The sequence below is a fragment of the Streptopelia decaocto genome, assembly GCF_964273445.1.
Source record: "Streptopelia decaocto genome assembly, chromosome: 1".
Taxonomy (NCBI): domain Eukaryota; kingdom Metazoa; phylum Chordata; class Aves; order Columbiformes; family Columbidae; genus Streptopelia; species Streptopelia decaocto.
In genome coordinates, this window is record NC_138663.1 from 33,969,687 (window position 1) to 34,113,865 (window position 144,179).

The following is a 144,179-nucleotide window of genomic DNA, read 5'->3' on the forward strand; positions in this document are numbered from 1 at the left end:
TACTTGTAAGAGCTGACTAAAAAGAGTCAGGGTTAAACTGAGGTTAAGAAAATCAACACTACTTCATATTTCACGTAGTGGAGCTGGGGAAAGAGTTTCTATAGGTCATTTTCATGTGATATTGTGCAGAGCTAGAAAAAGATTTAATCATATTTCTGAATGATATATCCATTTTAGGGCATTCAAAAATAGTCTAAATTAGCTTCAAGTTAAGACCCTGGTTTCTAAGAACACTAAGGGCAGACTAGGGAAAGATCATGCAGCCACTCGCTCCCCTCCCTACCCCAGTGGAATGGGAGAAGGAATGGAAAAGAAAAAAGTAAAAAATGTGGGTTGAAATAAAGACAGTTTAATAGGACAGCAATGAAGAAAAAACAATCATAACAACAATAATGATCAAATAAGACACAAAACAAGCAATGCACAATGCAATTACTTACCACCTCATGATTGATGCTCAGCCCATCCCCAAGCAGCGGTTCCCCCAGAAAGCTTTCCCCAAAATGTATGCTGACTATGACATCATGCAGTATCAAACATCCCTTTAGCCAGTTTGGCTATGACCCTTCCCAGCTTTGCGTGCATCTGGCATGGTGTAAGAAGCTGAAAAGCCCTTGACTACTTAGCAACAACTAGAACATTGGTGCATTATCAACATTTTGCTCATTCTAAATCCAAGACACAGCACTATACCAGCCACTGGGAAGAAAAGAAGAAAACCAACTGGATCCTGGGTCTCATCAAAAGAAACATGACCACTAGGTTGAGGACATTATTCTGCCCCTCTGTTTTTCCCTTGTGAGAGAACCCACCTGGAGTACTGCATCCAGTTCTGGGGTCCCCAATATAAGAAGGGCATGGACCTGTCAGAGCAAGTCAGGAGGAGAGCCACAAAGATGATCAGATGACTGGAGCACCTGCCATATGAGGACATACTGAGAGAGCTGGGGTTGTTCAGCTGGGAGAAGAGAATGCTGCAGGGATGCAGGGAGATCTTACAGCAGCCTTCCAGTACATAAAGGGGGTCTACAAGAAAGCTCAAGAGAGACTTTTTATAAGGGCATGTAGTGATAGTACAAGGTGTAATGGCTTTAAACTGAAAGAGGGTAGATTCAGATTAGATATAAGAAGGAAATGCTTCACTATGAGGGTGGTGAGGCACTGGAACTTATTGCTCAGAGAAGCTGTGGATGCCCCATCCCTGGAAATGTTCAAGGCCAGGTCAGATGGGGCTTTGAGTAACCTGTCTAGTGGAAGGTGTCCCTGCTGCTGGCAGGGAGGTTGGAAGTAGGTGATTTTTAAGGTGTCATCCAACCCAAACCATTCTATAATTCAAGAAAATTAACCCTATCCCAGCCAAAACCAGGACAGTGCCTTTTTCAAAATATCGGTGCTTAGCCAATGTGGGCCTAGATGTTTTCTTTACCTGACCCAATATAGCAGTTCTTGTGCACACAGGTGGCTGATGGAGTGGAATTCACTCTACTTAGCAAAAATTCTCTTATCCTCCCTACATTCCCAAAAACCCTGAAGCAAACAAACTTTATCCCTAAGGAAGGTGTAAGAGAGACCCAGCTATTTTCATACAAGCAATAAAACACTTCTTTTCTCCTAGGATCTCAGAATGGGAATGACTCAAGGAGTTACTGGAGTGCCACATTCTGCCTTTCCACAGGTAACATTCATTTCAGCCATCAGCCTTGTGTTCCACAGCTCTTTCCCATTAATTTTAATGACAGGTTCCAAAAAGAAGAACAGCTGTTTAATTGTTTCCAGAATTACACTAATTACAATGAAAAGATATATCAAATGAGCAAAACAGTATATTAAGAAGGGGATTCCAAAATGCTGAATTTTAGTGCCTTCCATTGTTAGTGATAATGAATTCAAAAGCCAGAGTAAAATTTACTTTCTTGCTCCATGAATTCTTTTTTTTTTTTTTTTTCCCTCTGAAAAGTGACAGGGTTTCTGCTTCTCTTCATGAAGAAAAAATCCCAATATGGATTTAATTTGGAGGCATCTCCTTTGCCTTCATTTATCACCAGTGCCAACAACATTGTTATGATAGCACAATACTATACATCGGGGCTGGTAAACTGCATTCCCTCTTCTGGCTGACATTACTGTGTCTTGAAAATGGAACAAAATATGCCATAAATAAATAATGGCTATCTTTTTACACAAAATTTGTTATTATAATGCATATGTATACAACTAAAGACACATGTTTTTCTTGTGCTTTCTGTCTATGAAAGATATCTGAATATGATATTTTGACATGAACTACTGTCTTCTCCTCCTCACAGGCAGAAAATATCGTATTAAATTTCTTCCAGTTCCTATTTACAGCAGCACTATCATGATCCCCTGTAATTTCAAGTTTGATTTTACAATTTTTGGTTTTGCATTACGAAAGCACCTTCATTTTGAAAAAGATCCCAAAGCATTCTAAAAACTGCAACAGATTAAAACAGAAACTAGGTGTAAAGATTTCAATTTTTATGTGCAAAAACCTTTCTGTGGATCAGGAGATGGGGGAATTACAAATCACTTGTTTGATTTTAAAAGGAGTTTGCAAAAAGAAAAGATATGATGATTTTAGAGAGCTTTCAGTAGCTATCTGGAATTTCACATAATTGTACTTGGACTTTACCAAGGAGGATTGGTTTTTTGTTTTAAGAAGAATCAGAGTGAAGAGCTGCCAGCAGGCTCTTACCTGAAAATATAAGCCAAAGCCGCATATCTTCTAGGTTGTTCTCAAACCCTACCTTGAAATTACTCTGTCACCATAGTAACCTCCTAATGACTAAACATAGTGTGTAAGTATCCCACATTATCAGAGCTTCATCTGGATCAAAAAACTTAGACTCTGTCGCATTTGTGGAGTTTCCTGGCTGAGAGGGAATTTGATTGATTTCTGAAATGAATGCATATGGGTAAACACTAGAAAAGGGAAAGAAACAATTCAGCTAAAGCACATGGTTTTACGTAACAGATTGGAATAAACTACTCAGAAAGGTACTGAGATGGAGAGGTCTATAGCACTCAGGCAATTTTTTTTTTCAGAAAAATTTCTAATCAGTATTGTGGAACCAAAGGGTTTTATGGTGAAGTATATGATGTGGTTACTGGCCAGAATTGTAATCTCCCTCCTCCTTGCCCAAGATGACCAAGCACAGCCTACCAGCCTACTGCAAACTGGAGACTGGCAGAAAACAAAACCAAAAACAAACAAACAAAAAAAACAAAAACAAAAACAAAAAACCAACCAACCAACCAACCAAAAAACAAACAAAAAAACCCCAAACATTATTTGCTTTATTTCTCAGAGGTCTATTGGGGACAGTCAGACTACAAGCCTTGCAAACCTGGCAGACAAATTTCTTGTGTCAGCTTTTCCCAAGGACCTCACAGTTGCTGCTACCCTGCTGGACATGACTGGACAACACACCAGCAAAATGTAGACATTCTCTGCATAGATGTACAACACTGGTCCTGCACACATGCACACACACTTGCATGTATGCACGCATGCACACAGCAGGTCACACAAAGAGACATCCCAACCAAAGCTCCAGTAAGTGCACATGCATGCAGCTTTAAGTGGAAATCACACAGCCATGGGGTGACACAACCTGACACACAAGTGCACCCTATCAAGGGGGTGCCTGAGTTTCAGGTCACATGCTGGTGCTTGGTTCATAATGGTCATGTAGTTGGGTCACATTCAGTGTAGAGATGGGAAAAGGAGGTGAACAATGCACTTTGAGTGTTTCTCTCATAAGTCTTATAGCTTTGCTGCCACATATCTTGCTTTAGTATTTCTCTCTTACTGAACTCCAGCAAATAAACACTCAAAAAGGAAGGTGTTTAAAGATTTAGCATATTTTCTTATTCTTCTTCAACCAATGTAAGGAAAAATTTCAACTATGCTTTTGAGAGCCACATCAAGCCTTTGAACAAAATCAAGCCTAGACTTGATGGTACTTCTAAACTTAAAATGCAGAAAGAAGGCCCTTTGAAATTTTGCTGATCATAAAAGGGCACAAAACCTCTTAAAATTTTTATTTACAGTTCACTTTTAATTCAAGTTATTAAGAGAAGTTATGGATTAGTATACCCTGCTCTTATAAAATACATATTAATGAGGTCTTGGTGAATAATTCACAGAACCAATGTACTGCTTTGCTACTAAAAGGATATTTGCAAGCATATCATGCTTTTCAGGATTTCTTTGTTTTTTTGAAATTACTAAATCAATGCATTTGCAATTAGAATTTTTAATCTGTGGCTCGCCTGTTCTCAGAATACTTGATATTTCAGTTGTATTGCCTGGTAGCGATAGGTCAGATAAATCCTTTGATGCTACTTTCTTGCTCTGATTTGATTGATAAATGAACCTTTCTAAAATAAATTGTCTTGTGGGAGGACAGAATATTCGGCTTCTGTGAATCTGTGTGCATGGACTTTGAAATCTCTTTTCCATGAACATTTGTGCCAGTGTGATTTGATCATACAAATACTTGAACAAAAAATATAAGCTGATAGCAATCATGTCAAAGCAAAATGTATACAAATAGCTAGAGAAAGATTTTTTTTTTCTCTATATTGTCTCAGCTTGAAACAATTAGAGAGAAACTAAGGAATTTTTTGAATTCTTTTCTACGTAGGGAGACTAGAAGTCAGATTCTATTGTCCTCTGCCATAACTATTTGCTTAGCGTTTTTCAGGGAAACAAAAGGTTGCATCTGTATGTGCCTCACTTCATAAAAATGAATACATTTTTCTTTATTATGCTTAGGATGGGCCCAAGAGCCTGACTTCCCATATGCATTTCACAAGAAGTAAAAGGGCCATTACTAGTGTCCCTTCCAAATGCATAATTAAGCAAAGACTGCAAATGAGTCTTTCCTCTCACTGCTGAAACTGAGGGAATCAACCTTTCTTGGTGATAATTGGCAAGCTTAACAAAGTTATTTCAATTTTATTGCCCAAAGGATGCTATAACATAGGACAGTGAATTTAAGGATTGTTTTCTCGGTTTGAGCAGTCTTGTTGCACTGGTCCTGCTTTCCCTCTTTTGTTTGTGGACTTTTCTTTCCCTTGGCTGTGAGTTCCATTGGCTGGTTACAGACCCTTGGAAGCTGGGATATTCAGCTTTTCAAAGAATGAGGGATCACTCTGAGATGGAAAGTGAATGGCCTGCAGGTGAGACTCTCAGCTAGAACTCAACTCCTCTGGTTTCTGCACATAGTCTTACCTCAATTTACTATGCTATATCGGGCATATCGCTTACAATAAAACAATGATAATAACACTTCCCTATTTTTTGTGAGGACAACCTAATGTTAATGGAGTGGTTAGCTAAGTGATATAGAAGGGACTGAAGAATGAGTTCAGATGATAAACAACAAACCTTCTGCACAGATGTCATTGCATGACTCAGAGACAGCCAAGTGTTAAACATTGTCTGAGTGTCATACCATTAGTCTCTAGGTGTCAGACTGTCAATATTGCACAAAAAACCCAAGAATCTCACAGAGTGTTTTAGAGTGCACCACGTTTTTCTATCAGCTTAGCAATATTATCATGAAATCTCCCTTTTTATTAGCTGAAATTCTAATAAAAGCCACTTAAACATTAAGGCTTGTAGTCTAGTTGCGTAACAAAGATAGATGGTACAAAGAGTCATTTCTCTCCTTTGTGCCTCCTTGTTACAAATTATTCTCCTGTCTTTGAGTGACAAACATCCATTAAGGATCTTCCAGGAAGAAGAGTGGCCTCCCTCAGGTGACACCATCATGAAGCACTGCAGAGAACTCTCTACAGGTGGGAGAACACATGAAAACCTTTGCAAACGGCAGCAGAGTGGTTGTCCTCCACAAGTCTCTGCAAATTGCTGTAGCAAGGATGAGAAAGAGGTTCATTTGGACACCCACTGCGTATAATGTCCTTCTCTGCTACAGTCACCTAGTTAAGAAAATGAAATGGAACATGGTGAGCTTGTGCTGTCACATGTAATAGCATAAAGTACCAGGCTACTTTCATGAAAACTGGCTTCAGCTATATACCTGAAAGAAATGTATTTGACAGAATGAGAGCATTTAAAATGTTTTTTAAAAAGGCAATTATGTTAAAAGCTTCGTGTTTTATATTGGACTATGAGGGTGGCAATATTACTAACTTTATTTTACTTCATTACAGAGTCAAGAGATAGTTTGCTATTGGAAAGTGATATTATGTACAGAATCAAGTAGATACATATCTTTCCCCTTATCACTTTGATCACTTTATGTAAATACATGTACATGTGTATATGTATATGATATGCATATATGTCTTTGTATGTGAAGATGATGTGAAGGCATATTTAGTGATTAAAAAATGTGGAAGCCCTGATGTGGGATGGTTTTCATCCATTTCATTTTTGGAAGAGAGCCAATATACGTCTTGGATGACAATATAGTAAATTGGTCTGTTTTAGCAGGTGTGTGCTCATCTGCATGTGGAATATATAAAAATAATTGTCCTCAGATTCATTAATATATAGTGTATGAACATCCCCCAGATGTTCATCTCCGAAGCCTGACTGCATCCACCCATGCTTGTTGAAGAATGGATGATGGAATGTGTATTAGCTTTTTCCTTGATTATGTTTGTCACAATGTCAAAATATTAGCAGCTCTCATAGGGGAGATATTAGTTTTCGCTATATGTAATTGTCCTATTTTTGTTTGCAACAGTTCCAGCCATGCCGAACTTGTACATGTATCTTATAACCACCACGGTTTTGCAGGCTGCTGAACATATTTTCTTTGGTGGATGGGACAATTAGCAGTGCACTGCTTTTTCACTTTCATAGACATTACTAGGCAACTACTTCTATTTTTGAATAAATGTAAGGATGTTTACTATATTGCCACAAAAATTATGTTCCCCTCAATGAACTCTGAAATTTTGCTACTATATTTAGTGATTTACTTGAAACAGAATGAAGGCTGTGAGGGAGAATGGCTGTCAGTCCATCAGTGGTAAAACAGAATGATTCTTGTCAGACCCTTGGACAGAATTGCATCATTCTTTGCCATTCTTCTACTTGAAAAAGATACCTTCAAATTGATATTATTGCATTTTCCAGTAACTGCAGATCTTGCTGTTTTCAGAGTGTTCGGAACATAAAAAATGTCTGTTTCTTGGTCTGTATATTCTCTACTAATCTGCACAGACTGTTTGAAAATCACAGATCAGACTTAAAAATTATTATATTTAAGATGAGGAAAAAAAAAAAAAAAGAAAGATCACATTGGTTTTCATTTGCCTTGACTTTATTTCTAAGGGAAAACTTATATGCAAGAACATCACCCCATCATTAGATGCGTATGCACACACCCACACTTACAGATATATGCAAGCCTACCTATTTTCCAGCTGATGGAGATTCCAGCTAGACAGGAGGAAGGCTGCCTACAATCTTGCACAATTAAGGCCTAAATCTACAGAATTAAATTTGGTCTTGTAGTTGAGTCAAACAACACCAGAGAATAAAGAAAGTAGCCTGTACAACAAGATGTTAGTACGTCCTATCTAGTAGTTACATTTGTAGTCTTGATAGCCCCTAAAGAACTCTTGAGACTCTCTTTCTGCAGAATGCTGCTTACCAGATAAACAACCATAGCTCCTTTTATTCTGTTTGTAACATATAGGTATCCTCCAGATAGTTCACGTGTCTAGTGTGTTGCAGACTGTTGCTCTTCAAGAGCAGCTTGGTTTATCTTTGCTCATATGATACAGAAAAAAGTTAATATAGAACTTTTACTAGTATATGTCACTGTTTTCCTTCAAAGTCAATGAAGTATGCTGAAGCCCTTTAAAGCTGATGGAATAATCTAGTGCAAAAAAAGGTTAAGAATTCCCTACCCCAGGCAGATTTGCAAGGAAAGGCATTACAATCTAATGAATATCATTTACATACTATTACAAAAATTAAAGAATAATAGAGAGAAGCAGTTTACTTTCATTAATGATAACTTTCAGACTGAATTGGAAAGGCAGATCTGGATTTATAGTCAGACTGGTTGTTTTTAAAAAAAGCATGACAAGACGTTAACAAGGAAATGTATAACTAAGAAAATTGGTGGATCATATTTACACATGCTCTAGTTGCATGTGCTGTCTAACTGAAGTTTTTTTGCAGAGAACCTGTGAGTGTCTGCTGTTTACTGACTTATTCATTTGCATAGTGTAAGCTCAACTGTTATAAGCAGCTACATCAACACATTCTTATTCTCCAAACAATTTAAGTGTGTGTCAGTTTAGTGAGATCCAGAATGTACTCGATTGCTTTGCGGTATGGAAAGTGTTGTACCATGTCAAAATGTTTAAAGATATCCATCACATTAAGGAATTGGGCACCAATAGGTCATCAGTTTTTTTAGTGCTTCCTTTCCTTAACACCAGATTTCTGTTATCACTGATTTGTTCATTATGCATAATGAATCATTGTTGCAAGGATGTAAACAGGCTAATTTTTGTGCAATTAAAAAAGAATAAGGGTGTCTGCTGGCATAATTTGCAGGCAGGTGAATTAATAAAAGAATGATACTCAGATTTTTGTCTTTATGTTTTCCATACCCAGAAACTGAGGGATTTCTGACAATGTCTCTAATCTGCTCCTTTCTACTTCTGAGCAGCTCTCTTTATAGTATTTGACACAAGTTCTTCCAGCAACTTTAAAGTCACATTTTCTGTTTGGATTTAAGGTCCAAAGAATTGCTCAATGACAGCAAATGAGAAGATTTCTATATGTCTGTTTGACATTCCCCTGTGGGCTATAAAGTATATGCCATTGTGCACAACCTGCTTAGCTCAGCAGTCAGCCCGATGACTGACGAGTGCTTGGGTTGTTCAGCTAAACCAAAATCAGTAATCCGGACTGATTATAAGATAAAGCAAAACTAACCTGCTTGCCTCACACTGTGCAGTTCATTCCAGATGCTTGCCCTCCAGTGTAAACTGCCCGGTGCTGGCGAGGGGTGTGTGACATGCAGGGCTGATTTTGGGGGCCACTGGAGCCAGCAGTGTTCCAATAAAGCACATTTGGAGGACTAAGGAGAACCTCTCATCTCTGTGACTTTGATCAAGGTTTCACATTTGTTTTCGAGATTAGGAGGCTGGAAATTTGGGGTTGAGGGTCATTTTACCTTTTGTGCATGAAGTTCACACGAACATTCTGTTTTCTAAGGAAAGACCAGGCTTTTACAAGTCTGATAGAACTGACAGCAAGGAACGTTCCTTCTTGTGACAGTAGAACTACACTCAGCCATTGCAACCGTTTATGCACTTTCATCTCAAAATAACAGGAAAAATTTGGTCTTCCAACATTTTCCTGATATATTGTCTATAAACTGTCCCAGAGCGGAGTTCATGGCTCAAATAAATTCGCCAGTTGTCTCTGCATTTTAAAAATGAGATCTGAACATATCTTATGTAAACTACATAGCTACAGGCTATACAGGCTGTCTAGATATTTTTTTCATTCTTTTATCCCATTAACCGTATCTAGTAACCATAGATGTGTACCAAACTGGATGCAATACCATCTGAAGAGGATTTCTGGTGTAATGGCTGCTCTTCTTTAGTAGCTCTAGAATCCAGGTTTCACTTTTGCATCCTCCACTTCCACCCCTGCAGGCTTTGATGCTGCCAATAGCAGATTCTGTTCCTGGCCACTTCTAACATGAAAAGGAGGTCGAGAGTGAGGAGGAGGAGAAATGCTTCCAGCACACTCTTCCCTTTCATGGCAACAGAATTGATTTAGCTGTTAAATAATTCAGAGGCAACAACCATCTGTTTAAGTCAATGTCCTGTTTCATGTATCCCCAGGGAAAAGGCAGCAGTCCAGAAAGAAACATCAAGTGCAACTTGCTGACTTCCTTACATAAAGACTGTCTAACAACTAAGATATTTGGCCTCTACATTTTCTTTCCCTTGAATTGGAACAGGCTACTTCATACTTCAGTACACCAGAGACTAGTTATAAAGGGGTGACAATGGCCTTCCCCTAAAACAACTTCAAGGAAAGAGAAGACCTGTAAAGATCAAAAAGGTTCAGTTCCATAAACATTTTTCACAGTTTGAAGGAAAAAAGCAGATGAGGGAGATTCCGTTTCATGGACTTTCAGGTGCCTACTGTGTATTTGCACACTGGTTGCAATAATTTTTCCACATGCCTGCTGGCTGAGTTCTTCCGAATCTGAGTCAAATTTAAACCACTTTGACATTTGATTCACAAAGCAGCTTTTTAAATCTAATGTGTAATTAATGATCCAAAGTTTCATAGAATAATAGCAATTTGAGTCCACACTACAGAAAATGCAGTAATTCTGCATTCTTTAAAATTTATGATTATATGAAGGAATTATTTAATGTGCCCTTTAAGGCTGATAATACAGACATCTGTGAACTGTGATACACAAATATGTAAAAAATGTCTGTGCCTCTGATATTCAAGTTCCTTTCTACTTGGTTTTGGCAGGATCATTACTTAATCATGTGATGGACCCAAGGCAGGACTCCCCTCTCTTTCTTCCACTCCAGATTTGAATAGATACTTCAGGTAATTTTGCCTATTCTTGTGTAGACAGTTTCTCTGTGTGAAATCAATCTTGAAAGGCTGGAAGAGGGTAGAAACTCTGCCTGTGTCCAAACACATTTTTTCAGTAATGAGAAGAGAGAGACAAAGGGACTCATGTGTGAGAAATATAATCAGAACACGAGTAAGAAAACATTACTACCATTATGATAATATTTTATAGTTTAGAGTTTAGGTAATGCTGGGCCACTGCATGGGTTGATCACTAGGCTGTTGGTTACAGACTGCTTCAGGTCATACATGGGGAATCACTGTTATTTCAAATTTTCCAAGTCTCAGCAATTCCAGATATTCCCTTTCAGGTTAGGATTCACCTCACCTAAATTAACATGTTTAATGGGTACATATCTAACTTTATCTAGTTGTTTGCCTTTAGTAGTTAACGAAGAGAGACAGACACTTCCGGAGGATATCTCATCACATCCTGACTCAGGGAGCCAATACAGAGAGGTTGGGTTTTTTTTCCTGTTTAAAAGATGCCTGTATCTCTGCATTGGTGCCTGTCCAGAACTTAAATGTCTATCTTAGACTAGAACACTTAATTTGAGAGGTAAAGCACTATGCGGGATAATCCTACTTGTTTCCGGATCCATGATTTGCATAAAAGTCAACATACTGAAAAGAGGGCCACCAAAACTATTGAGGCACTGAACATGAAACTGGTTCCTCCAAACTTTCTATGAGCTTCAATCCATCTTTTCTCGGAGGTTCAGTGTTACGGCATATACATGGTTAAATAAAGAGCTACAAGTCAGTTCAGGTCAACACCTACTGCTTTCTTTACTGTTGTGGACTGCTCCTCCTGGGAGGTGCTAGTGTCCTTTCGGGCTTCTAAACCATTTCTTTTGGGAGTCTTCCCTCACGGCAACTCCTCTGAAAGTTGAGATGTTATGACCTTATCTTTCATCCAGCTTTCTTTGACCTTTGTCTCATAATCAAAAACAGAGTTTATTTATTTCAAAGGGTTTGTACATTTGTTTCCCATTCCCACTTTTCTCCTGAACTCCTGAACTTCCTTTTTTATTACCATCTTGATCCATACTTTTCCAGTCTGTGTGTGTGAGTTTTTCTTGTTGTCATTTGTTGTTGTTGTTGTTTGTTTTTGTGTTTTTATTGTTTTGTTTGTTTGTGTTTGGTTGTTTGGTTGTTGTTGTTGTTGTTGTTGTTGTTGTTGTTGTTGTTTTTTATGTTGACTAGTCTTTGCAGATGAAGTTGGTGAAATTGTTTTGTTTTGTTAAATCAGGCACTCCTTTGCAATATTCCAAAGGCCTGACACAGCTTTGCTGTCAATGATAATAAGTTCTTTTCTTTCTTTCTTGTTTTTCTTTCAGCCTGGGACTGACTGACTGCATATTGAGTCCATCAATGGTATTGCAATTTCATAAAACAAACACTCATGTATTATGAATGGTTTCCCCCAATCAGCCTATTGTATCAGAATGAACACGTGATTTTATAAATCTGAAAGAACAACTACAAGCATGAAAAATGTTGTATAGTGTTGATTTAATTACTCGGTAACTGTGAGATTTTTTAAATGAGAAAAAATGTCTCACTGCAAATTTCATACAGTGTTTGGTTTTGCCCTGGACAATTCTCAAAATTACAATGGTGCTTGTCTTACCACTTGAAAAATACTAAGACCTTTATTTGCCTGGAATGCAGAAGAATCTAAGTAATCTCCTTGGTTATTTAACTCATTGCTAACTCCTTTCCTGAACATGTATGTGTCTGTTTAGCCATAGCTAAAACTCTGGAGGAAAAAGTATCAGAAATAACTAGCTTTTTAGTAATAGTTTAGGAAAAAAGTGAGTTAAGGTAAGGATTGATTGTCACGGTGCTTCTTATCTAGTTGCTGTTGTCAGGGCAGTAAGGTTAATATGGAGTCCCATTAAAACTGAGGTTTATTTTTCATGTGATTTTACAGTCTAACCTGTAACAAGAGAAATAGGGCTTCACTAAGAGACGGAGCAAAACAGCTCCAGCTTGTTTTGAATTGGTAGTTATTCCCAAAGTACTACTTCTAATCTTTAGGGTATAAACCTGGAAGGAAGGGGAGTCAGGTAATTTCTATGCAGACAGTATTCTTGCAAGATTGTCACAGGTTCTGGGAATCCTTTCAGTAGGAAGATTGTGGAGGGGTGTGGGGATTATGGTATTTCAGCTTCTCCTGCTCTAGTTCATTGTTCCAAAACTGGAACATCCAACATGTTCCAAAATAATGTAATTCTCATAATGAGGGGTCCTGTCCATCAGGGTGCTGAGCAACACCCTCCAGACCCAGAGTATCTCCTTAGTCTTTTGATTTCTGAGCCTAATTTAAAAGCTCCCATCAGTTTCAATGGGTTTTTGAACAATTTTAGAAAATCAGTAGACTTAATTGTACTATTCTATCATGATAGTGACTTAGAGTTGGGCTGGAAGGTAAAGAATTTATTCCTCATATCTAAGCTAAATCTACCCTCTTTCTGTTTAAAATCATTACCCCTTGTCCTATCACTACACTCTGTGATGAAGAGTCCCTCCCCATCTTTCCTGTAGGCCTCCTTTAAGTACCAGAAGGTCTCCCTCTCCCTCTCCCTCATGCCAGCTCTCTTAGCCTGTCCTCATATAGAGGTGCTCCAGCACCCTGAATATCTTCATGGCTCTCCTCAGGATCTGCTCAATAAGGTGACCATTCCTTGAGAATGATTCTTTCAGCTATATTAATCCAGTGATTTAAGAAAACCTGATTTTCTATTTGGCAATCATTTGGAAGGGTTCGTTTCAATTCTACCATTTTTCCATTTTTTTTCATTTGAAAATGGTTTTATTTTTCTTGACAAAAATGGGTTCTTGTTCAAACTGCTTACCTTTTGGAAAGTGTGTAGTCCAGGAAGAGTTCACCTAAGCTCAGTAACTAAGTTAAATTACACAGATACCTCAGATAAATAATCCTACTTTTTCTTTTCTAGTGTCCTGCATTAAAAATCTGTTTATTTTTCAGGAAGATGAAAGAACTGTTCAATAGTAAAATAGATTTTGTTCCACTGAAACCCTTTAATCAGCTGCTTATACTAGTATCATTAACTTTCTCCTCTAGGAAAAGCCAGAATAAGCATTTTGGAAAGCAGGGTTCCCATTTACAAATAATGTAATAAATCTGTATCAGAGCACTCCTGGGCACCAGAGTTGCTTGGAAACAAATGAACATGATTAATTGCCATTTATTAACACCCAAGACAGAGTTCTCTAAAAGAAATTTAGTCAAGTTTGAGAAAAAAAAAATGCATATGAGCCTATTCCTGTTCAGGAAGTGGTAATATATTAAATCTGTCCTTTCAAATCCACTTATCTATAATATATGCTTGCTCCCATTGTTTCCCTGTGAAAACTATATCTTTCTCAAATTATGGTTTTGGCTGATGTTTTTCAGAAGAAGGCTATTTTTATTCTCTGTCTACAATACCCTAGTTACTTTCTGTTGCCATCTGCAGTCAGAGGTAAATGAAGGAAACAGAAGCAATTTAGCAATTTCAATATGATTTAAACACCATTAAGAAAACAAACAAATAACTACAACAAAAATAAAAAACAAAACCAAAACAAAATAAACATTTTTTGAGTTCTACTCTGCTGCATCTCTGACTAGTTTTAACAAAACTTGTTATCCTGCTTTGTACTCAAAGGGCTTGTCTAAACCAGACCATGGTGGTACATAGTAGCAATATGAAGGCACAAAAAGTTCTTACATTCATTTACATTGCTTAGCACTAGGATATGGACATCTTTAAGATTTAAAACTAATGCTCATCTTAAAGTTTGGTATCTCTCTTATGCATGTTGTCTAGACTCCATCTAATGGGTAAGGCCTTCCTTATAGTGTTTAATCCCTTTTGAGAAGGTAGAATGAATAAGTCCCTAGAGGTACATATAAAAGGATTTGAACTTAAGTTACTGGAGTTGAACAGGTCACCTGAACTCTTTGTTTCTTTTGATATGCGTGTGTAATTCCTGTTAATATCAGAAAGAATACAATGTATGAACTGAATATATTGTTCATTTGTTTTATACAACTATTTTATTAATTCCTTGTAATTTAATACTGCCTGCCAAAATCATTAAAATTATGTATGAAATTATGGATGAAATACGGAGACTCTAGAGAAGCTCAATCCTATAAAAAGTATAAGTGAAAATTCAGGAAGTTTTTAATCTCCATAGTTTCTCGCGATAAAGGGCTGAATCACTGAAATTGTTTTTAGCAGAAAATGGTCAGTATCATTGTTTACTCTTTGCCTTTGGAGAGTGCCAAGATAAACAAAATCTGTGGCAGCAGTTCAAAACCAGGTCAAAATATGAGTTAATCCAAAGTCAATAAAAAAAATTAAAAGTGGTTTAGATATAGATGAATGTTTCATTGGACTCTAACTACTTATTATGGAAAATAAGGAAATTAAATTAGATTCTTGATTTTGTAGCTTGATGAAATGACAGTTTTTTATAATCTCAAACATTTATTTGAGAAACTTCTTTCATTTATATCTCTACTTTATTTTTACAACTAATATAAATTGTGTTCAGTGGTGGGTTAAGCTTGGCTGGCTGCCAGGCAGCCACCAAAATGCTCTCTCACTCCCCCTCTTTAGGAGGACAGGAGGAGAAAATGAGATGAAAAAGCTTGTGGGTCAAGATAAGGACAGGGAGATTGCCTACTAGTTATTGTCACAGCCAAAACAGGCTTGACATGGGGAAGGTTACTTAAATTAATTGCCAATTAATGACAGAGTAGGATAGTGACAAATAAGAATAAAATTAAAACCACCTTCCCCCCACCTCTCTTTCTTTCCAGGCTCAACTTCATTCCTTCACTCCCGACTCTTCTACCTTGTTCTCCCTGAGGGTGCAGGGGGTTGGGGAATGGAGGCTGTATCAGTTTATAACATTCTGTCTCTGCCACTCCTTCCTCCTCACATTTTTCCCCTGCTCCAGCATGGAGTCCTTCCCAAAAGATATAGTCCTTCATGAACTGCACCGATATGTTTTTTTCTCATAGGCTGCAGTTCTTCAAGACCTGCTCCAGCACGGGTGCTTTCCACAGAATACAGTCTTTCAGGAACAGACTGCTCCAGCATCCGTCCCCCAAGAGCCACAGCTCCTGCCAGGAGTCTGCTCCTGTGTGGGCTCTTCTCCACGGGCTGCAACTTCCTCCAAGACATATTCATCTGCTGCAGCACAGGGTCCTCAATGGGCTGTAATGGGGATATCTACTCCACAGTTGTCCTCCATGGCTGCAGGAAAACAATTTGCATCACCATGGTCTACACCATGGGCTGCAGGGTAATCTCTGTTCTGGCACCTGGAGCATCTCCTCCCCCTCCTTTTTCTCTGACCTTCATGTCTGCGAGTTGTTTCTCTCACTCCTCTCTCTCAGAGCTGCTGCATATCATGTTTACCCTTTCTTGAGTACGTTATCACAGAGGTACTGCCAGTGTTGTTGATGGGCTCATGTCATGGTTTAACCTCAACCAGCAACTAAGCCCTTCACAGCCAGCAACACAGCCACTCACTCATTCTCCCCCAGTGGGATGGATAAAAGAATCAGAAGACTAAAAGCGAGAAAACTTGTGGATTGAGATAAATGCAGTTCAATAGGTAAAGCAAAAGCTGCACAAGCAAGCAAAGCAAAACAAGGAACTCATTCACCACTTCCCATGGATAGGCAGGTGTTCAGCCATCTCCAGGACAGCAGGGCCCAGTCATGCATAATGGTTACTTGGGAAGACAATCACCATCACTCCGAACATCTCACCCTTCCTTCTTCTTCACCCAGTTTTATATTGCTGAGCATGACATCATATGGTATGGAATATCTCTTTGGTCAGTTGGGGTCAGCTGTCCCGGCTGTGTCCCCTCCTGACTCCTTGTGCACCCCCAGCCCACTCACTGGTGGGGTGGTGTGAGGAGCAGAAAAGGCTTTGACTCTGTGTAAGCACTGCTCAGCAGTAACTAAAACATCCCTGCGTTATCAACACTGTTTGCAGCACAGTTCCAAAACATAGACTCATACTAGCTACTATGAAGAAAATTAACTATATCTCAGCCAAAACCAGCACAGCTCAGCTTTGGCCTGCAGCAGGTCCATCTTGGAGATGCCTGGAACTTGTTCTGCCTGACATGGGGGCAACTAGTCTCTTCTCACAGAAGCCAATCCTGCAGCCTCCCCACTTCCAACAAATGGACACATATACCAAATATACTGTCTAATATTATAAGAGTCTTGTCCTGGTTTGCCTAGAAGATAACAAGAGCAGCAGAATATTCTGCTAAATGGAAGTATTTTTCTGTATTAGAAAGACAGAAGGATTGATTGCACCAGTTCTCCCATTATACGCTGAAGAATATAGGAGATGATTTGGCATCTGCTTTGAGAAACTTAAAGGTTAACAATGTCTACTGTTATTTTGAGTGTACAAAATAATTTTAGGCAGCCCTGAATAAGTATTGTAAAATGATTTATTGCCTTCTGTCTGCATAAAAAAAAATATGTCTTTTCTCTGGAGATCATCACATTCTTTTCTGAATGTCAGAGAGTTTCACAAATAAACTTTGAGAAGGTGATAAGTGTTCTTCCTCAGCAGTTCTGTAGTACTGACAGATATGAGCTGATGTCCATGTGTACCCACTTCTTACCTTCACCCAATGATGGGGACTTGCAGTTTCATTGTAACAAATCTTAAAGAGTTCAAAGTAGGTGTCATCAGCTTATTTTTATAGTATATCTAAGCGTGAGGTTATACGAAGAAGCCATTTGTGTCAAACTGATCCTAAGATCTTTTACAAGACAAATCTGTATCTTTTACATGTTTTTGTTTGATCTTCTAAAATAATACACTTTTAAAATGCATGCTGGATTACAACATAGCTGATGAACAACAGTGCTGGAGCTGATCTCAGCATCACTGACCTTCCTCATAATTTTGGTATTCCTTGTCTGCAAAGATACCACTTACTTTCTTGCTGGAGTCTGTATTATCTTGACAATCATGTGAATGTTTTAGGTTACTGATTTGAATGTAACTAAAAGTAAAGTGACTTAGGTTTCTATGCGAATAGTTTTAGTCAAACTTATCATCTAGCAGCTAAAAGAACATCTCATTCTCGTCTTGTAGAGTTAAAACCTGCTGTGTTTCTGAAATGAAACCATAGCATTTGGCAACCAAAAATCAACAACAAAAAAATTAACTAAAAATAAAACCAAACCCCAATTCATTTGTGGGATTTTGTTTGTTTGTTTGTTTGTTTTCATTTGGGTTTTGGTTTGTCTTTTTTATTTTTTTCCCTTCTGTTATAGCTGCCTACCTCCTTATCATTCCATCAAGTCCCATCTGCTAATCTCCTTCTTACATAATATGAAATAAATATTTACAGATTTGTCAAATTTGCAACTTAGCAGAGATTTGCTGTAAACAGAAATGACACATTTTGAAGTGTGATGCTCTGTGAACTCACTGAAAGGAAGTGCATTTGGGATTATCACAGAATTTTTATTATCTTTCTGCTGCAGCATGCTGCATGGTTCACATGTTTGCAAATATTTTCATTAGAAATAAAATCATCAGAGATTCTTTTACACAACTCATTGCTCTTAATCCAAGTCTTTTGGTACATCTTAAACTCTCACTATAATTTACAACTGAATGTAACTATATAAAATTATCTATACTCCCACTGTTTCTTGCTGTTTGAGTTTTGATGTGTTACATAGCCTAATATCCTTCTGGGAAGATTTGCAAACTGTAGGCATGTTAGAGGTAGAAAGATCTGTGAGTCAGTGTAAGACACCTATACACATAGAATGAGGATTCTGTGTGAGAAAAAATAACAGAATTTGATTTCTTATTAGCAAATTATCTATCCTGTAGCACCACAAGGTGTCTTAAGCATGACATATGTGTTTAAGATCTTTGAGGTTCATTTGCAGGGATCCTGATATCTATACACCAATTATTCGATCTTGTGTTGCACTTTATGTACATAAAATAAACATATGCCTACTCTCATATGTACAATTCAAAGTAGAATCTAAACTACTGAAAGGATGCCCCTCCCATCCTTAATCAAATCCTGTAAGGCCTTAAATAGAAGCAATTCCAGTGAAAACAACAATAGGCTTGAAACATTCTTAATCATACAGAGCTTGTAGATACACTTACTTTGGACTATTACAGTTCAAAGTGAGTATCACATTTCAAGGACAGGAAATTATTAAGTCACCATGTGATATAAACTGTGGAACCATGCAGTAGATGTAATTCTTACACAATGTGCTTTACAAACAAGAGTGGTAAAACTGGGCAGAACTGAATAGTGAAGTGGGTATGAGTAAACCTTTGAAAGAATAGTATTTCTTGATAAGTGAGTAGAAAGATTGAGCAGGGGAATAAATTACACAATCATTTATGGACCATTCCCCTCTTCCCTCCAATCTCAATAGCTATGGAGCTCATTGTATTCCTTTGTTAAAGAAACTTAGAAGTTTGTGCATGGCTTCCATATTGCCTCCTCTTTTTGACTGTAACTAGTTCGGCTGAAGTGGAATTTGACAGTAAAAAACTTCAGCTTTTTAAGTTTCAAAATTTTGATTTTCTATATTGAAAACCTTGAAACAATCCAGATTCATTCCTCCTGTAGAATTCCAGAAGGAAGAAAATTTTATGCCCACCTCATTCATAGTCAACTGTTTTCTAGGTCAAAAACTGCATTAGAAGTTTAGAGATATCAGCAGAAGACAGAGAAGAGGCAAAAATAATCCCAGAATAGTTAGAGCTTTATTCCTACAAGATAGGGTATGGAAAAGTTAAATCTGCATTTAAAGGAACACCAGGAAAGCTAAAAGTTTCTGTTGTAGCACTAATAAATCCTGGGATAGGATGGAAAGATCATTGAAGAGTCTTTTATAGAAAACACAAGTAGGTGTCTTACAATATCACTAGAAGTTTTTTGAGTAGAGCCATGGATACAGCTGGAGAATGATACAAAAACTTGAAGGAAGTATCAAGGTATCATATCAAAGACCATCAATTTAAAAACAACTGATTGACCTTAGGAATCTCACCATTGTCCAGATGAGAATAAAATCATATACAACTGCATTTTCAGAAAACTGAAAAATATAAAATATTTCCAGAGTGTTAGCATTAATTAAAACATGAACAGTACTTTCTAGGAGGTATTGGGCACTAAATTATTACCTTAGGTGGGATTCCTTTCCATGTATACCATGGACTATCTACATTCAAATTATGCATCTCATAACCCATTAATAGTCAGTGGAAATACATAGGTACTTTTGGGGTGGGTGCTTACAGGAGATGCATATGTCAGGGAGCAGCAAAAGCAAGGATGCTCCGGGAAGGAGGATGAGGCAGGAAGAGAGACTGACCCTAGCACAGGCAATCAGAGACACCTTCAGAGAGCAGATCCACAGCACCGAGGCAGGACCATGGTGATGGTATGAAGAGAGTCCAGTGACAATTCAGTGATCATCAGACGAGGTAACAAATCAGGTCCAGGTCCATCTAGGAAGTCCAGTCAGCATGTCAAGACAGAAGGAAGCAGGGCCAGAGAAAAAAAATGGCATAAAGCTATGAGGATCATTCTCTTACACTTGTCATTATTTACACGGTGTGACCTGTAAGTCTAACAGGCTCCAGCTGCACCTAGCTTTGATAGGTTTGTCCTAGTAAAATTCAGGAGGACCACTGTTACCCTATCAACCCTGTAAAGCATCTATTTTGATGTTCTTCACAACGTAGAAAGTTTTCTGTTGGAATAGAATTGCTAATATTTCAGCTGCACTGACATGAAATTTTGGTTCCTTATTAAACTTCTTTTGTGGAGAGGTGAAGCTTTGTTCCTATATTTGATGCTTTTCCAGAAGATTTGCCCCATATCAACTGTGTTGAGGCAATCCTACTATCCCTCATATCCTGAAAGGTAGGACCCTTCTCTCTTGATATAGGAGAAAACTCTGAAGAACCTTTCAGAAAGTTCTCTGGTTCTTTATAACCCAACATTTTCTATGCCACAGCTGCTTTCTGTGTCTGAAGGTAATTAGTATTTAGTCATTTGTAAAGGTGCTAGAGAAGGCGGTAAAAGTAGGTGGACAAATTTATTTGCACTTGTGAAACTACAGTTGACATCCATTAAAACTGCTTTAAAATTTATCATATTAAACCAAGACTTTCATGGGATATTTTACATCCTTATGGGATTCCATTGGAAAAACATAGTTTTTGTTGAATTCAAAGGTATAGCCCAAAACCTCTATTTTTCATCTATTTTCTGATGTAAAGCTGTATAGGGTATTTTCATGATATTCAGTGACAAATGAAATGCATATTCCAGGTTGAACCAGGCATGATACTGTGCAAAAATTGCTTGTCTGGCTAAGCCATCTATTCAAAGATACCCATTACAGACTAAGACAGTGCTCCTCTGTCACTTAAAACATAAGTGAAAAGTTGCATGCAAATTTGTTTTGTCGTAATCTCTTTGTAACTACTAATTAAGTGTTGTTCATTTTTTCTCAGAGTTGAATGAATAAACACTTTGTTCAGGTTTCTGTATGTCACCACCATACTGCTGATATGCACAATGCATATACAGCTTGCATTATAATGTGCATTTGAGTAGTAGATATTTCATGATATTGATCTACTTCCTTTTAATAAGAAGCCTTGCAATGTACTGCACATAATCAGGCAACTGTTTATCCTGCTGTTCATATGAGTTCTCAGTGAGGATGGTCCCCATCTGCCTCAAATATTTCACCTATGCATGTAATCAGAAAACAGAAGGAAAGGAATATTTTATGTCTCTCCCTGTGTCTCAACTGCTTCAGTCTTCTTGCCCCACTTTGCAATGGAGAGATGGAATGGGACCATTCTTTGTCTAGTTATATCATGGAATAAGGCAGGCCAGATTTGTGACTGAGCTGAGGAAGGTATGACCTTGCTAACATTGTGCTTGTGAATAGATTACAGTGGCAGGGAATAGGAAAATGTTTGCATTTCCACCATCCATCTTTTTTTGACAGAGGGACTGTTCACAGCTCCCAAAACTGTTCACATGTAGAGGTTTTCAACTCCAGATTAAAAACATTAGTTATTTTTTTTACATTTAGATGATTCCTTAAATCCTGATGGGTTTTCCCATGCACAAAAATTCTGAAGAACAATGTAAATAAGTTGTTTTCAAGTATATCCAGTTGCATTCTGCCAACTCGAATTTTGTGCAGCCACTCCAAGGCAAAGTCACCAGCGCTTGGCACCTCTGCAGTCAGTTGTCTGTGGAAAGATCACAAGCCACTGTTTTATACCAGCAAGCCAGGAGTGCACATGGGCAAGGCACACCACTGGGGCATTGTCTCAAATTATAACCCTGGCAGTAAATGTTGCTTAGTCAGATTTTGCCATAGTGGTTTTACCAGAAGACAATAGCAGTTTGTGCTTCAGAATTCAGAGGATCAACACGTTGCTGGATGAAGTTTCTGTCCTGGATATACAAATACTGATGCTGTAAGTAGTTATTTCAGTATTTTTGTTTTATTTCCACTTAGTGAATAATCATTAAAAATACTATAAATGATTTGTCTTTAAATAGAAATAAACATTGGAGTTGAGATATAACTTTTAGGAGCTCTGGGAAACAGTGCTAGGAGTCTAGCTGGGTGGAAAATGTTTTTCTATTCTGTATATTGTTGATAATTTGTATTTATTTGACCTCTACAAAAACTATGTAAATTAATTTTGACATTTTTTATAAATCAGAATACTAGAGAAATAGAATTTAAGTTAGATATTTTGTTTTAAATACTTTGAGAACTCTTTTTTTTCTACATTTAAAAAATATGTTATCATAATTAACTTACAGTTTTGGCCCTACAGTCTTATGTCATGTTATTCTAAACAGAAAACTCTTAATGAAAATTCTGAACTGCAAGATTGGCAGTTTAAATTTCACCCATTTCCAAGTCTTTATTAAAAAGAAAGAAAAATCTTCCCCATGAGAAAATAATGAATTATTTCAGATGGCAAATGTTTCACTGAAATAAATCCCAAACTGCTTATGACAGCAAGCCTTTGTTTTATACTCCTTAAGAAGAGCAGCACTTTGTGGGACCTTTAAAAGTTAATGTTTCAAATGGCACCAAATGTTCTTTTCTATCCATTTCTTTTTCAGCCAGGGTGTAGATAAACTGTGTTTTCAATATCTTCTTAATCAGTACACTCATACCCCAGTGGATTCAACCCTTCTCTCAAGTCAGTTCCCTGATGTAGAAAATTCTTTTTATTTGTACCATTACAATAGCCAGGAAATTAATGGAATCCAGATCGCCTATGTTCATCTTCTAAGCCCACAATACTAACTTTACCATCTTCAATAAAAAAAAAAAAAAAAAAAGAAGAAAACCTATTTATCACCCCCTGAGATCTCTTTCTAGCAACCAAGTTCTTATATTAATAAATACAGAAAAATACATTTGTTTCATGTCAGTACTTTCATAATACTATTGTTTTGCTGAGCGTGTTGTGCAGCTTGCATGCCAGACCTTTGGTCCCTATTGCATTCCTTGTCTGTCTTTATTGTTATCTAGGGCTGAGCTCCATAGACAAGTGCTCCCCTTCCTCCAGAGAAACAGAGCCCCAAGGACTTGAATGGCACGCCAAACTCTGCTGTCAAAATATTTTTCCTCATGCACCATCCCTATTATAGATATCCAAGGTGCAGGTTCAGTCTTAGCTCTGGATTGTCTCTGGAGTCTCAGTGTAGGACCAAGTGACTGTTCATGGAGCAGGTTATTCTGATTAGGTCCTGTACAAATGGGGCAAAGCATTCACAGTTTATCCTGGAGCTCCTATCTTGAACTGGGGTTTTCCACAAAATACATCTTTTGAGATGAAACAAAAGCAAACAGGTAATAATACAGATGGAAAATGACTGGAAGATAGTAGTCCAGCCTCTGCTTTTAATTTTGTGCAGACAAGGCCAATTTTTGAGTGTAGTCAGTGTCTCAAACCATGCCTGAATACAAAGCTCTTCCACATTCAACACTCCTCTCCTTATTGTGCCAGGGCCAAAGCAGGGAATTTTGTTCTTCAGTCCTTAGATTCAGAGATTGATTGTCATTCTTCATAAAGCTCTCCAGGTATGATTCAGATGTTTTGAAAGCTCTCATGAGCTCTCATGGTTAATTTCAGTGATCCCACTGAAGGTAAATAGTCCACTGACCTTTCCTATTAAGAAAAGGTATGCTGAAGAGTCCACACTAAACGCTGGGTAGTGTTACGCTGAGGCTGTGTTTGAGAAGGTGGTTGCATCTTGCACTGGCTGAAGTTTTCAGAAGGTTAGAATACCTAATCTCAAATTCAATATACTTCAGTAATCCAGTTGTCTATCATAGTATGTCAATTTGGTGAACATTATACCTGGCCTATTATACTAAAAATATAATTTTTTAAAGGTGAAAACATCTTTATGATTAATATGCTACAAAATAAGCTGTTGAGAAGCTGTCATGACAAAAAGGAGCCTGCCTTTTTTACCAGATATTTTAGCAAGGGGGAAAGGCTGTGGTTAGTGATGTGGAAAGTAGTTCTTAGCATCTCAGCATCACTGCCTTGGCTGTCATTAAAATAACTATTCATTTTTATGACTTGAAATGGACTCTGTACAGCTGTCTTACAAAAGTGCTTTGAAAGCCAAGCATTGTTGCCATGTAGGTTTATGGAATTCACACGGTAGCTTCAAAGAAGGATTACATGAATTTGTACCACATGAAGCCCTAACTAGAGTGAACACGATAATTTAGTTAATTCCTGATGGTCTTCTATAGAAAATCTGATATTGTATACATTTTTGTATAAAAAAATCATCCAGCTATTTCTGTTCTTTAAGCATTTGTCAGCAACAGAGCAGTTTTCCCTTTAAACACTGCTCTACACTAAAGCTGACAATTTGGATGTGATTGTAATGTACTGATCTTTAACGCTGTAATTGTCATATGGTACTTTGTGCTCCTGTAATAGGCCTGCATGATACTGGAAGTGAATGGTGACAATGGATATCCCATGGAAACTCAGTAACCCACCTATGCTGTGCTGGATGCTGCTCCTACTGAAATCAATGGTAGTGTTTCCAATTATATCAATATGAGCAGTATTCTGTCTGTCTGTGTGGGACTAAAAATCAGAGGCAAACAAGAAAGGATCTGCATGAATCACATATTAATTAGCTTCTCAGTGTTTGATTTTAATAAAAGGTTGCTGGAAAAAGGGAAGAAAGGTAAGATTAGAAAGGAAGAAAGGTAAAATTAGGAATGTAATTTAACCTTAGTTAAACTGTTCCTGTCTATATAATTTAATCACATGAACTCCCTTTTGTAATAAAACAATAGAAAGAATAACAGTTGTCATGTCTGAGGTCTGCCTTCCTCTCCCTGCAGAGTGTCTGGCTCATCAGCTTAGGGATTGTGGGCATTATCCTCTCTGGCTTTGGAAAAATCTACGTGGTGCATCTATGTTCATTGCTGCTGCTGTGTGAATTGGACCTGTGATCGGCTCCCACCCCATCCTGACAAACACCGTCATCTGCGTGTGGTGGCTTTTTCTGTGGTACTCATTACCAGAGATCTGCCTGGTCTGCCTTGTGGATGTCCTTGCCTCATTAAGACACTTCCCTTTCTTCCCTGCTTTCTCCAAGTTTTACTCTTCTCAGACTCACAAATCCAGGTACTCTCTCACATATACAATTATTTCCTGTTTTCATACTTCAGTTCATATTGTTGCAGTCCAGTGATCTCCTGTCTGGTCTTTGCATCTACTTGCTGTCTGAATGGACTGTCATTTTTAACAGAGCATCTTTCAGGAATACAGAAGAGCTTACATGTGTGACAGGGCCATCTGCAGACCTATAGTTTTCTAAATTTGTGCTAAGATGGTCTCTATATCTCTGTCAAATAATCATCTTGTGCTTAATTCATGCAAAACAAAATTTAAAATGAAGCCAGTGTTAGGATTCAAGCTGCACTCATGTTTTTTCAACTTTGCTTTCAGAATTCATTAGAAACAACCTCCAGACTAAAGCTTTGTACCAATTTTTTATAGCTCCTATATGTGCAAAATATCATGATGGGAAGTTCAATAATGGGAGACAGCAGATATGCATGAATGCAGAAACTCAGAATATATGATATTTTCATTAAGAACAAGACACAATTCAAATGTAATTGTAGTGCCTCAGCATGAAAATTATAACACAAAGTGAAGATCAAAAATTCTTGGGTTTTACTTTCTTACTTTCCTAGCTGTTTAAGTGTAGCACTTTAGAAAGTTCTAGTGCTATCAGACATGAAGCATTATTAAAGCACAAAGCAAGATCTTAATCTTAACTTTGAAATCTTTATAGAGTACTGTAGACTTAAGACCATAAAAGATATGAAATATGGGATAATATTTTTAAAAGACAAAGCAATAATAGGTGTAATTATTTTATTTCATAGTATATTCCTAAATTACATCATGAATTTTATGTATTCTGCCTTGTGAGTAATTCAAATATTTGGCTATCAAACTGGAAAAAAAAAAAAAAAAAAAGGAAGAAGAAAGAAAAGGAGACATTTGAATGATAAATTTTTATCTGAACTGTATGAAGCCTCCATGCTAAAATAATAATGTGACTTTAGGGCTTTTTTTGTACTTATAAAGAAACTACATATTAAAGTAACCTCAGTAAAGTCACTGTGTTTAACAATAGTTATGCAACATTGTGTCACACAGAATCACAGAATGGTTTGAGTTGGAAGGGACCTCTGGAGGTCATCTAGTCCAGCCCACCTGCTAAAGCAGGTTCACCTGGAGTAGTTTGCACAGGAATGTGTCCAGGCAGGCTTTGAATGTCTCTAGAGAAGGAGACTCCACAACTTCTCTGGGCAGCCTGCTTCAGTGCTCTAGCAAAATAAAGAAGTTTCTTCTCACGTTTAGATGGAATCTCCTGTGCTTCAGCCCGTCCCCATTGTCCCTCATCCTATTGTTGGGCAGCACTGGAAAGAGTCTTGTTCCATCCTCTTGACATTCAGACTATAAATAAGGTCCCATCTCAGCCTTCTCCAGGTGGAACAGACCGAGCTCTCTCAGTCTTTCCTCATAAGAAGGATGCTCCAGAGCCTTAATCATTTTTGTAGCCCCTTTGTGTTACATTAAAAAATAGTTATAGTTCTTTATGAAATTAAATTAAAAGAAACTTTCATCCAAAACACAGAGGTGTATGTTGTTGTTCAAACCAAAGGTGTGCACAGACAAAGGGCTGTCTTGCATTTTTCTTTGTGGAGGGTTTTGCCTTGTTTTTGGAGGAAGCAGCTATTATTGCAGCTGCAGAATTTCACTGTGGGATTAAATTATTTCTCATATTTTTCTGAACGCACTGTCATAGATTTTTCTGTTGAAGACAAGCAGAAATGCCAACAAAAGGGTGATTGTAGTAGTAGGGAAACTAAAGGGTTGTTTGGAGCATGGTGAACACTAGTGGACAAAGAACTGTGTAAGTCCTGTAGATGATGTTGTGCCTTGTGCATGAAAGGGAGAGAACAATGAAAAATGAAACACAAGGAGGACAGATACCTGGTGATGGGGACAATGAACGAAAAAAGGAGGAGTGTGAGGGTTCGGGGCTCAGACATGGGTGGCAGAGGAGATGGTGAGTGACACTCAGCAGAACACTTTTGAGAGCATCCACTTGTTCTAGGAGGCATCCATGGGACTGAGATATAGTAGTGCTTGGGGGCACGGCTAATGAGGGAGCAGAAGTCGTTAGAAAACTCTCCTCCCCATTGACTTTCCTCCTCCAGGTGATGGGAATGGACAGAATGGACGGGACCAGGATGAGAACGTGGAGTGAGTTGGTTGGGCCTCAGACAGAGGAAGAGGTGAGGAGATGTGCAGCCAAAGCTTCAGCAAGAGGTTCTGGAGGAGCTGGCAGTGTTACAACGACTTAGAAGCACCTGGTGACCATGTGTGCCAGAGTCTACCTTTTGCCACAGAAAGGTCATGAGCCAAGGTACCCATAGTGAGAGGGATGTACCCATGCCCAACAACCTATGAAGGAAATTCCTGCATGTGCCACCCATGGCCTCAGGTCCAAGTGGAGGCTGGCTCTCAGGGGTTCTTCACACACACCACCACTCTCCCTTCCTTCCCAAAGGATGAGATCCCATCTTTTGGTGTCTGGCAGGAGGTAAGGGTGAGAAAAAGGAGTGACTGAAGGACAGACATGTAGAGGTGATTGTGGAGACCAGTCTTGGGGTGGATAGCAGCTAAATGGCAGTGACAGTTTGGAAGGCATGCATGAGCAGCCGGGGAGCATGCAGAGGCAGTGAGCTGGGGAGAAAGTCTGGAGAACTAGGGCTGGGTGGGTGGAGGCTGCCCTCTGCCCATACACTGGTTGGAGGGAGAGGAAGGGAGCAAATGCTCTTTTTACCAAGATGAAAGAAGAGATGAGGCCACTAGGAAGACAAGGCTGCCCAATGTATCAAAATACCTAGGACAGAAACAAATTCAGGACAGGTCTAGTGAAGATCTATCAAAGCCTCTGACTCTCATCCTGACCGAGGGTTGCAGCTGAGTGGCACTTCGCTGGTCTTTGTTGTGAGGGAAAACCAAGTGAGCTCAGTGGTGTAATCTGAGATCAAAATAGGAAGATGAGCCTTCAGCTCTTTCAGATGAGTTGCCTTTGTTCCAGTGTTTCATTTAAACATGAAACATAACCAAATTTCAAAGTAGGTAGAGTATCACAAGCCTGAAAGGCTAATCCCATGCTTTGACAACACTCAGAGCAAATCCCCCCAGATGATTCACATGTGTTACCTCACTGACTTAGTGACTTGACATGTTCAACAGGATCCCCTTTGCTCTAAAATTAAACCCAGACAGAGCAAAGATCATTCCTTCAGCCCTTCCAAGAATCAGAGGAATTGGCTGATGGCTAAATCCCTTTAAGCAGGAGTTGGCTGCAGCTGCACTGTGGACAGGTGAAGGGAAATTGCATTGATAAAGCAGTTGTATTAGCTTGTGAAACAAAATGTAGGCCCTGTTCAGAAACACTGCTGTAAAGTCCAAGCATTCTCCACTATAGGGTTTCAAACTTTTAAGCCTTATCATGCTTCACTGATGTAGCACTGCCAGGTAGACAACTTCTAGAAAGAGGCTGCATCTTTATCTTTCCTCTCTCCCATGAACATGTCTAGCTGCCAGCACACTTCCTGCATTAACTTTCCCTTTCTACTTTTTGATTATACTGAGAACATAAAATACTACAGAACATATGCTGTCACTAACAAGTACTTTTCAGCCTTCAGTTGACAAAGGCAAACCTGACATGCATTTCCATTAAAAAAACCAAAATGCTTTTGCACAGCTGCAAGCAGAATGGGAAACCGTTGTGTGTTTTCTGTGATTAGCTATTTTTCTTTCAAAGTGTCATATTTTTTGTTGTGATTATTGGTGGAGCTGCAGCATTTCTAAAACAGAGACCCTGTAACATGAGGTATAGTGTGGCACATATTCTTCTGCAGTGCCTTGGACCTTTCATGTGGATCAGTTTTATGTGTTATGTAAAGCTGGATGGCTGAGTGGGAGCAGTCATAGCCCCAAGATGCTGAGGGAACTTTTGGGTGCAAGGGAAGGTTCCCAGTACCGTTAGGTACATGCTGACACTGCGGGCTGTAATTTTGGATCTAGCATCTGAGTTAGGATTGTAATTTTGGAATTGAGAGCCAAGCTGGGATTAATTCTACCCAAACTTTAGCCATCTAAAAGTTGGCTGTCTAGTCTAATATTACTTAAAACTCACTTTTACTAGTCCCAGTTCTTCATGTATGGCACATACTATGTAAGGAAGTTTAACTGCTTAGCTACAGCACCCTGCCATGGCAGCTCTGCTACTTTTAGATCTAAATTACTCTACATTTGTCTAGCTGTTATTTCTCTATGTCCACATCCTGTGAAATAACAACCTAACCAAAGATCTGTCTAAAAATTTTTATTCCAGATCCCGTACATTCTAGAGTAAACATGCTCTGCAGAGAAAGATTGAGGTAGCATCAAAAAATATCCTGAAGAGCCTCACATACAAAATAAATATGGCTCTTCCAATGCTCTGTAAAGAATATGTTGATGTACCTTCTTAGGCCCCTGGTTTTCTCTGTGTGATAGCTTAGGGAGTCATGGAATCTCACTTTAGGCTCCAGGAGATGAAAGACCAGCAGTCGTATCCAAAGCTTTTCTGGAATTAATTTAATATTATTTGGTTTGCGCATACACTCTTTTAGTAAAATAGTGATATAATGATGAGCAATATTGTGATGTCATTATATTCTAGTTCATATGGACTCATTTCCTTGATCTACAACCTTATCTTTTTATCTCTAAGTAAAAGTTGAAACAATTCATCCTGTTCCCTTAAAATGCAGACTGTTTATTCTCTGTAAGGTTTTGCTGGGCAACAGAAAAATCCTTTCCTCCGAGAACAGCAGTAATAGGAGAGTTTGATAGGGTTTTAATGACCTAAATTGACAAAAGTTGCTTCTTCATGAGACGGCTCAGCAGCCCATTTTATCTTCAGTTTGCAGGAACTAATTAAACTAATTTGAAGACAGAGAAGACAGTTCCAAAATGCAAAGACAGGCATGATTGTTCCCAGAGGAGAAGAGATAATACTCACAATGGCTTCAGAAAAAAAAACTTTGGTTATATTCAGAGTTAGGTTTTGATTCAAACCCACCTAGAAAAAACTAATTATTTCCAGAAAGTCTCTGCTTGAATACTGATGAAGGTGTCACTTTGTTTAAAGTGTAATGTTTTCCATTTCATTTCTTAACAATTGATTAGCACTATAGAAACTGTACACATAATAACAATTGATTCACAGAAGAGTAATTTCTTTTGTTGTGTATTACTTCCTCCAATCAAATGTTCCAGTTGTGTGGGCCACGTCAGGCTAACAACATGTCCATTTTCTGATCTCAGTATTTTTTATTTACCATCACTGATATAAAAGTAATTCATTTCTGCCAGAAACAGACGTCAGCTTCAGAAATCCTCCAGTTGTCATTGTCAGACATTGCCTCAAAGTAGTCATTAGCTTAGTAATGTTGATGCTTAGTGCTTTAAGACAATGGAAATCTTTCTATTCATGTCAGGAAACTCTTCATCAGACCCCTTTGTTAGTGATGAATACCATGGATATTAAGTCGACATTTTTGCACAAAGTTACAGCTTTTACATTTCCACATAACAACTAACAAGTTCTCCTAAAACATACTTTTGAGGAAATTAACTCAGCATATTCAGTTGTACAAAAAGTAAAGAACATTTTGGTGACCACCATCAGACATCTGCCAGAATGTTTCTCTTTAACATATACGTGACACGACATGCAAATGCAGCAAGGCATTGCTTTACTTTCTGCGCACATTAGAGATCTCAGAGTCAACAAAATGCTAACTTAATGCCCATTTATTTTGCACTCCCTTGCACAGCACACAGAAAACTTATGCGCTGAGTAGGTGAGTAGGTGGCATTTTGAATCTACCCCCAGCAGTCTTCTGTGACAGACAAAAAGTGCTGTGATTAGACTCTGAATGAGAAAGCACATAACGTGACCCAAAGCACCTGCATGGTTATAAAACAAGCAGCCCCTGTTTCTCCAGGATCATTTTTATCCCCCTTAGAGAATTCAACAACATGTGTTTTAGTGTATTTGCAGGGAAGCCTCTGCAAAAGCTGTCACATGAGAAGGCCATGGTGTCAGTTTGGAACAAAAAGATTGGGGCACTGTCTTGAAGTATATCAGGAACTGGAAAACGCGGTATCCAGTCAAGAAAGCAGTACAACTGTGAGAAGTTTTCCATAATTCTAGGGTCAGGGTGTTAGTAGAAGAGCATCTATCTAGGTATCTGCTGTACAGTTAGGGCCAAACTGCACCATTAATTTTATAAATACTTATTCTCTGTTACACTCAGAACCAAAACAGAGCACAGATGCAATCTTGCTGCAAGACATTTGCTAATAAAGGAAGATACCTTGTTCAGCAGAGAAAGAGCTTCTGAATCTTCTATGAGCTTGACACACTGAAAAAGAAACATGATCCCCACACACTCTGACCACTCTCACCGTGAGTTCACCTGTCTGTCTTTCCATGGATCAGGCCTATTTCTGGCATGTCCCCATTGTATAAACATGTCCCAGACTTCTTAGCAAGTAACTAAGCTTTGAAAAAGGCTATAGGAAAGCCTTTAGAGAGAACCATGCAAAATAAGAAGGGTAAAATTGCTAATAGAAATACGGGACAGTCTTTGTTGGCAGCTGACAGATTCAAAAGGAAAAATAGTAACATAGAAAGGAATAAAACTCTAAAGGGAAAAAGGTGGAGCAGTAGATGACAACTCATCAGCATGAGGGATCCAATCCAGGGACAGAAGCCAGCTCTTTCCTTCCTGACTGGCACCTTCTGACCAGCAAAGCCTCTTCAGGTGTCTCTTCAGTGTGGTGAGCACATTAAAGCTTAGACTTACAGCATTTGGGAGTCACAGCCAACAATTGCTTTCCTCTATAAATTTGTGCAAATCTTTCTTGCAGAGCCTCTTTGCACACAGCTTTTTAGCTGTCTCCTTCAGGTTCCTTTAAACCTTAAAAAAGTGACCCACGAGACGGTTGCAGAGATGCAAAGTGAAACTTTGAGATAAGTCCATCAAAGCTAGCTCATCACTAGGAAAGATAGATAGGAAGAGAAGACAAACATTTTTGGAATAATACGTTGCTACACTTTTTTTCCATTAATACTTGCCTCTTTTTTATCATGATTCATCCCTTTTCATTGACTGCCCCTCACAAATGCTTGGGTCAAACCTTTTTTCCACCCTAGTGTTCCATAAGGAGGATTTAAGCTATAACAGGCAATAATGGGGTAATTCAGATTGGAGAACTAGAACTTCTTGTTACTGTGGTTCAGGTGTAAAAATATTCCAGGCCAAAGCGGTCTGCAACCGCTTTGCATCTGTAGGGAGTTGAGTTGCCTGCTGATCATGCAGTTAGTCCTTACTCAGAAGGCACCTGGCAGTATGAGCTTGACAGAGAACAAAAATCCTTATATACTAAGAGGTGACAAAATAGATACCTTAAGAACAGAGCCACTAAAAGAGCAGTCTTTCCCCCTCTTTCTCTTCAGGAGTGCTCCTAGGTATATGCACAGCACTAACACAGATGACAAGCCAAAATCTACAAACAAAGTCATGCTGCTTTCTAAATATTCCAGACATTTATGACTTTTAATTATTTTTTTTTTAGTGCCATTAAGAAAACAACAGCCATGTCCAGTAAATGTCTTGATAGTTTGATAGTTATTTATATTATCTTTTCTGTTCCAATTACATGAATTAAAATGCATGAAATGCCAAAGTTATATATTAGGCAGGTCTTTTGAACTAAATATTGTTAGCAATGGGAGATGGTTGATTATATTCACACAGATCGACTAGGTCTTATTAGAGAATTTTTTTGTTACAAGTATTTAGTCATATGCCATTTTGTGAATCTCTGCTATGTCTTGAACATTTAATGACTTCCAGTAGTTGAAGAGTTTCTGATTTTTCAGACTCATTATTTATAAAGCACTATGAGGTTGCGAATGACATTCAGTGGAAATTAGAAGAAAGTTCAAGTATCAAAAATTATGACTAAGGGAGGCAAACTAGATGCTGTGTAGAGCTTTAAAATTAAAACCCATCAATACCATTCTAATCAATATTGTTTATAGAAAAATTACTTGCATACTACAAAAACCTCAATTTACATTAAGAGACATTTTCCTGGGGCAAATGAGCTGTATATCAATAGAAAAAAACAAATGCATATAAATTATTTCACTGGAACAGCATTTTCATTATGGAAGAATAATTCAAGAACAAACAATTCTCACAAAACTCCCACTAACAGCACTGGTTCATTAGAATCAGTAAGTAAAACATTTACTTAGCATCATGGATGCTGACAATTAGTCTTTTGTCTTTTCTGCATCTGGTGCTTTTAGCAAGATTTGTTTAATCAAGTTTATCCAGATACTAATTTATTTACTAATGCCCTTTTGGTTTATTTTGCAACTTCTACTCATGATTAGAAGATCCTATTTCTTTCCTTTTTAAGAGACTCTAATAATGACTGTACAATCCAAATAAGTACATGGATAATGAAATGCATAAATAAAAATCAAAGGTTTGATTAAACTCACTTTAAAATGAGTGCTATGAAGAATATATCCCAAGATGTGATTTCAAATTATTTTTGTCGCAGGTAAGAGAAAAACTCAATATAGATTTGCAGGAACAAAACAAGGTAAGTCTTCATTAAGGACCAGATGTTGCTCTTCTTCATTAATCTGAAAAATAGCATGACTATGGGTGACAGACATGGGTTCATTATCAGTGCTAGCATTGTGAATATATATATATATATATATATATAAATCCATGGCAAAACAGAAAAAAGGAAAATCCTTTGATGTAAAGATATTTCTTCACTTTTTCTTATAAAACATCTCCTCTCTTCTCCCTAAACCTTGGAAAATAATGATCAGGTTGAAAACAAATTGTCCATGGTGGAATATTTGAAATATCTTTTGAATTTTTCATAGCTGCATTTAATTAGATTCAATTAAATACGTGTTTAAAATGCAGCATCAAAAATACTGAAATAAATGTTTTTACATAAAAAAAAAGCATACACACTGCCCCCCTAAAAAAAAACAAAACAAACAAATAAACAACAACAAAACAAACAAACAAACAAACAAACAAAACAAAAAACCCCTAAAAGTATGTGTTTTTTCCCCCTCATTAATGAAACTCACTTTATGAAATTTTGAGATAGACTGTATTGTGCCAAGCAAGGTGATTGTCCGGTTCATATTGCCAGTTCATAATCTGCAAACACTTTTCAGAATACCTAATTCTCACATCTGTAATTCTCCTAGCAGCACCCCTTCAAAACACCACACAGCATCACCTCTGCAGTAAGATGTAGAAATATTTCCTGCACTTATCTTAATCGCTTACAACAGACTCCCAACAATGGTCATAACCTGGACGTGTCAAAATGTAACCCCTTGAGTTCATACAGATCTTCACACAAATAATCACCTTGCATGATCAATAGTTCTGTGGTTTCCTTTATAAAGAGCAATTTATGTAATTCAAGAAACTCCAGTGAAAATAAGCTTCCTTTAAAAGAAACTCATTGTTTGTGGGCAACAAAAGAAATAGAAATAGTCAATCTTCTTTTTTTTTGGTGCAATAGCATTGATGCAGCTTTTGCTAGCAACTGGAATTATGGACTGAGATAGGAAATAAAAAAAAAGAGGAGAAAGCCTAAGCCTCTGAATAAGCCAGCCCTTTCCAAATCCTAATGGTTCAAAGGCAGACATAAGTTTTCCGATACACCGCATCCTTCTTTTGCTGAGGGATTCCTATGCATATTAGGCAGGATAGGGGATTTTTTTTTCAAGAGATAGGAATTTTAGTTGAAAGATAAATTAAAAGTTAAAAAAAAAAAAAAAAAAAAAGAGTTCTAACAATGTAACAACAACCCTGGTTACCTGACACTTACCCATCCTATCACCTAGTAAAATTCCCAGTAAGATGTGATGTTCATTACCATGAGAAGAGCCTGGGGCTTGTCCCCTAGCTTGGGTCCACAGGACTACATCTATAAATGTGCTTTAGTATAAGAGCAGCAAGGAACCATCATTGTTAGACAGCACACATTGCTCCTGGCGTGGTTTTGGTGCAGGCACAGCAACTTACATCATCCCAAGACAGCACTGAATAGAGCTGGCAATGGCAGCCTGTGTGCAGCCAGGATACTCAGGAGAGGAAGGGAATTTAGCTGGCAAGTTCCAGTATCCTGTGGCTGCACTGCAAAGAACAGTCTCCAGACTATACCGTTTAGTAACACAGCTGTAACTTTCACCTCTGGCATGTGCCTGAAGTTTTAAACTGACAGGTTCTGCCCAGCTCCCATTCGGGCTTCAGAATCCTACTCAATATAAACAGACTGCTCCTATACTTCCCAACCCCTCAGGCACAGCCAAGTGGAACTTTGGAAATGTTGTACAATTTCCCTCCCTGGACATGTAGGAAGGCAGATGGAAGGTAGGCTGCTTTCCCTTTGAGTGCTAGAAGTCCCTAATGGAAGCTCTAATAACAGAAGCAGAATCATGAAACCAGCTCATACTACAGCTACTGTTTCCAAGGGTCCAGAGAGCAAAAGAGAGATCTTTACCTTGTCTCTTTTCTTAAGAAAAAAAAAGTGCAGGGGAGCAGTTAGTTTTGTATTTGCTCTTGCAGCTGTCAGCAGAAGGGTAACTTTTCATTGCTGGCTAACTTAACTTACTCTTTCAAAACAGTAATGTAGCCATCTAGTTCTGGAGTCCACAAGTTTGTATTTGGTACTTCATGGTATTCTTTTCTCAGGCAGAATTCTTATGTCAAAGAAGAAATGCCTTATGTATCTTTTGTCTATGTAAATGTGTGCCATTTCTTAGTCATGTTTGGGCTAGACATGTATTCATACATTAAAATTTTAATTTCCCCAACATTCACATAAACAAATGTAGGAAATGTATTCTGGGTGTTATAATGAGATATTCTTATCAGAATGACTCTCTTAAGAAGCTAATAGATGTTACATGAGATAGAAGAGGGTGTATGAAATGACTCATTTTCACAGTCTGAAGGTTTAAAAAACCAAAATTACCTGCATATCCACGTGCTTAATGAATAAAGACAAATAATTTGTAAATTAACAAAGTTTCACAAAAGTGACTGCATTAATTAAACATTTCAGTGAAGTGTAACGAACTGGTTTCCTTCACAGTAAATAGAGTTTGTAAATTGTAATGTGACAGATGACTTTATAAAAGCTGAAGGAAGATTTAAAGATCACATAGTGAAATATTGTCTATATAGCAGTATCTTAAGTTGTATGAAAGCAATAGCACAACATTTGCAATTATTTAGGTAATGGCAACTTAATAGGGAAAAACTGACATTCTCTTTATCACATTCTTACCTGCTCCAAAAGTATTAAGAAGCTTGTTTAATATTGACACAAAGCAGTAAAAATAAATCACACCAGAAGAGATGAGCATATTTCTTGCTGGACAGGGTTGGGATTTTGAATGAAGACACATCTTGCAGAGCTGATACACATAGTGGGAGAATGAATAATCACAATTTAGGCAAAATGTCTTCCCATAGATCAATCCCTCTATTAAATAATGGCTTTTGATTGCTTTTTCATTGAATTTACGCCATGACATACCAGAATTGATGCAATCCAGCCCGAATGCTGATTTAACTCACTGTAAGAGTGACCAGCAAGTCACATGGGAGTGCCAGAGGGCTTCCTCCTCCTCTGTTGTCATCAGGTCTTGCATGGTGCAATTTTTCTTCTTCTTTTCCCCTTCAGTATGTAGTTGTGGGTGATGACTTGCACACAAAGAAGCAGATTAAAATGAGATGGCTGCTCACCATGCCTGTTTACCCACCACCCCCTCTCACGGTCATCCTGCCCTCTCTGTGGTAACGAGTGAACCGCGTGTGTAGCTCCTCAGTGTCAGCCCACACAACTAAATCAAAGCTTCTTCTGGGGTGGATGAACACGCCATCCTGTGGGCTGAAGAGGTTCAGGAACTACTTTGTGTATGATGAAATGCTTCCACTGCAAGACAACTTAGCCTAATAGCTTTTGGACAGATTCAAGCCCCCTATCATTCTCTGAAGGCCTTTAGAACTAAATCCTCCATCCTGTCATTATTGCTAGTCACAACGGTATCACAAATGTTGTCTGCCTTCCTTCACAAGAGTTTAGTAGTTTGACAGGCCTGATGATCCAACTGGAAGAAGTTTGGTATAACATATAAAGTTTTCTGGCTTCATTACTTTCATTACATTGCTTGAGAACAAATCTGTTCCGCTGAGACTACTGAAAATTCTGAGGTGCAGGCAATAACTCAGGAACAACATGTACTCCTTCAATAATAGGCTAAAGAAATTGCAGTAAGAGGGATGAAAATAACATTTACAACATCAAATTAATGGCTATGGCATTGCTTAGGTGTTTTTGGCCAGTGTTGCAAATTCTCCATCTAGAAAACATACTGATTTTTTAAAAACATTGTAGACAGTGTAAGGTTTTATATAACAACACTTCAGTTTTCACAGCACACTATTTCAGAACAATTTCTGTAAGGTTCCCTTCACAATTTATTTTTGCAAGAGTTAATTTTGCCATGAAAATATTATACAGAGGAGGTGTCTCTCTGGTATGTTTTGAGAGTTGTTTATTCTGCTATGCAATGTAAAAATTGCTCATGAAGTGATCTAGATATCACATATAATAGCAATGCAAAAACACTTAACATGGCTAAACTACATCTCATTGGTGAAAGGGAAGAGGTAAGAAACTGGTTTGGTGACAAATATAAACCTGCTCTCTTGTTTTGTGATCCAATTTAATGTTATACCATTTATTGCTTGATCTGTGTCTGTTTTTCCAAATTATGTTCTTTTAATTAGGCAGAGCTCTTTTGCCAGAAAGAAGAGGGTCCTCAACCTTTCTCACAAACATCTGACCTAAAATAATTGAGGGTAGCATGAGGATAGGAGGATGTTTCTTGAAAATACTCTTATGAGTTATTTTCCTTTAGTGAGATTTTTTTGGTCATTACTATATTATAGCACCAATCATATGGAGAAGTCTTAGGGAGGAACTTGCTCTTGTGAAGAAAACTGGAGCAAACATATTCAGCGTTCATGTCTGGTCAGGGTGTAGTAGAACATCTGACTGGAAAAATGCTCCAATCGGGTTGGGAACTATGCAAAAAAAGCACCTTATCCTTTTTTTATTATTACTATTAATATTCAATAGCTCTATAATGAGAGGAGTCACCCCGCACATGGAATCTCTAGGTTACTCAGTCTCTTCTCTGAGGAAATTCAGTCTCCATATCTCACCTGATCTCTAAACTAACAGCCACGCTGGTGAACTGGGCAGAGAAAGAGGCTCCTAGTCTCTTTCATTAACTGCTTCCCATTTCAAGCAGACTAATTGAAGCTTTATTAAGTGAAATGAAGAGAGAACAGTTAGACAACAACTAGGACATTAGCCTGGGAAGTATGAGATATGACTTTGAATCCCCGCCCCCAAGCCAAAGGAAAGATTTGAACTCTATTCTTTGTTGAGCTGTTCCAGTCGTAAAAAGATTGTGTGTTTGCCTTTGGCATGTCTTGTGGGAAAAATGTCATAGGCATCTGTGTCTGAAAGAGGCTCAGAATGATGAAAACAAACCTTTGAACAAAGGAGAGATTCAGAAGGGGAAACTCTTCTTGGTCTTTTCTGTGGTTCATGAGGATCCCTACCAACCCTGTTCATCCCATCCATCCTTTTCAAGGCACTGCACAATAAGCCCTGATTAGAAATAGGCTGTAGGTTTTTCTGATGCTAGCCCAGATTCCAGTGAAGTGCTGTCTTTTTCTGGGTCAGTTCATGGCATCTGTATGTTGTTTAATGGATACAGAATATGTGAGCCTTCCCAGTACTATTTTCAAAAAAAGAGGCTGAAGGCAGAATAGCCACTCGTTATACCTCTTGTTTTATGGATAGAGAAAGTTAAGGTTACTAGAAATGTGCCTGCAGCGTTCAGTTTTCATGCCTCCATTTTCAAAAACATAAGGAGGTTTCAAGGAGGAACAGAGCTACATAAACACACCTTTGGCTTTTGCAGTGCTCCCAAGGAAGATACAGAAGGAAGCCAAAGAAGTCCAGGATGATAATGAATTACTTGTAGCAACTTCTACTTGTCAAGAGCACTCCAAACTGAGCTCTTGACTGAGCACAGCTGGTCCTTCTTGGATCATCTCCTAAACCTGGGAGCATCTATTCAGAAACAGCCCAGCCAGCACCAGCCCAGTCCAACATCTTCATATCCACATCCACGTGGCACTGAGCAGTCAGATGGATTTCGGTCAGAAGTTGTGTCTGTGCCAGCCGCCCATTCTTGCCAGTGAAGATGATGGTCTGGGATGCAGAGTCAGTGCTGGACAGTTCTGGTGTTTGCTCAGTCTCTACTAACACAGGACTCAGGACTCGATGCTCTGCCCTGCAACTTAGCATGGGGACTTGCCTGAGGGGAGTGGTGGGAGCTAACCCCACCTGAAGAATACAGTGGTGGTTCTTGGTGTGGGACATAAGCTCAACACGGAGCTTATATGAAAGGCATGATGTCCCATGATCTCTCTCATCTCAAGCATTACACTGATGTGCACGTTTTATGGACAGAGGTATTTAAAAGATAATATTCACGCTAATCCTGAGGTTTTTAAGACTGAATGCAACCAAAGATGCTTTAAACTTTACACCGTACCTTAAATCTTATCTTATGTTCTCATCTATTGTTTAGGATTGGACTCCATGATCTTAAAGGTCTTTTCAAACCTAAATGATTCTATGATTCTATGTTCCCTGATCATTAATTCTATATGTTAAATATCGAAAGGTAGTGGTGCAAAATATGTTGTACTGGGAGACACTATAAAAGTCTGTCAAGCTCATTAAACTTTCCAAGACAGTTTAAACATTACCAAAGAACATTTTGGGGAGAAGAAAATCAGAGGTACTGAAAAACTCATTACTCTACCAAAACAAAGAATAATGTTTGGAAATTAAGCCCAAATCCACCTAGATCTTAGGCACTACCCTTTCAGTGATGAACTCGAATTTAGAAACCATGACCAAGGAACAGGCAGTTCTCCTTCTCCTGCTGTCTCCAGATCACATCCAGATGCCTTCCTGTGATTTGCTCTGTCTAAATACAATTACTGGTCTCAATACAGGGACAGGAAAGAGAAATCTAGTTTGTTGTAAACGGGATATTTCATAAGGCGGTGGAAAAAAACAGTGGTCTGGAGCAATGCAGCTGCAGCCTGTCTGCCTGGGTCACAGTGTCACACTTGCATGGCTTTAGAGGTAAAGGTAGTACTTTCAGGCTGTGCTGCACCCATGTACCTGCTGATGACTTCTTTAGAAGTGTCTTCAAATTCCCGCTATACTTTAAAAAAAAAGGGCAAAACTGAGCTTGAATTTATATTGTTTATGACACATAAAAAGAGACCGGAAAACCAATACATGCATCAATAAGCTAAAGTCCTCTGATTATTTTTCATATTCAGTTGACAGGCTGAATTTCACCCACAAATGTATATGCATTTTAAGAGGTGGGACAAGTAATGATGGGCAAGCAGAGAAAGAGACTCGAAGCTTTTGCTACCAGTGCAGCTCAGAACCATTATCCTCTCTTCAAAATGTGATATAGGCAATGGATGCACACAATGTGTTTTAACTAGGATAAGGCTGCATCCTTGGCTCAGTAAATTCATATATGATTTCATTGTTAATGTAAACTGCAGTGTATGCCTAAGAGATTAATCAAAAAGATGAAGCATTATAGCTTTAGTATCCATTCAGAAAATGATACATTAATCATCGATTTTCATTTACATTACAAAAATGAAATTCTTTGAGAGGCCTGACTTCATGCATTCAGTTAGAATTCCATATATTTGTTCCTAACATTCCAATAAAAAGATAAAAATTGGTTTTTTTTGTTTTGTCCCACACGAGTCTATTTCTTCAAGGCAATACCTGGTTGACGTACTTAACACTTTAAGCCAATATTTTTAGTTCTACTTAGGTTTTGAAATCAAATATTCAGATAGTTGACCTGTTCTTCTGGGCAAAATCATTGTTTCAGATGCCTCTACTAAAATATTAATGCAATTTTAAGATTTTGTTATAACTATTGCCTTAGTCTGCTGTTGTGATTCTAATTAAAAACAGTAAATCTCTCAGAAAAATTTGATTCCATACCTTCAGAATCATCATAAAATAGAAATATTTCACACTTCAGTATTGTTTTTCAGTAATTCAGCTTTAAGATAGGAAGAAGAGTTTTTTAATGACAACATCTCAAGAAAGAATTTATATTAGTGTCCTGTTCTTAAGAGCTCATTAATAGTAGCTTCTCATATTAAATCACAAATGGGTTTTATTTGAAATTAAGTTTTCCATTAAGGTTGCCCAACCTGTATTCCACTGGATTGAGGCAAAGTGAAAAACGTCATACTCAGTAAGGCTTTATATAATATTTTCCAACAGAACTGCATGTCAACAACTCGTTTTAAACAGCTTCTCCTATAATGTGTGTTGCAGGAAGGGTGCTAGGGGGGATTAAACATGATAGTTACTTCTCCTGCTGCCTTGTTTTGTATTCATAGTAATTGTTGTTGCTATGTATTTATTAATTCCTTTACCTACCAATTTTCTGTGACTGTCTCTGGGGAGCTATTTCAAAGCCAGAGGGGTAGGTGTGGAGGAATATCTTCCAGAAACTTGACATGATGCTTGTAGTTCAGAGCTTAAAGAAACAAACACTGTGAAATGGACTGCGAAAATCTCTCCAGTAAAAAGGGAGCAAGCATTTTAACATATCCTTATATATCTGATAAGGTGGGGATAACTGTCAGTCACCATCATACAAACCCAAAGCTTTTCCTAACAGCTATTCATAGAAACAACATTCACAATTGTGAGATTTTTATAAGCAGGAAACTATCACTCAAAGACTGGGAACAAAAATTATCTCTGAATATATAGGGCTGCTATTAAACTTGTGAGGTTCAGGCATGGACCTTTCTGCTATCAAGGCTGGAAACAGACACCAGGGTTCTCCACGTCCTGGAAACTGCCTCTCTCAGGGAAAGTTTTGAGCATTACATTAAGAATTTAGGGTTTCTGTTGCCTACTTTCTCTCTTGGGGTCTATGAAGCATAACATCACGGGAATAAAAAAGAAAAACCTGTCGTAAGGGAGCTGTGAAGGTCTACTAGCCAGGCCATCTGTTTAAGCTAGATCAGGTTGCTTAAGGCTGTTTCTAGTGAGCTTTTATGTGTGTGTTAGGATGGAGCTTTCACAACCTCTCGGGGCAATGGGCTTTGGTGTTTAACCACCTTAATTGTGAACATGGTTTTCAATATATGCATTTGAAATCTCTCTTGTCACAACTTGTGTCCATTGCCTCTTACTCTATTAGGGAAGAGACCACCTTTGTGGATCTATGAGAAGAGTATGGCACTACCTTTTCTACAACTACCTTTCAGGCAGCTGAAGGTAGCAATTAGGTGTCCCTGAAGCCACTTCTCCTCCAGGCTGAACCAGCCCATGTCCCTCAGCCTCTCCTGACAGGTCAAGTGCTCCAGCCCCAACAAGTCTGGGAGACCTCTGTTGGACTTGCTCCAGTTTGTTGATGTTTCTTTTGCTTTGCAGTGCAACGATGAATCCAGTAGGACAGATGCAACCCCATAACTGTTAAAAAGAGACGATGAGTCATTCCTTTGATCTACTGGCTGTATTCTTGCTAATACCTTATGAAGCTGGCTTTCTTCACTACAAGGGCACACTGCTGCCTCAAGGTTCATTTTGTTGCCCATCAAGATAACAATTCACACGTCCTTTTCTGCAAAGTGCTTTCTGCCCAGCCAATGCAGAGTCTCAGCTGTTGCACAGGTTTATTCCATTCCAGGGGCTTTACATTTGTCATTGCTGAACTTCACTAGGTTCCTGCCAGTCCATTCTTCTAGCTTGTCAAGGTGTTTTCAAATAGCAGCTTTGCCATTTGGTGTCAACTGGCATCCTCATTGCATGTGAACCACTGTCTTGTTGATAATGCATTCCACCACATTGTCCAGGTGAAGATGCTGAATAGTATTGGCCCCAGTATCAGCCACTGAGAAACACAAGTCACTACCAGCCACTCAGTAGATTTCAAGTGATTTATCATGACTTTTGAAACCTGAAGGTTCATCCAGTTATTCACCTATCTTGTAGCCTCCCCATACAGTCTTACACCTCATGAGTTTGGCTACAAGGAATTTTGCGTCTTTCCATGTAAGGAAACCTGGCTTCAATGGGAAGAATGGAAATAGTTTCCTTCCTCCTTTAATTTCTCCTGTTCCTTTCTGTCTTTACTGCAGAACTCTCACTGTGGGTGAGTGTTGTAGCCTCCCATGCTTATATAAAAGGTGAGTGGCAACACAGATTTTTGCTGTAATTTCTGAATGAAAGAGACTGTAATTCTATGATGTTGCTGTGAATCCAGGGTGGTCTAAGTATGCCTGCTGTAGTAAAGACATCTGCTCACTGTGCTATATTTGAGCTGGCATTGAGGCTCTCCCATGCACTGAACATGGCATTGATGCTGAGGCATTTTCTGTCTCTGGAAATTTATGTTCGTGCATGGATTCCTGCTATGCCTAAAAACACATTGGGCAACACGTGCTCTTGTTCCCAGCATATTGGCGGTTTTCCATCAACCCTCTTCCTTCCCCGTTATCAAAGATGGATGTGAGAATGATACAACACAAGTGCAGACCTTAGTGATTTCCCTAAGAAAATTATTTATTATAAAAGGCTCTCCAGCAGAGTATCACCATAACCTGGTAGTTTGGGATTTGACTATCCAGACTGGAGATCTGCCTGGAACCTTCTGCATGTTCCTTTTCCCCTAAGTCTGGGTTTTATTTCCACAGGAGGAAGAAGGATTGAGAAGGGAGGGAAAGAGAGCCAGAAAGCCAGCATGCACACCAAGACTAACTGCTGCAGGTACAACTAATATTGGGGAGGGGGATGTTCTGCAGATAGCATCATGGGGGTTTTTTTCCATTAGCAGCTTCCATTTCAGCACAGGATTTTACACATGATATGTGTCCCACATGCTAGAGACTGCTGCTGTAGCAATCAATCCAGTATTTATGCCGCTATGAACTAGTTATGAAACTTGTTCTAAGAAGCTGGAGAGAGATAAAGTTTCGTATCTTTGTATTCTACCACGTTCTTCCACATCTTTTCAAAACAGACAATGATTTATGCCCTACAAGTGCTTGAGGTAAGTGGTAGTCCTATCTTGTAAATCTTAACTGCAATGCACGATTTCCCCATGCAGACAGTGTTTTCTCTGTTTTTCTTTTTTCTATTAGATGGGTATATACCAGTCCATGTCCTTTCTGGGCAGAAGGAGAAAAGAAACTCCTCAAACAATTATTAGAAAGTGTAGAAAGAGACACACTCAAGTTCCACTTCCTTGAAGACAGCACCACCTAACACTTCATTTGTTTGAGATTCCTGTCTCTGCCTTGGATACACAATCATTAGCTACCTGCTAATGCTCAGTGCCTTTAAAACACCTTTATAGGGCTTCTTTCTTGTTCTAAAAACATATCAGGGTAGGACATTTTCTGTTTGACATAGTAAATAAGCTAATAGTCAGGGCAAACATACCTGGGATGGTATGAAGTTGAATTCAGGTTTTCCATCTGTCCAAGTCTACATTTTCTTCTGTACCCCACCAGACTACAGTAATCTTCAGGGAGCAAGAAGAGAAAGGTGGCTCCAACAGCATTGTCTGCTGAAGGTGCTGCCCTTGCATGCAAAAACTTGAGTAAGATTAATTCCTTTTAATACAAGCCAGGAATTTTATTGCAAATAATTACCTCTAATTAGGTCATGCAAAGTGGAATTTTCAGAGGGATTTAGGACCCAGTGTCCCAGGATGTTCTAGGGCACTGGCTTGTGCCATGAGGATGGAGAAAGGAACTTGAACCAGGATTTCACATTTCAATGCGCATCCACTCTGATCTCAGGGAGTGCATAGGGAGTGCAAGTTTTCCCTTGAGGCACAGTTAAATTCAAGGATCAGGCCCTGTTGATAGGGGAGTTAAATATCCCAAACTGGTTTCAGCATCGGGTAAGTGTGGTGCAACTCTATCCTGCTCAGATTTTGGTGGTCTACATGTACCCACTGTGAGGAAAGTAAGATGATTATGAAAATTCAGTAGGAGAAATTGATGTGCTGAAGAAATTTTACCTATTAAGGAGAAGAGGAGGATCTGATACTGTAATTTGGGTCTCAAATCCTCTTAGGGTTGTTAGATCTTCAAAAAGCCTTTTTCCTCATCATTGTTTTATGTGGAGGAGCCAACGTGACTGATGAATGTTTATGTTTCCTCTGCCACTGAGAATACATGTATATCACACTCTTCAAATCACCAACATGCTGCTGCACTTACTGAATGTAGATTGCAATCATTTCAATAATTAAATCACAGAATTATTAAATGACTTGAGAGACTCCAGCAGGAATATTGGAATTTTAATGACTTAGGATAAAAAGCCTTCTTAAATAAGAATGTAAAATAGCAATAGTTGTGCCCACGAGTGCAAGTTGTACAAGTTAAGAAGGCTGAGTGTAAAACAGTTTGAAAGAGAAAAAGCTAGACTCCATTTTTATTCTAATTTACTTTGAAAGCCTGGGCTTTTGAGCACACTCCATTGTGCTCAGCCTGATTTGCTTTTATTATTTTTGTTACTGTTTTCATTATGTCGGTTTTTCTGTGGGTGCTTTTCTGCCTTATTTATTTTTCTTTTAATAATATCTTTTTGTATATTTCATGTTCTTAAAGATGATTTAGAAAAAAATTATGGGCTACAAAAGTAATCTTGAGGCTGGCAGTCAGGTTATTCTGACTAGATATTCCTCCCTGTGTTTTTCTTTACTAAATCAGCTTTAATGCTGGCTTTTGCAGCACAACTTACCAATCAAACAGAAAGTCACAGTGTACTTTTTGGTTTCACCACACACTTTTAACCTCTTCTTTCTTTTTTTCTTTGGCATAAAGACCCCTTTGGTGGAAGATATTCTGTAGAGCTGTTTATTGCTTTGCTTTTCTTCCAGTTATGTTTACAGACAAAAAAGCATTATGGGGAAAAATCAGTGTTGCTCTAACTTTGTTTTGCTTCATGTTGGGAACAAGACTGTAATGTAAAGTCCAAAGGAGCACCAAGGAATCATGAAAGATTTATATTTGTCATGTTTTCACAAGGTGGATTTAACTGAGGAAAAGAGTTTTTGAAAGCCCAGAAGGGAAATATGTGTGTTGCATACGATATTGGATAGTCTCAGCTGGTGTGGGGTATGTGTGACATGCAGCTCTATGCCTGAAAGCAGTGTTTTTCATTCATTCTTTGTGTTTAGGAAACTTGCCTTTCCACAGGAAGAATTGCTGTGATTTCAACAAGCATGGAGGTACAAAGGTCAAACACTGGTCTGACAGCCATTGAGGGGGTCCCAGTGCTCCTTTATAGCCCACCAGACCTCTCCTTCCCTCCTTGCTGCTGCTTGACACAGGTGCTGCTCGCCACACAGAAGAGCAAGCTCAGCTTCAGAGGTGCCATTTCTGGGTTTCTTCCAGGCCCTGTTCTGTGGGCAAAGTGGAAGGAACAGAAAAATTTAGGAAAGGCATTTTTCAGCCCCATGCTGCCTCATTCTTGCAGCTTTCCCTCCACCTATGCCTATTTTACATAACATTCCTTCTTGCTGTGTGTCTCATTTCGCCTCTGGGCTAAACGGAGTGCTTAATAGTCCAAGTCACTTGAAGATTGTTCCTTCATGCAATAAAACTGCATTTGCTTCATTTGCCATGAATGATAAGTAGGAACTTCTGCAAATCAAACATCCATTCTTTTTTTCTCTGTTACACAATGATTCATAACAACAATTTCATTTGGTATTATATTAAAAGATTTTAATTTCTCCAAATGGAAGTCCATTCCTATTCTCTCTTTCCCATTACTTGTACTTACATTAACACAGAAAGGACAATCCAACATGAGGCCTTTCATCTAAAAAGCATAAAAAATAAGGAAACAGCATGAAATAGATTATTTCTTCCCAGTGCCATTTTTTGGCTATTATGTTGCACAATGTAAAAGCTCCGAAGAGCACAACACTTTCCTTTTGACTCTGCCTGCAAAAAAAGGGATGGAAATACAGACACATCTTATTTGCTGTTAGTGCAGACACAGTAAATCAACCCATTTCTTCCATTTTGCCTTTTCCCAGAAAGGTCTAATCCTTCCTTTCCGTTTAAAGTCCCCTTCATGTGGGGCACTCCCATGCACCTCCATTTACACTAACTCCACATCCTCCTGCTGAGCTGGCTCTTCCCTCCAATATTTTCCTTTCACTCTGTCCTCAGGCATTTTTCTCTTTTCTTGAATGTGGTGTGTTTTCAGGCAAGGTCAGAAGACAATGTCGCGACTCGGAGCCAGAGCAGCTTCAGCAGGTTCCCAGGAAGCCCCTCTCCTCCTGGCATGGTCTCTCCTGCGTAGGTCGCAGCAAGGCGCTCACCCCCTCCATGTTTTCACCACTCACAGGCTTTCTTTTAATCACACAGCACGGGCAGCTCTCCAAAAGGCTGTTAAATGCAGCCACCCTCTCCCCATCTGGCTGACACACAAGGAGATGTGCTAGGTTTGGCTCAGCTGGATGCGGTTCTTTCCTTGTCTTTTGAGGCACTTTTGAGGCACACAAAGCCCGTGGCTCGTTCATTAGGAAAGTGTTACGGCTCATAGGCACAGTTAATTAGCACTTATGAATAAAAGAGAAGTAGGAAGGAATATTAAAAGAGTAAGAACAACAAAAATGAACTGGAAGAAAAACAATGGAAGTCTATAAAAGCAACGCACTCAAAAATTAATAAAAAATACATTGATGCTGTAGTTTTTATAATGATTTTTCATTCCCAGTCTGTTCAATATGAAACAAATATCACGTGGCATGAAGTCCAGCTGAGCCAGCGCATACACAGGTATATCTGTCTGTCATACAGGTGCCTCCCTGGAGACAAACGGCCAGGAAACAGAAGAGAACTTCAAGAGGGAGAATATTGTCTGTGTGGGTGTCATTGATGCCATCATGAAATTTTTAACCACCAGCTGAACAAGGGCCACTAGTCTCACTTGCCTTTTCTCCCTGTGATTGCAACTCATCATTAGATTTTTTTGCCCAACTGTATTATGAAAAGCTTAAAAGCATGAACTGTGCCACAGCAGTCACAGGTTACCCTCTCAATGGCTAAATACTGGCACCAAAGAGCTTCCTGGAAAAAAGCCACAGTCTTTCAAAGAATCCACTGACTACAGGATGATAAATATTGAGCCTTGCTCCTAGAAGGTAAGAAATGGGGTGTAGCATGTAATTAAACATTATACCATGCTATGAAAAATACACAAATGGGCTGAATAAAGGTTAAGTATCACTTTGGGCATAACTGAAACTTTGAGCTTTTTGATTGCCTGAGTTTGCAATTCTGCTTGTTCAGAAAGAGCATTGCTTCCATGACTGTATACAAGGACGATATAGTAGGCCCAGTACTGCCAATGCATCCTATTTATTCACTAATCAATACACACACTTAACATTTTCTAAGAGAATGAATCAGAGATCAGAAGAAACTGCTGCATCAGCTATTATGACATCTCAATGATTCTGGGATAAATCATGGCAAAACCAGCAAGGAGTTGTGACAAAATTTGTTCTTCCCATCAGGGCAGAAAGCTGTGGCTCTCTTCTAACTTTTTTATTTCCCTTGACTCTGAATAGTGCCAGTGAGTCAGCTCAGGGAAGAAAAGCTGCCCATGAGCCAAGAGCTGGCCACTACTGTCTCTTTCTATGTATCTGTTTATGTTGGGATTCACACCTTCCCTGCATCCCTAACTGCCTTGTGCTACGCTTTAATAGCAACAGTGATGTCCCAAGACACGTTGACCTGGAAGACCTATTTCCAGTTTGCCCTAGCTGTCACGGGTGATCATTTTCCCCGATATTGGATTTTATAGCAATTCTGTGCAGTTCCTAAACTTCTTGTCAAAACACGCCTCATCAGTAGGCTGTTGTGTAAGAAGAGGAATTGAGTTTCTCATTTTTAGCATTAAGTTGAAAACGCAACCATGATCCTGTATGACAAGTCAGATGATCCAGGGCTGGGTGACAGGAAACAAACATCAGGCTGGGACTGAAATAACTCAAGAGCCAAAGGTTTTCTTGCTGGCAGAGATAATTCAGTGAAGATGAAGGCCTTGTGCTCTTTCTCTTCCAGCATTTCTTTGCCCCCAAGCTGGGTCAGACTCAAAGCTTGTCAAATAAATTAAACAGATCAAATACAGCTTATAGCTTTCCCTTCACAAAATTCACTTCATAAATAGTCTGTGAATATTCTTGAATCCTTATGCCAGCTCTAGAATTAGGAAGGGAAAAGGAAATTTCGAGCAAATTTCATAAAATACGATGTTTAATGAGTAGCACTATTAGCTACATGAGCCCAAAAGCTGTTCTGAGGTATTTCCCTCTTCATTCCCAGTTTTCCTCGGGCTCCTCGGAGAATTTCCTGCCCCACTGAGAGGTTCAGCACACCTACCCCATCCCTGACTCTCCCTGCAGACCTAAAGCTGCCTTCCCCATCATCAGAAAACATTGTTACCTTCTCCTGGCAATGAAGAAAATCACATTTTTACAGTCAGGCAACAGTCTTCCTAATTATAGGATCTCAAACAGCCCCAGATGCTCCACCTCCTGCGTACGGCAGATTCCAGCTCCACCACTGCACTGCAATTTCACACACTTATGATTTGTTTCTTAGGCAGCAGTGACAGCACATGAGGGAGGGGTACAGGTGACATGACAGAATCTTCGCATCAGCTTGACACCCCCCTCAGTGCTCACTTTGGGAAAGTTTTGATCATGTTTGTCTTTCTGAATGCCAGCAGCTATAGATGTAGGTGAGGAACTTAACCTGGAGAAAGACTTCACTTCAGGCTGGCAGCTAAACAAACACTTGAGGTCTGTAGAAGAAATCTAATGTTATATTTTTCTAAAATGAAGCCTATAAGGACAGCACCCTCCAAGCACAGGTGGGGCCCACCTGATATTCAGGGAGATGGAGGCGTAACAGGAGCTGGCTTGGCTAAGCATGAGACTCATGGCAGAGCTCCAGTGCAGAAAGGCAGCACATAGGAGGTTAAAAAACGGGACAGGCTAAAAAAAGAAGAGAGTAGTTGTGGGAAAGAGAGTATTTATTGGAAATAAGATTTTCTCCAGGGAAGAGAGTATTTATCAGAATCTAGAAAAATAAAAAACACAATGAAATCACATACCAGTCTATCTTCAAGCAGACATCTGAAAAATATTTCCTGAGGGAAAACAAGTTTTCTCTGCATGTCTCTAGTCATAATTGACCTATGGAAGCTCTCTAATAATTTTTCGCCTGAGACACTGGGGTGGCAAACCCAGAATGCTTTCAATAATAATAATAAAACAAACAAACAAAGCTAAACAAAAACTATCAACACTTGCAAATTAGCTCTTTGATAAAGGTTTTAGAGTTAGCAGAGTGACACAGTCAATTTCTGTTGAAAGAGAGACCTTCTGTGATTATGTCTTTTCAATTTTCCACATCACTTCAATCAAACCTGCTTTGCTCCTTCATAAACCTAACACGGGACCAAAAGCCTGAGCAAAAGGATAAAACAGCATAGCCACATCTTACCAATGAAGTTGAAAACAAAAAATTCCAAATCTTGAGCCTAATGGGATAACAACTAATTTCTAGGATGGAACTTGCCTGAGGCATGGGGCTGTGCACAGAAGTGGGGCAGTTCTCAACACAAGCGATTGATTATAATAATGGAAGATAATGATGGATGGGTTTGGTCTTGTCACTCACTTCATCGCCTGGTTTCCTTTCTTTGCCCAAGCACTGATTAGTCCAAGTGTCCCTGCAGTCTGCCATGAATTTGGACCTAGCACCGCAACTGCATGCTATATAATGCAGCTGCTTTTTCCTGAAATTCAGAGGTACACGGGCATCTAATTGTCACTTGGGTCTTTGGCAGCCTCCCAACAGATACTCATCAGTTTGGAAAGAACCATCTTGTTAAGTTTTGAAATCTGTCAGTGTGCAGTACTGTACCTGGGGAAATCCTGTACACAGGGAGGTTGAATACACTGAGGCTGCTTTGGTCTGTTGTTCTGATTTGATTTTGACCCATTCAAAATGTCCCTCCTGCTCTGATAAACACATGGGCTATATTCAGCCAGGAGCTGCCAATGACAGAGAGCACAGGCAGGATGAAGCGTGGCAAGTATCAGCCTAGAAGGAAGCGGCAGAAAGGAATGAAGATTAGAACAAGCTCTGTTTTATGCAGTAGGCAACCAAGAATGATACATTTCCCTGATCAAGTGCTAAAGTTTGAGAGTCTTAGGATAAAGAGCTCTGTGTTGTAACCCCAGGTAGCTGAACAGAAACAAATAAGACCCCTAGTCAGTCTCTCAATACAGCAGCTGATCCCTATAATGTTATTTTGCATTTGCATTGCTGTTGTTGGAGAACGAAGAAGCCTTATGAAATTACCTGAGACTGGAGCTCTGGCCCTGTGGTACACTGGCTTCTTGTTTCTATCAGCACAAACCCCATGGGAATAGAACTGAAGACTCTCTGGGTGTTTTATATGCAGCACATGGGTATCCTGATCAAGCCAAATTTCTTCTTTGCTTCTGAACCAGCAAAGCTGTTCTGACAAAATCTGATAATGGGAACACTGACTGCAGGACTCTGTCCTTAGTACAGATGGCTTCACAGAAACCTGGTATGTGACAGGCAAAAACAAGGAAGGACAAAGACAAGGACAAAATGTAATTCTGAGAGAGGAAAGCTAGCTGAAGTTACTAAACCAGACCTGGGGCTCAGAAAGGGCTAGTGCCATTTGTTCTGTTCCTAGCTTCTCCAAATCTCATGTTAAAAATGTTTATTAGTGTTTAGATTTTACTGAAGTAGAAAGAAATGTTGAAAACACCGAATATTGAAATTGAGTTTGAAATACAGAAGTCATAAAAAATACACTGATTTTGAGTTCTGTGAAATGGAAACTCATGTCTCCTTCACACCACAGTCACTGAGATCCTGCTTTCAAGCTGGCACTCACATTAGTAAAACAGCCTCTTCTGCACCCCAAATGACATGATGTGTCACCTGATGGCCCAGTCTCCATCACAGCTCAGAGAGATGTACCATCTCTCTTCCCTCTCAGCTGGGCAGCCAAGGCCTTCCCACTGCACCTCGGGAAGAATCATCAAGACAGACCACGCACAGAAAGGGTTTTACTGAAAAAAGCGAGGTCTCTCCTCAGCCTCTCTGTTATTCAGTCCCACGTCTCTAACAGAGGGCAGACTATGTGACACATTGTATATTTAGATTGCAAACCCCTGGAGGAAGGACTTACTCTGTGCCACCAGAAGCCCATGACCAGAAACCACTGGTCCCTGTACAAGATCGTCAAGGCATCTGCCTTGCCTGGGGCTCTGTGAAAGCCAGAAAGGCAACCAGAAAGTCCCCAGGGACTCCCAGGGCTCTGTATTTCAAAGCATGCACCACAGTTAGTTCGAGCACAGCAGGCAATTAAGCTGCAAATAATTTGTTTTACCCAGATACCATCTTGGAAATTTAAGACAAAAATAGAAGATGTTGCTCCTCAGCTCCTCAAAAAGGTTCCAGCCACATTAAGACCCCACTTGCTGTGGTCTGTACCCATTTTAAGGCAGCACCAAGTCACTTGCAGCAGTATTTCAAGTGCAACCAGGTTTGGGACACGGGACGAGGGCTCTCTCAAGGTCAGATCAAGCCAAAGCCTGAGAGTTGAAAACCAGTGCAATGAGTGGATCTATTTCTCTCCCTTGCTTTAGAATCTAGAGATGATACAAATTTAAACAAGGATGATGTTCTCCTTAAGCACAATTAATGATTGCAGATTTTTAGGTGAGAGATGCCAGCTTTACCAATCAATCAGACAAGCTCGTCCACAGAAGAATGAAATATGAAGCAGAACAAAATCTCAGAGAACTGGCAAATTCTTAAGTATTTATTTCCTGTCCTTTCTTTGTTACAGATTGTACAGAAAATATTCCCTAAGATGTTTTTACCCATCTGTTGAAAACACACACTTAAATACTGCATTTAATGAGATGTAACCCTTTAATAGCCTTGCTAATTTTCACAACCACTAGAATTCAATCATAAAATGAAAAGAAATCTTAACACTAAGGACAGAATTGGAGTCCTCAAGGCTCATGTGCTACATGGTGTTACACTCAGGCTTCAGTGTACAGCGGGAGCTCATTACTTCTTATTTCAACAATCTGAACTTCAGGCTATTTCAGAAAAAGTTGGCAGCATTTCCACTTCCCAACGAAGACTCTGGAGTACACTTTTCTGAAGTCAGCAAAGTGTTCCTGACTTTTCCAAAAGTGATAGCAATTCATTATAAAAGAAGTTCAAGCACCACTTGTCAAACTGCCTAGGGCAGCCAGAAAGACGCCAGACTTTGACTTAAGGAGTCAGATGCTATTCTCCCACCACAATCACAGCCGGGCAAATCAACCATTTAATCTTTCTCTGCTTTTTGGTGATATTCCTACAGACTGCTGATGCTTCAGGGATGAAGCTGTCTCTGAGTACCTGCCCTTTGTACCTTAAGTACAAGCAGTCATTCCTGTAATACATATAAAAGCAAAAAAAAAAAAGGCTTTTTTTTTTTTGTTTATTTGCTTTTTGTTTTTTTTTGTGGGTTTTCTCACTTAGACTCTGTTGTGGCAGACCAGTTCAAGTATGTAGCCACAAACCAGGTCTTTAAAACAGAATATTAACGTGTCCTATCCCATCAGACATCAGAACAAGGAAGATTTTAATATACTCAGTTGTTGGTTAATGTAATCAGTTTTTGTGCCTGCTGGTACATTTCTTGCTTTAAAATCCAGGCAGACTTATTTGGTATGAAGGAACAAGGAAGCAAATTTATCTTTTACACCACCATATTAAACTTCATTAATGCAACAACTGTCAGAAGAGAGACTGGAAGTTCTGAAGACTGGACATGACATCTGGAAAGCAATCACTGCTTCGTGCTGCTATTCAGAAAGCAGAAGTTTCCAGTGTATCCAGCCACAACTGAACTCAACCACCACTTGAATAGGAAGGATTAAAAAAAAAAAAAAAAAAAGGAATTCCCTTGGTTTCTATGCTGTACTTGCTTCATTTTATAAAGTCAGATATTAGAGTGGAATATTCCTACAAAATTGAGACTGAAGAAACAGAGCTGTTGGGAGGAGCTTTCAGAAACAAAGGGCCTTGAGCAGAGATATTTAGAAAACTAAAAGAAGCCTTCAGAGGACACTTTCAGAGGCAGAGCTGCTTGAAACTAAGGACAGCAGAGGGAAGGCAGTGGAGAATACAATGTTTTGAACCTGATGGAAAACAGAAAGGGCACAGTGAAAAGGAAGACTGAAATTCAGGCAGACGTAATGAGAAAGATCTGATACAAATGGTTCATGTGAAAGAGCATGAAGAAAAAGGAACAGACAGATGCATAAAACAACTTCACTGCTGCAATCAGGGCTGAACTGCATACTTCAGAGATGTGACGACAGTGAAAAACACAATTTCATCTTCTGTTCCAAAAGTTGCATTTTCCCTAAGCCTAATCAGCAAAGCAGATAAGGATCAGATTAATCACTAATGCAACTCCAGGTCTTTTTTCAGATTTGCATCTGTTAATGTTAAACGAAGGCTAAATTCAAACTTAGGATGTGGTCCTGAGAGGTCAGGTTAGCTTCCTGGTTTCTCAAGGATAATCAATAACAAAGGATTTTGTAGGGTAATTTTGTACTTTGAATAAGACAACCCTTAGAAATATACATATTAAGGAAGTTACTAAAGCACCATGCAAAGGTAGCAGTGATACAATGCAGTTAAGAACACCATTGGCTCTGTAAAATCCAAGAAAGAAAAATATAGTGTAGTTGACAGCTGCTACATAAGAAAAGTTACAGGATGAATCTTTCCTGGGGAGAAGTGAGAGTCAACAATTGTGCAGTCCTATCCTTTTATTACGGCCTTTCTTGCTATTCCTAGAAAAGCACTAATTTACTGAAAGAAAACAAAACAAAACAAAAAACGAGTGGCACAAGACTGGCATAGCCTACTTGGCTTACAGTTGCTATCAGATGACATAGGTGGAGGAGGGAAAAGAGGATGTATATTTAGTGCCCCGAAGTTACTAGTACTGACAGTAGAGCAATCTCAAGCTGCCTAGACATCACAGCACCTAAACCCAACTTGGCAAGCTTCATGTACTTCATCTTCTCTCAACTTCTTCCTCTGTTCTAACATTGTTCAGTAAGGTTTCATGGGAGAAAAATCCAAGGGTGGAAAAGGGTACGGAAGACCTGGCAGTTCTCAAATAAATGGTATCAAGATAACAAGCCCAAATCATGCCAATTGAAAGAATGGACAGCAAGGGTAAAAAGGGACCAAGCTGACCAACAAAGCTCTGACATAATCTCAGAAGAGAAAAGCATGTAAGTAATGGAAACAAGGACATATTTTTTAAAAATGATAAAGTAGGAACAACAAGAGAACACAAGGGATCACATCAGAGGAGAACAAAATAAGCAGCAGCTGACAAGAGTATGAAGAGATTGCTCTGTAAGTATACCTTCATTAAAAGAAAAAAAACCAAAGTATTAGTTGTGCAAGATGGAAGAAAAACAACAGACAGCTGATGACATTAGAAATGAACTGTTCGATGGCTGTTTTTGCTTCAGTATTCCCTATGATAGCAACCATAAGCAACTGTATTTACACCTATTATGAAGAAAGATCTCTGTCTACTAAAAGAAAACAACGAGTTAGAACATAACTTTCCTGAAGTTCAATGTTCACAGGTTCTCTGGGCCACAAAGACTTCTCTGTAGGATACATTAAAAATTGATATGTTAATCTCATATTAATATGACAAGTTAAAGAAGTAGCCTCAAAACCAGTAGTAGTAGTTATATTTGAGAATTGGCATGCTGAAATGCGCATTTTTAAACAGAAAGGCAGGGAAGAAGAGAAGAAGCAATAACTTCTCAACCAGACTCAAGACCGTTAATTTTTAAATCTAAAAAATATTTTGGAACAAGTACTCAAACTATATTCATTTATGCTTTCCACAGTAATCGACACAAGTCAGCCAAGGACAAGTTATGTTAAAATCCTCCCACAGTAGTGTAATAAAAAAGCAGTAGATGAAGTATCTTTATCTTGACATCTGACTATCACAGGACATTCTTATAAAGCAAGACGAACACAGCTCAGATGAAACTACTTCTATATGAATGCAGAGCTAGCTAGAGTTATCAGAAAAGAAAATCACAGTCTACTGTCAAAACAGAAAGCTGTAAGGACTTTCTGCAGAAGTATGTACTAGGATCGATTCTATCAACATTGTAATAACCTAAATTATTACATCAATAGACACTATGCAGTTTGAATGTCTCCCAGATCTACTTGAGGACAACATTAAAATTAAAAAATTATCTTGACAAGTTAAAAAGTTGTCTAGAAAAATATAACATTTAATACTGACAAATAAAAGAATCATTCAAAGCTCACGTCCAAATCAGTCACTGCAGCAAACATGACCTCAGATTTTTGACACTTGGAATGCCATGATATAGCAAAGGGCTATAAAATATTCCACATTGTTTAATTGCCTCAGACTATTTACCTTGGACTTTTTTCCCCTGACACAACAGGGATATATCCAGTGAAAGAGTGTTGGGAAAAAAAAAAAAACATCCCCTTCTCTCCACACAAAGAATTGTTGAGTTAAGATCTATGAATCTTCCCCATATATCATTAAAGTCTTCTGTTGAGAGATTTGGAAAGCTTTTACAATTTAGAAGGGAAAAACACTGCCACCTCCTGGAGCAAGTGGAGCTACCAGCTCTCTGAATGCCTCCATTTTGCACTGTTTTCTATGCACTGAAAAGTAACCTCAGAACTTTGCAACTCACCATCAGATGTTGCATTTAGAAATACAAGCAAAAGCTTACAGTACTGTACCACTTGCAAGGTAAATCTTGGTGGTCTAAGCTCAGTAGCAACGTGCATCAGGTCCACCTATACACCCCACCAAATTCTACAGGCTTGAACAGTTTCCTCTCAATTGGCCTTCCTTACCACCTAAAAATGCTGAACAGAAATCTCCATAAAATTAGGAATGGGACCAGAACCAAATACAGCAACTTATTCTCACTAAAAGCATAGCAAACTGGATGGAGTTGTAGGTGACTTCTGGCCTACAGTTTTCAAACCTTTATGCTATCGTCTTGCTTTTACTATCAAGGATCTATATTACAATCACCTGTTTTCATCCAACAGCCTTCAAGAGGTGGCTTCTGAGAACATAGTGAATGCTCAGTCAGGCATATAGTCAGGCCTCTGCTCTACACTGAACAACTCGTAACAGTCCATAAGAAGGTACACTGTATCTACAAAAATGTATAAAATCACTTTGGTAACTACTCCCTTCCTGCTTGTATTAGTCACACCACCATCCCTCATGTGTTATCAGAAATGCTTTACAAGAAGGTAAAGAAACAGCCAGTTACCAAGTAACTTGGGACATACCTAATAATAACAGTTCATACTGTAGGTAAGCTGCAGTGTTATACAAAATCTCTTCCATTTCCCAATAACACCAGCTATTCTTCCAGTGCTCAGGTCCAGGGCTAACTGGAAGCTACCTCAGGCATTTAGTCTCCATTCTGTCAGCTGCGACCCTGCCCAAGGATGTAGCTCAGTTACATTTTTTTTAACTGGATTATATCTGAACTAGGACATTACACAGCTGCAAACGTTTTAAAATTAGTTTTAATACTGACTACTTCATACCTTTTCCTATTTATTAAGCAATCTTGGAAGTTTCAAGTCTTTTTGAATGCTACAGCTGCCATTCCTCCAAAAAAGAGTACAACTACCAAAACAAAAGCATTAATGTCAGAAGGCTTCCATAGAGAAGCATCAGTAAAGCACAAGGGCTGAATACGGATGAAAACAACTTGAGAGAATATTAGTATGAGCAGGATGAATGAGAGAGCAGTCAAGCCTAAAGACACAGGTAAATTTTTAGATACCATTACTTGGATACTATAGCTAAATCTTACAGTATACTTGACAAGTGCTGTTTTTTTCCCTTCTGGACATGTGATCAGTATGAATAGTATATTGTGCCTGATGTTATTTCTTATCTCATCTAAGAATTTCAGGCGATCTCATGCCTTTGTCTTTGTCATACTGGAAAGGTATTCTGCTTAAGCTTCCTGAGGCTTCCTAAGGGCTTTATGAGCCTAGGAATAACTGACCCAAAAGGTAAATTTCATGAGATTATTTTAAAAGTACTCACCAAAAAAGACAAAAAGTGTTTTTCCCTTTTAGTTTAATTCTACAGTATTTGGCTTCCTTCTGTTCTTCAATTACAGTTAAGCTTCACAGGAATATCTCAGCTGTCAATGCTAAAACTAAGCTTTTGGATAAACTCAAATAAAAGAATTCTAGAATTATTTGGCCATCATAACTCAAGTTTGCTTTGCACATTACATGCTCTGATGTGGTGTATCCTTAAAGAAAAATGATTTAGGCACCTTAATAAAAAAAGAATTCCTTAAAAATTTACTATCTTCACTTCACATTCAGTTTATTTTCAAAAATAAAAAACATGCACATTTGTAATATACACCATTTGATTCTTACCAACAACATGTTTATAAATATTTTTTCTTCCTTTTAATACAGATATCTATCTACAAATCTTGAATGACAATCTGCCCAATTGCTTTTTAGGCAAACAGATTCTACTGAAGTCAATGTAAATCTGTATTGTTTCAGGTGCTGGAAAGCAAATGTACCTGCAGAACTAGATAATTACCTCTTCAGGCACTTGCCATTTGGCTAAACCAAGTTTAATAGTTTCATTATTTATACAAAAGCAACAAAATTCCAGTCTTTATAGGCTTCTTCAGCTGATTTCCGCATGAAAGAATTGCATAAACAGAAATGCACATCAGTCATCTCACTGAGAGAAAATGCCGTATTTCTTCTCCAGTTCTTCAACAGAAGTATCTCTCAGTCCCATGTGGTTCACATGATTGAATAATGCCTGGGTGACTGTAAAAGAAAATCCCACCATAAACTTATTTTTGCAGTTCACAGTTTTAAGTAAATTAGTCCAGTTCTTTCCTCAGTAACAGTAAGAGTTGGATTATATAGCTGAAATACAAGTACATTTTCAGAACTACTGAGAGGATGAAAAAAAGTAGTAAAGGGAAGCTCTCATTTTGTTTTGGTGCCCATGAGCTGCCTAGTAACACTTCTGTAAACAGGTACATCATCCTGACAACGTAAACTGACAGCTTTTATTTTGTTTACTATCTTGGCACTATGCCATTAAATGCAGCAGATAAAAGTGCCAGATGGCAGATAAAACTTACATCAGGTTAAAGGTGTGAATGCAATTCATAAGAGGAATTTACTTGTACTTCAGTTAAGTAAAACAAGTAATTTTATTTTAAGGAGATTCAGATATCAAAATTTTGAAACTATAATGGTTATAAGTGAAACTCAACTGTAGACAGTAAATTTGATATTATTTTGTCCTAAATAAATGTTCCGCTTATAAGTGTCTCACTGTTACATAGTTTGTCTGGTGTGTTAAATAAAGAAGATGCTTGAGACAAAACCTACTTTTGTAAATCATGAACTCCAGCCAATGTCATCCTGAATTGCAAACTAATTTTAAGTGATGCCTCAAGAACACGACAGATGACCAGGCTGAGTGGTTTAGAGATGTCTGCATTCTTTTTGCCAACAGTAAAGTCAGGATTGCCAAGAAATGGTTGTAAACTGTGGAAACTATGTAATTTGGATATCCTGCACCTCTGATAAGAGATTTCATACAAGTTCATATATTTACAACATTACCAGCTACAAACTGACATGCTAGAGAACCTGCTTTATCAGACTAAAATGCAGTGGTATTACCGATAGAAACAAGATTATTTAGGTGTAGTTTTCAACAATTAATAAGGAATCAAAAGATAAAGAAAAATTACATGACATTCATATTAACTTCTAAAACAATCAAAAAGCTGGACAACTAACTAATCTTATCTGATTATTACATGGACTTAACAACAAGAATAGCAGTAGATTCTACAATATCACAAATGAAGTTTAAAAAGACACTACTGAATTACTTACTTTTTTTCTCCGAGCCTGACATAAACATTACCGCCATATCAAATCTTTTTAATTCAGATAGCCTCTGGAGGATTTCAAGGACGAGTGATGGCTCCTCTTTCCTAAAGAAGATTATTAGAAATATAAAAATAACTACTCTTGATTAGATTCAGTAGCGGCAAGCAATATTAAAGACTTCAGGAACAAGAAATTAAAGGACCAATGGAATTCCCTCCTCTCTCTCTCATATTCCCTGCCTTTCTCATCTTTCCTGCTCATTCTTCCACCCACAAAGCAAGAAGTCAACATCCAGAAATCTTTATGCAAATATCATTCTGATATAGAGCAAGAGTGAAGAAACATAGAAACCTAGACTGATGCAATCTGACAGCTGTTCATGTACAGAATAGCTATTTAATGCTTACAGCTTGCCATAATGTCAACATTTTTACACATATCGGGGTATGTGAGGGCAAGTGGTCACAGGAAGCTCAGGAAAAAGCACCGCGTTAAAGTTACCATCATTTTTATCTATACAGAAAATGCCTAGATTGCGTTAATTTTACATTTTTCTGGTCCACAGTAAACAGACACTGTCTTTGTTACAAATACTAACAAGAAATAGTATTTTTTCTTTCATAACTTGTCCTGTTTCCCTCCAGAAGAAAAGGCTTTTACCTTACTGCAGACAATTTCAACTTCCTAGCCTTTATATGTCATACCACCAAATGCAGGACTACATCTCTTTAAGATGTCATGTTCCACCCACATGATGGATATTTACTTTTAAAGAAAGCGAGAAAATGGCTAACATTGTTTTATGGAGAAAAGCAAACGTAAATCAACACCCTAAAAACATTCTGAGTGTGTGCTCTCAGACAGAGTAATTCAGAGAAGCAGTACACTACCTCTGACAGGCAAAATGTACTTTAAGACTCAAATGGTAGCTTGGACAGAAATTCAAAAAATACTTGTCAGGTCCTGCCTTGTTAGTATTTGTAACAATCAGAACTTGTAGCTCCAATACACATTTACTACAGGCTGCTTTAAAATGCTAGCAGGTAATTAAAAATACAAGCTGGAATGCACCACAACAAGCATCGCACAAAAATGAAACCCGCTGCATTTCTCAGCATTAGAAAGTTAATATAGAAAGGTAATGCTGTGCAATTATATGTGATAACAGAACGCGCACAGTAATGTAATGAAAATCTTTTTCATGCAGTCTAATATACAGTTTCCGATGCTATTTAGCAGAACCGAATTCAACAACATATAATAAAGGCTATTTATTTCTTTACTTCTTTTCTATATGATTTTTCAATATACGTTTAATTTCTTTAGAAGGAATAATTGAATCATTCCAATTACTGCATGATGCTCATGTAATGCTGCATGCTGGAAATGATTTCATAAGCCCAATGGTGGGGCTAGGGACAAAAAAACCCAAAAAAAGGCAAAAAATCAGAATAGTAATACGCAATGTAAAACAAAGAAGGAGTTAAACTTACTCAATGTAGAAATCATGTAGAATTTTCAGTATCTGATTAAACAAATCTGGATCTAAGGATTTCTGGAACAGTTTTGGATAAAGCGAAGGCTCTATTTGCTTTGGAAAAATTTAAAAAAGTGTTACTTTTAGGCAAAAAAACCCCCACAGTTGAGTCATAAGAATTACAAATGAGTTTTTAGGATAGCTTGAACAATGCTAAATACATGAAAAAACAAAAAAAATCAAAACACAACAAACCCAAAACCAACCCAAACCAAAACAACAAAAACAAATCACTTGCACTATTTGACACTGAACATTACTTTTTTTTTGGTCAAAATTGCTAATCTCTTTTAAAAGAATTCTAAGCGATTTTTTACAAAATATACATAAGCAGAAGTACACATTAAGTAGATGTGTTTCAACCATTTTCCAGTCTAAAGAGATAAGAATGTTGCTATGTCTAACTACCCTAGAAGCGTTCATTTGAAAAACCACAATTTGTTACTTGTGCATTTAACTCTTTACAGAATCAGGGTCTACATTTGAAAGAAGAGACAGATTATGCAAAGACTGTACTCAAAGCGAGGTACGTGGAAAGCCAGGTACAAGAGGACAAATACTGAAATGTGGATCAAAGTCCTCAGCATTATGTGAGGACAATTAACAAAAGTGACTGTTGTACACTGTTAAGACACAGCGAACCTTTCCACCTAAGTCTGTGCTGTTTCTTCCATGTCAGTTGAAGAAACTGCCCAAGCACTGTTAATCAATACTACGTCTCATACCTTCAGGTACAAGTACATATGTTCTGGGCAGTCTTTTAACTTCCTGAAGTCAGACTCAAGCTGGAAAGAATTTGCAGGAATGGCAGGGACTGGAGAAGCAGAGCTGAATGACCTTTTGATTTCTTTCTCTCGCTCTTTGTTCACAGGGAAAGATGGATGCAATACCGATGAAATTCCTTTCACACTAACATGATGCCTGCAAAGAGATTTTGAAAAACATAACCAAGAAAACATTTAAGAAAATCCTACACTGAGACCTCCTAACTGGAAGACCTTTCAGTTCCTTAAAAAGATCTAAAATAGTATCAAAATTTTAAAAATAATGTATTTCAGTTCAAGCAGGTATCTAAAAAACCCTTCAAATTATGGAAGTTTGATACTCAATTAATCTTTTCTGAAAAAACACACATCTGCAAATACTTACAAATATGCTCAGCCTTTCTCTACTTTGTTTCTGGAAATAACTGCATTTTATGGTACGATTGCTACCATACACAACTGAAAAAAAATTACATTTTCTGCAATTTCACAATGCAAAACAATAACCATGTCCAATGAACAAACTGTTTTCAACACTGATTACAGTGGAGCTATTTTTTGTCCTATAATTTGTCAGTTAAGTCCATTTATTTTTCAGAAGTTATAAAACAGCTAAGATACATATTTTTTTCTTGCACACTTCACAGTAAATTCATCTGACTGAGTTGGAAAAGGCTGGTGTTTGTATTTCTTACATAAATTCTTCCATCAGAATTCCATAGAATGTATTTACTATTAGCAGAACTGAGATGATGCCAACGCATACAGCGCTCTCCTAAGCGGACAACAAGTAGAGTTCCAACACTTAGCAGGATCAAGTCAGGCCAGTAGCTTCTATACTTCAGCCTAGTTTCAGTCAACAGACTTGAGTTTGCTCAGCTAACACAGTGGAACTTGGGAACTTTGACCAAACCTGAAGTTATCAGCTGCCTGCTCAGCATGGAAAAGAGCGGTGACACTCTCGCCTGCTCCTTTTCTCTCACACCACTGGTGTGAAAAGAGTGTTTGAACTCTGCTCAGCATCTACTCTAAAACGTGACAAAAAAAATTCATAGCTAGGGAAGATGAAGTGCACAAGGAAGAGAGTATGGCATATAGGAAATACGATGAACTTTTTTATATTTGAAATGTAAGGAGACTAGTTTTCCATCCAACACTAAATAGACCATACTTGTCTTAATTACTACCCGATCAAAGAGGCAGTCATAAGAACTGTAATTTCTTTCAATGTTTTCTTTTTCATTCAAATTCTCCAAAATATGTTTAATACCTCATCACATGTAGAAATCTGAAAATGAAGATTATACTTCAACTACATTTACCTTAGAAAAAGAGAATCAGAATTTTTATACTTACTGTAAAGGTGACGCATCACTGATTTCCTCTATTTTCAAGTGCTTTGCTTTTGGAATGTCCATTGCAGTCAACTGATCATCTTCATCTAGATTCTCTGTTCCTTCAATGCTCATTGAATTCCTCCAGTTACTGACTGAAGAAGTAGCGGTGGGCAAATCACTATTTGTTGTGTCATCATCAATTTCTTCAATGGGTATTCTTCGTAAAGGCTTCTAAACAGAACACAAACCTCATGTCCTGTGTTTAGCCTCAACATCAGTGTATGTAAAAGCCCACAGATAAACAGTTGTGTTTCATTTTAAATAATCTCATGATAATCAGTTTCATCTCTGGTGGTACACATGTAAGATACATTAAATAAAGATAAATGGCAAAAAAAAGAAACTTCATGACATTCTACAGGAAGCCTTATATGATCATTTTATTGCCCTACCCTCATAAACCAGGTTATCCTTACCCTAGAGGATCTCAGAATCTGCTTTCTGTTTTCCCACTTATCACCCCATTTAACATTACAGACTTGCATACACCGTATTTCTGTGTGTGGTACTGCAGGCTGAATACTTACACCATGGCTACTGTCACACACACAGGGAAATGCTGGAGTTATGTTCTTGAAAAACATCAACAGCATAAATCTGTAAATTTTGGGCTCTCTACAGGCAAGCTGTATCTATCAGGAGTTAGTCTACATAAATAAGCAAGGAGTGAATTTTAACTTTAAGCTCTAATTTCCTGTCACTGTAGAAAGCTACTCACAAAAAACAACTTACTGTTGATTTCAAGTGTAATGGATTATCAATCACTTTCACTATATTTTTTATTTCTGATTCTTTTATCAATACCGAGGGATATTCTTGATGAGTCTGCTGTGCTTTCTCGGCCAATTCCTGAAAAAAATAGTAAGTTGTCCAAAAGATACAAAAATTGAGGAATAATTATAAGATATGTTAAAAACTACATAATAAAGAATGAAAACATTCAAATTCTATTACTACAGGCTTACAAAAAAAAAAATCACAAGTATACATACATTCCTTATTTTAGTGAGTTCATTTATTGCTTGTTTATTTCCAGGTTCCAACTTCAGAACTGCTTCAAAATCTGAGTGAAAAACAACATACAAAAACTGTAGACATTTCAAGTTAGAAAGTACTTCTGACAAATTTTTAAACCTTGCGTTTTCCTTTCAGAGATCTAAAATAATTAAAGGCAGGTAAGTCATCATAATGCTTATATCATTACCTAGTTTTAAACACAGTTTTCAAACTATCTGTTACTACTTATCATAAGCAACAATAGTTGTAATTTCACACAAAACTGTCTTTCATTCATGTGGATACCAACACAAAAAGTTTTACACAGGTTCAATGAAAGACAACAGAACCCCACCGTTCTTAACTTTTGCCCCCATTGCCTAAATTAGTCAGCAACTGATTTAATTGGTATTAGAAGATTAAAACAAAAAAAATCAAGATGTCCTTATACTCATCCTTTACCTCTCACACTTAGGCTGATTCAAAGCCATACCTTGCACAGCTTCTTCCAACTTTCCAAGAGCAACTCTGGCAGATCCTCTTCTGGCAAAGGCTTTACAATAGGAGGCATCCAAGAGCAGAGCTTGTGTACAGTCTTGTTCTGCCTCTTCATATCTCATTGAAAGAGTAGTACATAATTAATGATGTTTCAAAAGAGGCAGTTTCAATAGAAAAGACAGAGCTACCCAAAACAATTAAAATATGAAGACAGAAAGTAATTACCTATATACATGTAAATACACATCACTGAGCTAAAATGCAAAATAAAAGTAAACATACAAAATATGGATTCTCAGCACCTTGAAATTTCACCCTATCTTTTGGTATCTCATGGCAAACTGATAATTCTCTTTCTATCATCACAGAGAAATTCATTTCCTCTGTGAAAATAAATGCTTAAAGCCTGTCAGACCAGAATCCACTTTAAACGCTAAATAGCTTTAAAATGAAAGTCAGTATCATAGGTTTGTACTTCCAAAAAGCAGAAATATAATTACAAAGAAAGCTAAAAAAAAAAAAAAAAAAAAAAAGAGGCAAGAACGGAGAAGCAAGCATAAATGACAATTTCTCTACATCTGAATTTTTGTGACTTGTCCTTAACTACTTCAAGAGTGAGAAGTCACTATGCCCTTGCATTAAAGTCCTTTACTCCACTGTAAGACCAAATTTCTTCACTCCAGTTATATTAGTTATATTCATGATTCCACTATGTGCATATTTAAGTATTTTCATTCATTCCTCTTCTCTTCCTTCAATGTATCACTAAATTTATGGCAACAGTATTTTTTTTTTTAGTTCTTATCAATTCTAGACGTTCATAAGAATACCAATGAGCTTCTGTTTCGTTTTATGTTTAGGTCCTCTTTGAAATGTAAAGACTCATGATACACTGATATATCATACAAAATCAATTTTCTTGCTTGGTCAATTCAATTAAAGTATCACTTCCCTGATTCTCTGAGAACATGATTTGCATCATGATGCCCTCTATGGCTTCAGTACTAAATTACAGATGTTGCGTCAGAAATATTACCTGTGCTACCTATTTCACTATCTCATAATTTGAGATCAATGTATTGTCTCTACGGATACCCAACCACATCATGTTAGAACAGAAGACCAAAATAATGCTCAGCTCTCTGCTTCTTATGCTACCATTTTAAAAGGTTTAAACTACCATACCATCGGGGAGTCAAAAAAATCCAGACTTCAAAATTGATCGCATGAAATTTCTCTCATTTGATAGAAAGAATGCATTTGTTACTGTTACTGGATTATTTAAATAAAGCTTAATTAAAAATAAATTAACTACACATTCATATCTCCATTAGTGGAGTTAAGGAAAAATACATCAAAATATGAACATTTCCAAAAAAAACTCCTCTCCATTCCCTTTGAATTCAGAAGTTATAATCCACTTCTTTTTACAGTGCAACATTTAGTAGCTGACTGGGTTTTATGGTTAAAAAAAGACATAAAGCTTCTGGCAAGTCCTTTGAGAGAGGTGAATATCTAGAATTTTAGACACATGAAAGAATGAAAATCAAAATTGAGCATCAGTATGAAATTATAGTTTCTATTTTCTTGAAACTTCTTACCTATGAAACGCATTGTAAGATCACACATACTGAGTTGTTTTCTCTCCCTTACAGGATAAATTACCATTTACCCTGTACTGAATTCTAGAAAGAATTAGGAGTGACAGTAACTCAACTTCAGTGAAAATCTACTTCATAACAAAGAAAGAAACAGTACAGCCCATGCAACCTGACTTACTTTTCGATCTTCAGATAGGCCATGGCTCTGTTAGCTGGCAGAAGCGCGTTGGTGCCATCTGCGGCTATACCACGGGTATAACATTCTATTGCAGCCTCATACTTTCCTTCTTTGAAATAACCATTACCCTGTAATATTTAGGTTAGAGAAAAATAGCGTTGAGAAAGATCTAGTACAATGAGTTTTTCTTATCCCTTTTAGTAGACAGGGTCACAATATCAAGAAGATGGATCACAAAGAACACCCACATCAGGGCAGATATTTATGGCATATTTCTTCATATCTAAGCTTGGAGACAGACCACAAAAATATCTTATTTTTTCCTAGAACTTCAAGGATTAAAAAAAAAAAATGCTATACACATAGATCAAGTGCAGACTTGTAAGTCTGTATCTTGTGGTTTTTCTTTACACTTGATGTGCAGGATAAGTCATTATGTACCTCCTGAATTTAAACGCAAGCTGAACCTTTACAATTCCCCTTTCAAGACGCCTTTCTGTGCTGCACAAAACCTTCTCTATCCTGCTACATCTATGAAACTGTTATCCTGAAATATTAGTTTGGCCCAAATGTTGCTGTTATTTTCTAAATAATGTTCCATACAACAAAATTACATTAAGTTTTTTGTTTGATTCCAAGAGACTATTTTTTGCTTCTCTGTACTCATAAAGCCATGTGTTATCTTGTCCGCTACTACTCAACTCTGCTGCCAATAAAGTATTGCACTAGACTGAAATATATTTTCCCTGACCTCTTCAAACTTTTGTTCCCTTTTACCTACTTAATGTATGCTTTCATTCTCTTCCTACTAATTACCTCTTACAACCAGTGTAGGAAATCTGAATATTGATAAAAAGTCAGAAGTTAAATAGCTAGAAAAGAGAACAGAAACAAAATTATATTTTAGTTGCTAATGTTATTTCTTAATTGCAGCACTAGGGAGATGGAGAAATCAATAAACTAACTGTGAATCAAGACCATGTATCCAGAAATACATTTTTATTGTCAATGTTGCCTGCACTCGCTCAAATCCTTTTTATAACTACTTTTGACCATGTAATCAGAGATTTGAAAACACGGGAAATAGCCCACAACTCAACCTGGACAAGCAGGGGTCAAGATGCATAAAATATTGGAGAAATGAGATCTCTGTAAGATACAGTTCAAGTTCTACTTATTTTGCTATAAATTTAAAATGTATCAGGTACAATTTGGGCTGTAAAAGCTACCTTGTATAATTATTCTTCCAGAAGAGTCCAAACAGAACTTACTGTTCCCTTCCGGTCCCTATATAGCCCAAAATGGGAAACAATTAAGGTTATATCGAGGGCATTGTATTTACGAAGTTCAAGACAGTACCAAGTTTAATCAACACAATCGCATAGCTAATAGCACAACACAACATTTTTCTTTGCTAGTTCTCTCCTGTTCCACCACCTGTGACTTACCAGATCTTTTTCTGTAATAGCCTTCTGCTTGAGCTGCTGGTCTTCAATGCACTTCTTCTCTTCATCTGTTAACTCTGGTCTGACTGTATCTTCAAGCTCTTTTTGTTCTGTACTTTCTTTTGATGACAGAGCCTGCGAAGATGTATTTTTTTTTACTCAGTATTTCTCCCACTTACAGATTTTCATAACATAAAATTATGATAAATTCTGAACTTTTAAGATGCAAAAATCACCAAGCATTTTAACAGAAGTGCTTGTGTTGTAAGTTGCATGCAAATTGAAGAGATCATTCTAAATTGTTCTCGAAAATGTATTTCAGTGAGGGACTGCGAGTCAGAATATTGGCAAATAAAAAGTATGTTATTTCTGAAGCACAATGTAAATAAACCAGTGAACCTGTTTATATGTATTCCAATTCACAAATAATTTATTTCTTCAATTATGGAGATTTTGGGTCTTCATTCTGAAACTAAATTTTTCAAGCACTTTCAAAACTACAGGTGAAGAGGTATAAACATGTTCATACAGTAATGACGAGTGAGCTTATAATTACTGAGGTCATCATAATTAACCTTCTCTCCCTGTCATCAGACTTGCAGTAGAGTGTTATGTCCTCATAGGCATAAAGCTACTTTCTGTTTTGGTAGACCACAGAAACCAGTGGGGCTACAAGCAGGTTAAGGGTTCAGCCCTACAGCCAAGAGAACACAGAGGTTCTCTCATATGTAGTGCTACCTTGCTACAAAATACTAAGCACGACTGAAAAAAAAAAAAAAAAACAAAAGCAAAACAAACAAACAAAACATTAACACAGGAGGTAGAAAAACATCTGAGGGAAGATTTTTTAAAAAAAAAACACAGATGTCAGTACACGCATCCAGTCTTAGTTTGATAACCCACCATCACACTGATGTCTGCATACATGCTAGTTAATCCAGAAGAAACTCAATTACAGATTTGTACCTCAAGGCAGTTTAAATGCCAGAAAAAGCACATAAGAGTTCAATGAATTCAGTTCTTGTGATAAATTAATACACCCTCTTCAGTTTATATCTGTATTAACTTATGTTAGGACTTATTAATCTTATTACCTGATGAATTTTCTTCAGTTCATTTTTTGCTTCAAAGTTGTTTGCATCCAGCTCTAAAACTTTTTCATAATCTATCAAAAGATCAGAAAACAACGTTTCAGTTAGGAACTACAGGTTAATAGCCAGAACATAAAATAATAGCATTATTTTCAGAGAACTCTTTTTTGTAGTTACCTAAAAAGCCTGAGATATTAAAGGAACACACTATTCTAAAACATTTAACACTGAATTATTATAGAACTTCTAATGCCTACAGTAACCATTTAGACTTGCCGTTTGAATTTTACCTTGCCAGAAGAATATGTCATATATCATTTCTTTGTTTACAGGAAATGAAAATTAAATTCCTACACCAAATAAACAAATCACACAAGTTTTAACCAAGCAGACAGATGAACAGTTTGTATCTATTATAAGGAAAGAATTGAAACAAGACCCACCTTCTTTAGCACCTTGAAGATTTTTCAAAGCAAAGCGAGCAGCGCCTCTTCTGGCATATGCCTTTGTGTAATTCTTATCTAAAGCAAGTGCTAAATTGCAGTCAGATTCTGCAACAGAATACCTATAAAAATATGAATGAGTTAGTTTGGACACATCTAGGTAACAAAAAACAAAACTTCAGCAAGTTAGCTTACTCTGAAGCTTTACAGGTTTTCTTTAAAGTGGAAATGTTACATGCTTCAGAAGGGGCAAAGAACAAGTATTTAAACATCTCTCAATTCAGAAGACATTAAAACAGGAAAGGAAAAGAGAGGTAAACAATCTCTGCGGCAAAAGAAAGAATAACCAACTCTCCTATGCCCTTTCTTCTCCCAAAACAAATTAAAGCCTCAGAGATTACTGAATCTGAAAGGCAAATTAGATAGTGAACTTTATCTCACTCTCTTTTCTTTTTTTGAAGTCTCACACTGCAACACAGAAGACAGTGAACATCCAGCATGAAAGCAGAGGGGAAAAAAGATGAGAGAGACTACCAGATTCCTTATGCTATCAATTCCTATTTTGCTTTGAAACTGCAAAGCCGGTTGCAATAGCAGTCTTACTCAGATGGTAGTATAGCATAATAAATAATCAGATAGAAAATCTGAAGGTAGCATCTGAAAGAAAAAAATATTTAAGGATTTAACAAGCCTTACTTTTTCATTCTATAAAAAGCCGATGCTCTATTTGTGGGCAATACTGGATTGTAGGGATCATAATGCATCCCTCTAGTATAGCATTTTATAGCTTCATCAAACTTCCCTTGTTTAAAGTAGTTATTACCCTGTAAAAAGAGGAAACTCTTATTAGCAAATTGTTGTACATTCAAAGACATATTAATAATTTTTGGTGAAAACATTTGATCTTGTATTTTAGAATGCTCAAATATTTTTGTTTAACATCTCTCACAAAGTACTCCTTTACAGTAAAACATTACTTTTCACTAAAATATTCCAAGTATCCCATATTATTTCTCAAGATTTATGCAATAGGAGTGTTTTACTATACACCTAATTTCAGTACCTGTAGGTCATTTCCAGACACCTATAACACGCACATAATAACTGCTTACATTGCCAAAGAGAATTACTGAAGTTTTTTTGAGTTTTTAGTAACTAGATTAGGCATCTTTGCTTTCCAAGGTAAATATTCTCATTTCTGCCTCCTTTGGGACAGAACTTCCATTCTGTGTGTCATCAAATGCTTCACTGCAGCCCACATGATAATAATCAAAGACATCTCAGTTTCTCAGTGCAGACTGCAGATTATAAATTGTGGAATTTCTACAGCAGCAGGGAAAGAAGGCAGATGTCACCCATGCAGACGGTGAAAAAAAAAAAAAAAAATCCAAGAAACCCTACTGAAGGAAAGTATGGACTGACATATGGTGTTAGGTGATTGTTTGTAAACAAAGAAGTTTCTCAGAACTACAGAAGTTGCCATACAACTGACTTGGTGTAACTCACATGACAATGAAGCCATGAGATAAGTTTTGCTGTATTCTACTTGCAAAATAAGGTAACACTGAACTGGTACCAACTTGCCATTACCAAGGCTGGGAAGACAGACAAGTTCGCCCATCATTCCCAGATGTACTGGCCTTGCAAAGGAACTAATCTTAAATTCTCAGTGATTTAGTTTGGGGCATTCAGCCCTTGTGTTGAGGTAAACACCAGTTTGATCCATATGGCAATGATCCAGCCTGGCCAGATTCCTCTGCAGAGCCTTCCTACCCTTGAGCAGGTCAACACTCCCAATCAACTTGCTGTCATCTGCAAACTTACTGAGGGTGTACTTGATCCCCTCACCCAGATCACTGATAAAGATATTAAACAGAACTGGCCCAAATAACAAATATAATAAACAGTTATAATGCTACAACCTTTTCCTTCTCTGCAAGAGATTTTTCTGCATCTACATGGATTCCATCTTCCTCTGAGTCTGATTCTGGAGATACAGAATCATGAGTACTATCTTCTTTATCAAGTTCTTCAAGTATTTTATCCTGCAACAGATAAAAATAAATTAACTTCATTATAATTTAATAATACAAAAGAAAGTAAGACTTTAGGAGAATTAGTAGTGCATTTTTAAAAATCTCTACTGCTCAAGTCCTCTTTACCAAGGAGCATTCCACACTTTCAAAGTCCGAGACCTATCCTCTAATACTGCCAACCATGTTTAGTCTTATATTCTATTAGAATTATGACCTTTTAATAGATTTATAGTTAAACCATGCTTTTTCCTTAAAGTCAAATTTGATTTGTTGTTGAGAGCACAGTCAACAGAAAACTAGTATTTCTTAATATTCCAAATTGTAAACATATGACCTTTTTGGAAGAAAGTTGCTTTTTATGTTTATATAGTACCCAGCCCAGTAAGATACTGACCTGCAGACTGAACTCCCAGCACTATAAGAAAATCTTATTTAAGACATAATCAACTGGGAACAGGACAAAGTTAACAAGCCAATATTCTGACTCACCACATCAAGTTTTCCCCATGCTTCATAATCATAAGACTTGATCTTGTTTTTCTTGTTTTCCACGCTGGTTATCTTTGAAGGGAGCTTACTTTTGTTTTTCTTCTTTTTCTTAAAAGCTTTATTTCGAATTGGTGGCAAATTCTAAATTGAAATAAGTAATTTATTACAAAACAGATGTGTGAAAGTCACTTGTACTGAAGAATCTGTAATACCCATAACTAGATATAGCATCTGTGTCTACTGGCTTATTTTAGAAATTCATCCAGCAAGCTATTCTCAGGAATGCTACAAAACCACCAAGGACAGCAAGTTTTCTATCTTTCAATACATAATAATAGCAGATATTACATGTAGGATATAAAGTTAAGCTTCAGTAGACAATCATCTGCAGAGTATCAGTGAATAATAACATCAATACATTAAAAGTCAGCCACAAATAATAATGATGCTACAAACATAAATATTGTTCTAGATCTACCTGGAACTGATTAAAAATTTACTGGCCCCATCACCTCTACAGGCTACTGCCCCACGGCTGTTGGTGGAACTGTTTACAGAGAAATCTTTGGTCTGCTTCAGATGAGGAACAAGTCGTCTGGGTTAGCTCATACCTTCTATTCAGTTATTTTAAGTCAATACATGTAATTTTGCAGAAGCAAAAAGTAATTATTATAAACACAATCACATGAATGGCTGAGTTAATACTGACATTGGACTTGTGATTTTTACCTCTTCTGGGACACCGCTCTGTTTCCTGAGTTCAGAATCCACTTCTTTAATATCTTTTTCCCAGCTCTCCAATTCTCTCATAAAATCCTGCAGCTCTTCAGCATTTTGCTTCATTTGCAGCTGTAGTTCTAGTGCTTTATTTGGTGAACTCATTGTGATCTGTCAAATTTCAAGGAAAAAACCTTTATAAAGAGAACTGGAAAATATGTACTGAAGGAAGCTAGATACTTCAAAATGACAAATCTGACTTACATGTAAGACAGGCTTCCCAATAGCATAGTAGGAATATAATATAGTAAGAGACTAAGAAGAAACATAATTTAAATATCTTTGAAAAAACAATGAGAAGCCACATTTTTTAGATAAAACAAAGTATATTGGAACACCAAGTCATGCTTTCCTAAGTGTAAAGTAAAGGGCCCAACAAATCAATGAAAATCCTTAAAATGATAACAAGGCGATCTGAGTTTAAAGCAACTTCTGCAGTGTTTCCCAGACAATGGAATGAAATAAAATTTGACACACTAATATTTAAGATAAAAAGGCAACTAAGGTATACATTCTGCCTTGTATCTGAACATAAACACATCATCTGACAAATGAACCCCAAAAGCACTTTCAACTGCTACCAGTAAGTGAGCTCAAATATGCACACATTTTTTAGGACAGGAATGAGTAAACACATGAAGTGTTTTATTACCAAGTCCAGTGAATTACAAATCCAGAATGTTATTTGAATGTGCTTTGTATACATCTGTAGCCCCCCAAGTCCTTAAAATACTGCTTAATAATTATTAATACTTAATAGCCTTCATAAATTTTGTTTTCTTAACTGTAGTGTCTTAAATGAAAGATGTTTTATTTTCACAGAAATATTAAGTCACAAGTAAAAAGCAACCTTAAAAAAATTCTCGGTTACAACTGAAAAAAAATCTCCACATTTGTACACTCCATAGCACAAAAAGCCAAAATGATTTTGAAAACAATCATGAATAAGTAATTCATGATGAACTAAATACAGACTTAGCCAAAGAAAATTATGAACAGCTGACACTATAACTTCTTGACTGAAAGAATTTCAGGATCAGTTACAATCCTCATACAAGCTATTTATAGAGATAGTACACACAACTTTTAAGGGAGAGAAAGGACCAAATTTTTATTTAATTATTTTTAACATCCAGTGAAACAACCTAAGAGCATAGAAATATAAAAACGTACAAGACAAACCAAGCCAATGATTTCTGCAATACAATATACTGTCCATAATTACAGACAAAGTCTCATAAAAGATGGAAAAATATGCTGCATGTTACTAATGAAGTAATGTGACCAAAGCAAAAGTAGTTTTTGGATCTCAGGAGTAAGCAGCTGAGCAGATGCCCTGATACAAAAGCTGTGCTTCTCCCTAGTTACCTCCTATGCATAGGTGGTAACATGCTTACCCTTAGCAATATATTTTTCCTGAAATCTTTTAAATATTTTGCCTGCTTGAAACTAATCTGAAAGAAACTCTAGGTGAAGCCTAAATAAATGGGTATTTTTCATCATATTTCCAGTTCAGGTGTTTGTTATTTTTACTTTTCTACCTACAACTGTTCCCCCCATACTGAACTGTCTCCACAATATTTAGCCAGCTCATTTCATGAAAACTGGTCATGGACACACCTAATATTCTGTATGACTTAGCACACCTCAGGTAACAGTAGCTAGAACAAGATGCTTCAAAAGGCATAAGAAACTACATTGTGATCTGCTGAACTGTCCTTTTTGCTATCACTAACTAAAATAATATTCTCATACATGTGAAAATCTAATATTAAATCTAGCTGTTTGTTTTCTGGCATTCTAAAGTGTCTTGCACAAGTTTACGGTGTACTCCTGCTCCTGTTACCCACTAGCCCACGGTAACTACAAGCAGTTACATTTATACAGTCCTAAAATTGCATTCGGCCCTTTGAAGGCAACTGCAAGGCTGATGTGGCCCCCGAGGCGAAAATGAGTTTGACACCCGTGCACTGGCCTGTTTGCTGCCTACAGCTTGGCAACAACCTTCATCCCCCGCTGGCCCAGGCTCCGGGGCAGGGCGGCTCTTACGCGCTTTAAAGCAACTTTATTTGAATCTCAGCGCCAGGGCCTTCCCTTGCTTTACCCAACGCCCGAGGGTGCCTTGGCCCAGCGGCTCCACAGGGGAGCAGCCACGTTACCCAGGAGGCCTGGCGGGCAGCCGAGGCCGCGCCCCGGAGGCCCGGGCTCACGCCGAAGAGGCCCCGGGGCAAAACCAGCCCGTCTGAGTTCCGACACCCGCCCCCGCACCGCCCGCCGTTACAGACGATGTCCCTCAGAGCGGGGTCCCCCTCGCCTGCCGCCTCGCGTGGCCCGGCGAGCCGCAGGCTGCGCAGAGGCAGCACCGGAGACCAGGCCCAGCCTCGGCCTCACCTGCGCCGGGTCCCGCCTCTTCCCGCCGCCGCCGGACGCCCTCCCCGCGCAGCCGAGCCTCCTCCCAGGATGCACCGCGGCCCCGCAGCGGGACAAACCGCGGGGAAGAGGGCGGGGCAGCGCGGCGGCACATGGGCGCATGCGCTGCCTCTGCCGGCCCGCGGTCCGCAGCCCCCCGCGCTGCCTGGCCACGCCCCCGCCGCCTCACGTGTCAGGGAGCGGGTCTGGCGATTGGCTCTGCTGTGTCCCTCGCCCTTTGCCCCGCCGGCGGAGCTGGGGCAGGTGGGCGTGGGGAGGTGCAGGGGCCGATTATGGACGGGGCAGAAGCTGCTGCGCCGGCGGCCGAGGAGAAGGCGGGGGAAGAGGAGGAGGATGACTTGGGTTACCGGCTCTTCCCGGACCGCAACAAAAAGCCGCAGAGCTTCCTGGTCCGCAGCCTCTTCACGTTCCACAACAAGTGCCAGCTGATGCTGAGGATGACCCTGGACACGAGTAAGCGCTTCCCGGCAGGCCCGGGCCGGGCCCTGGCGCAGCGGAGGGCGCCCCGAGTGGAACTGGGGACATCCCTGCGCCCCGCTGGAACGGTTTGGCCGTGGCTTGCGTGGTGACCTTGGGCCCTGGCGCCTCCGGGAACCGCTGCGGGGGCTGGAGCTGCTCCCCTGCTGCTGCCCACCCTCCGGCCCAGGGCTCACTCTGCCCACGACCCTCCGGGGCGGCCGGATGGGGCTGCTGCTTGAGGGTTTGGTTAAGACAAAGGAAATATAATTAATATAACACAAAAAGTAGTTGTGGGCTTTTTTTCCTTTCACCAGGTCCTCTCCTTTTTGTCATGAAAACTTGAGTGGATCTAGTGTTTTTTATTTCATTTGTTTCTTTTTCATTACATTATGTTGACTGCGAAGGTTACTCAAGACATTTGTCACAGTAAGCCACTCTGTTAATGCCTACTACTAATAAAGTAACATTAGACTGACTTGTCTTTGTATTTGAATTATAGATGACTTTCAAAACCATTGTCTAGAGAAATTTATTGCAGCAATGTTTTTCTAGATCCCTATGCTCAACTTCTTCTTGAGGCTATGAAGCAATCTGGTTGGTATGTAAACTAATCCATCATGTTCTATGTAGTGGCAACACTATTACATGGAGTTACTGGTCTTTTTCAAATTCTTCCCTATAACTTTGTTTGTTTGGGCCTTTCAGCACTGTCTTCAATGACCGGCACTTTTCTTGTGAAAACTGTGATGGCTGTGTCAGTGGAGGTTTTGATTCTGCTACATCTCAGGTAGGCACTGCACATCTTTCGAAGGACTACAATTTTTAGTGTTTTGTTACTAGTATTAAATTTACTAATGCTAATATCTAAGTTAAAGTCATTAAAACAAGATAAATGAAAGATGCTCCATGGTACCACTGCAGAATTATGAGGCTGTTAACCTTGAAAAATGCTAATCTGAAGAGCCTAAATGCTGTAGGTGATGTGTGCTGAGCCTCTGAGAAGTAAGGGAGATGCTGAAACTTGGTGAAAAGGCAACCTTTATCTTTTGTTCTACAGATTGTTCTGTGTCAGAACAACATTCGCCAACAATCCCATATGAACCGGGTGGTCACACATGAATTGATACATGCTTTTGATCACTGCCGCGCACATGTTGACTGGTTTAAAAATGTCAAACATTTGGCATGTTCAGAGGTAAGTTAAAATGCCTCTAATGTTGTCGTTACATTAAGTACTGCTGATTATTTGATACTTTACATTTAAATAGTCATGCTGTTACTCAGACTTCATTTGGTTTAATCCTGTTAATACATTTTGTCCTTTCTGTTAAGTCAACCTGAACAGTTTAATTCAGAAAACAAATATTTAGTTTTCACAGATATTAATAAGTCAGTGTCATACAAAGTAGAATGTAATCACTGTGCATTTGATCATAACAAAAAGCGGATATTAACAAATGAGAGTAGTTAGAGGTAAAAACACGTTCACACATTAATCAAAAGTTTACCGGGTTCTTTTTCTCTCCTACAAATCTTAGTATAGTGGGTAGTTATCACAGTAGTACAGTAACCTTTTTGTTTAGTTTTTTTTTTTTTTGGCTAACAACAGACTTGTCTTTTCCTATAACATACATTTTTTATTATTGTGGTGTTGCTATTATAATAGTATAGTTATAACTCCATGTCCATTACAGCGGACAAAGGAATTTGCTGTTTGAAAGGCCTTAAAATTTGATGCATTAGGAGGTGAAATTAAACTGAGCACATGCTAGTAAAGATTCTCTTGTGTACACAACTTGTATGTATTCACATGCTTTTATTTGGTTTCTGATGTAATCCAAATCATTTGGTCACAGAAAAACATCCCCTTATAATTAGTGTTATGGAAGTACATTATTGTGTGAATTAGATGGCTTTTTAACTGTTTTTAAAAAATATATAAAATTATATTAAAATGTTACAATAGCTTTGTTTTGGATTTTTTTTTTCTTTTTAGTTGTAGGATTTTTTTCTTTGTTTTTAATGAGAACATATTTGATTCCAGACTTAAGATGTGCACAGGTTTTGCCTGTAAATAGTATGTGAGAGAAGCAAAATTACGAGTTTGGTACAGAAAAAAAATTGGATTTCATAAAAATTTTTAATTAATTACTTGAATTCATATTTGCTGTGGAAGAGAGACACAGTTACATATTATCTTTATCTTTTTATAGATAAAACTTAATGAAGTAACCTTATGGGGTATCAGTAAAGCCATTCTATATAACTGGGGCCAGGGGGTGGTTGACCTTGGCTTGCTTGGATCCACCAAGCCAATCTGCAACTCTCTCTCCTCAGTAGGACAGGGGAGAAAAATAAGAGTAAACAGCTCATGGATCAAGGTAAGGGCATGGAGGTCATGGATAAAATACACTCAACTTGGAGAAGATGAATGTAATTTATTGCCTATTAATGAGAGAGTAGGGTAGTGAGAAATAAAACTAATACCTTCCCTCCACCTCCCCTTCTTCCTAGGCTCAATTTTGCTGTTTTATTCCTGGCTCTTCTATCTCCTTTCCTTACAAGCTGCACAGGGGAGTGAGGGATAGAGAATGTGGTCAGTTCATAACACTTTGTCTCTGCTGCTTCCTCCTTGTGCTGTTCCCCAGCTCCAGTGTGAGGTCACTCCTGATCCAGCTTGGGTTCCCCACGGGCCACAGTTCCTGCCAGAAAACCTCTAGGTGGGCTCTCCGTGGGCTGCATTTTCTTTCAGAGCATGTCATAGAATGACAAAGTAGTTTTGGTTGGAAGGGACCTTCAAAAGTCATCTAGTCCCCCCACTCTGCAATGAGCAGGGACACCTCCAACTAGATCAGGTTGCTCAGAGCCACACCCAGCCTGGTCTTGAATGTTTCTGGGGATGGGGCATCTACCACCTCTCTGGGCAACCTGTGTCAGTGTTTTACCACCCTCATTATAAAAAATTTCTTCATTGTGTCCATCTGCTTTGGCATGGGGTCCTCCTTGGAGTGCAGTCAGGACATCTGCTCCGCTGTGTTCTTTCACAGACTGCCGAGAGATGACGTGTGTCACCATGGTCTTCTCCAGAGGCAGCAGGGGAAATCTCTGGTGCCTGAACCATTTCCTCCTTCACTGACCTTGGTGTCTGTGGGGCTGTTTGTATCATTTTTTTCTGACCCCTTTCTCTCACAGCTGCCATCTAGTGTTTTTTACTGTTTCTAGATATGTCGTTACTGGGGTGCCACCATCATCACTGATAAGCTCAGCTTTGGCCAGCAGTGGATCCATTTTCAAGTCATCTGGAACTGGCTCTGTCTGACATGGGGGCAGCCCCTTGTCTCCTCTCACAGAAGTCACCCCACCAGGCCCCATGCTGCCAACATCCTGCCACATGAACCCAGTAAAATAATTCAGAATTATTAATGATTATCTATTTTTTTCTGAGCATTTATGCAGTGAAGTATATAACATTTAAGCCTCAAACATAAAATTAGAGAAAATCTATAAAACAAGATTGTGCATGTTCTTGCTCTTGTTGAGATTGATTGCTTCAGTTCTTTGGCACTTACTTTATATAAACTTTTATTGTTAGCTTTTTAATTCTTCCATTTCATATGTTCCATACATTTATTCTCAATGTGATTCTTCGTTACAGGAAGTCTAGTTTTAGTTACGTTTCCTCACTGAGGGGGCAGGGTGTGGTACAGTTTGCAGATGAAAGAAATCACAGTGCACAGGACAAGATAGTTAACAAGCTGAAACATAAATGCTTATTTAAATGTGGCATTTCCTAAAACAGGTGGATTAGTGTTCTTCTGGGTATTGAAGCTGTAGTCTTTGAAAGGTAATTGCCTTTATGACTGATTCTTGTATCAGTTTCTGGTATAAATAGTTTGGGGAGAATATTATTTTCCATGTTCTTTTAGCAGTTCATAGATATATGTATACACACACATACGATCTCTTCTGCTCATTCATTTAAGCTTCGGGAATATGTGAGACTAGATCCCTGGAGAAACGTACAGGTTCTATAGTAATACTTTGCAGTTCATTGAGCCCGAGAGGGTAGGTAGAAAGGTTAATATGTACTTAATAAGCAGATGTGGCCCTGGGAATATTCTCTACCAGCAGCCTCCAGAAAGATAGTGAAGAAAAAGATTTCTTACAGCTTTCTTCATTGTGTGTTTCCATGTGGTTTTCTGATTGTGTGCCTTTTTTTCTCAATAGATTCGAGCTGCTAATCTCAGTGGAGACTGTACACTGATGAATGAAATAGCCAGGTTTAAGTTTGGATTAAAAGGACACCATCAGGTAAAGACTGTAGTTGTTAAAGTGCATGAGCCATCTTTACTTACTTAATCTCAGCCTTATACACTTTCATAGCTGAAAGTATCAGAAAAAGAAGTAGATGCCATGGACTTGCTGCTTCCTCTTAATTAAGCTTTCATAACTTCTAATAATTCATATTAATTTTTTTTACTATTATTTTTGTTGGAATGAAATTCCTGAATACTTAGTCATATTGTAGAGTGTTACCCTGACAGTGGGTGGTTAGTAAGAACCAAAATACCCAGAATTTCCAGGAAATGCAGTGGGAATACCTTACATGCTATTAGTGAGTAAAACTCTAAAAAGTGTTTGAAAACTGAAGGAAGGAGGATGACAAGGGTTCTAAATAACCATGTGTGTTAAGTCTTACAGGAATTAATTTTTTTGATAGTAATAAAAACTATGGGTTGAGTCCCTGTTAGTTGCTCATGCTAGAGTGGCAGTTAGCTTGTATCTGGGGATGTTTACATCTTCTTTTTTTTTTCATGTTTTAGTAGACAAACCATGTAAGCAAAAGTAGCCGTAAAGAGTGGTATCAAAATGAAGGCCAGTAGAGAAGTCGTTCCTTTGTGTTTTATAGCCTTTCAATTGGAAAAGTACTAACTGGCATTTGTCCGTTTCTCTATTTCTTTCTGGCATATTTTTCTCTTGTGTTCAAGTTAAGTTGTACAAACACTTGATACCTACAAGAAATGCCAAATTCTATTTTAATTCCTCTTCTAAGGAACATCGATTACTTACCTGACTGGAAAACTAAATCACACAGTTAACACCAGATGGAACAAAAATGTACTTTAAAGCTTATTACAGGCATTGTTTGACTCTTCTGTAATACAAAATTATTGCATACGTAGTAGGACTCGATACTTGATAAAAACTGAAAAAAAATTATTTACAATAATACTGACATATTTTTCTTTATCTAATTCCCACTTTAGACATGTGTACGAGACAGAGCAATTCGATCCATTCTGGCTGTTAGAAAAGTTAGCAAGGAAACGGCAGAAAAAGCTGTGGATGAAGTTTTTGATGCCTGCTTCAATGATCTGGAACCTTTTGGAAGAATCCCGCACAGTAAAACAGATGCAAAACGTGCTTATAGAGACTTTCAGAACAGAGATCGTTACAATGCTAACTTGTAAAGCAAAAAAACATTAAAAATTACCTTAATATTTGATTGTTCTGTGACATATGGAGTTAAAGTCTGCATGCAAAGTTCTGGTGGAAGGGGTAATTTTATCAAATGCATCAATTGTTTTTGTAAACTTTCCAGGAACCAGCTTCTATGAAAGTAAACAAAGTAAATGAACAAGACTAAAAACTGTTTCCTCACCTGTTATTCCAGCAAGATAATTTAGTACACCAAATGACTTGTTAAATAATGATCTGCACATTTCAATGCACATTTAGTTCTGCTCAGTCTGACTAGGACTTGGTTTCTAGAAGTTTTGTTCTTGCTGAATAAATCTTTTCATAAAATATTTACATTTCCACTATCTTTGATACACAGTCACAAACCTGATGATCTTCATCATACCATTTTAAAAGATGGACACCTGAACTACAGCTCTCAGGTCTAGGTTTAATAGTTATGTATAACCCAAATTTAATAAACCGCCACATTTGTTTTTGAGCATCTCCTGAAATTCTTGGAATTCCAGCTCATCTAATCTTAACTTTACAAGTACATAATAGCCTTTGGCTTTTTAGGAATTTGACAATTTTGCTTACCAGATCAAACCTGCAAGCTAGATAAGCACTGGTGAGAGTCCATTCACCAGGTTGGGCTGTGCTCAAAACATTGGTGTAGCTTACCGTCGTCTTCTTGTACTTGTTAGGTGGGTCTGAGGAAAGCAAGGAGCTGCTAGCTTCATCTTAAGACTGAGGTAAGCTGTCTCATTTCTCTATTATTTCCAAATATAAGGTAATATAATAATTGTCACGGATCACAGAATGTTAGGGATTGAAAGGGACCTCAAAACATCATCTAGTCCAATCCTCCTGCCAGCGCAGGAACATCTAGATGAGGTTACACAGGAAGGCAACAGAAGCACATTTTCTTCTCGAAATTAAAGGTGAGGTTCAACCACAGCTGCAGTTCACAAACGTAATGGAGATGTGGCTCCCCAGTCGAAGGTTTGTAGGTATAGCTGCTGTAACAGTTACTGGATCCAGACTCAAGTGGGAAGTTTAGTTCCACAGAAGATTAAATGGTGCCCTGATTGTTGCTGTTTCATGCAAACTGCAAAACATTTTAGACACAACTGCAGAAACAATTGATGAGGTTGGATGGGACCTCTGGAGACGCTTGTTACAACCACACAGCACAGAGCAGGATCACCTAAAGCGGGTTGCTGGTGAGTGTGCATGGTTGGGTTTTGAGTATTTAGAAGGATGGAGACTACAGCCTGTCAGGATAACTTGTTCTAGCATTTGATCACCCTTGCAGGTTGGTTTGTTTAGGATTTTTTTCTCCTTATGTGTAAATGGACTTTCCTGTATTTCACTGTGACTGTTGCCTCTTGTTCTTTCTTTGGGTACCACCAAGAAGACTCTGACTCAGTCTTCTCTACTTCACCCTTGCTTTATCAGGTATTTGTACACATTGATAAGATCTCCCTGAACTTCCCCTTCTCCAGGCTTAAAGGGTCCTAGCCCTCAGTCTTTCTTTGTAGGTCACATGTTCCGATCCATTTATCATCTTTATGGCAGTTTGCCGGACTCACTCTACTATGCTCATATCTTGTATTGGGAAGCCTAGAACTGGACGCAGCACTCCAGATGTCTCACCAGTGCTGAGGAGAGTGGAAAATCACCTCCTTTGACCTGCTGGCAACACTCTTCCTTGTTTTTGGCAAGGCTGTGTTACTTGAATACAAGTTGGTGTCCACTAACACTGCCAGGACCTTTACTGCCAAGCTTCTTATCCAGATAGTTGATCTGTCCGTGTTATGTGCTGGTGCTTGTGGTTATTCCTCCTGAGCTGAAGTAGTTGTCAGATCCCTTGGAACTTGCTGGGATTCCTCTTTGCCGCCTCGAGGTCTCTGAATGGCAGCACAAAGCTCTAGTGTATCACCCATGCCCCCCAGTATTGAATTGTCTGTGAACCTGGAGAAGTTGCACTACTCCTGTCTTCCAGGTTGTTACTGAAGAGGTTGAACAGCATTGACCCTGGTACCAATACCTGAAACACATCACTTAAGTGTGTAAGCCCTAGACATGGTTAAAGAATCAAGATGGACTTTGGAACATCTCAGCTGAGTAGTTTGCATACATGCTGTCTGATGATTTAAAAAGTTTGAAAATATCAATGTGAATTGTTCTGTTTGCTTACCTTAAGTGTCAGAAAACCATTCCAGGCATGTTTCATTTGTTGCTGTAGGTGTAATTATATGTTAAGTACCTGGAACTTGGGCCCTAAACAAGAATCAAGTCATGTTTTGTTCACATTGAGTTCAGTCAGGCAAAAAAACCTGCTTAGCTCTGCTACTTGTTGAGTTTTAAAACTATCTGGAAATAGCAGTAGAGTAACACCAGCTACTTGGAGAGGCTCAAACAGTGTGTAAGGTCACCATGCAAAGTCACGGTTTGAACCCAGAGCTCAGACTTAACCACCTGGAAGAACAGCTGTGTACGTACAGACATTTTCTTTTGTTCTCTGTTTATTATAAAAAAGCAAAAGCAGTCCTGGGAGACCTGGACATCCAGGTCCTGATGCCCAGGTTCTCACTCACCCACTCCCAGGAGAATGTCCCTGTCACAGGGCCACAGTTTTGTGGTTCTGCTCTTTTCTTGGCCCTGTGCATTTTGCTTTCCTCAGTTCTCTTTCTCTACAATGTCTGGAAAGAAAGCAAGAAAAATTGGATGAGAGTGGAAGTGATGTCTATAAATATATTGGGAGAGGGAATTTAAGTCGTGGTACAACACTGAACAGTTATAAAATTATCACAGTTAATTTAAATAGGAAATGAGAAGATGGTACATAAGCATCTGAAGAGTAAAAGTATTCTAAGAAAGACAGAGGACAAGGAACATGCGTTGTTTGTAATGGGGATGAAATATTTAGTGAAGGGTTTGATCCCAGAATGAAAAACATTAAATCCTTTAGTATTCCAAAATGGATGAACTGAAACTAAATTGCTGTGTGTTCACATTTATTTGCATTTTATTTCTGCTGTAGTAATCCTCCCGTACTTCAGGGTTTCTCCCAATTATTGGCAATGTTTGTAAAGGAAAGAGCTATTCTGCTTTTTTTATCCTTTCCACCCCCTAAGATGTATGACTTTGGTTTCTAGTTTTTTGCTGCCCTCCCTTGCAGCAGTGGGGAAGCTGCAGTGATTGGCTGAGTACAGTTGAGTTAGAATGATCTGATGGATTTGAGATCTTAAACTCTTTTAGTGCCACCTTGGTGTATTTTACTCACATGTTCAGAGTTAAACTAATCACCAAATTTGAGATCAGAAACAAAATTTTCCTTTATTAATTTGACAGGGATGACATATTTTTTTTTCATTACTCTGTAGTATTAAGAAGACAGAAGAAGTACTCTAAAGGTTTGAAGAAGAGCTACTGTAGTTACTGCAACTGTTCTAGTGAAGGAATGAGAAACTGGATAATGTGTGGGTAGGGAAGCAGTTAAATTAAAGGGCTAGCTAAGGTCCACACCAGTCGCCCATAACATTGAGCAGAGGAAGACATTCACATATAACGATATATAGCATGAGTGGAACATAGCAGTGCTGCTAATGGCTGATGTCTGCATGTGTACTTAGGTGTGAGCAGAGCAGAATTGCCTGGAGGAGACTGTGAATAGTAGGATAAACAGTGTGATATAACATATAAGGACCTAATTAAATGCACATAATAAAGAGCTGTTGATTTGAATTCTTTGAATTTGAGCTGTTGAGCAGCTGGATGTTATTTCGTGCTGTGCAGGCAGCAGTGCACAGCGTTATATTTGCAGCCTGATACTCCTGCTCTGAACAGACTCCTGCATGACTCAGTGCAGAATTGAACTGAGATAGTGGCAAAGTTGCGTGAGTCTGGCCCTCAGAAATGAGCTCTGACAGGGGCTCTGAAGCAGGCAGTCACACCTGTGTAGTAAGAGCTGCCCTGCACGTCAGAGTGTCAGTAGGAACTTAAGTTTCCTGAGCCCATAGTGACCAGAGAGAAAGGCAGACCTGCAAGGAGAAGCCATCTGAATTGCCCAAATATTTCATGGTAAGTGATGGTACTTCTTGTTGCTGTGTTGAAGCTCATTGTTGTGACCTCAAAGATTTTCTCTTTCCTGACTATGGGACATGCCAGCTGGGACGTTGGCCTTTTTACTGCAGGTCTAATATTTGTCAACAATGGGAAAGCTTTTATGTTTTGAGTCCTTTGTGCCCTGAATTGCTGCTTATGTTCTGGTTGTTGCTGGTGGTGGAGTACTGGACATGATGATCAGTGTTGCCTTCTCCCGTTTGTGTCCCTATATATATTGTGACAATGGGACTGTCAATGTATGAAGCTTTTTCAGGTGATATATAACTGCTGGGTTTAGCTGCTGTGGAGCAGCAGACTCCATGGTGAGACTTGAGCAGGAGTGAGGCACTAAACTGCCTAGGGAAGGTCAGGACACGCACAGATTTCAAGTGCCTAACAGACTCTAAGGCTGGAAGGGGATGGGATAGTCCTCCCAAATACCTCTGAAATTCGGCATCCCCTGAGGTACTCTTGTTTGACTGCAGCTTTGGGCTCCTGCCATCCATCCTTTTATTCCACATACCTGTATCCTTTGGATGCGACTGTCATTCTGTAATGTCCTCCTGAGACGTATGCAGTCATGTAATTAATCTCCAGTCCAATGGTCCTGCTCCTAAGTTGTCACTCTAAAATAAGCTGCGTGAAGAAGGTGATAGTGAAGACAACCACTTCCTTTCCCCTGAGCAGAGGCAGCAGCGTGTCACCATTTCCTGAACAGCAGCAAATACTTTGAAAAGATTCAAATATAAACACTGTCCTCACAAAGGACAAAGCCGTGCATCCAAACAGTGCCTGAGAAGTCTGCTCAAGCCTGAGTTGTTTGAATTGTTCTGTGCATGTTGGGCTACAGGTGGATTGCATTTATTCACAGGTATAGCATAGTACATACCCACAGGTGCCATTGCTTTCGGGGCTAAGCATTAATGCAGATCTCTCAGAAAGTCATCCTCATTGTCTTGGAGGAAGTAAAGTCTTGGCCAAGATTCCCCAAACTTGCACTTTCAATAGTTTTGCAGAATTTCACATGGAGAATTCATAATCTTGTTTTCCTGGGGTAATTCCGTCAGCGATTGATATAATCGCATGGCTGAATAACTGAATAGAAAAATTGATATAATACCCTACATACCTATGGAGAAAATTACACATTGAATTCTAAGCTTCCCATCTTTGATGTAATCTAGACAGACCTACTGGGTTTTTGAAAATCCCCTGAGGATCAGAGGTGCCTTGGAATGGCATAATCTTGTGTGTTAATATTCCCTTAACCTTTACTGCTTTCCAAGTCCCCATTTTAGTCAGTATGATGTGTGATGCTGAGGTTTTTAATAATACTTCCCACAAATATTCTGGCAGATAATTCCTTCCCTTCTTTATACCTCATTAACCAAAGTTCTACTTTAATGAATGTGTGTGTGTGTATATTTGTGTCTTTTGCATTTATATTGCATTTTGACCAACACATTGTTTGAATATATATGGTTGTCTGTTATCTGGGATAAGCTTTGTCAAGTCTATTTAGAAATGGAAAATACAGCAATAAAGTCTAGAATATACAAACATACAAGCTGCTGCTTCTTTTCTTTAGCATTGTTGATAAGTGAACACCATCAAAATCTGGGAAAGAAAGTATTCGAGAGATGTCAGAAAGAGACATTCGTAATAAAGAGCACACTGAGGTATATAAAATTGCATAACCAGGAAATATCAGCTTAAGCAACAGATACATTCCAGTTACATAAAATCAAATTTTAATGGCAGAATATATGCACTACAAGTCACCAAAAAGCAATCAGAAGAGTCTGATGGGCTTTCTGCCTCTCCCTGAAAAGAGACAATAATTACATGAAACTTTGCACACACTGTTTATCGATTCAAGCAATCATTTCTTTGCTTTAGGTGCAATTTTAATCTGCATCGTTTTTTATCATCAAAACAAAGGTTAAATGAGTAAAAGCTTATGGCAAATTTGAAAAATAAAGGGAACTGATTAAGCAGCAGAGGGAGCTGAAGGACTGTGGAATAGTGTGCTGCTGTGGAAAACCACCTGCAGATCATACACAGCTGTTGCTCAGTGTGCAGTTCAGTTTTGGTTTAAATTTCTGTTTTAATCAAATTTGAAGAAGTCTAATGTTAAAATAGGTTAAAAATTAAACATATTTCAGTATGATTATTCTGCTTCTTCAGAATATTTGCTTCCTTTAGAAGACCACCTCAAAACATACATGGAAGTAATTTCGCCATCTGTGCTGGGCACATGCTGGGGTTTATTCAGCAGACTAAAACATCAAGCTATGAAGACCCATCATCAGTAATCAGAATCATGCAGTTTAAATTAGCTCAATTCCTTATTCATTGTGCCTGAATTTCCACCACATTTTAATTTTGTCTTTTATATCTGAAAGATTTCAAATTTTTGACAAAACCAAAAGAAGGGAAAACAGATCATCGTTGTCCAAATAGTAAAGAGATACAATTTTACGAAGGAGAGTAATCTAATAAAGAGTCCAGATGTTTTCTTTTTCCTAGAGAATAAGTGCTAGCCATGACATACTTCCCTGAATAGTTCCTTGGCAGAAGTATTCCTAAAGTTTGTAGTACTTATTTTTCAGTTGCATGGATGTGTGCCAGTTACCACAGAAGCTTTCATCTGTTGATTGTAGTTTTTCAGAACTGTTTTAGAGAATAGCAATTATAAGTGAAAGCAACAAAAATAATCAGTAAGCATAAAAATACAACTCTGATATAGTGAAAAGTTCAGAAATTTTCAGGGCTTTCTCTTGTTAGAACTGAAAAGTTCGGCACCAGGAGGTTATAATTCACCAGAACTCCATACAAATTCATGGACAACCCTTACTCCTCTAGCTTGCCTGTAAGCTTGATCAAAAAGAAAACTAGAAAAAACATATTTACATAATCTTTTTATTCGATAGGGTTTTTTTTATTGTTGTTGTACTTCTTTAATGGTACATGAGGAATTTGTTCAGATCTTGGGAGAGAGTGAAACCATTACTCCCACTTTCCTTGAAAAGAAGATGGGAAGAAAAAAAAGAAGATGGGCATGTACAAAGGACTCTATGTGCTGGTGGGTAAGGAACCAATATATGAAGAGAGATCTTGGTTTCAGCTCCTGCTCTACTGAAAATACAGAAGTGCTTGCTGGATTTACACCCATGGTCCCCACTTGCAGGCATCAGCCAGGGAAAAGGCTGTAAACTGAGCAGAGCTGGGTGACAAGTTGGGCAAAGTGGTGGCTGCAGAGGGTGCTGGAAGCCTCTGGTATCCAGCAACTTTGGCTGGTTCCCCTCCCTCCTTCCGCGTGCAGTGGAACCGCCTCAGGGACACCTTTCCTTCTCCCCAAGAGGCTTCATAGTTGAATGGTTTTCCTTCATTTCCATTTTCAACCTGCTGTTTTCTCCTTGTTTAAGGGAGTTTCTTCTCAGTGAACACAGGACACTTTCCCCTCTTTCCTCCTCGACTTCTTCACGTGTGTGTGTAAGTAAAGGATGCCCGCCCTTCTTTTCCCTTTTCACCGGTTGTGGTCACAGAGGCAGGATGTCTGAGGACAGATGGCCCAAGATTGTCAAAGTGTGGCTGAGTCACCTATGGGTGAACTTTAGAAGAACTCTAGTATAACAGATTTTCCTATTCAAAATCATCCTTCCCTGTGGTGACCCTCCTTCTTGCTTCTTTGAGACCCTTAGACATGCTTATTATCTCCTGAGAGTCTCATCAGAATGCTGCCTGCTCTCTCCATCACCATGTGCCTTCATCAGCCATGTCTGAACCAGATATCTGTCCTCAGGCACATTTGCTTCTATCTGAGATACTTCTTAAACTACTGTTTATGGTAGACCTCCCTCATGTACAAGCTTCACTGCAGCACTGAGATGTCTATAGAAATAGGCATCTCCACAGTTAGATTAACAACTGAGTAGAAGTTTTTAGAGACCTGGGTTTTGTCTAAATACCTTCTGCTCTTTTTTAGTACTTTTAATTAAAAAAAAAAAAAACCAGAACCTTTGTCCTCTTCAGCTGTAGCATCATAAAGCAAATTCTCAAAGAATGCATGAGAGAGGAATTACCTTTTTCTGTCCTTGTAAACTGTGCCAGTGAAAAATACCAACCACTCTAACTGCTTCTGTTTCTCTCCTTCAGATATCTTGCTTTCAAGATGTGAAGTTGGGCTCTCAGGGACACAGACACTTTCATACAGCTCTGGAAGTTCTCATCAGTAAACCACTTAAGCACTTACTTACATTTATTCATGTCATTTTTACAGATTTACCATTTGTTGTCTTGTGAACCACAGTACTCAGCACCTTGAAGAACTGTGCTCTAAGTGCATCAAGTGCACTTGGACTTGTTCAATGAGTTATTGAATGGATGGTCCTCTTGAAACACAAAAGGAAGGTCATTAAATCGATGTGCCACACTTTCTAAGTAGTATGTTAACTTCAGTGGTCTCTCTGCATTTCCATTTGAAGTGTTATTGCCTGCCTGCTGAGACTCTTCCTGCTTTATAGTAGTCATATCTTGTCCTAAAGTGAACTAAACTTTACTGTGCGTTGTTAAAAACCTTTCACAACAGAGGCTGCTGAAATTCAGTGGTGAATGGTAAGATTCCTGTATGTAATTTGCCAATTTTTTAAAGCATTTGGGGGGTCCTTTGGCATGAAAACCACTCTACAAATGTAAGATCATTATGATTGCAACTTGTCTCCTTGGAGAGAAAAAATGTGACTGCACTAACAAATCTTAGCAACATTCTCATCCTATTAAAGCCTTCAGTTTTGTTCATTCAAGTTGCAAATTACTGAGCAGAACTGGAAATAATAGAATACTGACAGAAAATTGTTCTTTTCCACATCATGACTATAAATAAGTTACTTAAGCCAACTTTTCTAATCCAATTGCAGAATAAAAGTTTACACCTAAGTTCAATGGAAGGAGTGACACAGACATCATGCAGAGTAAGAATGGCTATTGCTCCTTAATGCTGTTCTTTGATTAATGCTTACCTCACATATCTTAAAATATTGAACATTTCACATAGATTGAGGGCCACAAAGAAGGTGGATACATAAACTTTAGATTGTAAAACCTACATCAAGGCGGGGGTGGAAATCACTAGTAAAACAAGAGCCGTGCTAATAGTAATGCGATGTATTTGTAGAAATGCTTTTGTCTTCTAAACAAGTTTTTGCTTCTGATATATTCATACCTCTTTTTATATTCTACTTTCTTTTATGTTTTTTCTTCCATAAAATTAATATTTACAATGATATATTTGTGAAGATACAACTTTGTGAAGCAAGAGAGACTTCAGGTGAGGCAGTTGTGGAAGATTAGGTCAGCCACTGAAAGAACTGAAGTAACAAAATGTACTTTAGGTGACAAGTCACACAAGTTCAGGCACTGAAACATGCACATGAAACACAAGGAGAAAACATTGATGAGCATCCCAGAAGCCAAAGTTTGTTGGCACAAAGCATTTCTTGAACAATTTCAAACAGAAAACATTTTTCTTAAAAACTGCTGTCTGTTTGCCAAAGCACATCTTTTATCAGTTATGGTTTCAGAACACTTTACTTACACACAAGTACTGATGGGTTGCTGTAGTCTCTGCTCTTGCAATGAAATGCTCACTGTAAGGTGCTGCTTATCACCATGGACCAAGGATATGGTGGAACTTCAGGAGCCCCTCACAATGTTTGCTGTCAGTCTTATCCTCTCCCTGTTATTTCACGTTCCTTCCATAAAGGGAAGAATGAGTGACAGAGATTTGATTGTTTACCTGAATATTTTCCTATTTGTAGCTTTTTTGTGAGATGGAGGTAAATAGATTCGCTGGAGATTTGGCCTAAAATGTGATATAACGTCTGTAACTACTGTCAGAGAATTCCTTTCCAAAAAGCATATTTTGTACTTGTTTTATAGTGCCTGGAAATCTATATTCCTTCTCTTTAAGATAATTGAATAATTGGAATGGATTTTTTTTTCCTTTTTCTTTATTAATCCTGCAGTTGAATGGTTAACAGCTCACAGCTGTTAAATTTCTCATGGCTCCTACACATTAGTAAGATCAAAGCATTTAGCATGATGAAACCTGAACTGAGAACCAAAGAACTTCATGTACTGATGAAAATATACCTCATGTTTGTATATTTTCTAAAGTCAAAATTATACAGCAGTGATGTAACTAATTGAATGTCACAATATCAGTAATTGTGCTGTCTGTGAAAGAAATTTGTTCCAAAGTCAAAGTGTCACCTTGCTGTCAAATAATCCCATAGATTACCATAAACAGAGCTAGCAAAATTGTACTGTGACTGAAAAGATATGTGATGTGAATCCTAGTCATTACCAAAGACATGACTTCCATTGTAATTATCTGCCTATCACAATAGTTTCCTTCTGCCAGCTCTTGCTTACCTGCTGCCACACAAACTCATTAACATTTTTGTCAATCCAGTACCACTTGTACAGTTAACCTTTGTGCAAAGTGAGGTCATTTCTTCATTATGATGGATTCTGTAGTACCACAACAACTTGCATTGAGGATTAATATTTCTCTTTTCTTCATTTATGGTTAAATTAGAAATTAGTCTAACACCTGGGTTCCATTATACTGACTTGCTTTGTCATGTGTGGAAAATGCAGTTTGGTTTACAGGTAGCTTCAATGTTCTCCATCTAAGAAAGGATTACTGCTGTTGCTTAAAGGTGCTTTTAAAGGTAGATAAATCCTTGCACATTTCAGATGGTTTTTGATAGAAAATAATAATTTTTTTGAAGTAAATTAAAGAATTATGGTTTTTGCTTTTAGATATCAAACTGTGCAAAACTTTTGCAATATCTAGACTTCATAATAAAAATGCTACAATCACTTTTCTAGACCACACTAGCTAAGGATTGATTTTATATCAATAGTTCAAATTCATAGCAGCAAGCTTAAATTTTTACTTCATTTTTATGGTCTACAAGCATAGCTTCTTGTTGCATTTGTTGGACCATTGTAAACTATGAATGATTTCTGCAATACCTATGGAGCACTTTCCATAAGTAGTTACTTGATCCTTGTAAATTTAGATTAGAATTATTACTGCCTGAGAGTTTTAACATTGAAAGTAAACACATTTTTCGAATTCACTAGTGCTGAGAAACATAAATAGAGGGTTAATGCTAGCCAGAGGAAATCTCTTATGTTTCAAGTTGTGGGTAGATCTGTAGAGTTTGTTGCAGTTTGTGTAGAAAATAAATCTGACATTTCATCTAGATATTTCATGAAGATTATTCGGCAACTGCTATGTAAATTAACCCTATACTTTGCACAGTGACATCAATCATGAAGCTGAAGGTGAACACATTGCTGATTCTACTTTTATGAGTTCTCTCCCTCATACGTAACAGACACTTGGCTGCTTTCTTGCTGATCATGTCTTTTCCTCTCCTGAGAGCTCAGACTCTTTGCCACCTCCTGTTCTTCCCACTATCCTATTCCTAAAACCTGCTTAATCCTTTTTTCTGTCCTATTTCTGCCCCACATCAGTTCCTTTTCATTCTTTCCTAAGGTTGCCTGGAGTATCTGTCTTCACTTTACTGTGCAAATTTCTAGTCCCAGTTGATGCATCAGCAGGGAGGCAGGTGTCTCACAGTCTGCGTATTGGAGACAGAAGAGGACTCGAGGCAGCAATGCGGTATGTTAGGTCAGGATGTGTTTTGCACACTGATCAGAAGAGCTCTGTTAAAATCCAGAGTGTGAAAGTTTGCCAGACAATAATTCAGCACAGGAATTTAACACAGTCCAAAGTGATCTGAGGCAACTGTCATGACACAAAATCTCTGGTGGGTTTTCATGAGATATTTAACTCTATGACCTTGCAGACCTGCACTACAGCAGTGACATTGTCATTACCTGGCCATAGGCTTCAAACTGAGTTTGCAAGGCCCAGGACAGAGATGCGTCAGGCTTACCCTGTCTGAACTGTTCTTGTTTTACTTGGGTTAGCTTTAACAGCAATTTTCCCAATAAGTAGGTAGTGGTCACTAATTTGTTCTACTTTCCTTTTTCTTCATAGAGTATGACCATAGTTTTATTGAGATAACAATACTAAGCTGTTGTTCTGTGTAGAATGAGGTATTTAAAACTGCCATAAAGACATAGTATACAGACATGTCAGCCCGGTAGGATAGCAGCAACATCAAGAAGTGGAGCCATAGGATGTGGCACAGAGGAGGGAAGACATGGGATGGTAAGAGATAGGCACAGGCTGGCACTGGAGACTTCAGGGCTATAAACAACTCACCAGTGGGCAGATAAAGAAAGGGAAGCCTGGAGCTGGATAAAACTGCTTTTAGTGATAACAAAGAAAACAAGTAAATAGTATCTAACATAGGCGCTATATATAGTAAATTTGGTTCTAACATGGAGGTTCAGAACAGTGGAGAAGGAACAAAGGATAAAATGTATTGGCAAACATATAGAAAAGTCCCTAGTAATATCATAGAGCAAGGGAGAAGATATCACCAACATTCCTCCCAGTGAAGGTCTCCAGATATCGACACTCATCATAATACCCACCACTGCCACTAGGCTGAAACCACTGACTTCAGGACCTGCAGGAGCAGGGAGAGGGTGTGTATATCACTAGGAAAAGGGGTAGGAACTAAGTGTATAAAAATGGTAAATGATTATTATTATGAGAGACATTTTTCCCAATAGAAAATGAGTCTTTCTGTTTCTGCAATAATTAAATCTAAATGCAATAATGTTTCTGGGATTACACTGTTATGGTTTTGAGCAAATTCTTGGTTTTACATATGAGATATATTTTCCCTTTGTTTGTAGACAAAATTTTGAGCATAGCAACACTAACTACTGGAAATGGAAAAAGATCATAAGCAGAATTCCAGGAACTAATGAGGTTTTGTCTTCTTATTACTGTAGCTTTCTAACCTTCCAAAAGTCCTTCCAGAGGCCAGCTTCATGTAGGGGGAGAGAGCCTTCTTCCATGGGCTGGTCCATTTGCTGGGGCTCATTACGTTTTCATTAACCCGTACTGCATTGATCAACCATAACCTTATTGGGGCCATACATCCTCCTTCAAAACCATACTCGTGTGAGCACCTGAAACCCATCAAAATCACCTGGACTCAGGTATATGTTTTCTTAAAATCGGGCCTATTGACTTATGTGGGTTATTCATACTCCTAGGAAAGGACTGTTTTGTCTTTTGTGTAATAGGGGGACAGTCTCAAATGTCTGGTTGCTCTTAGCCAGAAAATGACTAGACACCAGCACAACTACTGGTCATTTTTCAATAGGGGCCTTACTATATCTTTGAAACATTATATAGTGGATGTGTTCCTTTGGTATTTTGAAGTAAATGAGAATACTTTATGTCCTGTGTTATATATATGCTATACCAAAGCAAGAAATGTGTCCTGTTTCTTGTATAATAAATCTCCTAATTTGGAAGTCTTTTAAGACCTTCCTGAGCATTTGCACCTAGAGTAGAAAGTAGGCATTCAGTGCTTGGAAAATTCAGCCCTAGGAGTACAGTAGTAACTTTTCACAGTGAAATGAAACAAAAAAGACTCATAATTACAGATGAAATCTTAATTGCTTCTGATTAAGAGAAAACAACAACAACAACAACAACAACAAAAACCTAAAGTAGATTAATCAAGAGAAAGACATAAAAACGTTTTTCTTGCATAGACAGTTTGAAACACTTTATAATTATGAGTGCAAGGGTTAAAACAGATAGCATACATTTTAAATAGGCACTACAGCAACATGTCAAATATGTCCAAATTTGCATATACTTTATTTTAAAAACATGCCAGCACTGCCTCATATATTCAGAGCCTGGCAAGTGGAAGTCAAAGAGGTCACCTGTACAGCTGGTGCAGGTAGTGGAATTCCCATCAGGCAGATTTAGAAACTCTGAAGAAATGTGCTGAAGACAACAATCCATCTGTTTGTGACCTATTGAGACAAACGCACAATTTGCATGCTTTAAAAAATAGATATTATATCTCTGAGTACGTTACCATATTTTGTGTGTGATCTGCTACATTTCAATATGTGTCATGTGAAAAACATATTAATATGCATACAAATACCTAAGTCATGCACACCAGAGTGTTTTGGGGTTTAGCATCCCAGTATTGCTTCTGATAATGAAAATAGGAAGAATCACAATGATCTTAATGGTTAACCTAACAAAACAAATTCTGAGAAATATTTGATGGTGGTTGTTACTAAGACCTGTCTGAGAGTGAACACTAAAGTAAATGAAAAAATCAATCTGAAAAGGTGAAACAATAAGCATGGAGAGCATAGACAAATAATTGTTAGAGACATAATAGGCCAAATTCTTCTCTTAGACAGCCATGAAGAGCTTTAACTAGATGCTATGTAGTAATTTTGCCACAGAACAAAACTGATGGCAATGTTTCTATTACCTACTTTAACTTTTAATGACTTCTTTCTCTATAGTGAGAACCACAGTAGCTAGAGACAATGACTGAATACAAGATTTTGTATTGTACAGTAATTACTGTGCTGCAGCTTCATAGTGTGTCCTGCCTATAACTCCACAATGGTCCTCTCCAGGTTGCCTCAGGAGTGGATGAGGGAATATGCACCTGCTAATGTCACTGCTTTTGGCAGTAGCTGATTGCTTTTATGTCTCACCTCTTGCTCTCCTACCAGCTTTAGCCATTTTCTCTGAGATTTCTGGGTGCCCAGCAGTCCACGCAAAACTGTAGCAGGGCAAATGAAAGGTGTCTGTGTTCAGGTCATCTATATTTTGCATGCTTGGTTAGTCCAATTGATTGCCCTTGGGTATGCACCTGAATTTGAATGTGTTGACCACTGTGTAGGTGTTGCAGAACCCGTCTGCTCACACATTGTGGATGTGCTAAACTGTCCTTAGTAAGGCTTGTGAGGCATGTGCTGATTAGCTACACAGAGCACCCACACAGCACTCAGCATACTCCAGCATATCCACACTTTAACTTGTGTGACAAATCAGAGAGGAAGTGGACAAAATCATGCCGTAATGATATGGTGCAACTTTCTACTTCAGTCTTTTTCCTGGGTGATGTGTTGAATAACATGATATTGCAGGTAACATCAGGTTTTATTGTGATGCGCTTATTTGAAAGATATTTATGGGTCTATATGGACAAAAGAAGGGTTGTGCCATCAGGTCTGCAAGATGCACACACTTTGAACCCTGAGTTTTCAGGAAGTGTATTGAACTGAGAGCCTGGGAATTTTAAATAAACTGCTGGAGGAAATGGATCTGTAAGTGGGGTCTGAGGTACAGCTGCCAACCTCTGTTCTGTGGAATTGGGTGCCTCTAAAATACTGAGTGGGCAGCCCCATCCAGCCCGATTCTCTAAGGAAATACAGCTTATGACTCCATGCTGCTAGTGTGACCATCCATCCATCCATTCTATCCATTTCCCATGTTCCAAAAGGTTTGGGAAAGCGAGAGAATTGAGAATGTGAGAGGTAGCTGAGAATAAATTTGTATGGGTGACAGAAAAGTGAAGGCATTACACGGAAGCCCTGAGAGTGCTGCTGGTAGTGCTGATGGTAGAAGATGAAGAAGCTCAGAGCTTTGTGATAAACGGAGAATAAAATGTTCATGGAAAATGTGGGGAGATGTAGATCTGTTGTTGTTGTGCATTGTAAAGCCAAGACAAATTATTTGGAAACGAGACTTCAGCCACAGTGTGCTTTGCATTAGTTATTTTCTTGCTTTACAGAGGTTTCAGCTTCACTGTTTATGAATAGAATACCTTAATTAAATGAAAGTTTAGTGTTATATGGATATGCAAAGTGGCTAGGACTTCAGTCCTTGACAGTAGTATTTTCTGCTTTCTTCATTTAAAACCTGGATGAATAAATTTGTCAGCAATGAGTTAAATATTCTCACCAGCTTATGGCATCAAGAAAGTTATACATAAAATAAATACTCTCAAGGCCAAACACTTGCAATTTGTATTTGTTCATGCATATTAAATCTATTCTTTTAAGAGTATCTTTTTAAGACTATCTGAAAGATTTGCCAGCAATTTACTATTGAGATAAAAGTAAAAATGAAAAAGATTGTTAATAATGCAATATTACCTGCCATGTACAGGGGATTGAGAAACATTAAGGTGGAGCATGAATAATTTAGATATGAACCATGTTACTTGATCCCAAAACTCTTAGCTCAACACACATAACAGCACAGCTTGTATTGTGTTTAGCCTGTACTTAAACCATTTTGACATAAACTCTACATCTGTTTTTGTACTCTTAAAAAAAAGTGGATCATGAGTTTTACTTCATTTAGTCTATTAGGTAAATTAGGAAGTGTTTATGACATCTTCCTCACCTTAGAGTGTCTTTCCAAGATGACGCACTGGACATTCACTAATTGTAATTGTTTCCTCTTTTTTTTTCTTGAAGCAAAACTGTGTCACAAGAAAGATCAATGAAAATAATCTTCTTATATGCTGATAGGTGCAGTATATATTTCACCCTCCAAAAACTGGTTCTTGGGAGGCAGAATGCTTTAGTAACTGAGGGGTGAGGATGTGGGCTCCAGCTGTGCTGCTACCATGGCCTGGCTCTGCGGATGGGGGAGGGTGATGGAATACTCTCTGCACTTCTGTTTCCCCAGCAAAGGGAGAACAAACTGTAGATGAAACATGCTGTGAAAGTGTTCATTATTAGTAAAAAGAAAGTCATACCTTTAAAAGTGAGTCTTCTTTCCTCAACCTGAAGTCTAATTAATGAAAGAAAGAAACATAATTTTTGTCTATGATTTCTTGGAGGGTGGCTATGGGCATATAATTTATTTGGAAATTTTTTTAAGAAATACGACAGGTTTTATATAATTGATGAAATGTGGAAAAACATTCCTAATATTCAGTTACAAAAAATGGTTATGAGGAAAAAAATCCCAATTTCACTTAAAAGCACTTCTTAGTTATTGTGTGTTAAATAGATAAATGAACTTCAGGGGAGGAAATGTTTTTATTTGTTATAAGAGGCATTTGTTTATAGACATGAATATATGGGTATGTGTGTATAAATACACTTATGTCTGGATGTTGTAATTTACAACATAATCAAAGAACAAGCTGATCCTTTTCTGCCACAAGACAAACATTTTGGGGCTCTTATGCTCTGTCATTCATATGAGACATGGAACCTTGGTAAAGATGGTTTCACTGAGTGTGAAATTTGAATGACAATGTGGTTACAAAATGCTGCAAGCTGAGGTGTCTTTAGGGATAAAAGAGAAATGATAAACACATACTTACTATTTTTTATTTTTTTTATTATTACTACTTCATGCAATCATCAGGTAACTAGTGAATCTCAACTCTACATTCATTGTTGTGATGGTATGTCAAGAGTTTTTGTCATCTTATCCTCTCTTGGTCCAAGAAATATTATACAAAATTCAGGGTGTCACCAGAGCATGGTAAGACAGAACAAAGTTACTCATGTGGTTCCTTAAGTGTATTATAGAATGATGAACTAAATTTTACCGAATGTCACAGAGGAAATTGGGGAAAGAGAACAATAGTACTCTCTTATAATTCCTTGTTGACATATTAACATATACGATAACAGAAAAAGGTACGACTTATAATAACTTGATCAAATGTATCTTAGAAAAGTCAAAGGTGAAGAGATGACCTAATTCAAGTTAGGAATAAAAATTCTGAAGGACTTTAATGAAGCCAAGTAATTAATTTTAAATAGGAATAAGAGTATACCAATTTCATATCAGAAAATAATCACAGTTTTCCAATGTTAGAGTAATACGTAAGATAGCAAAAAAAGTAATTTAAGATACATATCCAACTTTCATACTAACTTCACATTTTCTTACCAAATTGATTTTTATATCCTCTATAAATCCATACCTTAATCTGAGGATAATTAATGTCTTTAATATCTTTCACTCTCACTGTGAAAAGCTCCTCTAACATATCATTTGCAAACTGTGTTCCTTGAAATCTTTTCCTTAGTGAAAAAAAAAAAAAAAAAGAAAAAAAAAGAAAAGATAATTCTCTTGGGGAAGAGAGGGAGTATAATTCATATTTAAATGAGATGTCTTATTACTGACATTGCATTGTGTGTGGTTTTTGTTCAGAATAAAGTATTTGCACTAATCTGGTATAAAAGATATATTTATATGCAAGACTTTATTTCAGAGTTCCAAATCAACAGTACAACATCAGCATTTTTTAAAGTGTCATTTTCTATATTATATGTACCTTTTATTTTACATGCAGCCACGTGTGTTTGCGCATACACACACACTTTCCCTCCCACACACAGATACATAGATATACATATCCACATAAGATCTTCAAAATATTGAATTGGAAGTTGGACTGAAGCTTTAACTTGCAGTTCTAGTGCTGCAAGATTTTGAACAAGTGCTTTCAAATTTTAATATGAAACAGAATTTTTTGTTGATAATTTTTATAGGAAGAAAAAATAAAACTCTTTCTGTGTCTGCTACACAGGGCTCTTGTCTGAGCAAATTGTTAACATATTATAAGCATCTGACTAAATACTCAGTGATGTTGACAGCACCTCCTTGAAATCTGAATGTATCCAGGCAATATGCCTAGAACATTTGGCTTGGCTCTATCCCAGTTGTTGTCATACACTATATCTAACTTGTTGATGTTAATTTTGCCTTTGGAGGGGAGTAATATTGCAAAATCTGCCAAATGCTCCTCAAGACTGCTGCTCTTCTTGGGTGTGAGTTCCTACTGCATGGAAAAGAAAATGGAAATTATCAACCACCAACACCTATCCTACATGGCAGTAAAATTAATTAGTTAAAAACATTTCCATAATTTTTTTCCATTCATCCCTTTATTATCAGGGCACACTGAAATACTTAACATTGTTGACCTAATTTTTAGCCATCTGATTTATTCCTACTGGAAAAAAAAGAGCTAAATCAGAAACACTGAGGTGGATAATACTGTATTGATGAGAAATTGGATAGGGTGGAGCTCAACCATCAATTATAGTAGAGACATTAAAAAAAAAAAAAAAGAGTCGTAGTTTTTTGTTCATTGGTTTGTTTGTTTTCTGGGGAACAACCAGACTTTTTGATATGTACTAACCTGATCTGCCACTAGTATAAGAAAAGAAATGTAAGGTCTACATTCCAGGTAGTGGTGGCTTTTACTTTCGGATCTTAAAATCTCTGTTACGTGCAGAGGTGACACATAGCTTGCACACCTAATTTATAATCCTTTAATCCTCAGATATTTTTCTCATCCTAGGAAATGGAATGTTAGGTCAATCTCTAGTCTATACTTCCTCAAATATTATTTAGTTGACCTTTCTTTCACACATTCCTTATCTGAATATTATGCTGAATGTATGTTCTTGACAAGGAGTAGCAACAGATACACTTATCCCAGCTATCATTTCATTTTCCACATAAAATGCAAAAATCAACAAGCATTGATGCAGAACTACTCTTTATCTTCAGTGTGATATTTCAAGGTTGGAAAAAGTCATGTTAATGGGGCAATTTAGCATATAATAAATAGTGCATTGCCGTTGCATACGTTATATTTTTTCTACTATCTGGATTTCTGTTTGCTATATTTTCAATCTCACCTTTCCATGAATAGTAATGTTCAGGTTTTTAAAGTGAAGTAAGATGGCTGTATAACTATGTTTTCACTTCAATACTAATAGTCATGTAAAGTATCATGTCATGCTTCTCATACTTTTTTTCATTTTTGTTATAATATCTGCAAAAAAAGACTATATCAAGGCAGCTTTTCAAACACCGAAAAAATGTATATATTGACAGTATTTGCAGATGTGCAAAGTTTGTGAGGGAGTTGAACTAGATGACCTCTCGAGGTCCCTTCCAATCCCTAACATTCTGTGTGATTCTGTGTGAGTTAAACAGCATTTGTTTAAACTCAAAGGCTTTCTCTTGAGAAAATTATGTGATATTTGGCCATAGAACAGAGCTGAAGGATGGCACACTTTGAGAGTTCTTTACTTGCCAGGTTAGCTAATTGCAGATGTGATCTGAGTCCTATGCATGAATACTTACATTTAAGAACTGTTTATTCTTTAGGACATATCTCCTAAATTTGATAATGCTGTTTGCCATTAGTTAACTTGCGAACAACAAGCAAAAGTGGATGCTTGCAATACTTTGCCTGATACAGCCAAGGGCACATTGCTGACTCATGACCAACTTGGTGACCACCAGGAACTCCCAGTGCGTTTTCTGCCAAGCTGCTTTCCAGCTGGGTAGCCCCCAGCACATACTGGTGCATGGTCATTCTTCCCCACGTGCAGGGCTTTGCACTTCTCCCTGCTGAACTTCATGAGGTTCCTGTCAATACATTTCTCTAGCTTGTTGATGTCCCTCTGGATGGCAGGGTGACCCTCTGGCGTATTAGCCGTTCCTCCCTGTTTGCTGTTGTCTGCGAATTTGCTGAGGGCACACTATGTCCCATCATGTTAAAGAGGAGTGGGTCCAGTATTGATCACAGTATCACAGTATCACAGTATGTTTGGGATTGGAAGGGACCTCAAAAGATCATCTAGTCCAATCCCCCTGCTGGAGCAGGAACACCTAGGTGAGGTCGCACAGGAACATGTCCAGGCGGGTTTTGAATGTCTCCAGAGAAGGAGACTCCACAACTTCCCTGGGCAGCCTGTTCCAGTGCTCTGTCACCCTCACTGAGAAGAAGTTTCTTCTCAAATTTAAGTGGAACCTCTTGTGTTCCAGCTTGATCCCATTACCCCTTGTCCTATCATTGTTTGCCACTGAGAAGAGTCTGGCTCCATTCTCATGGCACTCACCCTTTATGTATTTATAAACATTAATAAGGTCCCCCCTTAGTCTCCTCTTCTCCAAACTAAAGAGACCCAGCTCCCTCAGCCTTTCTTCATAAGGGAGGTGCTCCACTCCCTTAATCATCTTCGTTGCCCTACGCTGGACCCTCTCCAGCAGTTCCCTGTCCTTCTTGAACTGAGGGGCCCAGAACTGGACACAATATTCCAGATGTGGTCTCACCAGGGCAGAGTAGAGGGGAAGGAGGACCTCTCTCGATCTACTAACCACCCCTCTTCTAATACACCCCAGGATGCCATTGGCCTTCCTGGCCACAAGGGCACAGTGCTGGCTCATGGTCATCCTGTTGTCCACCAGGACCCCCAGGTCCCTTTCCCCTACACTGCTCTCTAATATGTAATCTCCCAACCTATACTGGAACCTGGGGTTGTTCCTGCCCAGATGCAGGACTCTACACTTGTCCTTGTTAAATTTCATCAGGTTATTCCCTGCCCAGCTCTCCAGCCTGTCCAGGTCCCGCTGGATGGCAGCACAGCCCTCCGGCGTGTCAGCCACTCCTCCTAGCTTGGTGTCATCAGCAAACTTGCTGATAGTACACTCAATTCCCTCGTCCAAGTCGTTAATGAATATATTGAATAATATTGGCCCCAGCACTGACCCTTGGGGCACTCCACTAGATACTGGCCTCCAACTAGACTCCGCACCATTGACTACCACTCTCTGGCTTCTCTCCCTAAGCCAGTTTGCAACCCACCTCACTACTCTATTGTCTAGACCACACCTCCTCAACTTAGCTGTGAGGATGCTGTGGGAGACTGTGTCAAAGGCTTTACTGAAGTCAAGGTAGAAGTCAAGTCCCTGGGGTATACTGCTAGTGACTGGCCTCCAAATAGACTTTGCTCACCACTGATCACCACCCTCTAGACCCAGCCATTTGACCAGTTTTCAGTCCACCTCACTGTGTGTTCATGCAGCACAAACACCAATAACTTCCCTATGAAGATCTTCTGGAAGACAATGTCAAAGACCTCATTAAGTCCATGTTGACAATATCCACTCCTCTTCTTTCACCTAGAAAATTTCATCATAGAAGTTTAACAAATTGGTCAAATATGGCTTCTCCTTGCTGATTATTCCTGATTATTTTCTTCTCCTTAATGTGCCTGGAAATGGCTTCCAGGATTAGCTGCTTCATCAAGTCCCAGAATTATGGGACTTACTGTATCAAGAGCAAAAATAGGTTTCATTCTGTCTCTTGAAACTAAGTTTCTGAGAAACCACAAGTGAAAAAGAACACAGACCTAGAAACAGGTAAAGGAGGGTTTATTTCTCAGTGAGTGGTTTACAAATTTACTAGGGTTGAAGCAGAACTGGCATTCTGTTCCCTCTCTCTGGAACAGGTTTTATTTTTTTTCCCATGGTCTGTTTTAAAAATCAGTTCTCTTCCAGGAGGCCGAGCGCTGGCAGATTAAGATTTTAGGTGTTCTGACTTACTCTATGAAGGTGATTAGCTCTACCTATTGATCTTTAGGGAGCACTTGCAATGCTCATTTCCTGAGCTGGTTCCATTGAGTTATATGCCTGAGTTAAGTTGAATGATTCTGGGGTCAGGAATTTTTTTTGCAGTTTTGAAACCTTAGCAATCTACTCCTGTTGTGACAAGTTTCCCTGTTTTGAGCAGACAATTACTAACAGCATCCTTAAGGTGCTTTTGCTGTATCTCATCAATTATTTGCGAAGCTACATTTGTTGTACTTTGTTCACTTTTAGGAACCAGGCTTGTTCCCACTGACTTCAGAGTGTGGGAACACTTTCAGTCCTGGTACTGCTGATCTTTGTCTGGATAACACCAAAGGAAAGGTGTGAGGTACTTTGTATGGCAGATGTGTGAGAGATGGACAGAGGACAGTTTGGTCTTGCGGGCCCAAATGTTTTGTGGATTCTGAGAGTTTAACAGACTATAGACAACTCTCATCTGCACCGGGCAGTACCAACTAACCCTTGCTTTTCCTGAGGCTATCTACATAACGAAGTATTTGGTCCAAAATTTGAACTGTAAAATGAAAAGTTACTCTTGACCACACTTATACATTGCTTCCCATCTTGCCTGAGATTTGTTTAATTTACTATTGCAAAGACTTTCCCAAAATGCATTAGCTAAATGGAGCTGAAAATCATTCATGCATATTTTATGGAAAAAATGCAGATATATCTCCAGTTGTAAGTTATAAAATATGTCCTTCCTTGGACTGTTAAAATATTCTGCACCATTTAAAATAAGCTACATAATCAAACTGATGTGCAGTAATAATTTCACAATTCTTAATAATATAAAACACTTTATCACAAAATTCATGTTGAGAAGTTTTGTGCATAAAGTCAAACACTTTTCTTCAGTTCTGCTCAACAAATACAGTAAGAAAGTGATATGCAGGTACTATCTAAAACTGGGAAAACAGGGACAAATTATTATTTTTTTTTTTTTAACAGGCATGAAGACTTTTGCCATACTTTCAAAAATTAAAGAAAATATGTTGAAGACAGCTGGGTTGCCTGGAGTTGAGGGAAGAAAGACAGTATCATACATCAGTGTCTATGTAACAGAGATTTTACCAATTTATGTTACAAAGAGAAGGAAGATTTTAGTGTATTTAATATGTCTCAGACTGACAGCTTCTGTGACTCAGGAAAGTTTACTGACACTGAAGAGGAGCTTTCTGATCATCAACAAGACTTGTATGAGTACCGTACTTTAACATGCAAATTGACCGAGAGATTTGGTGTGCTCTATTGTCATCATCAAAGCCAAAATACCTGGCAACAGATTATATGCATTCTTATGGTGGTGAGTCTAAGTTGTTAATAATTAAGAGAAAATAAAATGGAGTTGGAAACCCATAATATCTTTGCTCATGAAAAGTGAGTTATAAATCAGTGGTTTAGACTATAAAAGATAAGGTTTTAGTGTGAGTTAAAAAATAAAATAGTAACATATAAAATCAAACAAATAAACAAGAAATTTTAAAAATTCAATTTTAATTGAAAAGCAGGCTCCAGTAAGATATAAAATAAATAAAATAGGTAGACTTATTGCAAGACGAGTAGAATAAGAAATGCTCTTCTAACCATCAATAAACTCCTAGTTCTAGATGTTGGACAGCATTTCAAAAGACTTAAGTCCATGGAAAGCAGTAAGACTGAGGAAAGTGATGTTTGTGTTGAGGTCACACAGCTTGTACTCTCATAAAATCCCAGCTCAGTTGTCATGTCAATGGGAGTCTCTGCACCCTCACGCCAGGAGGATGGTGAGAAAGTTGCAGCATGTCCTGTTAAATGTTTGCTTTTCCACCTAGCTCAACATGAAAATTAACTATGGGATAATATTTCAAACATATTTTCCAAACAAGGGAAAACAGAAAATGTGCCACAACATGATTTAAGATTTATGGACTAAGCAAAAATTTTAAGTAAGAAAGTCACTATCACAGCCAACTACTCCTAAAGGAAATGAAACATCTGTCCAAACACCAGTTACTCATTGCCAATCAAGTGGAGTCCCAATGATGTCCTGACAGCCATTGTCCCCCATTCTCTGTAGACAAACCACCTGGGAGTCAATGCATGGTGCTTGTGAGTAAGTGGGTGTGAGTGTGTGAGTGAACAAAGCCCCTTAGTGAATGAGTGAATGCATAAGATGGACTTGCTTAAAAATTTTGGAAGTAAATAACAGTTCCTTCATAGTGGGCTCAGGAAAATTGCAGCTGACTAGTATAGGCATGGATGGAAGTCATGCATTCATAGGCAGAACTCTGCTCGACTGTCAGTTTGTGTGTGCTCCACATAAATCAACTGAATTTAGTAGGTTAGGATGCACCTCTGTGCACATAGTGCTTATTGAAAACACAAATGGTTTTCCTCAAAAATTTAATTGTTTACATCTGTCGAGGGTTAAGATTGCGGGGTGACAATAAAACCCTGGCAGATGTATTGTTAACCTCCTCTCCCCCCCAACTTCCCCCTTTTTGCCCCTCCCTCTCCCCCCTTCCCACTAAGGACAGGCGATCGGGAGGGAAAGAAGAACAGAGAGAAGAGAGTTGGAAAAATTAAAGATGTTTTACTAATGCTACTAATTAGAATAGAGAAAATAATACAAAATATACAAAACCAATCTTGAAAGTCTCAGCAACTGCAGAGCCGACACCCAAAGTCCTGGATTGGACTCTGCAGCCAACTGGAGCTGGATTCAGTCTCTCACTAGGCCTCAGTTCAAAGGGACGACTCGCAAGGTCCTCTCCTAAGGTCGGCCATAAGGAAAAAAAGGGCAAAAGGAAAAAAGGGACGAGATCCTCGTGGTCTCCCACTTTTATATGAAGTATTCACGTGAATGGAATGTTATACACAGTTGGTCAGTTTCTTAGTCACTTGTTTCTCGTCGCCCCTCTCGCGAGATGTCCATCCATGCTTATCAATAAGTTTGCATTCCATTGCTATGTTTACCAAAACATGGGTCTGGTTCTCCAGGAAAATGCAGTTAATATGAAGGCTTTAGCTGACAGGCAAAATTCACTGAAAGAGAAACTTGTTTTTAACAAAACCAGGACAACATCAAAGAGGTATTTACGATGATACTTGTACAAATTTGATTAATGAGTATGTATCAAAAGCAGTGGTTTCTTCCTATGCAAGGAATTGGGATCTCACTTAAAATTCTTTGAGTACTGAAAAACCTTGCAGGGTAAGTCAAGCAGTTCTGCTTCAGATCCAGAGTAGCTGCTTCCTTTGGGTTGTTTAAAATGGATACTGTTGGCTGATATCAAAGGTCTCTCAATACATCAAGTTTCTCTTGCACAGGAGAAATAGCCTCTCTGAATTTTGCCTTTGATTGAGTTAAGTAAAGGTCTGTTATCTTTACATCCTAAAGAAATAGTTGAGGCAATGCCCACTTGTAACCAAAAGTTCAGTTTTGGGTTTTCAGTACTTCCCTAAAGAGAAATGCTATTCATGTGATTTTTTTTTTTTGATTTTTTTTTTTTTTTTTTTTTTTTTTAAGCTGGAGAAAACAAAGGCTGAGGTGCAATAAGAAGATTAAGAGCAATAAGCATTGATGAAATATGTATATGCAACAGATCTAAGGGAACTCTCTTTAGCTGACAAAGATGTCCTGACACACCGTTCAAGACCGGACATGAAATGCAACAAATCTTGTTTTTGTTGATATCTGGTGAATTCAGCCCAGTCTTTCAAAATAGCCATCACTAACTCACTGGTTACAGTGTCCTGCTTTGTTGAGTCCCTTAAGTGACTGTGTTGGAGCTGGAGCCTTTTAAACCTTCTCATACCATGTCCATAGAGCAGCTAGCCCATGAAAGACATTACTTGTGAGATTCTGTTTTATATTATTCCTGTGCTGACTAGCCTTCACAGATTTAGCACTGAAATATCTGCATAGAAAATTGTCTATTAAACCAGGAGTTGAACAGAGTTTGGAAAATAAGATTTTTTTTAATCATAAAAAGTTAAACTGCATCTTTGGCTTCTTTCCCAGTCTTGCTGGTTAATATGGCATGGAATTTTTATAGTCTGAACTGAAAATAATTACTGGAATCCTGGAAATCGTATGGTTTCAAGTCATATATCTTGCAAATCAAAGCCTAACTAATTATGTTATTAAAGAATAGTTATTGTCTAGTGACTAGCAGGTGTGTATTTTGAAAACAAAACAAAACAAAACAACAAAAAACCAAAAGTGCTGCAAAATGAGCTTAGATTCCACTAATTGAATCAAACAATGAATGATAAACTGAAAGTTGACTTTTTAGCTAGTTGTGAATGGTACTCCAAAACTTGAATTACAAACCAGCAAGTTTACTAGCTGGACATGGTTGCATAAAAACAGCATTCCTCAAGACTGGTTTTGTTTTGAAATAAACATTTCAAATAATTTCACATATTAAAGGGTGATGAAAGCTACATTAAGAAGCAATTTACAGTCCCTATCTACTGATTTGGTATTTATTTTGTACACACACACACATGCACACTTCAGGAAACCTTTATCAACACTAGATGTTTCTCAGTGCACATCCTTCTAAAAGCAGACTTTACCAGCCCATCATGATCACAGTGAAGATAACTCCATGAGGAGTTACCTAAATCTGCATCTCTTTTATCAGGCAGGATTTTGCATGACCATTTTCCTATAATTGATAAGAGATTTCCTAAGCGTATAGTCTCTGAACCTGAAACTTCATTTCAAAGAACTCTGACATAGACAAAGGTAGCATGGCGTATTATGACAAAACAGTTTTATACAAAAATGTGACACTTAGGAAAAGCTTGACTCAGGTTTATCAGTCACAAGAAACTGTTGAGAGACGAATCATTAAAATGATAATTTAATATGATGCCTTTTTTTTTAATAAGAATTTGTCTGACATTCTATATGACATTCTTCCTCGGGCCAGCTGTCTGGGCAGTTAATATATCCCTACAATAACTGACTAGGGAAGACATATTAACTTCTTTCAATGCTGCCTTCAGAAATTCCATCTTTTATATTTTTCCTTATTATTGGTTAGAGTGGTTGGTAAAGAAGCCAAGACTGTAGCTGTAGTTCTGATTGGAAATTCCCTTCCTTCTCCTACAGGTATTATTAAGGAGTTTTATAATGTTTGCTTTGGATAGACAGAACGAGGGTGGAGGAGCTCTGACATGGCACAGAAATGAAACAGTCTCATGAACCATGTCCTATGTTGGACTCTTCCCAGATGGGAGAAAATGAAGAAGGAGAAGGGTCTTTAGGAACACAAGTGCTACACAAATGTTGTGGCACCCTATGGAAAAGAGAGATGCTTTCTGCAGAAAGATATACTGTACCTATGGATGAGGTGCCCTTTCTGATCTCTCTAGTTTCTCTTACTTATATAAATTTTTGTGTTTTCCAGAGCTCCTTCTGAAACACAGGAGCACTGCATGATTCCTGGCTCTAACCTCTACTGTAAAAACACAGTCCCTGAATACTTAACAACATAGTACAATTTCTACTGAGTGGTGTTTAAGCTTGAGAAGAAGATAAAAATATTACTGCCTGGATTGAAGGTTCCTTAGTGCCAGTGCCCTGACTTCTTGAATATCAACTGGAATTGCAGAAGTTTAGTGAAAAGGGACATAGAAGTAGTTTTTTGGAGAAGTGACCATCGTGTGGGACAGCTTTCTTAGCACTTCAGGGGCAATATTACCTCCATGAGCGTCCTCTACACTTGTCAAGTCACATTCATCCATGTTTTTGTATATCATTTACTCTTTAGGCTAGTACTTGTTCTTTAAATGCCATCTGCTTGGAAGTGGTGTTCTGGTGGGAAGATGAAGGTGTCTCATTATGTGACCCAGTCACCTGCTGGAACATTTGTCCTAGATTCATTCTCTTCTGTTAATCCAACTGATGCCCGATCACTTGGGATGAGGAATCAAATATCTCCCAAACTGTTTGCTGGTAAGACACCTTATCCAGGTGGAACGTGATGTCTAGATAAATTGACTAAAATAGTAAAATGTGTTTTCCTTCACAACCTCTGCTCACAGCCTGGGTAGATCCAGATTAGTTCCATGTATGGACCAAGAGAGAAAACCTGCCAAATGCGGCTGCTGCCTTCCCTGTCTGCCAAAATTTTGTCTTGAACAGTTCAGCTGGAGTTTGATGCTCCCTTCCCACATTCTCCAAAAGAGCATGTTAAAGAACCTCTCTAATACAGCTGGGTATTAGGCCAGTAACTTCTTCATGAGGAATAACTTGATTGCTGTGTTGAGTCATTTACTGGGAGGCTCCAAAGAGAGGTCACTGTTCAGCTGCTCCTCTAGCAGTATTCTCTGATTTCCTTATTTGCCTCTGGGCAAGATAATATCTCACAGGCAGAAAATATTTTATTCTTCACATCATGATAATATGCACATAAATATGTATAAATATGCCATCCTCAGTGCTCAAACCATCTGTACAAGTGTCACCACAAGAGCTATTGCTGGCCTTTCTGCATGTCTCTTTACTTATTTACAGTCCGATTAAAGCATTAAACTCCAACTTGACTTCTAATTAGCAGAGCAGCAGTTACTCATTATTGCTTTGCTGTGGATTGCTATCTGATAGTTCTAAGACAGCAAAGCTGTGTCTGGATCTACTGACTTGCTAAGGTATTTTGCCTCATCTTTAAGGACCCTGAGCAAACTCAGGCCATCTTTGTTGGTCTTCAGTTTACAAGAAATAGTGACAGTGGGGAGTTTATAATGGAAAGGCTTGATGGGAGGTAAAAGGAGGTCACACACAGTTCCCAGAGACATTTATAAGCTTTGATCTGGCATGATTTGTGTTGAGTGTTCACTGCATAAACTTTGTCTTGTTTGGTTTTAGGTCATCTACTGAAACTACCTGTCACACATGAAATTTACTTCTGCCACAGACTGGGCTTTTCTTAATCACATTTTAATCTTTACCTATTTATTGTCCCTTTTTCATCATCTGGTGCACTCACAGATTTTTTTTTTCCACTTTATTTTTTCACCCATGAAGATACCTGTTTGAAGAGCAGGACATCAGCAGTGATGGAATAATTGGCTGGTTGACAAAGAGCTCCACATTGACCAATCCATAAGTGAGGGGCTAAATAAAATCAAGGATTGCAAAAGAAACAGCGAATATATAGCAAGAGTTTATTTGACAGGAAAAAGAGCCATCCATTTGAAGTTCTACCATGTGGGATGTCTGCAGGCTTCCAAATGACTTTTGTAATTTCTTATCTTTATAAATTACTTGAATGGACTATAAATAAGTCAGACAGGTTAGCAATGCAATAATGAGGAGAGGAACAACTGCATTTCAAGTGTCAAGAAAGATTCAGTATCAGCTTAGTAATGTGGCCGACACCTAGAAAATATAAATTATTCTTGACAAACAACCATCTTTATTAAAAAGAAAAAAGTAACAAGAACAAGAAAAAAGAAAAAGTAACAGAATAAAACTAAGGAAATAAGACTTTCAAAAGAGGATCTTGCAGGATGGAAAGGTGATTTTCTTGTAAGTAGTACTTTGATTCTTTGGAAAGATAATTCACTGGTATGATGCTCTATTGTATCTTTCATTATATTAAGCATCATGCATTCAGGTCAGTCCTAATTTGACTTAAAATACACATCTAGGCTTTCTTTTCCCAAAGTTACATATTTTAATACAATGTGACTGAAAATTAAAATCATGCAAACACGAATAAACACCTGTGCTCTTCCAAAACCAGTGCCTCTTTCGTCATTCAGCAGCATCATTCCCCAGAATTCCTGCCAGTAACGCCGACATTGGCACATTGACTTTTGCAGCTATTTCAGACATACAGAAATGAATTCCTGGCAATTCTCTGTCTGGAAAAAAACAGAGAAGCTCAAGCAAATGCTGATGAAAGTTACCTCAATTGGTCAAATACACTATAGCTATAACCTAAACTCTGTCTACACAGTATGTTTTTCAAGCTGTTTAAAGTGCAGCCTTTACTGCAGGGATTTCAAACAGTATAGAAAAAAAATAAAAATAACTGGTATGTAAAAGGAGAGGAGAGCACAAAAGTATTAAAAAAATGTGTAGAGTCAGAAGATTTTCCATTGTCAACAGCACAACCCCTGCTGGCATCTAAGGGACCAAGATTTCACCCCTGGACTCTGTATCAAGAGGAAGGAAATAGCAGAAGTGACAAATAAACAAATACATTCTCATGCTAAAAATAGCTTAACAGTCTACTAAGAGAAAACAATGCTTATGTCAATGAAACAAACACACAGATGTTTCTCCTTCATTGGCACATCATATTATACAAATTCAGGCATGAAAACCAGCTTAGAGATGCACTTGTTTGCTTTCCATTATTCCTAACATTTTACAGGAAAAATAATCCTGTAATATTAAAGGATTTATGGAAAGCAGATGTTTAATTGTGATGCTGGTGGAATTAATAAAACATATTTTCTATTAGGTGGTTGATGTCAAACATTTGGTAGGAGAGTTATTGGACATGAGGTCTCATTAATACCGGAGAAGTCTGTGAGGGCTGTAAACAGCTTTCCAACAACTAGGAGTTTTCTGAGAAGACAGAACCTATTGCTTCGTATGGAAGGGGGATGAGAGATAGAGATCATAAACTGAAACAGGGCGTGTTCTGACTTGACAAAACGGAGAGTGGGGAGACTGACTGTAAGGACAATCAGGGAGGGGGACAGGCTGCCCAGAGAGGCTGTGCAGTCTCTTTCCCTGGAGGTTTTCAAGGCCCAGCTGGAAAAATCTTGAGCAACCTGGTCTGACCTCAGATGTGAATCTGCTTTGAGCAGGAGGTTGCACTAGAGACCTCCTGAGACAGTGTGAATTTCAGGAAATTGAGTTTTTGTTTTGCAAAGAAAATACAGAATACTGGAAGATACAGGAAATTCAAGATTATATATGAGTGCTGAATGTTAAGGTGACTTAAAGAACTGTCGAGGGTTAAGATTGCGGGGTGACAATAAAACCCTGGCAGATGTATTGTTAACCTCCTCTCCCCCCCACTTCCCCCTTTTTGCCCCTCCCTCTCCCCCCTTCCCACTCAGGACAGGCGATCGGGAGGGAAAGAAGAACAGAGAGAAGAGAGTTGGAAAAATTAAAGATGTTTTACTAATGCTACTAATAAGAATAGAGAAAATAATACAAAATATACAAAACCAATCTTGAAAGTCTCAGCAACTGCAGAGCCGGCACCCAAAGTCCTGGATTAGACTCTGCAACCAGGCGGAGCTGGATTCAGTCTCTCACTAGGCCTCAGTTCTCAGGGACGACCAGCAAGATCCTCTCCTAAGGTCGGCCATAAGGAAAAAGGGACGAGATCCTCGTGATCTCCCACTTTTAAATGAAGTATTCACGTGAATGGAATGTTATACACAGTTGGTCAGTTTCTTAGTCACTTGTTTCTCGTCGCCCCTCTCGCGAGATGTCCATCCATGCTTATCAATAAGTTTGCATTCCATTGCTAGGTTTACCAAAACATGTGTCTGGTTCTCCAGGAAAGTGCAGTTAATATGAAGGCTTTAGCTGACAGGCAAAATTCACTGAAAGAGAAACTTGTTTTTAACAAAACCAGGACAAGAACATAATAAATATTTTCTTAACCGCTCAGTTCTTGGAAGTATCATGTAATGCTGAAATCATCTAAGTGCTGTTGCAATGCACTCAGCAGCTAGAATTTATGTTCACATTTATTCCTGAATCTATGCTAGATCTCAGCAAAGATTTGGTAGGTATGTAGTTTCAATTTGGAATGGACATTTTAGGATGTATATTTTCATAACAGGCCATATCTACCTTGACCAGAATGAGAACAATATTTTTGAATTATCCCAGGCTATATAAGGGTCACAAGAATGGTTAGTTTATCCAATGAGAAACGTATCTTGTAAGTGAGGAAGCACTGTCATCATCCTGAACCCTCAGTAGAAGGACATGAAACTAAGCTTTTGAAGTAAATAGTGAACAGACATCATGATCAAGGGTGAATTGGCACTGGAAATTTCATTTTCTGTTCATCGGAAAAAAACCCCTAAAATATTCCTTCCCTCTTTCCCCCCCAAAAAATGTTATTCAGTCAGATAGGTGTTCTCAAATCCTTAGCTTCTGTGCTCTCTGGAGACAGGTTCTTGGGTCTGACTGATACCAGGGTGTCCTCCAATAAATAGCCCAGAGCTAGGGTCCACAAGACCTCCAATTTGCTGCTAATTCTAGAAAAACCCAACTCTTAACCTTCAACTTTTGTAGTCCACTATGGCTTTTGAATAATTTGAAAAATATTAAATAAAACTTAGGTTTTACTTTTTTTTTTTTTTCCTAAAGATAATTCAAAATCCCCATACTACACAGGAAAGGGAAATAAAAGGTTTTGGTTTCCTTTTTGTTTCAGGAGAAATTTTAAAAATTTGATTGGAATTTCCAGTTAAGGAGGATTTCCAGTTTCCAGTCAGTTCCTAGCAGGAGCTGGTTATTAGCTTCCATTAAGCATGTGTACCTTCACATTCCTCTGACACATCCAACTGTTAGAAAAGTTGTCATTTAGCCCTGGGCCATGATATGTTTTCTTCCACTGTGATAATCTGCATTGGTTTTGTGAACTTTAAAGAGTTCTGCTACTATTTTGATAAAACATTATCACATTTATCATGTTTCTATGCAATTTCTATGGAATTGTCTGTATGTTTTCATGCAAACTGCAATATGCTATTACGACTATGAAGTCCAGACTTTAACTTTCTGTCACAGTTAAAAAAACATATCTGATGTTTGTATTCTATGTTTTCTGTACTTCAACTCTGTGCTCTTTGTAATAATAGATCCTACCAATTAAGCAATTACTTTTGGTTTTCATTTATTATCCCCAATTTACTGAAAAAATAAGGTCATATTATTGGATGTTGTCATTTGCATACATTACAGCAAGAGTAAAAGGTATATGAATTTCTACAGGATAAGTGCTCAGACATTGATTTCATTCTTATTGTAAAGTGCCTTGATGATTGATTAATAATAGGATTCTCCATCTACTGAAATTTGTGTTGGCTCAGGCTTTAATTTAAAATCTATCCATCATTTTAAGGATAGATTTGTCTGCATAACCATAGGACATTATGTTAGGTATATAAACCATTCAATTATTTGGAAACTAATTTGTTAAATTAAAGATATTTACAAATTGAAAAATAAATAACACAGATTTTTCATTCCAGTTTCAATTCAGCCAAATAATAATCTTCTCGTTCCTTTTCATTACAATTTGATAAAGTTTTGTTCCTTTTTTGTTTGTTGGTTTTAAACTCATTTAAACTAAGGTTTTCTTTTCATAAAAGCATGTAGGATAAAAGATTTTCTCTTTTCACTTTGTCTGCCACTCCCACCCAGATTCTTAGTATCACACCTCTTCCTTGATTGCAATTAGTTTTACCTTCTCCATACTTGAAGCAAAGGTCATAGTTTAGGAAACTTTGAACCTTCTTACTGGGACAGAAATAAAATTAATGTGGTCTTTTCCTTGTGCCGAACAGCTATTAGTCCGTAAAGGACATCAAGGAACTACAGAATTACTTTTGAAGCAGCGTGCTTCAGAACACAGCTAGGGGATTATGATCCCAACCCAAGCATTAGAAAACTAAAGTAACATGGTATGCAAAAGTCATTGTCATGGTAACTTTGGTTGTATGTTATGCAGCTTTCTGAAACCTTTGTGTCTGTTTGCTGTTTTTTGTGAGGATGCAAGCTTTAGATTATAGGGACTGTGTTTTTGTGTATGTTTCTACAGTGCCTGACCCTCTGGAGACAAATTGCAATTTCAGCCTCGGAGTCGTATTAAAATAAAAATACACAATAAGACAAATGCTGGGAAGATTAGTGTGCTACTGACTCTCAGTAGGATCAGCTAACACTATTTGAAGAGATTTTGTGTGATACATTATTGTGAATTTGCTACAAAACAAGATTTTCAGCACAGTTTCTCTATAAATACTGAATGTGAGGTGGAGCTGAAAGCTGAATAGATATTTGATAGAAAAGTGTTCATAGCATGTACCTAAAGACACCTGGAGTGCTGGAGTGTGAATGGTTTGTCTGTTGGTAAATTTACAAAGGTAAATTTCTACACTTTAGTTTTCTCAAGATGAACCCTCTAAAGGTTCAGGTATTCTAAATGGGAGATTTAATGGAAACGTGTTCCTGCTCTGGTAGGGAGATTGGGCTAGATGATCTTTTGAGGCTCCTTCCAATCCCTAACATTCTGTGATTCTGTATTCACCATCAAGGATATGATGAGATGAAAAGGATATGAAAGTAGTATATAGATAAAGCGGTATACATTCAGTTTCCAGTATTTCCCTCATTGTCTGTTACCAAGTTAATGTCAATGAAAATAAATACTCTGTTGGAGCAGCCATAAAGGTGACTTGGTTCTGAGGAGGAAAAATAGTGACCAAATACGTCTGCTAAAATACTGACAGAGAAAATCTCTGCCAACGTGTGAACTGCTAGCCTGGGAACCTGGCCTGAGAAGCCAGAGCATCCTTGATAAGCATGAGTGGCCTTGGAAGCACAGCTGAGAGCCTGAGGCATCTTTGATAAGCTCAAAACAAAAAACTGCCATAACTTGCAAAACAAAGAAACTGCTATAACTTACAAACTGATCTCTTAAAGCAGAAGTCAGCAACAACTGTTCCAGGAACTTGTGTCCTACACCCACTTATGTATCCACATTAATGATGTAAAAGTAACTATTGTCCCAAACCAAGCTTCTCTTTCCAAGAGCTGCCCCTGTGTGTACTTATCTAAATGCTCCTTTACACCCACCAGGGCCACCAGGTAGAATTCACACTTCATGGCATGAATCACCTCCACAGTGAGACACTGTCCAACATCGATTGGCCCCACTCCTGGGAGTAGTTCAATGGACTGTACTGGCAATAATTTCAATGAAAAATATATATATAGGTACGTATATAAGTAAACAAGCAACTTGTTGTTTAACTAGTGGGAATTTGTAATCACTTGTAAATATATATCAATATTTGTGTATTCATGTGTATATATGTAAATAATGCTTGCTTTACTAATCATAAGTATACTTACCTTACTAAAATCAACTTGTAATAAATAAAATAATGGAAACAAAGAATCCTTGTGCTTGTGTATTACAGAATCCTACAAATGATCATGACCAAGTTGTGGGCTAGGTAACCCTCATAAGTCATGGCTGTGACAGTTATAGACTCCCAAGGAAATCAGCCTGAATGGTTAATGTTCAATATTAAGAAACAGCAAATCGTGTCTTGTTGTCATTTCTAATCTTAACTGTTTGCTAATTTTATTCTTTGTATTCATTAAATAAGATAACCACAGCATCTTGCTCACCCACATTAGGAGAAATATAAGTATCTTTTAGTTTCTTAAAACATCTTGGTTAGTCCTAATTTTGCATAAACTTGCTTTTTCCTGATTTTGGACAAAGTTCACACACAAATTAACACTTTTTACTTCCAGATAACACTAGAGAGTAGAATGCAGTATTCCAGCTATAACTAGCAATATATGCATTTCTGTACTGCTGTCATCTGTGTGTGTACATGAACAAGCACATATGCAATATTTTGCTATCATGTCATTTTTCTTATATGCTACTCCCCATGAAAGACACTTAGATTTATATTTACATGGAATGTAGAAAGTATTCCAGGCTATGTACTTCTTCTAGATTTTTTTTTTCTGTCTAACATACTTAAAATTCTTTAAAAAATCTGTTTTTCTTACCCATAAAGACTTTTAACAAAGATATTAAGATCTGTATGAATGAAGTATAAATTGAAATGGATGTGTGTGCATATTTGTGTGAAATCACCAGAAAAAATTGCAGATAAAGAGTTAAAAGAATGGCCCTGTAAGGGGGGATATAATTTCTCTTCTGTGAAGTTCACAAGTGCACATTTTTTGTTCCAGGGTTTGGAAAACCTTGAACTCTGATTAGACCAGCACAGATGACTCGTTAAGGGAAGAACCTGCTTTTTAACAATAGGAGTATAGCAACTAGGTCACTCTCTAGATGTCGCCAAAACTGAACTGTGGAGACCTTTTGTCCTCCTAAAGGACAAACTGTCAGCTGACCCAAAAAAAATCTCCTCTGAGAATGAAGAGAGTTGTAACAGGAGCTCCAAGTAAAGTCACAAAGTGCTTACTCTGTCTTGATTTAAAAAAAAAAAAGAAAGAAAGTTTTTCTTCTGAAACCCAGGAATGGTGTTCTGATTGACGATTTCAGGCACTGTTTCACTTAATTGGAAAAGGCCCTTGAACGAAACGGAGATTAATTCTTATTCCTGGACCAGGTTCTTTGAAGAAGAATTACACAGCTTTTCTGTGATCTCAGAAACCTGCTGAAATCAAACTAAAATCTGCGATTCATTTTCAGGTGAATTGGACTAGGATATTAATAAAAGATCCTAATGATATGATAAATGAGAATCATAAAATACGTCTAGTCTGTAAAAGTCTGTAAACTACATCTCAGAGGTTCCTTATTTTTTCTGTTCACAGACTTTTAACAGAAACCAATTTTACTTTGGTTTATTTCTCTGTATTTTTAGCAGGAAGGAGGACTGATGGGTCCATGTGTTATATTTATATGACATTTTTATGGGCATGAGAGTATACATGTTATGACAAAACAAGATTTGTTAAAAACAAACAAACAAACAAAACAAAAACAAGCCCCCTCAAACCCTAAACCAATACACTGAACTTATTTTTCTATGTGTTTTGGGAATTTTTTAAAAATTTATTTTATTGAAACTTAAAAAAAATAACCAGCCCTCGAAAGTCTATTTGTTCTGGAATTTTTTAATAACTGAAAACAGGAGTTTTCTGTGGAAATGTCACTACAGCAATAACTGTAATTAAGAGCTAGGTATAAGGGTATTTTTTCAAAAAACTAAACAAAGTTATGAAATAAAATATGGTCAAAGTATCACAGAGAAGAATATGTAAATCAAAAAGCATTAAAATAAGAATTCTTTTGCACAAACCTAATCCATTCTGACTAGAAATCAAGCCAAAGACCTTTGCATCAAAAAACCTAATCTGAGAGGCTTATGCTTTATTTGTTTCCAAATCTGGCTCACAAGAGAAGATGTATAATTTATTTTTTTGATTTTACCCTTTCCTTGTTCTGATGAATATATGCAGTTTTTCTGTTGTCATACTCACATATGACTGCCAGAAGAGCAGTGACCAGGAGAAGAATTTTTTTCACATTCTCCCAGTACCTTTCCATCAGGCCTGTAGGTCATCTTACACCCATCAGCTTCCTCACTTTCATTATCACATGCCTTCACCCCTAGCATCATTCACTATTTCTGTCTCATAGCTACCTTAGTATGCCTCAATCCCAGTCCAGAAATCATTCACATTTTCCCATTAAAACTACCCTGAGTCCTATGTGACAGCCTGTTTTGACCTCACTCATCCTGATATGGGTTGCTCCAAGCTGAATCTTTAATTGGGTTCCAGGGGAAAGGAGAAATACAGTGACAATAGCAGTGGTCTAGAGTTGGAAGTGACCTACAATGATCATCTAGTCCAGCTTCCTGACCAACTCAGAGCTGATCAATTTAAAGTATATTATTAAGGGCATTGTCCAAATGACTCTTGAACACTGACAGGCTTGGGGTATTGATCAGTTCTCTAGGAAGCATGTTGCAGTGTTTGATCACCCTCGTGGTAAAGAAATGTTTCCTAATATCTAGTCTGAACATTCCCTGACACAACTTTGAGCCATTCCCATACTTTCTGTTAGATTATACTGTGGAAGATCAGTGTGTAAACCATGTCTCCAAATAGAAGTACATCACTAGTGGATTAAACCTGTGCCAGGTTTGGTGGCTTTTGATGTGCCATGCTGGACTTGCCTTAAGTGTTCTGGAACCCATGTCTTTGTAGTAGATCACCCCTTTCATATAAGAACTGTTGTCACTGAAGGTGCTCAAATGTGTAACCTCATCTTAAGAAAAATAAAAATTGTCATCAGAGTCTCTAAGGAGTCTAATCTTATCTACTGCTTCTCAGTCTGTGTTCAAAATAGGCCAAGCTCAGGACCTTCACAATAATCTATATGTGATGTTGTTCGATTGGGAGATGTTGTCATGCCCGCTTGCCTTCTTTTGTGGATGAAGTAAAGATCTGAGTTTTCAGTGCTTCCTGTAGCCTTTCAAGGATATTAGAGAAGAAAAAAAAATCAGCTATGACTACACTGTGACTAACTTATATTAATCTCATATGCATCTTGCTTTTACTTCAGTGGGAATTCTCCATGTGAATATGGGAACAAGATTTGGCCATTGATGTGACTGGTGTAAACTATAGATCAGTACTCCTTGGTTTGAGAGAGTTAAATACATTCAATGAACAATAAAATATAAGACTATTAGCAAGATCTCCTGTAACTACTACTGCCACAGCTCCTTAGGAGATGACAATCGTATGCCAAACAAAATAGATAAGAGTACAAAAATCTGAGGCAGATTAATGAAGTGATTAACTAGAATATCCTGTAAAATCCCATTTGTTGAAACTCTTTTTGTCAATCAGAAACAGTCTTTCTCCTGGTAATTCCTGACTTGAACAAGAATTCTACCTCAGACTGAATTTAATTTTAAGCTCAGTTTTGGGTTTAAAGTTAATCACATTTGTAATGCCTCTGGTATCACTTTGGAAGAGATATCTATCTGAAAAGAGTTAGGCACACAACTGATCCGACACAGATGGCATTGAAGTGTGTCTAAATGATGGTGAGGAACATCAGGGACATATGTGTTTCCCCCATACAAATCAGGGAAGGTAAATCTAGGTGACAATCTGGATGAATCTGTGAAAGCTTGTGCCCTTTCAGCTGTGAATTTTTAAGGCCAGATTTTATTGTAGAAATCCAAATGAGTTATGAACAATTTGTGTAAGAAAAGCAGACCAGAGGAAGTTCACCACAGAACTGTCAAAAGTAAGCAAATTGTGATGTGAAATATCACAGATAGCAATGCAGGAGGTAGTTCAGAAGATGCACTTCTGCTATGATTTTTTTAGTTGGTTTAGATGAACCAAGTTTATTTTGACTTCATGAAGTGATACAACTATTGATCTCAACATGTGTGCTATCAGACCTTATCACAGGTAAAGTGTTGGTTCCATACAAAGGAAAAAAGTTATTTTTAATGGCATGACGAGATTGAATTTCTACATGACATTACTATGAACCTTATATCTGTTCTACAGTGACTTTTTCTGAAGTGTGAGTGGGTAACCAAATCTTCACAGCCTTTAGACAAGATTTTTTTCTGTGAGTAAAATTATTTTCTATGTTACCGTTTTTAAGAGGTCAAAATAGACTGGAAGAGGTTAAAGCAATTCTTTTGTGCAGAGCTAAAAAATCTTATATTCTTGCTTTTTCATGTCATGAAGGGTTTCAGAACCTATTTCTTCATACCCTTGAAGAGTCCATATACATAAAGCTGTATCTACAGGAAAGAGTCCCATGTGCAGCTGTGTAAGTTTTAATTCAAGATCCGTAGAGACAGGGATGCAGAGCAAAAAGGAGTGGCACTGTGGTTTAGTGGTGAGGAGCTGGTGCTGCTCTTGCTTTCAAGTCTGCGTCTCTCTTTTACTGAAAACAATCATTGTATAATATACACAGCCTCTTTCTATATGTGGGTGTCTAAGCAACCACATAAAAACCTCGAGGAGATACAGAAAAAAGGAAATGCTGTGAAGGTCCATTTTAGACAAAGTTCTGTTAGTGTAAAAATCACAGCCCCAAATGCCCAGGAGCATCTCAGAGTTTTGAGTGCCTGTGGAGTTAGGATGCAAGAAAAGAAGCAGAAGAGTAGCTTTATTGGATTTCAGTATTCCTGTTTGATCAGTTTTTTCCTGCTTTTCAGACCAAAGCTGTTTTGTGAATCTAGTCTTAAATTCGTAATGGAGTTAGTCCCTGATGTTTGCCACAAGCCTTGACAGTTCTGTTTTTTTTTTAACCAATGAGTGATAATAACCATCATAAAAATTATTATTGTTTTATTGTTGAAACAGAAATGATGAATAAAAATCTGGTACTTGATCACAAAAATAAAAAGGTTTATTTGATTTTTAGTGAATATTTATCTTTCTAAATCTTTTCTCTTCAGGTAATATCTGACAATATTTTATTGTGCAATAGGTTATCAGGAGGCAAAATTATCTGAAGTATGAGCAGAAAGTGACAGGCTATCAAAAGCAAAGTGTCAGTTTTTGAAGACAGGTTGTAGAAGAGCTGCAAGAAAAATACTTCACAGAGCAGGGAGAAAAAATCATGAAGAAACATAGTAAGGATAGGGGCACTAAGATTTTAAGTTGCAAATGTTGCAGCAGTTAAACAAGCTGACTTTCAGTGTCATTGAAGTCTTTTAAGGCACATCAAATGAAGTGTCTGTGGAAAATCTCTCTGTTGTAAACTTGAAAATTTCTTAGGAAACATATGACAGAAAATTTTGGAGGATATTGACTGCAGTGTTCAGTCTGTTATAAAGAGGATTCCACTTCATTTCATTAAAGAATTTACTAAATAAATGTGCATCTATGTCATAAACTTTTCACAGACTATGATGTTAGATAAAGAAATATCTACCTGAAGTGTTTAAATGCTGCAAAAATGCAGTAGCGGACTGTTGGCATAGCTGTCAACTTTCTATAACTGTTCATAACCTTCAGGTGCTGGAAGAACATTTGCCATCAAATGCCCTGATACTACTTCCCTTTCATGAAAAAGTGAAAATACTACATATTTGTTAAGAATAACATGTAACAGAGCTGGTTTTGAGTGTGGGAAAAGTGAGCAGTTTCTGCTGGTGACTGTCTGCATGGGGTGGCCATGAACTGCTGCTTGCATCTGATCTCCAGAGGTCCTTTTGGACCTATCTCACTCTATGACTATGATTTCTCCTCCAGCAGGACAGAAAGGGAAACCACTCTCATCAACCATCTCTGGATCTGCTGTAGCAACAGGAGGTTTGAAACCCTTTCTGTTCCCTCACTTTCCCCTGACTGCGTCCAACCCCTCACCACTGCTCCTTGAAACTCTGTTGATTCCTCACAGCTCCCTAAATCTCCCTGATGTTGCTTCTCCTTGAACTGGCTTTTCACTGTCACAAAAATAAAAGTTTTTGACACTAGTGTTAAATAAAAGTAAAATTATGAGATATCTCGTACTAGATGCAGGAAAAATCAGTCTGCCTGCATACCTTACGTTGAATAAGCTCTGATATTCACACATTCTACACTAGAGTTATTATAAGGTGTTGCCCAGTGTGGACACAGTCTGAGATTTTCAAGCCATTTTTGACTTTAACACCTATATATGAAATGATAAGGAAATTTGTTCAGTGTCATCCAGGACAATCAAGAGTCCTTTTACTTGTTGATAATCCTTTGAGCCATCTGATCCTTCAACAATTTCTTAATATGAGGGCTCAAAATAACATTTCTGCATTATACATGACAGTGGTTGGCTTTAAATAGAAATGGAATCTCACAGTCTATTGGTACATTAGTTTAACTATAAATCATAGTCTGAATTATACTGCTCACATACATTTTTCAGACCATGGGATTGAATTCAAATCTCTGAGATTTCTCTTACTGCACATAATCAGATGCAGTGTATTTTAGTTCAGTGTTGAACTAATCACCTGCTTCTAGAATTGTGATATTGCAGCCTTAATCTGTCAAAACACTTGCTCCTAAGGAAAGAGCTGCAACCATTCAGATTTTCAGTATAGCCATTTTTACAGGATGGCTGAATCATTGAGATTAGAAGAGACCTCTGGGTGTTCCTAGTCCAACCCCCTTCTCAGAGTTGGGGCACCTGGAGCAGGTTGCTCAGGGATGCTTCAAGTGGGATTTTGAGTATCAGCACCACTGTGAGGAGCTCGACTCCATCTTCTTTATCCACTCCACTAGATATTTACAAACATTGATAAGATCCCCCTGAAGCCTTCTCTTCCTCTGGCTGAACAGCTCTCTCAGCCTTTTTTCATATGACAGTCGCTCCAAACCTGTTGTCATCTTTGTGGCCCTTTGAGTACTGAAAACCTTACAGGATAAGTCAAGCAGTTCTGCTTCATATCCAGAGTAGTTGCTTCCTTTGGGTTGTTTAAAATGGAAAGCTGAAACTGAAGCACAGCATGTCACCCCAATATGTCCCTGTCTCTCTTGTGCTGGGAGCTCAGAACTGGACACAGCAATTCAGGTGAGTCTCACAGTGCTGAGCAGAGACGAAGAATCACCTCTCTCCCTGATGGCAATACTCTTCTTATTGGAGCTGAGGAGGCTGTTTGATGCAAGGGTACTAGGCTGGCTCACGTACAACTTGGTGTCTGCCAGGATGACCAGGGCTTTTTCTGCCAAGCAGTTTTCCAGCTGGTTGGAGCCAGCCTGTACGGGTACTTGAGGTTATTCCTCTCCAGATGCTGGAGTCCACATTTCCTTTTGTTGAACTCGATGGGTTTACTCTGCCCATTTCTCCAGCCTCACAATGTCTCTCTGAATGGGAGCATGACCCTCTGGTGTATCAGCCCCTTCTTTCAGTGTTTTAGCATCTGAGAACTCACTGAAATTTTACTTGGTTCCATCTTCTGGGTTGTTAATGAAGAAGTTCAACAGTATGGTTCCTGATACTTCTGTCACTGGTACCCCTGGGGCATGCCATTAATGTCTGGCCTCCAGCTAAATTTTGTGCCACTGATTACAACACTCTAGGCTTAGCAAAGTCAGCTGGTTTCGTTCCTTTTATTTTTCCTCTTGCCTTCTTACACCAGTGGGGCCTTCTTTCTTCCTCTTCCTTCTTCCTTTCTTTCAATTACAGTATAAGCTTATGAAACACAGAAACTGAAAATTTCCTTTATATATATTTTTAATGTTAGGAGTTACTATTCTAAATGAAAAAAAAAAAAAAAAAAAAAAAGTTCTTCCATTTAGAGAACCAAAGTGGAAGAAGTCTGATAGTTTAATTGTCCTGGTAGCCAAAACAGAGATCCAGCATTGCACTGGCTTATCTGGAATGGTCCTTAGATCCATGAACAGAAGTCACGCTTGCTACTCTTCCATGTAGCATCTGATTAAATGTGAGTATGCTCATTAAACCCTTCCAACAGATGGCAGTCTGCAGTTAGACTTTAAGATTCCCTCTGTTTTTTTGAGAGCAAAACAAGATGATGCATTCTGCATAAACCTGTAGGTCAGTGTATAAGTAAGTAGGCCCACTGCTGTGCACATCAGGATAACTCATGATACATGGAGGTAACACAATGGAAATTGCAGTTTAGAAATCCAATTTATCTTGCTGTGAGTAGAATTGCATCCACTACAGAAAGCAATTAGTTTTGTTCTATAACACCGTTATAGAAATGTGACATTGAAAAACTATTTGCAAACTACTAAGCATTCACATAGCTTGAGTTCATGGAGTTTTGAAAAAACGTTAATTCATGTTATGCAAAGGAGAACAAAGGATTTTTTACCAACTGCAGCCAAAAGGTCAGATCACAACTGCTGAGGTAATGAAGCAAAAACTTCCTTCAACTTTAGTTGCCTATACAGTTTATAAACGCAGTATGTTCTGTGGAAACCACATTCTCTCAGCACCGAGTTTCTGTCACAGCTGAATTATGGATAGGTCTGATTTTCTATACCTTCACACCAGTGTCTATAGCGTCCAGATGGATAAAAAAATCACTTCTGGTATTAAAGTCTTTGAACATTGATTTTTTTCCCTGTGCTTTTTCAAGTGTCAAATCGAAAGTTCATTCATATAGTAAATATATACCACCAGTCCTGTAGAATCTTTAGCATATTCATGTTTAGGTAGGTATTTCCTGCCTACATTTGAGTGACTAATGGCTTTATGTATCAGGTTTTACAAGCTGATTACCTACAGTAGAAGGAGATAGGGCTTAATGTTGTAAGAAATTCCTCATATTTTGTTCCTCTCATATTTTGTCTGCATATGAACCATCCTTCTAGCAGAGATAAACTCTTTTTTTAAAGAATGAGTTTATACATTTTTCATTGCTTTCCCTCTTCTTAAATTCATGCTCAATGTTATTCCTTAAGGCAACTAGAAACATAACAGGCACTGTAGTGCTCAGCAGACCTAGCTGCTGGGAAGTATAGGAGCTTATGTATTCCACTCATAACAATTAGAAACTGTGTCATTTATTTTCCCTGGGAAAATTCATTACCAGAACAGAACAGGGTGCTAGTCAGGGCTACTCTACACCTTAACTTTAGAATGACCTCTCATTTGATAACATTTTTTCCTTTTTTTTTTTTTTTTTTAGTTGAGAAGTCTTAGTTAGATTCAGAAATCATTTTTATCTCCATAAGATCTTCTCTACACAGAGAAATGTACAAAACTAATGTTTAAAGGATCTCATCCTGTAATTATCTGCCACTGGGGGCAAATGCAGCCTTCATCTGAATGATGGAAGGAAGGAACTATATAGATATTTGCCATGTGACCCAGGAGCATGCACTTAACCAGCCAGTGCTAATGCCAGGAGTCCTTTTCTCATCCCCACTTCCATTTAAATGTGCCAAGAGTCCCTGCTGCACAAAGTCACCCTATTTTAGAATAAAACACATTGTAACATGGAAGGCCGTATTTGCCCAAGAAAGTGTGCCAAAAATATTTAATCCACATCAATTTCTTTGTACAGAAATGGATGATTACATCTTGTTTTGTTGTGGTTTAATGAGTTACTGGTTGTAGTAAGTCCACTTCTACACGTCTGAGCAAGTCTGTACCAATACTAGTACTTAGCTCCTGCACATCTTTTTCCAGTCATAAGTCTAAAAGGGGAGTGTTGGTTCCTCATCTTGCAAGTAGAACAACTGTTAGCAGAGAAACTGAGAAAGGGTAAGGAAGAGGAACTGCATCAGGATGCTCTCTGCATCCCAAGGTTGTGTTCCCACTGGTTTAAGAGTTTACGATCTTTTCTCCCTAATTCCAAGTGCATAATCTAAAAGCAAGATGACTTATGAATAAAAAACAGATTTTCAAAGACCTCATTCTAGAAACAATGAGAGGAACCACCTTATATTTCTAAGCTGTCTGAATGTCACGTGGAAAAAGAAAAGCAGGTGCAGTCAGTAGCAAGAAACAATCACCTGAGAAGGGTGATTTACTTATTCAATTCCAGTTAGAGGAAGACATGGCATGCATTCCATAGTGGATGGGTCTGATCCAGTCATTTAAAAATAAGGATTTAGTACCTTTTCCAGTAGATACCTTTCTGTATCTGAGATACATCAATATAAGGCTGGCAGATATAACCCCAGGCCCAAAAGTTATTTATACTTTTGGCTATCCAGTTGGGTTAGCCTAAGGCATATTGAGTGGTGTTAGAGACCTATTCATGGGCAACCAAATAAAGCCTGTTCATTGTTCTTTCCTTACTAGTAAAAGCCTTAAAAGTAATTATTGGGTGACTAAAGATGGATCCAATCCACTCAGAGCTGTCACACATCAGACAGGTTTATTATATACCAGACCCCTTGTTCTGCAGTGCATCATTAGCATGGAGAAAGTAGTTGCACACCTGGTTTAACCAGTTTGAAATGATGTTCTTGTCTTGCATCTACCATGCTATGGAGTAATATAAGCTTGTTGAAAAGTCTCATTCAATATCTTTCCCAAGCCATCCAAAAATATACCCATAATTCAACACAAAACTGCAATGGCTGAGGCATTGGAGGAAGCTTTAAAACAGATGCAGTACAGGAGCTTAAGTGATACCATTTTACTTCAGTTGGCTAGTTTACCTGACAAGCAGGTAAGAAATCTGAAAATGCTGAGTCTCTCTCAGGACTAATGTTTTAACTGGATAATGAGGTGAGCTAATGATCTGATATGTGCTAGTTTGGCCACAGTTCACAATGCTGAGTTCAACATCAGCCATGTTTCACCTGCTGCCAAAGTAAAAAAAAAAAAACCATACAGAAAGCCAAGATCAGCAGGTGACATTTCAAGACTATGTCTGTAGAAAAAATGTTTCCCATCCATACCTCACAGATTGTCTACCGAGAAATCAATGGAGTTAAATAACTCGTGTCAATTTTGTACACCATTTACATTTTATAGGCTTGGACTTTGATTCTTATATTGATTTTATGCTGATATAAATCCTTCACTTCAAAGGAGCTACTTGATTTAAATCTGCAATAGAACATAACAGGACCTATCTGCTTTCAATAAAGGTCTTTTGACTTCACTGGTACTAGTATTAAACAGGAAGGTTCAGACTCCTCCATAAATTATAACAGTACTTAATTTCATTTTAAGTGCATGTCACATAATAACATTGCTAAGACAAATTAATTCTACAGACTATGTTGGTACTAATTGCAAATAAAAAGAAGGTAAACAGAAGAAAGCTCCCAAAAGATGTAAATATTGAAAGTAAGAAAAAAATGGTAATTTGGGTAACTCAGTACTTATAGAGAAGAAAAAAAAAAACCCAGTAGATTGAATAAGATATTCCAACTGGAATTAAAGCAATGACAGTGTGTGTGTGTCTTTGTGCATATAGAAATAAAGACATATGTGCTTATATGTTAAAGTTGAGGGGGACGTTTAGCGGATCTAGGTAGGAAAAAAAGCTTGAATTATGGCTCAACTGCCTAAGTCTTTGCTCCACCTGAACACAAAAACACAAGAGTATGATTAAACCTTAGTCAATTTTCCATTTTGCAATGGCATTTGTGCTTCTGTTAAAGGAAAAGGCCATTTTGCCTTGAAAATGAGAAACAACAATTTAAAATTTCGGTAAGTGTTCATGAAGAATTTTTCAGTGTAAGTCTTTTAGAAGTTAATTTTAGTTTTGTGGCTTCAGAAGTATAATATTTGATAATTGTTTTTTGTTTTTTAGGTTCAGAGACCATTAGTTCTTTCATAAGGAGGTTTTCCACAGCAACCCACTGGGCTCCAGGATATGCAGCTCTTTGACAGCTTTGTCATGCACACTTGGTAGGATCCGCTGTCTCCTCAGTAACTCATCACGCTGCCCAGCTTTCAGTGAGGAGAAGGCTCTCTTGTCATCAGCAGCTGCTTGTTTTTCAAGAATTTCACAATCTATTCCTTTCTTTCATACCCCCGGAACCCAGGAAATTGTAGACAATGTGCTTTGTCTGTAACTGGAATAAAACCACATTGAAATTGTAGAAAACTCCAGTGTACTGGTACATTTAGTCTTTTTCCACCAACTCTGATGATTCAAATATTGCCTTTCCTGCTGTTGGCTCTCCATTCACCATGCCCTGACTCTTTTCCATGTTGCATGACCAGAATGTTTTTTCCAGTTCTGCTCTTCAGCAAGCTCATTTTATGTTCCAGTTAACACCTGTCCATTTTTTTGGTCTTTGTCAGTCACATAACATGGGTTTATACTTGCTAGTTTCTCTGAAAGATGGGCCTTGGGTAAGAACATAAAAGCCTCATGAGAGCAATTAGTAAAAGTCTGTAAAACTCCCCTTCAAGTTCTCTTTTCACAAGTCAGCCCATCTGGCTGTATCTGCTTTTGGCTAGACGGCTTGTGAAAAAGCCCTGAATAGTTTTGTCTTGCAGAAGAAAATCATGATTTATAGCCTTATCCTTAAGGAGGAAATAGGGAGAAAAAAGAGAATGTATAAGAGCCATTTAAAATTATTTTAGACATCTCTTGTGCTGTCAATATAATTCTCTGCAACTTCCATTTTGCAATTCATTACCACAAGTTCATGAATTCACAGGTGTTTACAACACTAAAAATGAGCTAGCACCAGCTTTGGCATGCACTGACAGAGCTTTAGAGCTGTAGAGAGGCAATATCCTTCGCTCTACGGATTTGGTTCAACACGATCTCGTCAAATTCTGGAAGAAGAACTGATAGCGCCACATAAAATGCTTATAAGTGCTGCTACTCAGCTGTGTTACATTGCAGACTTACATTCATTTTTCACCATGTTTGTTGTGTTTTGGAAGATAAAATTACTTACCAAATAAATAATCCCCTGTATATCCTGCTGTTGTGTCCTCACCTTGGAAGTAGTGACTAGTGCTTGCTGTAAGGAAGCTTAGAAATTAAAAAAAGTCTCAGACCCATCTGTGATAACAGAAGTGACACAGCTGAAGCCTTGCTGCTCAGGACTTCCTACTCTTGACAATTTGTGTGTTTGCTGGATGACATAATCTCAGTATTGATGGCAATCCTCTCAGTGACTGGCACATAAAAACTAATGTACATACCAATGCGTATTCCTTAAGGACTTGAAAGATAATGATGATCAGAACCTCAAAAGACAGCCACAGCTTGAAGGAGAGATAATGACAGAATAGGAGAGTAGGTTGTGAAATTTTGTTTGGCAAGATGCTGTATAAAACAAGATAAAAACTTTGCAGAAAAAAAGTAAAGTTCTGGAGGTGAGGAGAAAAATAATTAAATAATTATTCCTGGATCATGTGCCAGTTATTCCATTAATAACATTCTTGGAACCATAGTCACATCTTTAGGCTTTAGTTATGTCTTGCTTGCTAAACTGGAGAAGGAATGAGCTAGGGTACTGGACTGTGAGTATGTGTGGTGCTGAATATTTAGCATACAACTGGCATGATAACGACTCAGGCCAATTAGCACTTTCTGAGAGATGGCTGGGCAAGGGTTGGGGAATTTTATGCATGAGGGACCATTTCCAAAATCAATATGCAGGAGCCTGACTGAGGTTTTGCTTCCCTCCCTCTCAGAACAGGTCTCCAAAACTGTTTCAGGTGTTTCTCAGACACCTCTATATTCTCTTAACACACAATTTAGTGGAATAAAAAAAAGCACACCACATCCAAAAGGAAGGATCACCAGTTTCACACTGCTAAAACATCACTGTGAGAATCTGTAATGTAACCTTTATAACATTTCAGACCTTTAAACTTAAGAAAAAGCAGAAATGAGATTCAGAAGCAGAATCATGGACCCATATGGTACACAGGAGCCAGCACTGTGCAGCATGAATGTAACTTTCTGGGCTACTTGATGTCGCCTTTATTTAGTAGTGGACAGATGGTCTTAGAGGCTTTACATACTTCAAATGTTAAAATGCTTGTTGAAATACTCAACTGTTTGGTACCTTTCTTTCTCATCTTCTCTCTTTCCATCCAGTACCTGCATAATTAAACTATTTTATTATCATTATTTTAATTTCAGTTGTCACATGACTATTTATGTAGCTTTAGGTAACCTTTAGGTGGAAGCACCCTTGAAAATTGTATTTCAGTAGCAAGAGATATAAGAACTGATTTTTACATCTGTCTTTTTCCCACTTATAATTTTCTTATTCTATTGTCAGTGAACACAGTGCTGATATTTAAAGTATAGTACCCTCTTTCTATGTTAGCAGCACTTTTTATTCCAGCATCACATATCCTGGCAGTACCTTCTCTGTTTCTAGAGAAAAGACACCTTGGCACTCTTCACCTTTGATTGCTTTTAGCCTTTGCAGAAACAACATTTTAGCATCGTCAATAGCACTTTTCTTTCCAGAATGAGAACTCTAACTATAAACTGATTGAACTGACAGGTAGCTTCTCCTAGACTTGAACTTTCAGCTCGGTAATTATCAGTGGTTTAAGATACATCACCCCCCCAAATAAAGAGAGAGAGAGAGAGAGAGAGAGAAAAAAAAGTATTTTCATGTGGAAGAATATTTCCTGACTACTATACCCTCATTTGCCAACATGTGATTCTCAGGAGCTAGGCTGCATTACCATGTCTATAAAAAGAGCAATCATAGCAGTGCAAGCAGCCTTGACTGTCAATATGTCTTAGTAACCTTTTATATTATAGCAGTGTTATTACTGCCACACTAGGTTAGGGTATGTCACCGTTTCTATTATATTTGAAACCACATTTTTTAGGGCTTTATAACTTTTGTACTGTGGTAAACACTGAACTGAATCTTTATATATGGCTTGTCAGATAAAACAGATGAAGACATAGTAGCTGGAACTTGGGTGGTATATTACAACAAAATGGCAAAAAAAAAAAAAAAAGACAAGAGCAAGTGGATTTTTTCTCATTTTTGATACTAGAAAAGTTAAATATACTTAAAAGGGAACATAAACCCTACTGTGAAATTAGGTTTGCTATTTTTGATCCTCAAAAGAAGATTCCTCAGTTATCTGAGTGAAGTAGAACTAACATCCAAGAGCTCTCAAGACTCAGGATGGTATTACATTTTTGCCACTTCTGTAGATTAAACAAGGAAGCTACTCTCTACTGGGGAATACCCCTTGCAAGAGCTGGTAGAGCAACACTTTCAGAATATAGGAGGGTGTTTCTGAGAGCCAGCTGGTGGTACTGAGTGGAATGCTAACAGGCAAACTGTAACAGAAATGGAAAAACTGATTAAGTAATCTGAATATACTCTTGTAAGAAGGTCATGACATTCCTCTTTCTCATGGGTGCTTTTCTGCAGAGTTTTCTGTGCATAACATAAACTGGTACAATAAACTAAGATTACAAATATGTAGCCCACCTCATTAAAGAAGATAAAGTGCTTCCAGCTAAGGTATTAATTTAAATTTGTAAATCCAAGTAATAATGGAAGAGGTAAAAAACCCCACATTTAAACAGGATTATCACTTTGTAGTAGTATATGTGGATAGCAACATCATGTCACCAGAGTAGGTATCCATGTCAAGTCGTTAAGAAAGCCAGTCCCACGATGGGCTGGTGGACAGATGCTTCCTCCTGCCAGAAATTCCTGCCTTTTCCATCATGTTGCTGCATGATGCTGTGTATCCACAGCTGAGAGGAGAAGGAGGACTCAGATGACCTCTCTGTGTTTTGGTGAAACAAGTGTGTGCTCATACCCACACCCTGACTGTCCATCACTATCTCTGAATATGTACAGGGCAACAAATGAGTCCCAACATTAAATCAAAGCGAAAAAATATCCATCTGCTCAAAAGACCAGCACAATGCAAACCTTAAAATGACACTTTCTTTTTCCAAAACTTTTTTTTTTTTTTAATTAGTTAGATAAATGACAGATAAAAAGACATGGGTGATTATGTGGATCATTCTTTAAACTGCAACAGTGTCCCAAACACACTGATAACATTATGACAGATCAAAATTTGCAAGGGTCTATGGGGAGATGTCCAGGACTACATGTTGTGCTGGGAAGCACATCTACTTCGCTGGTCAATAGATACACATTTTTCTATTTGCTATTTAATCAATCACAGGGAAGGCTTTACAAGAAACCCTTTGATTCATAAGCCATCAAAATATTTTTTTCTTTCTAATGAATTAGAGTTAGGAAATTTAGTCTGTTCATAGATGTTCTACAACAAAACCAGGCTAAATGCATTTTATATATATGTAGATGTATGCATACTGTTCGATAAAAGTTTTTGAACTTTTTTAGTGAAAATGGTTGATAGAAAATAATTTTGAATGAAAAAAATGTATATTTACATTGGAAAACCAAATGCAGAAGTAAAATTAATCAAATCAAATAACAGAAATATGCCATGTGGTTGTTACAAATCAAAATTGCCTCGTTTGATAATATTTTTAACAAGCTATTTACAAAATAATCACATAAAAATCATACAGAGAAACTGGATATATAGTTTAAAATAAATGTATCTTTTACATATATTTCCATATATTTTGCAGCCTTCTACAGACAGTTTATGAACTGAGAGGCAAATTTTAATTCATACAGCTATTGAACATTATTCACCCATTCTAGAAATCATCTGAATTAGGAATTATATTTGTGTAAAAAATGTAATCTAGCTATGCAGGAAGAAAACAATTTAATAAAAATATCAAAGAAAAACCCTGATGTGCTCAAAAACATAATTTTTCATAACAGATTACTGAGAAATGATAGTTAATAAAAATCTAATCATTAAGGAAACAGCTCAACAAATAAACAAAGAGAGGATAAAACATCTGAGAAAATCAGTAATGTGGGTTTATAAGATTTGTACAATTATGTTTGCTTCTTTGGTTTAATTACAAGGTAAGATATTAGTATACATCATTTTTATTGAGCTGAAAAGAAAGCTTTACTGAATAAATTACACAAACAAATAAGCTGTTCTTGAATTTCTCTGTGTTTGTTGCTAAGAAAATATACCCCTGAGGTTACTACTGTGCTTTACAGCAAAAATGTGATCAGGTTATCCCTAGGAAAGTTATATTGTGTCAGTTAATATTTATAAAAGAAATAAAGCATGCTCGGCAATTTTACAGTGGAGAGGAATAGACTGTTGATGATCATAACAGAATCACTGTAAAAGCTGGATTGATCACAGTAAAGAAGGTACAAACGGCTCATATATACTTACTAAATGAGATGAGAGCATGCTAAAATATTAAAACTGTGTTACTGTTTCTCATTTCCTAAACCCTTTCCACTATTAGTTTAGCATCAAAGATGGTGGTGTGATATACTCTTATTGAGTCATTTTTCATTTCCGGACTAATGGTGTATTTGTTCTGAACCTATTAAAGAACCTTTGATTCCAAACCCACAGATTTTATTGCAATGTTATTGGTAATTCTTGTAATTGAAGCCTAAAAATATGTCTGAATAGTGCAGCCTTGAGTATTTCTTAGACATTTTTTTTCTGAACTAGAAAAATCAGAAGGTGAATCTTTTTAAAGAGAAAGATTTATCAAATATATGTTCTCTTGGATTAAAAGTGTTTATTGAGAAACATGGATCTTGAATCCAAGCAATGAAGATGTAAAATGCTGTTTTATCACACTCCCAATCAACATCAGCTATAGTGCACATACAAATTCTAGGTACAAAAGCAACATGTACATTAAAAAATATTAAACAAAATGGACTAATACATTTGATGAAATATTGGCCTAAATTTCACAAAGAGTTTTCCCTACACTTTTATTTACCAAAAAAAAAAATGGAAAATCTAATAGTTTTTTCTATATTGCATTTTCTGAAAATCACTTTTGCCTTGGAGCTTCATTGTTGGGCATCAATGCTTGACCATTTAAAATTATTTCATATGTAAAAGGAGAAATCACTACAGTGTTATATCTAGATCAGAAGATGACATTTATACTGTGCATAATTATTATTTTATCCTCAGAAATCTATTCCCAAGGATCCATTTTTTGTCCCTGCCTAGATATTCATTTATTTCAGTACATACATGGATATGCAATCATAAATTTGCAAAGGCTTGTACTAACTCTCTGGTATCCACAGGCTCCACTCACTTTGCAGGCTCAGCACGTTATTTAATGTGCCCAATGAAAATAAGTCATTAGACATGTGCCAGGGGACTGGCACATTTTAAGTGTTGCTGTGTGCCAGAGGACCCTGAGGGTGATGCCAGCTGTGTGCTTCATCGTTATTTGGCACCTCTAACCTTGCCAGCACTAACATTAGGCTCTTCCAATCAATTTCTTCAATAAAAAAATGCAGTTTAGTATAAAACTGCTAAGTGTCAAACATTTTTGTATTAGTTATATAGAAAGGCACATATTCCATTTAAACAGGTGTTGGTGATCCATTCTATCCTGATAGAAATTGGAAGTCAAGTCCTGAAGGTGTTCAAAGGTCTCAGCTGCTGATAATGACAATTATCAGTTTTTTACCTGACTTGTAGACTTCCATAAAATGGTAGTGATGTTCCCTGAAGTTCTGATCTTAGCTATAAGAAGCAAAACTGTACAATACTGACATGAATAAATATTTTATTAAATATAGATATAAAAATGTCAGAAACTACTAGACTACAGAAATACAACATTGATATAATTGCTTGATCATTAAAGGTTCAGAGCTGTATTAAATCCTGAAGCCTCTACCCCTCTTTGTGAGTTTTCTGTTCAATAAACCTTTGGGTTTGTTTCACAGTATGAATTAACCCTGGGATCAAAGGGTGACCTGCTACTCCTTGGCATACCAGGGGCCAGGAGACAGATAAATGGTGCATTGGGTACACTTGTGAGCACTTATTTGGCTGATCACAAACACTTGGCCTTTGTGCATGTGTTGGTGTAGGTAGAGTCTGGGTGGAGACTTTTTGGAGATTAGTAGGAAGCCTACCTGCCCATCTCCTAACCTGAATGCTTAGAGACTTGTCACAGTGCTGATCTTCTGTACAAGAGCATGGTACCACCAGGGGATAAAGAGCTCTTTCTAGTTCTAGGAAATAGTAAGGTTGGATAATTCTTGAGGAAAATTTTCTTCTTTCCTATCACAAGCAATTTTTGAAGGAAAGTTTTAGGAAGGCTGTGCTTAAGTTGGGGAAACTAGTACCTCTGGAAAATGAAAATTCAAACTACTCTAGGATGTTAACACTACATTGAACTAATAGATAGTTCCTGTGCTTCTCTCTGATGGGAAATTTTGTGCAAAAATATTTTTTAATGATTCATTTCAGAAAGGCGATATTATTTTTTCAGCATGTGTAGTCCAAGTAAGTCTGCGAGTGTTTAATAAGTAATTAAAACCTACATAAAAGATGAGAACTTGGAGGTACAACTGATTCTTCATAAAATGTTTTATTAATCAAAATGCTAACTGAATTGTCAGACTGTATGAACATCTGCGTGAAGACCAGAATATCTGCTTAAGATGCTGTGTGGGTGATGAAGTGCTTGCTTTTCTTATTCCACAGCATCAAGGTCAAAGCCCTTGTCCTCATCCTCAAGGACCATTGCAACTGTTTTAGGATTCTGTTGCTTTTATTTTCTATTAGTTAACCTGTTTTGCCTGCCTTGCCCCTTGCAATTTAGTTACTTGTGCCTCTGAGGTATCATCTGCTGCCTCCTTTCTGCATTGTCAGCAGTAACCCTGGTAAGACTTCTATTGCCCTGTAAAGGTGCCCTGACAGCTGCCAGCTGGCCAATACTTTAAAAATGGGGGGAAAAGGGACTATCAGCATATGCTTGACTTCTATTTTTGTGATACAGTAAATGACTACATCCAGTACCAGCAGTTGTCCTTTTATGTTGTAAACACTTTGGAGCTTCTGGGATAACACATATATTTAACTTCAGGCACAAAAGTTCCCAATAAGAAAATAAATTTTTAAGGTTACAAAGTGAAGCTTTTGAAAGGCATGGAAGTCCTCAGATAGCATCATTTTCTCAGCAGATTATACACATCAGGATGCAGCCTTTTATTACATGATCACAAATTATTTTTTGCATAGTTGCTCCTTTAACTAGTGTGCTGGCTGACTTGAACCTTGAGGATTACATAGTTATTCTCTAAAATATTCTTGTTTCTTCTTCAGCAAAAGTTGGAAGACATGTACAGAATTAAGCAAGAGTTTTGGAAAGAGTAGCCAGAGGAGGGCAGATGAATACTGCCTTGCAGTCCTGGATGTTTTTCCTCTGATAGCTACAGAGTTCCTGTAGGAAATGAAGAAATGACTTAAGGATCAGATTAAATATTATGTTCTTTATTTTCAGTGTTTCTGGTTTAAGATTAGTATCATAATTTGCATGCAGTTAATGTTCAGAATTTTCTGCTATGTCAGAGCTTCTGTTATCCAGGGACTTTCCTTCCCTGTTTCATTTGTTCTCTTTTAGTAATTTTTGCCCCACTTTCAGTTCCCAGTTTCTATGTTCCTAAAAAAGCCCTGTTTCAGCCTCCTCTTCCTGCTGTGTCCTTGGTTGCCATTGCAGACCCAGATCCCATTTCCTTCCTCCTCTATTTCTCTCTCCAGTCCCTCCTGTCTCTCTACTACTTTGCCTCTTCTGATTTTCCCCCTCTGCTGTCCGCCCAGCAGCTTCATTGCTTGCACTGCCTGGGCACCCAGCGGGGAACTGCAGCTGGAACAACAGGGATGCGTGTTTGGGACCCTGTCCTGACCTGGCCTTTCTCTACAACCACTCTTGTAAAAGTTATATCAACAAAAGAAAAGATTTCGTGATGCATGGGAATACTGAAAATGACAGATGAAACTTGTTTACATTAATTTGGTTACGTCTGTCATTCAGGACAGAGATCACCCAGAAGACTGAAAAAGGGGCCACTTGGTTATGACCTTGTTTTGTTTTGTTCTAGTCATGATGGTCTGGATGGGGAATCAAAGAGGAAAGATGTGCTTGGGTACCTGAGAAGTCACCCTATTAAGAATACCAAATTATTAAGTACCTTATGCTTATTATACTATAACAAGTGGTGCTTATTAAGTACCGCTTTCTTTCAATCTGACAGAAAACACTATCATTCATTACATTCAGCAAACTTTAATATAACCTAGAATTATATGTATATATATATATTTTATCTGTGAACAAACTTATTTTTCAGACAACAGCCAAGTACACTGTAAAGGGAAGAAAACTTTCTGTCTGAATTAACACAGAAATATTATATTGAATTTATATACACATATATACATTATGCAGGATATCAAGATATAACTCGATCTGACCTCATTACTTTGCAGGTCTTCCTCCATGCAAAAGCATGTAATGACTCCAAAATTATGTTTATTCACCTTCATAAGCTGCATTTGTGCTTATTTCTCTTCTGGATATAGAATGACTAGTGACAAGTCAGCAGTTTTACAAACTCTTGCTGTAACAAATAGTTTAAATGAGAACTGAGCAGAAAGCTATATTGGAGAGTCCAGCTCCCACCCTAGCCAGGAACCATTTGTTTCTTTAAAGCAAGTAAGCAGCAGGATGCAGCTGGCCTGTTAATCACAAACACCTGATGTCTGTCTCAGGCAAAAACCACTCAATTCACATAGTTTAAACCAAATCACAATCAGAGTGGTTTATTGATTTATCAGCAACATGTGATTAACAAGCAATCAGTGAACTATGTAAGCAAGATCAATATTTGCAGTGCAAGCGATAAACCATAATACAAGAGGCAAAAAAACCTAAAGAAAGTTAATATATGTCTATGAATTTCTAAATACCCTTCTAATCCCAATAAATATTCACAGTTACGCCTCCCAGCAGCGTGGGATACACATCCTAGTGTGTGGCTTCCCCCCTTGCACACTCTCCTGGGCAAAGGTGGGTGCTGCAGGTCTGCATGAGCCTCAGTGCTCCCAGCAATCTGCACACAGTGTGAGTGCACCCACAAGTCACATACACATTGCTGAGGTGTGGGTCCCTCCATCCTGCTCCCTGCCCAGTCACCCTGACCTGTTGTTGCAGGTTCCTTAATGTGTCTGTCTAGTCCGAGCAGAGGCTGTGACCCTGGCAAAGCACCTTCTGGCAGTTTCAGACCAGCCCAAAATAAAATCCAAGTTTGTTTGCTTTGTAATGAAACTGCAGAAATTCTCATCCACTGACATTTTTCATGTCCCGAATCCAAATGAGTTTGTATCCCATGTGTATTTTAACTTTTTTCATGTAACAAAAAAGTTCAGTTTTCAGCAAAGGCCTCAAATATATAGCTAGGGGTAGCATAAGAGTACTAGTTAGTAAATGTATCTATTAAGAGATTGTCTAGATTGGGAAGTTATACTGCAGTAAACTAGAGACTGAATTTACAATAAAATAATGACTTTCATTAGTAGGTACAAGGAGTGTTGCTGTGTGGCTCCATCAAACGCAATAGCAAGTGCACTTCACTTTCACACCTCAGCTTACTGCTGTGGTTTCTTAAATCCCTCTGACAACATATGATTCTGTCATATCTTATTTACTGTGGAGGAAAAGCAGACAACAACTGTGATGAGATTTTAATTTAGAAATACTGGGGAAATTGTATGAATACACAAGCTCCAGGCTTAACACTACAGGTAAAAATAAATCTTTGATTACTCAGTTAAAGGTCAGGATTTTAGAGAAATGAAGACTACAATATTATGTAACTGTTATTAATGTAACCAGTGAGCAAAAAGCTGCAATTTTATGTCATCCAAGAGACAAAACTTGCACTCAGTTTGCTGATTTCATAGTCCTTATTATATACCTAGAGAAAGGAATAGCTGATGTGGAGGCATCTTACCGAATAGCTTGCTCCTGAAGCAACCGATAATTACATTTTTTTAATAGAAATGTGAAACTGTTTCTGAGGATATAACTAAAATAAATCAAAGCACTGTTAGTTTACAGAACATTCAAATGATGCACTAAGAGACTGAGTGTACTTTATTTTCAAAACAAAGTAATTTAAAGACTACTGCTGACAAACTGAATAGAGTCTATTATTTTAGTGGTGATGACTGTTACTGGTAATTGTAGGTGGAACCATCATCCTCCTATAACGTAACCTACATATATAAAACATGTACAGACGATATATGTCATAACCTAGGCAACAGATCAGCTTCAGTCAAGCATGGCAGTCAATGATGCCTGCGTGCTTTCACCAAGAGAAAGAATTCTTCATGCAAAGGTAGCTGGCTTGAAGATCAATATTTTAAGAAACTGCAGCAAACTGGGGGAAGAAGGAAATGAAAATCAATAGAGAAACAACTGTGAATAAATTATGACCTTGGTTCAAACTGTAGGTTACTGTAGAATCTACAAATGTTTAATTGACCAGGCAACAAATCAAGTGTTAAAACTGAATTTCCTATTAAGTGGAGAAAAAACTTTAAGCAACAACATGATATGGGTTCTGCTGTTGCTGACATAACCACTAGAAATGAAGAGGGAGATTCCAGAAGCTTCTTCAATATGAGAGTTGTAAACCTCAGCTTTCAATATGAAGCTGTAAGACTGCAAAAAGCAAATGCTAAACCTCTACATCTAAGAAAGAGAGAGAGGCATTCAGAAGGAATAAAAAAGTACAAAGTGCCTAGTGGTTTAAATGATAATATTAATGTCATTTACAATATAATTATGATTAATATAAACACAAAGGTACCCAAAACTGCACAGAACACTCTCAATGCATTCTCCCAAGTGACAAAAAGACTCACTTTCCTTGACCTGACAGCTATACTCTTGCCAATGCAAGTATGTTAGGGAACGCGTGCACCTTTTAAGGATGAAGAATATTCAGGAATTTCAGCAGTGAAGAAATCATCCTTTCTGCTGATCAGCCAGTTACAACTAGCCTGAATGATAGGCCTACAAATCACTTTTGCTGAGAAAAGCACCTAAGTTTGTTTTATGGCTGAGTAGGAAACAGCTTCTGCAAAAGCTGCTTGACCCCATTTTGTGCTCTTTGAAGAGCTTTAGCATACTTCACATTCATGCACAGGAAAAGCCCATCGCTGATTAAAAGCTTGGATTACAGAGCTTCAATTCTGCCCTCTGAAAGTATTTGACATATAGGAATGTTATGTCTCTGGAGAGGGAAAAAGGGAGCCAGAACAAAAGTCCTGAACAACAGTGTCTTCAGATCATCTGTCCTGACAAAGACATAGTTCACAGAGGCCAAATTTGTGTACATAATCTATTTCATCAGTTTTTCTCCCTCTTCATCATGATCAGTCTTATAAATCAAATAAATTCCCAGCTCTACCTTCAAAAGACCTGTTGGTTTCTTTTTACTCCACTTGTCCTTAGCTTTACATCTATGGACAACTATCTATGGACTTCCTGGGAAGTAGGACCTCTGTACAAGTAGTGGTTGCTTTGGAAGACAAATGCCTTAATAATTAATGCCCTTCTTACCCTCCTTTTTTGTTGTTGTTGTTGCTAGGCCTGACGTCATATGATATGGAATATCCCTTTGGTCAGTTTGGGTCAACTGTCTCAGCTGTGTCCCATCACAAGCTTTTGTCCATCTCTAGTCTATTGGCTCTTGGGGGCAGGGGTTGGAGAGATATCCTTGATGCTGTGTGAGCACTGCTCACCAGTAGCCAAGACATTGGTGTATTAGCAACACTGTTCTAGCTACAAATGCAAAGCATGACACTATAAGGGTGTATGAATTTTGTGGTACACATGAAGACAGTGCACGTCTGGAAATCAAAGTTGAGCTTAGATTTACTTGGCTTGCTCATGTAGAAACCACTGTATATACAAGGACATTCCAGGGAAGTGGGCTACTGGTTAGAATAGCACCTGTACCTGTTGTTTGGCAAAGAGCTCTAGATGAGATATTGGAGGTCATTGCTGTTCTGCAGACAAAACACTACTTGCAGGAGCTGGTGACAAGCACTTAAAGCTCTCCTTAAATATATTAATGGAGGTGGTCTTAGAATATTGGATTCACAGAACATTTGCAGACAACGATAAGGCGTGTTTGCCTGGGGCAATGCAGATATTCTGGACTAAACAAGATCCCAAGGGATCCTGCAACGTCCATCTGTGTGGACTTCAAAAGGAATCCTGGGCAGTCCCCTCGTATCTTCCCTTGGGCTGTGGTAAAGCTTGTGGGACCAATTTTGTTTTGAGAAAGACATTTCAGAAGGCCTGGATAACTAACATTTTCCAGTGAAACTTTGTTCTAAAAAACTTTCTATGTCCAAAAAGGATAAAAACCTGCAGTTGCTTAGGTACAACTTCTTATTATAAAAGTTCTGCGCAAACTTTCAACCAGCTTTTCAGATATGTAACCAAGGCATGCAGGGCACCATGGGCTATCACTCTTTTGAGATCAGCTATCCAGCTGTGTGCTACATGTCATCCATCTCTAAGCTGCAGATACTGAGACAGATGAAACACCACTAATCACTCAGTCAATTGAAACAAACAACAGCTTTTCTATTTTGCACACTCATCTTAAATTCATATCTCTGCTGAGTTTGTAAATACTACCTGGAAATAAGCCAGAGGCTTCCCACCAGGAAAAGAATCTATTAGAATTAAAAACTTTTGGTCTTCTAGGGTAGTTAACTTTTTGAACTACTAGAAAGGTACTAAAAATGAGTCTTAGGGGAATTAGGTGGTTTACAGTGTCTGGGTATTCAACTAATTTAGCAGTTCATAAGACACTTACCAACCACTATGTAAGAAAGCCCTTTGGAGTAAGTAATCTGGTATGCAGAACTTCATTTTACTTTGACACCTCTTCTTTAGCTCAGAAATTATGATCTGTGCCCTAGGCTATCAAACATCAATGCACAAAATTATTCACAAAGGGTTTACGGTTCAAGTGGTAAATCCAGTCATTTGCAAAATGTTGACCCAAGTGAGTCAGCACAGAAAGCTTGATCTTTCAGTTTGATGAAAATGTGATTTTATGGATGTCAAGTCGAAGTTC

The 144,179-nt window shown here is 38.0% G+C and overlaps 3 protein-coding genes across 5 annotated transcripts; 2 read left to right on the plus strand and 1 right to left on the minus strand.

Annotated features, from left to right (window-relative positions):
• Positions 1 to 22,160: 22,160 nt before the first annotated feature.
• LOC309440837 (uncharacterized protein) lies at positions 22,161 to 63,070 on the plus strand. 2 transcript variants are annotated; one of them, XM_082055001.1, is made up of 5 exons: positions 22,169 to 22,212; positions 24,724 to 24,823; positions 44,385 to 44,457; positions 58,827 to 58,937; positions 62,826 to 63,070. In XM_082055001.1, the coding sequence occupies exons 2-5, from the start codon at positions 24,746 to 24,748 to the stop codon at positions 62,960 to 62,962; spliced, it is 399 nt and encodes a 132-aa protein (XP_081911127.1). In that variant the 5' UTR covers positions 22,169 to 22,212; positions 24,724 to 24,745; the 3' UTR covers positions 62,963 to 63,070. The 2 variants fall into 2 exon arrangements, 1 of the variants encoding a protein (XP_081911127.1); XR_014184271.1 differs by lacking the exons at positions 24,724 to 24,823; positions 58,827 to 58,937 and having other exon boundaries at positions 22,161 to 22,212.
• Positions 59,246 to 76,624, minus strand: RPAP3 (RNA polymerase II associated protein 3). Its single transcript, XM_082054963.1, has 17 exons — positions 76,465 to 76,624; positions 74,026 to 74,184; positions 73,297 to 73,437; positions 72,694 to 72,816; positions 71,468 to 71,595; positions 70,772 to 70,893; positions 70,332 to 70,402; positions 69,241 to 69,372; positions 67,793 to 67,920; positions 66,009 to 66,130; positions 65,512 to 65,582; positions 65,252 to 65,368; positions 64,479 to 64,690; positions 63,084 to 63,279; positions 62,315 to 62,412; positions 60,825 to 60,925; positions 59,246 to 59,732 (listed from the first exon to the last, which is right to left on the minus strand). The coding sequence occupies exons 1-17, from the start codon at positions 76,603 to 76,605 to the stop codon at positions 59,638 to 59,640; spliced, it is 2,157 nt and encodes a 718-aa protein (XP_081911089.1). The 5' UTR covers positions 76,606 to 76,624; the 3' UTR covers positions 59,246 to 59,637.
• Positions 76,596 to 82,774, plus strand: ATP23 (ATP23 metallopeptidase and ATP synthase assembly factor homolog; the record flags this gene model as incomplete). Of its 2 annotated transcripts, none has more annotated exons than XM_082054977.1 (6): positions 76,596 to 76,956; positions 77,515 to 77,560; positions 77,668 to 77,749; positions 78,020 to 78,157; positions 81,190 to 81,273; positions 82,230 to 82,774. In XM_082054977.1, 6 exons carry the CDS (start codon positions 76,596 to 76,598, stop codon positions 82,431 to 82,433), a joined length of 915 nt encoding a protein of 304 aa, XP_081911103.1. In that variant the 3' UTR covers positions 82,434 to 82,774. The 2 variants fall into 2 exon arrangements, with proteins under 2 accessions (XP_081911103.1, XP_081911104.1); XM_082054978.1 differs by having other exon boundaries at positions 76,816 to 76,956; positions 77,462 to 77,560.
• Positions 82,775 to 144,179: the final 61,405 nt, after the last annotated feature.

Bases quoted from the DNA above. Each gene is read 5' to 3' on its own strand.
- LOC309440837 (XM_082055001.1), top strand. From the start codon at position 24,746: ATGGTGACAATGGATATCCCATGGAAACTCAGTAACCCACCTATGCTG. The intron at 44,458-58,826 runs GTACAACTAATA...ATCTCATCTAAG, and splicing joins ACCAAGACTAACTGCTGCAG to AATTTCAGGCGATCTCATGC. The intron at 58,938-62,825 runs GTAAATTTCATG...AACTCTTTACAG, and splicing joins AGGAATAACTGACCCAAAAG to AATCAGGGTCTACATTTGAA.
- RPAP3 (XM_082054963.1), bottom strand. From the start codon at position 76,605: ATGCGCCCATGTGCCGCCGCGCTGCCCCGCCCTCTTCCCCGCGGTTTG. The intron at 70,403-70,771 runs GTGGGTCTTGTT...ATCTTTTGATAG, and splicing joins TCTTCAAGGTGCTAAAGAAG to ATTATGAAAAAGTTTTAGAG. The intron at 63,280-64,478 runs GTAAGTATAAAA...ATCTCTTTGCAG, and splicing joins AGTGATGCGTCACCTTTACA to GCATCATGTTAGTGTGAAAG.